Source organism: Schistocerca cancellata, chromosome 4 (assembly GCF_023864275.1).
Source record: "Schistocerca cancellata isolate TAMUIC-IGC-003103 chromosome 4, iqSchCanc2.1, whole genome shotgun sequence".
NCBI lineage: Eukaryota > Metazoa > Arthropoda > Insecta > Orthoptera > Acrididae > Schistocerca > Schistocerca cancellata.
In genome coordinates, this window is record NC_064629.1 from 449,074,130 (window position 1) to 449,218,308 (window position 144,179).

Consider the following 144,179-nt stretch of genomic DNA (forward strand, 5'->3'; position numbering starts at 1 on the left):
ACCACCATTCACAAAATTGTTCATGTTGCCACGTTCTGCCTGAGATTAACTTCCTCCCCAAGAGGCCACTAACAGTTCCTGCTGAATCTCTGCAGAGCAGTATTTATCTAAAAACGTTCTCTTAAAATCTTGTAAATCTTAGCCCATCTAACGGCGTCGCCCCTTAAGTGTCCCCCTACACAGTAAACTTGTTCTTGTTCCGTCCAATACATTGGTATACACCATCGAATTCTTAAATAAAAAGTTTGGAATGAACATAACCTTCTGGGTCAAAATTTCCCAATTTCCACCAGCAGATCAATTCTGCTTCTACTGAAGAACTCGACGAAACCTGGGCTGCCCTTCTGGACAGCTTAGAAATTACTTGTTCAGTTTTCTTCAAAAAATGGTTCAGATGGCTCTGAGCACTATGGGACTCAACATCTTAGGTCATAAGTCCCCTAGAACTTAGAACTACTTAAACCTAAATAACGTAAGGACATCACACACACCCATGCCCGAGGCAGGATTCGAACCTGCGACCGTAGCAGTCCCGCGGTTCCGGACTGCAGCGCCAGAACCGCACGGCCACCGCGGCCGGCCAGTTTTCTTCAGTCGAGCTTCCATCTGCTGATTATGTACCTCTTGCTCTTCCTCAAACGATTCACACGTTGCTCGACTAGCAACCAACATCATAGCCGTGTCATTCACATGCAACTTAAAACTAGCTTCTTTTTTAGATTTTAAATTAGCACTTATATTGCTCATCTTGTTATTTATTATCGTAAACGAAAATTGGAGGGGGAGAAAGGAAGTGAAAGGGAAGGAATTAATGATGACAGCTGCATCAGGACTTTCTGCAAAGACAGTGGCGTTGAGTCTGAAAGAATAGATACCACGTATTCATGTAAGTCATTTTCGTCTCAAAATTTTTCTGTTTCGCCTAACTGTAGGAATAGTTTTTTTGAAAGGACACGCTCGATTTCCTTCCTATCCTTGACACAATCCGAGCTTGTGCTTCGTCTCTAACGACCTCAATGTCAACGCGACGTTCAACCCTCTCTGCCTTCCTTCCTTCTGCTTTCTTTGTGCCCTGCAGCACATGCCTTACTCACTTTATCCAGATCAGTATTCACTTCGTCTACCATTTTTTTCTATTTTGGTATCTACTCGCTGTTCCAATTGCAACTTACACTTAACAAACTCCTGCACAATATCTCACTTTACTTTCTTCCACAAATCTGACACTGACACTGTCTTGGTCAATACCTTCTTTAATATCTTTAATAATATCCTCCTAAAATCTCATTACAGTTACAGTCAATGACAGCAAGAAGACATTTTCTCCACTCCTGGTACTGCGGCAATCATACGAGTCACCGCTGACTCTGATTTCATTTGAGTAGCCTCAATTCCCACAGGGCTTGAACTGCTCAAGGTTACTGTCAACCCTTGTGTCCCCGTTAATTCCCAACTACTTGACTCTAGTTCGCTTTCATCAGCAAGAAAAACCTTCGTTGAATGCATGCCTTGACTGAAACACCGGTACAGCTCTTCATAAAATCAGTCTCGATCCTCGCCTCACCATCATTCTTGACCTTTCCCCCATGCAAGCTTTATCGTCCCCTGCCATTCTATTTTCTAGTGTTACAAGGCTACGCAGCCCGTTGTACAAGACTTTGTGGCTTAGTTTTCGACGTCTTCTTCGGCGCGTCGTCCGCCACGCCCGACGCGGTCACCAGGCCACCTGCTTCGGTGCGGCCTTTGCCACACTGCACGTGTTCGCCCTCGTCGTCCTCTTCGTGCGGCAATTCGGCGCCCGCCTCCAGACCTCTGCGTCCTCTTTGTGCGCTTCTTCCGGCTTCCGCTGCCAGTTCTGCCGACTGCGACTGCTGCGTACGAATGTGTTTTTTGTGAAGAGCGAGCTCGTATCGGCTACTGCGAAGCCGTGCAACTGCCACCGCTTCTACGCGACACGTGTGCCAAACTGCCTCGTCACTCCGCTGCTGCACTTCATTACCAGTCACCAGATACTTCTAAATTTTTCCTATCGCCTACTGCCAAATCGTTGATCAATAGTTCCGTTAAACGTCTTTTTTTCCCTTTCTTATCACAAACTAATCGCTTCTAACGTTCCTTTTTACGTTTCCCAGCCGCTGAATGCACCATATTGTAAAGTTCCAACATGACGTGCTCTCTGAAGGAAAACACCGTATTCCTCCTGGTTGGCTAAAAACAAAATAAGAACCGTAATCGGTGTCCCTACAGGAGTAGCGATGAATGACAAAGCCCTACGTAACAACACTCCTGGACCAGCTTGACTGATTGGTATGGTAAGCGATATCATTATGAGGAGTCTTGGCGGGACCAAGCTATGACATACCTGCACTTCAGCAGCGCAGTCAGCCTCCGCACAAAATTCAAATGGCTGTGAACACTATGGGATTTAACATCTGAGGTCATCAGTCCCCTCGACTTAGAACTACTTAAACCTAACTAACCTAAGGACGTAACACACACCCATGCCCGAGGCAGGATTCGAATCTGCGACCGTAGCAGTAGCGCAGTTCCGGGCTTAAACGACTAGAATCCCTCGGCTACAGCTGCCGGCGCCTCCGCACATTCTCGACCTGTAACCTACCTGATTTAGCCTGCAGTGCAGCCATTCGTGCGTTATTCTCCACCCTGTCTATTATACGAGGTGCATTCAAGTTCTAAGGCCTCCGATGTTTTTTCTCTGGACTGGAAAGAGATAGAAACATGTGCATTGTTTTAAAATGAGGCTGCATTCATTGTCAATACGTCCCAGAGACGGTAGCACCGTACGGCAGATGGAATTTTACTGCCAGCGGCGAGAATGAGAACTGTTTTAAATACTTAAAATTGCGACGTTTTCCTTACTTGAATAGCGTGCAATCATTCGTTTTCTGAATTTTCGTGGTGTGAAACCAATTGAAATTCATCGACAGTTGAAGGAGACATGTGGTGATGGAGTAATGGATGTGTCGAAAGTGCGTTCGTGGGTGCGACGGTTTAATGAAAGCAGAACATCGTGTGACAACAAACCGAAACAACCTCGGGCTCACACAAGCCGGTCTGACGACATGATCGAGAAAGTGGAGAGAATTGTTTTTGGGAAACTGTTGAACAGATCGCCTCCAGAGTTAGCATTTCTGTGGGTTCTGTGCACACAATCCTGCATGACGACCTGAAAATGCGAAAAGTGTCATCCAGGTTGGTGCCACGAATGCTGACGGACGACCACATGGCTGCCCGTGTGGCATGTTGCCAAGCAATGTTGACGCGCAACAACAGCATGAATGGGACTTTCCTTTCGTCGGTTGTGACAATGGATGAGACGTGGATGCCATTTTTCAATCCAGAAACAAAGCGCCAGTCAGCTCAATGGAAGCACACAGATTCACCGCCACCAAAAAAATTTCGGGTAACCACCAGTGCTGAAAAAATGATGGTGTCCATGTTCTGGGACAGCGAGGGCGTAATCCTTACCCACTGCGTTCCAAAGGGCACTACGGTAACAGGTGCGTCCTACGAAAATGTTTTGAAGAACAAATTCCTCCCTGCACTGCAACAAAAACGTCCGGGAAGGGCTGCGTGTGTGCTGTTTCACCAAGACAACGCACCTGCACATCTAGCTAACGTTACGCAACAGTTTCTTCGTGATTACAACTTTGAAGTGATTCCTCATGCTCCCCACTCACCTGACCTGGCTCCTAGTGACTTTTGGCTTTTTCCAACAATGAAAGACACTCTCCGTAGCTGCACATTCACCAGCCGTGCTGCTATTGCCTCAGCGATTTTCCAGTGGTCAAAACAGACTCCTAAAGAAGCCTTCGCCGCTGCCATGGAATCATGGAATCATGGCGTCAGCGTTGTGAAAAATGTGTACGTCTGCAGGGCGATTATGTCGAGAAGTAACGCCAGTTTCATCGATTTTTGGTGAGTAGTTAATTAGAAAAAAAATCGGAGGCCTTAGAACTTGAATGCATCTCGTATATCACTGCAAACCATAAGGCTAATGCTGGGAAGTGTAAGTCTGCCACTAGTAAAGAAAGCAACAAAGCTCTGGTAAAATTTACGTATATTCTTAAGGCACACCACTTCAGTACTGTGTGACTCAGAATCCAATATGATGGTGCCCGTGCGCTTACGCCCCTCTGCGTAACGCCTACGCCACTGGTGCAACGTTGCGACGGTACAAAGCTGCAATTACTCTCGTCACAGATAGACCAATCTCAGTTCTTCTACACGGGTCTTCCCTGCACAATGATAGGATCTTTTCCAAAGGAATGATACTGAACCACCCAGTCACGCCCCCCCCCCCCCCCAAACATCCCACAACTCAAATTAGTAGCGATCTTAACCAACAGGTTAGTGTTGATCGTTGTTTGACCACAAATGAGCAGTGCAGCTGCCCGTCGGGTAGACCGGTCGCCTGCTGCGAGTCATTTTAAGTGATGCAACTTCAGTGACTTTCGTGTCGATGGGGATAATATGATGATGAAGACAACACGACACCCAGTCCCTCGGCGAAGAAAAGTCTCTGACCCAGCCGGGAATCGCACCCGGGCCCCTTTGTAGGCATTCTACGGCACTGGCCACTCAGCTATCGAGGCGGAATACCTATGCGATTAGCGTCTTACTTGATTCCCTTAAGAACAAGAAGCGGTGAACCGTCTAGAAACTGAATGAAGATATATAAAGGGCTGGGTAAACTATGGAACATTTTTCTTTTGCATAGTTATCCCCATGTCTTTTACATAAGAATAAACAGTATTTATAGCAAAATTAAAATTGTCAATGTTTATTCCAGGTTCTATTCGAAAATTATTTAATTGCAATGTGATGTAGTAGCAAAAATAAAAAATCAATATAATTTTATCACATAGGGCTACAAAACGCGATTTCCCCAACAAAAAGGTAAAATAAACAATACCGATAAACAAAAATATGTCCAACATACTTTCAATACTTCATGTTATTTGTATAAAGCATATATCTTTTCTTCATAAACAGCTTTTGCATTTATCAATAACGACAGGAAACTCTTGCATTTGACGATGATGTATGTTCTATTGAGTACAAAATAACAACATAGATTCTGTTACGTTTGTACACATAAACTGTACTTGCATCAAAAGTAATTGCTTTGGCACATAAAAGCGTGGAAGTTACGTGATCAACAAATTTTTATATACATGAAATGCAATTTATATTCTGATATAAAAGACGCAATGGGCTAACATTGAATTATGTGCAGTTCTAAATAAGTGCAAAACAAACTTTCAAACAAAGAAAAAAACAAAGGGAAGTTGTCGGCTCCCATTTTCTCTCTTAGAAAGCCATGTATGTTATTTTTCCATACCAATTCTACCAGTACTACCTTTAACCCTATCATTTAGTACGTCATTTAAGTAGTGTATCAAAACACCCGTATTGTAGTTTTGGTAGAGCGTAAATCTACGCCTAACGCAAGACATTCCCTGTAAGCGCACCATAGTAAGACCACTCTCCTTTGCTAAATATGCTAAACAAATGCTGCAACTTGCATTAAAGTGATGTTATTCACTATAACTTAAAGATATGTAAATATAGATGTAAAAGTAGTTGTGCTCTAAAATTTAGGGGTCACAACTGGAAATGACGTCAGAGATTCTACCAAACTCTGAAGCCGCTACGACTGAGATATTCGCTTAAGATTATGTTCCCAACCATACCGTTCATGTTCGGATCTCCAAAAAGCAAAATTTAATCAAAATGGCTTTAAATATAACGAAGTATCATACTTAAACATTGCAGTGTGTGCGAGTGTGACGGCATGAGATTGCCGGTTTTCAGAGACAACGATACTGACGTCGTAGCACACATAAAACAAATACAAAATAATGTAATTACAGCAGCCATGGCGGTGGAAAATCACCAAGAATTGTCGAAGTAGCGTAGTTATATTCCATAACAGTGTAATTGAAAAGAAAGATAAAGATACAAGTAATTGCGTACGTACCTAAACTGTCTTCCACAGGGATCAAACACACGATTCATTCTGTAGCTGTACAATGTGGTTTCCAGCCTGGTAAAATAATATACATTAAATGAATTCGCAATAGCCAGTAAGGACAACCATCAGCTGTAGAATGGAATGACGCCAATGAAAATCAATGCCGAACCGGGACTCGAACCCGGATTTCCCGCTTATCGCGAGCGGTCGCCTTACCATTTGGCTATCAGTGCACGACCCATAGCCACACCTAGACTTCCATATGTCATCAACCATGCGTCTACGGCCTGTACTCGTACACACATTATGTATATTCCTGGACAGGTACGACGTTGTACTTGAAAGTCGCTTCCTTTGGACATGCATGCGTGCATGCATGGGTGGATCTGATATAAATCCTACATGATGTGGCTAGTTTCTCATTAATGTTCCCATCAAATTAATTGATCAAAGTTACCTCCAAAAATGATGACGGGAAAGCAGTCTAGTGCGTGTGACTATTTAACAGATAAATTCCTTCCTACAAATTTACGATTACGTTTATTTTCTTTAAACAGAACACAAAATTGATCATGAATTTCAACAAGGGATAACATGTATTGATGTAAACCAAACATTTCTGGAACACAACCTACGACAAGCTTAGAGACAGAAGTGATGTCACTTTCTGCAGGACCTGACCATCGTTTTGCAGGACAATGCTCAAGCACGTACAGTGCAAGCTGTTACTGAATTGTTTGACTGAGGGGGCTGCTAAGTGCTATACCTCCTGCACTCACCTGACTTAAACCCTAGTAAGTTCAACTCGATTCCTAACTGAAGGAAACACTTCACGACATTCGCTTCAGAACTGCTACAGATTCATTGGGCAATAGACCGCGCCGCTCGAACTGTCAACACAACTGACACTGCTAAGAGTATCCTACAACTTCCAAATCGCTGGCAACGGGTTATACACAATGCTGGTGAATACTTTGAAAGTCAGTAAAACTCTGAAACACGTATCTATTTTGTATGAGCTGTAAATAAATAGTTGCCACTATTAAAGTTCCAACCCTCGTATTGCCATATCTAAACTGTCTACTTTTCAAAATACACGCACAGTCTGCATGCTTATCGTAACATGCAAGGCCTCTATGAAACTTCAAGCAAAATAAAGTTTTAGTATGCAGGGTGTTAGGAAATTCCCATTACAAACTTCCAGGACATTTATTTATTTATTTATTACTTATTTAACCGACCAGATTAGGGCCCTAAGGCTCTCTCTTACATCTGACCAGGAACAACACTTACGAAAGATTTCACAAAAAAGCTCACAGTAATAATAGTCATAATAATATCAGCAATGACAACAGTAATAATAGTTAACACTAATAATAAATAAAACAACAATAATGATAATGATAATAACAATAATAGTGAATGGCATAAGGAGTTTATAAATTATTTTAGTACATTTGAGTCTGTGATTAGAGTTATCAGGAGTGAAAGGATTATAGATGAAGGAGAAGACTGAAATGACGGTGGCACTAGAAAATAGGAAACAATAAAATACAGATAGAGAACTCTTCTGACAAGCGGGGGGGTGTGGGGTGGGGGAGGGGGTAATTTATGACGTGGAAGGAGTTTGCGAGACTAAGCTTCGGATCTGAGTATGGGATAGATGGCTATCGTGGTAGAAGATGGGCGATTAGCTGTCTTTTGAAGCTTGGAAGGGATCTGGTTTCTCTGATATTTTGCGCAACATTGTTCCAGAGTCGGATTCCTGGATACGGAGAAGGATTTAGAGAATATGGCAGTGTTACGTGCTGGTACAGAGAGGATTTTACTGTGTTGAAAGAGGGTGTTTCTTTTGTGCTGTTCTGATAGTAGTATAAAAGTTGACGATAAATAAGAGGGAGTGCAGTGACTGAGAACACGACAGAGCAAGCATAGGGCTCTGAGCGAGTACTATGGGACTCAACAGCTCAGGTCATCAGTCCAAGCATAGGGTATGATAGTCTCTACGTTTATTGGCACGTAGCTATGATAATTGTTTGTAGGAAGGATTGATATGGTCGAAAACGCGAACTTCACAAATGTATCGTGCACAAGCATTCATCGCCAGTTCCAATCTGAGTGAGCTTTCGTATGAAAGTCGTTGGAGAATAGCATCATCATAGTTGAGTATAGGGAGTATATGTGACTCTAAAAGCTTCTTTTTAAGCTTGAAAGGAAATCATTTTGCAATTGGTTTCGATCATCTGGTGACTTTACAAGACAGGAAACGACAGCATCGTCTGCAAACAGTTTAAGACGGCTGCTCAGATTGTCTCCTACGTCGTTTATGTAGATCAGGAACAGCAGAAGGCCTATAACACTTCCCTGGGAAACTCGAGTATATTACTTCCGTTTCACTCGATGACTTTCTGTCAATTACTATGAAATGTTACCTTTCTGACAGGAAATCACGAACCCAATTGCACAACTGAGGCACCCAATTTCATCAGAAGTCGCTTGTGAGGAACGGTGTCAAAAGCCTTCTGAAAATCTAAAAATCTGTAATCAATTTGACATGCTCTGTATATAGCAGTCATTACTTCGTGTGAATAAAGACCTTGCTGTGTTTCACAAAAACGATACTTTCTGAATCCGTGGAGACAATTTCTCAATCAATTTCTTCGAGATAATTCATACTATTCGAATACAATGTATGTTCTAAAATCTTAACGCAAAGCGAGGTTTGCGGTATGGGTCTGTAACTCAGAAGATTACTTCTATTTCCTTTCTTGAGTATTGGTGTGACCTGTGCAACTTTCCAGTCTTTAGGTAAGGATCTTTCGACAAGCGAGTGATCGTATATGATTGTTAAGTATGGTGTTGTTATACCAGCATACCCTGAAAGGAACCTGACTGGTATACAATCGAGAAAGGACGCCTTGCATTTATTTACTCAGTTAAGCTGCTTCACAAAACCGAAGATACACTATGTGATCAAAAGTTTCCGGACACCCCCAAAAACATACGTTTTTCATATTAGGTGAATTGTGCTGCCACCTACTGACAGGGACTCCACATCAGCGACCTCAGTAGTTATTAGACATCTGAGAGGGCAGAATGGGGTGCGTCAGGATCCATTCCAAGTACTATGACAGACGGGAAGTGAGAAAACTTGTATTTCATGGTTGAGCGGCTGCTCATAGGCCGCCTCGAACGTGGTCAGGTGACTGGGTGTCACTTGTATCATACATCTGTACGCGAGATTTCCACACTCCTAAACATCCCTAGGTCCACCGTTTCCTATGTGATAGTGAGGTAAAAACGTGAAGGGACACGTACAACACAAAAGCATACAGGCCGACGTCGTTTGTTGACTGGCAGATACCGCCGACAGTTGAAGGGGGTCGTAATGTGTAATAGACAGACATCTATCCAGACTATCAAACAGGAATTCCAAACTGCATCAGGATCCACTGCAACTACTGTGACAGTTAGGCAGGAGGTGAGAAAATTTGGATTTCAGGGTCGAGCGGCTGCTCATAAGCCACACATCACACCGGTAAATGCCAAACGAAGCCTCGGTTGGTGTAAGAAGCGTAAACATTGGACGATTCAACAGTGAAAAAACGTTGGGTGGAGTGATGAATCACGATACACAATGTGGCGATCCGATGGCCGGGTGTGGGTATGGCGAATGCCCAGTAAACGTCATCTGCCAGCGTGTGTAATGCCAACAGTAAAATTCGGAGACGGTGGTGTTATGGTGTGGTCGTGTTTTTCATGGAGGGGGCTTGCACCCCTTGTTGTTTTGCGTGGTACTATCACAGCAGAGGCCTACATTGATGTTTTAAGCACCTTCTTGCTTCCCACTGTTGAAAAGAAATTCGGGGATGGCGATTGTATCTTTCAATACGATCGAACACCTGTTCCTAATGCACGGTTTGTGGCGGAGTGGTTACACGACATTAACACCCCTGTAATGGACTGGCCTGCACAGAGTCCTGACCTGAATCCTATAGAACACCTTTGGGATGTTTTGGGACGCCGACTTCGTGCCATGCCTCACCGACCAACATCGACGCCTCTTCTCAGTGCAGCACTCCGTGAAGAATGGGCTGCCATTCCCCAAGAAACCTTGTAGCACCTGATTGAACGTATGCCTGTGAGAGTGGAAGCTGTCATCAAGGCTAAGGGTGGGCCAACACCATACTGAATTCCAGCGTTACCGATGGAGGGCGCCACGAACTTGTAAGTCATTTTCAGCCAGGTGCCAGGTGCCAGGATCTACTTCCAAATTGTTCGTGTCAGCGACTGTTCGAGATTCGAATTCTGGGATATTTACTTCGTTTTCTTTGGTGGAGGTGTTTCGGAAAACCGTGTTTAGCAATTGTTCTTTGGTGGTACTCTCATCAGTGACATCGCCATTGTTATCACGCAGTGAAATTATTGATTGCGTCTTGCTGATGGTGTGCTGTAAATATAACTAGAATATCTTTTGGTTCTCTACAGCGAGACAGAGTTTGGTTGTGGAAACTATTAAAACTGCCTAGCATTGAAGTTAGCGTTAAATTTCGAGCTTCTCTAAACTTTCACAGTCTTGGGAATTTTGTATTCTGTTAACTTTTGTATGCTTTTTTCGTGGCTTCTGCAACAATGTTCTGACCCGTTTCGTGTACCATGTGGAGTCAGTAGAATCTTTTACTAATTTATTTGCTATATAGCTTTCAATTGCCGTCGGTACTATTTCTTTGAATTCAGACCACGTCTGGTCTGCATTTACATAGTCAGATAGGAATGAGTGGATACTGTCTCCTAGACAGGCCTCAAGCGAATTTTTATCTGCGTCTTTAAGTACTGTACTTTGCATTTATTTTTTGTGGGTTTAGATGTTAGGGTATTCAGTGACCTTGTGCTCACTAATCTCTGTATTCGTCATGCTCCTCCTTATTTGCTCAGGATTGTTTGTTGCTAAACGGTCCAGTAGATTTTCGCAACCACTTACACTTCGAGTGGGATCCAGAACTAACTGCACAATAGTTTTCTGGGAAAGCGTTTAGTATAACTTTGGACGACGTTTTATGCCTACCACCTACTTTAAACACGTACTTTTGCCAACAAATCGAGGGTACATTGAAGTAACCACCAACTATTGTCCTCTGAGTATGGTACCTATTTTAAATAAGACTCAAGTTTTCTTTGAACTCTCCAGCAACTTTATCGCATGATTCAGGGGATCGGTAGAAGGAACCAGTTATTAATTTATTCCGGTTGTCAGTTATAATGTGTGTGAAATCTTATGGGACTTAACTGCTAAGGTCATCAGTCCCTTACACACTACTTAACCTAAATTATCCTAAGGACAAACACACACACCCATGCCCGAGGGAGGACTCGAACCACCGCCGGGACGAGCCGCATAGTCCATGGCTGCAGCGCCCTAGACCGCTCGGCTAATCCCGAGCGGCTGTCAGTTAAAGCCTCTATCCACACTGACTCGCATGTACTATCTACTTCAATTTCACTACGAGCTTAACTACTTCTGACAGCAACAAACACCCAACCACCAACTGTATTTAATCTATCCTTTCTGAACATACACTACTGGAAATGGAAAAAAGAACACATTGACACCGGTGTGTCAGACCCACCATACTTGCTCCGGACACTGCGAGAGGGCTGTACAAGCAATGATCACACGCACGGCACAGCGGACATACCAGGAACTGCGGTGTTGGCCGTCGAATGGCGCTAGCTGCGCAGCATTTGTGCACCGCCGCCGTCAGTGTCAGCCAGTTTGCCGTGGCATACGGAGCTCCATCGCAGTCTTTAACACTGGTAGCATGCCGCGACAGCGTGGACCTGAACCGTATGTGCAGTTGACGGACTTTGAGCGAGGGCGTATAGTGGGCATGCGGGAGGCCGGGTGGACGTACCGCCGAATTGCTCAACACGTGGGGCGTGAGGTCTCCACAGTACTTCGATGTTGTCGCCAGTGGTCAGCGGAAGGTGCACGTGCCCGTCGACCTGGGACCGGACCGCAGCGACGCACGGATGCACGCCAAGACCGTAGGATCCTACGCAGTGCCGTAGGGGACCGCACCGCCACTTCCCAGCAAATTAGGGACACTGTTGCTCCTGGGGTATCGGCGAGGACCATTCGCAACCGTCTCCATGAAGCTGGGCTACGGTCCCGCACACCGTTAGGCCGTCTTCCGCTCACGCCCCAACATCGCGCAGCCCGCCTCCAGTGGTGTCGCGACAAGCGTGAATGGAGGGACGAATGGAGACGTGTCGTCTTCAGCGATGAGAGTCGCTTCTGCCTTGGTGCCAATGATGGTCGTATGCGTGTTTGGCGCCGTGCAGGTGAGCGCCACAATCAGGACTGCATACGACCGAGGCACACAGGGCCAACACCCGGCATCATGGTGTGGGGAGCGATCTCCTACACTGGCCGTACACCACTGGTGATCGTCGAGGGGACACTGAATAGTGCACGGTACATCCAAACCGTCATCGAACCCATCGTTCTACCATTCCTAGACCGGCAAGGGAACTTGCTGTTCCAACAGGACAATGCACGTCCGCATGTATCCCGTGCCACCCAACGTGCTCTAGAAGGTGTAAGTCAACTACCCTGGCCAGCAAGATCTCCGGATCTGTCCCCCATTGAGCATGAGCATGTTTGGGACTGGATGAAGCGTCGTCTCACGCGGTCTGCACGTCCAGCACGAACGCTGGTCCAACTGAGGCGCCAGGTGGAAATGCCCCATATACACTCCTGGAAATGGAAAAAAGAATGGGAGAATAGCAGCCTGCATTGCTGCGAAAGGTGGATATACACTGTACTAGTGCCGACATTGTGCATGCTCTGTTGCCTGTGTCTATGTGCCTGTGGTTCTGTCAGTGTGATCATGTGATGTATCTGACCCCAGGAATGTGTCAATAAAGTTTCCCCTTCCTGGGACAATGAATTCACGGTGTTCTTATTTCAATTTCCAGGAGTGTAGTTAGGTCCCTCGTAAAAATTTCGACTCAGTTTATTTCCTGCTTTAGCCAGTTTTCCATGCCTATAACGACTTGAGCTCCAATGCTTCCTGTTAGCACTTAGAGCTCTGATTCTTTCCGAAAACAGCTACGACAATTTACAAGTACAATACCAATTGTTACCCGGTCTACCTCACCGCCTTTGCCCTGTATCCTTCTAGAATGACGCCCTTTCCATAGTTTCCCGAGACGACCTAGTAAAAAAAACGCTCAGTCGCCTCCCTCCACGCAGCCCCAGTTACATGAGTAGTCGCTTTCTGCATGTATTGGACGCCTGATCCATTAAGCAGAGCCCGGAACCCAACACCCCATGACGCAAGTCGAGAAATCTGCAGTCTCCACAGTCGCGGAACCGTCTGAGCCTTTGATTCAGACCCTCCAGTCAGCTTTGTACCAAAGGACAACAGTGAACTCTGTTGACAATGCTACAGATTGTGAGCTCCGCCTTCATGTCGTAAGCAAGAATCGCAGTCCTTACCACTTGAGCTAGATGCCCGAAACCAGAGAGAATCTCTTCCGATCTAAAGCAACACACACCGTTAGTCCCAACACGAGCAGTTGGATGCACCCTGTGCTCTTCATGGCATCTGGAAGGACCCTTTCCACTTCTGGAATGATTCCTCCTGGTATGCACACGGAGTGCACAATGGATTCCTTCCCCTCCTTGGTAACCATATCCCAAAGGGATAACGTTGAAGCTCCTGACTGCCAGTAATTCCATCTTCCGTGAATGACCGGACCTAGCCGGCCAGAGGCTTCCTCTGGAATAATGGAGCAGCTGGACCTCGCTCAGGAACTTTGTCAGCCACAAACAGCAACCGAAACCTGTTCGTCAGACGAACCAGGAAAGGCCCTCCCATCGGCCCCTCGGAAAGTCTTTCACTACCTGCCACACTTTGGAACGACCTCCAACTCGATAACGGGTAATTGGTCGACCTCATTGCAGGCAGTACCGGGTGAAGACACAGTAGTGGACCGATCGGGCGACGTGTGGGATGTGCTGGACGTCCCCCAGATCTCTAAGTCCGACCCCCACAGTGATGCGCTTTGGCAGCTTCAAGCTGTGTGACCGAAGCCAACACAGCTTGCAGCTACGAGCGAAAGGTCACGTCGCATCTGAACGCAGCTAACACAGTTTCTCTTCATACCAAAGACAGCAAAATTATTCTCTAGAAAGTTGATAAACACGGAAATGTGCCTGATAAATGAACCAACACGCGCGAAATCAACGAGTTTAAACTAAAGAGCGCAGAGGAAATTTAACATAAGTAGTTTAAAGCTAGCACTCGACGTGGTAGAACTTTTGGGAATAATTAGGGGCTACGCCTGAAAAAGAATGGTTTTTTGCGAGGGGCAGGGTAAAAGTGGCGATGTCAAATAGGTGTAACTTTGATTTTTATTTCATTGGTTTTTTAAGATTAATATTAGAAAGACAGTCCGCCGCTCGTGGTCTCGCGGTAGCGTTCTCGCTTACCGAGCACGGGGTCCTGGGTTGGATCCGCGGCGGGGTCAGGGATTTTCACCTGCCCCGAGATGACTGGGTGTTGTTATGTCGTCTTTACCATCATCATTCATCCCCATTACGGTCGGAGGAAGGCAACGGCAAACCACCTCCATTAGGACCTTGCCTAGTACTGCGGTGCGGGTCTCCCACATCGTTCCCCTACGCTCTGTCAAGAAGCATGGGACTTCATTTCCAAGTGCGTGCCTGCAGACCGACCGATCCGAGGATGGATTCTAGGACAGATAACGGATTTTTCAGTCTTCCTTGTTAACCTCGTCTTGACCCTTCAATACTGTGATGAGTCGTTAGAAACAACAGGTGGTTCGAAATCCACTTTAAACTGTAGATCCCCTTTCCCCGGTTGGGTATCTGGGGTAGGCTAAGGACACGAAAGTCGGCGAAGTGGCGTCGAGTAGAAAGACTTGCACCAGGGCACTGAGTCGCACGAAATTATTATTATTATGTATAAATATAAATTAAGTTTTGACGGAATCCTCAGAGCCCGAGTCCTGCTGGCGCTTGTCCACTTTTCTTAGGTAAACTTTACCCTGGTGGATTATACACATCAATACTCTTTACATGATATGCTGTATGAGAAAATGTTAATACACCCTTACCTGCATAATTATATGAGACGAAATGCGGTATAAAAACGTAAAGATGATAGTGTGCTCAATAGCTGGCCTTTTCGTTTACACTGTGCCATATTTATGAGCAGATTATAAATACACACATCAGCATAGACTCGCAAATGGAAAGCAGCAGAAATTACCGCATCCTACCGAGCTGATAGTTTGTGCAGCTGGCTCTTATTGATTTTATTTCAGTGATTACAAAATGAAATCAAAGGCACACCTTGGATAGCCAAGTCAGTTAGTGAATACCGATCTGAACGAGCAAGGAAATGAATGTTTCGAACAGGTTGTAATCAACCTGCTGGTAATCAGAATTCTCTTTCAGTGTGGAGCATCCTTCTTTATGACACGACCATGAACCAGTGCTCTGTGTAGGTTGGTTGTCTGTTGACATTATTCTAGCTACGTATGCTTAATGTCTGGTTCGATTATTACATCAGGCAACCAATCTTAACATGCACAAACAGCCCCTGCATCACCTCTGGTAACGCCAGTTGAACAATGTAGGGTTTCACGAATGCACATTCAAAACGACGTCTCTTCTCCCTACTGGAAGAGAGTGGGCCACGACAGAGGCGGAAATCATGCCAGTTTGAAACACTGTCACCTGTGAGCTTCTTTAGACGAGAGTTTTTTTTTATTAATGAGCAAATCTTCATGTAAGGTTACAGGGCACTTATTTCTTATGGTATTTGATCTTTATGTGTGGAAAATACTTGTACTGCTGCCGGACTGGGATTCGAATTCAGATCTCCCCTTTCGCCAGGTCTGACACCCTTGAGACGACACATTTCAACAGGCTATTGATGAAAAATTACGATTCCTAACATTTGATTGTGCTTTGTCAATGAACCGATTAGGTGCTGGGTTCCTATCTCCATCCAACACAAGACTTTCTGCCATATCATTTCAAGTTTAACGTGTGCAAACTTCGTTACTTGTGACTGAAACAATATCTGAGGTCTTTCGTGGTTAGTTAACAGGAACAATAGTTGCTCAATTGAAGTCCCGGATCCCAGTCCAGTACAAAAACTTAATTGTTCCCCACGATTCCTAAATACTCCACGAAAAGCGTGTGTCTGGATAAGAAGTCTGGTGTGGCACAAAAGTTTCCATCCTGTCACTTCAAGCTGTAACACGCGCACACCAAACCACAGGTGAGAAGTAATTGAGTGCAAGTGATGTAAGCGATGTGTTGAATCAAATTTGGGTGAAAAAACGCCGGAAATCGGCCAACTGTAGTATGGAGACTAATGAACACATCTCCAGGACGACACGCATGAGCTAACAGCGCTAGAAATCGCCACTGAAGATGCTTCACAAATAAAATAAGCGAAACGCGTGTGGCAATAGACAAACTGCCTTCAATTTGTTGCATAGACGGAACATACATCCACGAATAATTAAGATTTTTAACGCCTGTCGTGCGTTTTCAACAATTCGATTGGTGCTGATTCCGAGTACAGTCAGACACAGAACTTGTTGTCATATCATTTCACGTTCAAACATGCCACTCGCAATTACTGATGAAAAAGAATTCGTTAGTCAACGTCTTTTTGTGCGTGGTCAAAAACGATGATCTGTACAGAGTTAGATTGCCAATCGACGTAGAAGTTTGCGTCGTGTTATTTTCAGTTCAGACACGGGCACATATCGCTACTGGTGAAATAAACCGACATATAACGTCTATTTGTTACTAGAAGTCAGCGATGATAGATGGTGAGTTCTAGTCCCAGTAAGGCAAAACTTGTTCGTTTCGTCAATTCAGTTTTAATCATCTCGCTACTGATGAAAAATTACAATTTCTGACATTTGATTGTGCTTTGTCAACGAAGCGATTAGGTGCTGGGTTCGTATCTCCATCCAACACAAAATCTTATGCCATTTCATTTCAAGTTTAACGTATGCAAACTTCGTTACTTGTGATTGAAACAATATCTAAGGTCTTTCGTGATTAGTTAACAGGAACAATAGTTGCTGGACTGAAGTCCCGGATCCCAGTGTAGTACAAAAAATTTCGACATGTAATTTCAAGGTGAAAGTGGCTTTTAGAAATGTAATTTATTGTAATAAATCTGAATTTGCAAGCGTAATGGCTTTGTCATCTCTATTTACTTGTGTTTTGATATTTACATTATCGTGGTATTGAATTGCATTTGGAATGAGAGCTATACAAATCAGTTATCTCTTGTGATCTCTTGCTGTAACCACTTTGTATACTCAAACGACTGTACCGAAAAGAGAGCAGAGTGGGCTGCATACAAATAAAGCGAAACATGAGTATGTGTGTGTGTGTACGTGTGCATGTATGTGTTTTTCAGGACGTGCCCATACATCCATCTCAACAGTGGAATGTCAGTTATGAAGATACGAACTTGAGGACAACACATTACACAGTTCCCGAGTGGAATAAATCTCCAACCCGGCCGGGAATCTAACCTGGGCCCCGTCGGTTAACAATCCGCCCCGCTGACCGCGTAGCTACCGAGGCCGAAACGAAATGCAATTCAAACCATTCGGATACTTTTGAACATGATAGTACAGCCCTCTATATAATATGTATACATTACAACGGCGAACGTGACTGTTTTTGAATAATACTGCAGAACACATACTATTAATGATATTCTGCACGATGAAATTTAAAAGAAAAAGTACACGCACAGGATTTGAACCCATACAGCGAATGAAGTAGCGGTGAAATTCAACCGCTGCGCTATGTTTGCTTGGTCCAACCGTGACTAACATTGCGGATACAGTAGTTACGCATCGAACTTCATCATCGATTTTCTAGGAAGCTAGCGGCCGTTTCATGAAAAGACACTAGCCAGGCACTGAGAAGCGGTCCCCCTACAACATCCCTAAGACTCATCAAAATCCGTGATTAACGGGTCTGATCGTCCCCTTGCTAGCTTCACAAACAAGTATTTACTTTCTCAGGACACAAAATAAATTTGAATCACTCCACACTCAAATTATCAATGGCCCATCGAACTGGTCCCATGTAACAGCTAGAAACAACTTAATACACATTCTGTCCAAGAGGCGGTATCACCATGCAGGTAGTTGAAAGGCGGTATAGTTTAAAAGACTCTGTCCTACTTTAATGAAATTCGTGTGCACCTTTTCCGTATATAAAATCTTTCATGAGGAAACGACGTTTCCCTTGGGGGTACTAGACATGGAGGTAGTCGACCATTTCAGAGCTGACACGGCTAGTGTTTGGTAACTGATGGAAGACTTAGACAACTACATCCACTGCGACTGCTATGTCTCTTCACCATGTAGCCCCAATGTAAAATTTGGTGCCTATACAAGCTGCATACTGCAACGGCTGCTCGTCCCAGTCATGACAGCTACGTGCTCCGGTGTAGAAATATCTCGTCCTATTCACACAGACTCTCTGCACTGGTATTAATTGAATAACACGTTTTTAACCTGCGACACACTAAACTTTGGTAACTTAGGTTAAATTAAAAGGGAAACTTGTTATCCATATATTTTTTAGTGCACTAGAAAATTTCTTACTTTATATTATTTCTGGAATACAAGCAATGGCTTAAGTTAGAGGATAAAGCCCTTTTGAAGTTTTTATTCACTCAACAATTTGGTTACCAGTGCTGCGACACACATGTAAGACATCCATACGTTATGTTTTATCTTATTTCTTGTAATGCTCACTATAGTTTACGTTACTAATCGGGGGTCAGAAGAAATTTTACGCGACCATCAGTTTGGTTACTTTTATTACATGTGCTTGTCAGCTTTTACATTGATTGTAATGCTGTTCTTATTTTTCCACGTTGATAAGAAGATGGATTGGGAAATAAACGGAAACCAGTAATCGCTTAAATCTGTACTGAAATATTCTCTTGAAATAGTTTTCTTTAACATTTCCATATGTCAAACTTGGTTATTTATATGTGACACACCCGAGTTTATGGTTCGTAAACTCCCTTTTTAATTTCGTCTTTGTGGTTAAAAGGGTGGCATTTAAAATCATCTCCCACTGCAAACGACAGCACTGTAAGCCAAAATATTTGTGCACCGGCTGACAAACGTAGATGAAGTTACAAGTAATGGGATGAAGAGAGCAGAGTGCTTTTTAAATGCTGTCGTGTGCCAGAACACGCGATTTGCGAGAGTTGCGAGAGAGCTATTACCGCTCCACGCCGCTGCACAGGTTTTAATAACGCTAATAATAGGGCTTGTTGATTCACCAACACAGTTCGTTTTTGTGTGCAGTAAAAGGATAAGCTTCCAGCCTCTGCTTTTATCCCACCACGTCAGAACCACCTGTTGCTTCCCGTAAAAGCCGACCCCACCACTGCTGCTTGTTACGTGGTAGAGGGAAATAGATCACTTCCACTAACAGAGCATTTCTCAAGTAGTAAGGGAACGGCATCTTCCTAAGGAGATTAATCATCACTTCACGCAGTTAGTCTGAGTGGGAAAAACAGTTTGTGAGTCGTGCAGTGTACGGAGTGCTAACGCAAGCACTCCCACTACGTTCCACAATGCAGTAGTTATGCATGTATTGAAGATAATAAGATATCGTGCTTGCTGGTGGAAGCGCAAAAGCTTACAAACGTGGACTGGGCGAGACGGCACGCATAGACAACACGGGGCCAGAACTGTCAACTCTTAAAGTGGTTTTTCGGTCCTTTAGGTTTATGCAGAGTTAACGAAACCGCACCACCCTTGCCTTTAAAGAAGTCACACTTAGCACGTCACAAGTGTGAAAAGAAAAAAGTGAAGTAGACAAACCAAAGGTTATCCTCTTCGTATCTATAACACTCGTCGCGTAATAGCTGAATGCGAGTGAAATTAATAAATAGTTGCGAGAGGGAAACAGCAACTTCCTGTTGGTAGGAACAGCGTTTCGTTGTTCCTGTTCAAACGAAGGCGTTGCTCCAGAACCCCACTTGTCCAGTGTCTGGACGAAATTGCAGGACAGCCGCAGAGCTCTGGGTAGTTGCACCAGTCAGTAACGTAGGAAGTATGTGACCTTGTTTATGATGCAAAATATTCTGAAATTTGTTTGTTTGTTTCAGAAACTTCGGTGGAGTTGATGTGCCTTGTCTAAATAACACTATAGGTGTGAGAACAGATTTGAGAGTGAACCATGTACGCTCAAAATGCCATGTAAATCTTAAGAACGCTTAAATTTCAGTGATAGGAAATAGAAACAAACTGCATTACGTACGATTATTCAGTAACAATCAACCTGTTACGTCCAGGGAAGTTAAAACATGAATAATTAGCTTTTGACAACCTTTCCTTGTCTGTAAATATTATTACCCACCACCTCTTTTATAATTTCAAATCTTTGAGTACACAAACAGTGTGAAACAACAGTGACAAATAGAAATGGAGACTAGCGATCCCCCAGGTGATATCGCCATGGACAAACATGAAAAAGTCATTAAGAAATCGAAAAATGGTAAAACAGCTCATGTTGGTGATATGGGAGAGGAACAAATTAAACATTTCGGTACTAGACCAATTTACATTGCTTCTATCAGTTTTTCCTATTGCTTTGTCCCTAATTAATGAATTTACTCCTAATGCGTGCCACTCACATTATCTTTGAGTCTTTGAGAGACTTAATTTAGTAGCTCCAGGTCATAGTTGTGAATGGCAGTGCAGCCACTGTGCGGTGCGGCATGCTGCTTCACTACACGACGAAATTATGCCATTATGTGATAAGTTATCGATAGACTCGAATTAACTTCCTCCATTTTGGTAGTAATAAAATCGTGTAGATACGGTTCACCAGCCTTACCTTGTCTTTCAGGTGACGTATAGCTAACAGCTCTACTGCAATTTGATGACATTTAGTGAACTTACAAACTACTAACACTGCAACAGAAACAAATATCCCGTAATCCCCAACTATCATCCTACAATGTCATCAGAAATTACAGTAAAACAAAAAAGCAGGCGTAACAAAATGATAATGGTTTATTTCCAGTTTAAGGAGCTTCATAACGACAATTAACTCTCATCGGTAGTTATTTGCTCCATAAGGCTTCCTTCCATTAACAACAGCGTTATCTTCTATCTCCATACACCATAGCATGAAGAACAAAACTGTAGCTCACCCATCAACATCGGAAGCTGCCACCATCAAGAAAAGTATTTCTACGCTAAATCACAACACTCGCCTTCAGATATCGGATACTGGCGATGAAAGTCAAAATCTACTCAAAAAAAACAAAACTTAGTCTTGTAGTCTTTCCATACCATAAATGAGCTTGGCCAGTTGCTATGGATTCCAAATGTCAGTTACGAGAAATTGAAACAGTGCTGAAATTAATCATCATGTCCTACGTCCGTCTGGTCTCTGGGACACTTCTTCTGTCCTCGACGAAGAACATAAACCGACTTGTCAATAACCTGTTACAGTGGTCCCCGAAACATTTTAAGATTCATGCATTTTCACTAATCGACGCTGTACTTAGAGTTTGTTTGGCATTTAGTTGCACACACGGGCCTTTGCACTAGTCTGTTCTCATATGCTCCTAAAAACGCTGCTATATGACGTGCTGCGTTCTGAAAAAGCTGAAGTAATTATCTCACCGTAAACATCAAACATGTTCTCTTAAGGACACGGGAAGCTCTCACATCAAACCCAGACAGCTGACAAAAGTAGGAGCCCATCATTAATGGCTGTATACAAATGGAGGCATCGAGGCTGCTAGGGTATAATATTCCTTTTACTAAATGTAAATTAATAACTGTTACCCCATTTCTTGGATTGAATGAACTTGATCGAGCTTCCAAAGTATTACAGCAATCTGACTGTTAATTTCGTTTCCAAATGTAGCATTATATAAAAAAAGAAAGTATAGCTGTAGTTGAATTTCGAACCTAGATTCATGAAGCAGTAGGTATAGAATGTAACCTGATAAACAAAAACGGTCACCGGTCCAAATTGGAGAAATAATTTCAGAGAATTGATCAGTAATTTTTTTCTTTACGTTCTAACTTCGGAAATAAAATATAAACTTTTAAAACCGGAATTAGGCGAGGACATGATAACAACACAAGCACTCACAATTTATATGAAGTTTCCTTCTGTTAAGCATGAACACATTAATAGAACTGTAGACACTGCAACGATTACTAACTCATCCACTTGATAAACAAGATACCCCTTCAACGAAAATTAGTCGATCACTGATCAAAACAGTTTCTAGAATATGGGGATCCGCGCACTGTGATACCATTTGACAATACTTTTAGTAGCACTTTTTATACACAGAAACTCATAGCACACACGCTAAATTTTGTAGCACTAATTTTATCAAAAATAATTCCAGATAGGTATGAAAATTTAAACCTACTATTTTCTGCAGCAATTTGGTTTTAAGATCACGTTCAGCTCTTTATGAACCACAATACCTCTTAAACTGATTTAATAATCTGACTCCGTCTTTCAACAGTTTAATAATTAATGTTAGCAAAATCCCCAATAGCTAACTTCACGTTTATGGATACTCAGAAACTTTCGGGATCAGGAACAGAACCCTAGCGTAGGTTATGTGACATAGGTCTGTGATGTTCTCGTTACAAATGAACATTGAATTACACAAATGTGCTGACACACTACAATGAAATGACTGATTAATACACTGTTACAATTCTCAGTAATCTGTACACTGCCTGCAGGTGCCGAATTTTTTATCTGCTGCAGCACTGGTGGTGGGAAAGCGTTACGCAATCGTACCAACTGCTGCATTACAGTTCTCCTTTACACTGTCAGACATTTTACAGCATTCCACATTATGCAACGTACCAATAAGCTGATTCTTCTTACATCTGAGGCACTTTTATAACAATTTGGAAATAATTTTACCCTACTTTCCACTCTTGGGTGTTCACTCTTCGGCAGCTAGCTACTGACTCCTAACTTCACGTCCTCATGGCTTTTCCTTTGACGCACTAACACCTCCCATACATAGAGAGACTTCCCTCCATTTTTTCCTTCCTAACCATTACAGTTCTATCGATTCCCCATGCATGAATCTGAAAAATGATATTTTTCTGTATTTGAATTATTAAAGGAATAACCCTTATAATTACATTCAATAAAATAAATTCATACATTTGGGAACAGACAATAATAATAAAACACCAATATTTAATTCACAGTACAAAAGTGTAATTGTTATAACATCGATGACTTAAGGTACTGGTGTTACACATACACCGCGTTTCAATTATGTAACCTGTTACGGATAATATCATTGAGACGTTCATTCTACGATTTTTTTGAATATTTTATTTTTGTTGCTGCACCCAAAATTTGTCAGAGCATTTCTTTGGTCCACAACAGCCATACGACAGTTGAAAATAATTTATAATTTCTGTTTCAAATTGGGGTAGCCAATATATTTTCCCTTCATCTCTATCAAGAGCTTCACGAGTATACAGTACAGCTTAGAAAATTTTGTAATACTCCTGCAGTTTAGGGTACTTTTTCTTGTCGTAAGTGGTTTTAATTGATTTGAAACAGTCGTTATTATTCTAGTGTTGTCTTATGTTTTTGTACATAGATGCAGTTCTCCTTTAACTGTTTACCTCATTAAAAATCGTTGGAAAGGCTCCCTCATCATCATTTTCCATACTTAAGTTCGTCAAAGTTCTTGTAATCTAGATGAATCATTCATCACTAATTACCCATGCCTTTAATGTAATATATTTTGTAGCTGAGTTGCTGAAACAAATCCCAGTGGGTTAACCTCACTTGAAAAAGACGACCATATTTTAAGAATGTCAGGGCTTTTTTATCTGTGCGTATGTATGTACCCACAAACATCTCCTGAATTACTTAAAACTCTAAATAATCATCAGAGCCTCCTTTTCAGACATTGTATAATTTTTCTCATATTTGTCGCAGTTCTACTTGCAAATGCAGTCGTTTTGTGTATTTTTCCTTCTGGCTCAATTATTTCTTGAAACTTCTCCATATATACCCCATGAAAACTGCTGTCAGCTCTCATATCAAAAGTTTGCAATAAACTGGCGTAAAGTAATGTATTATCGTTACTAATTCCTTTGTGACAGCTTCAAAATCAGATAGACAGTTTTCCGTAAACACAAAAGAATTATTTTTCCTTATTAAGTTGTTTAACTTCTGGCTATTGAAAACACACCCCTTGGAAAACTTTTAAAAGAATCAACAGAGCCTAAAGTAAGTTTTAAGCTGTTGCTTCTTCTTAAGTGGTGCACAGGCAGGCAATCAGACACATTAACACCTGTTAATTTTTCTTGGTCCTTGCCAGTCCTAGATGTGGTAATTACGTGCGCCAAGAATTTAATTTCCTTCTTGAAGAACTCACATTCATTTATTCTGAAAGTCATTCCCCCAGCCTGAAGCCCTTTAACAACCTTATTCAGTAATTCATAATGTTCAGTCCAATCTCGTCTTGCAGTTAGAAAGCCATCTACGTAAACAGTCAATCTAGCACTTAAATCTGTTTCCCAAAACCAATGTCAATCATGTATTCTGTATGGTACTGGTTATATCAATATGTTTCTATTGTCGAGCTTTGGAAGTGAGCGCCGCTGCGAATATAAAGACAGCTGACCTGTAGCGAGGTTCGGCGAAACGATCCCTCTGTAGCCGAGGACACGCAGGAATTCGCAGAACAGGAGGGAAAGCAGCGACAAAAGGCACCTCGCCTTGTTAAGAAGAAAGTCACTTCACAGAGGGTTTTTCTGTCGGAGAGGCTATTGTGCGGTTTGTAGCACTGGTCCGCTGTCGATGGCCAAGATCAAAGCATTTGTCGTGGAGGATGGAATTCTATCAGCTGGTGGTAGGCGCAAGTGTCACGTTAAGAGAAATGCTTCAGCACATAAACATCTCCCGGATTTCAAAGAAAAAAGAAAAAGGCAAAACAGCTCTGATCTACTAAATGTTCAGAAGTTGCAGCAATGTCAGTTTTTTTACATTTCTCAGCATCTGTAATGTGAGGCTAGCTGGTGGCTGCAACAGCACCGATTGTTGTCGCAGGTGTGACATCAGAAGGACATAAAATTAGTGGGAAGGTTTTTTAGAGAAGAGGGCAGGAAATTCAGTTGACTGGTTTGTTAACATTTCGCCTTTTGGAAATTTCGAAATTTGACGTAAGTTGTATGGGGACCAAACTGCTGAGGTCATCGGTCCCTAGCCTTATAAACTACTTACTCTAACTTAAACTAATTGACGCTACGGACAAATCACACACCCACGCCCGAGGGAGGACTCGAACCTCCGACGGAGGGAGCCACGCGAACCGTGGAGTGACGCCAAAGACCGCGTGGCTACCCCGCGCGGCTGGCCTTTTGCTTGGCGGTATATTTTGTTAAACAAACAATTATTCCATTGACGGAACGTAGCAACTTTTGAGAGAATTAGAGGTCGTGATTTGTTGGCGGGAATAAGGGAGTAACCGGGTTCACATGGACTTTAAAAAGTAGAATTCTGTCGCAGAGCTTGGAGGTGAACGTATCGGAATTCTGCAGGCTGCGCTGTCAACTGTAGAAGCCGCCAACAGACCAATGTTACGAGTTCTCAGCCGACTGAACGTAGCGCCGAACTTAAATGGCAGCAAGGCACGGTGTTTCCACTCTGCTCGTTTCACACCAAAGTTTATGATGAGCATCGGTTACAGCGAAGAGTCTGTAGTTCAAAAGGGTTTCACTGTCCCATGTTCATCATTGCATCTTCAGACCTTTGGGATTGTTTGTGTCTTGATTCAAACAGTCACTGTAATAATCATATAATCAGGCTATAATACATTTCACAAAGTCAGGTGCGAGATTATTAAGCAACATACCGCCCACCCTCCCAACTGAGTAACTTTAACAACTTTTAACACAATTTTCCCTGATGCGTAATACGTAACTTCCTAAAAACGTTTCTTTGCAAACTATCTTATAAGATTCGCCCGTAAATTTTATGGATTATTTGTGAAAGTTAATAGCTTTGAACAAAATTGCTGTAAACCACATTTATGTCTAAATTATAATAAGATGAATTTGTAAAAAATTTTTGTATAACATTTTTTGAAAATCTCTGCATAAGATAAACGTGTTAAAAAAGATATTGTCAAGTTGAGTACTGATTCGTGCTGAGGACGTTAGAGTTGTATAGGAGAAATGTGAAAGAGGTAGTAGTTCCCATCTCAGACAGGATGGAAAGGCGGGAAAGAGAAATAATGGAATGATTTGGAGGAATGCATGCATGTAGAGCAAAGAAGAGTGAAGTTAGTCTGTAGGCAGCAGTGATAGCGGCAACATCTTAGGCTTAGCCTAAGAATGGCTTACGCATCAATCAATGCCTAAATGGCCTCGGATGGAGACTCCTGTTTTATAGTAGCGTGGAATTTACAATTGGGCTATATTATGTACATAAATTGACGCCAAGAAGAATTTATTAAACCCAAAAACATCAAGAGCCATGCCAGTTAATGCATGAGTTGTGTACCCGCCACACTGAAACGTCACACCTGTCGCCTACAGCAAATGTTAAGAACTTTATTTAGAACAGTAAAAACAGCTTGAACCAGTGAATCTTTTGTGTGTGTTTTTAGAAATAGTAATTTGTTGCTATCATCTACTGTTTCAAAGAACTTCATTTTCCTAAGAGATATGTATAGATAGGGTCCTATCCTAGTGAAAATGATTCTGAGTATCCTAAAATTATAAAGAACTATAATTCTGGAAACTTAATCTAATAAAATATTTTGAAAGCGTTTTTTTATACAATCAGTAAATGTTGTTCATGGGGGCATTAAACTTAAAGCTTTCTGGAATTTGAATTCCATGTCTTGGTTATTAAATGAAAAGAAAGCTCTGCTTAATGAAAACAAAAACAAGAAAGAAAATTATTTACATAAAAACAAAAGATCTTGCTATTTTCATAAATAATTTTGAGTGTAGGAAATTCTGATCATATAAATTAAAGTGGTATACTCGAAGTGATTACAGTAAGAGATTATATAGTGTTGTATAAAAGATTCACCTGGTTAAATCCATTGCTGTAATTAAAATAGAACTTTATCAGTTAGATTTGTCTTATATTTCAAACAGTGTTTAGTCAAGATGTCACAATCGTTGAAAGTGTTTACCATTCTCAGACAAAGTACAGTCTATGGGTCACCATTTGGTTAATTTTTGAGATGCTCCATAAATAGAAGAATGATACTTTCTAAGTATGTGTTAATACTGTGTTAGAAACATGACAATAATTTTGCTTAACTAACTTAGAATAATAACTGTATCTTCAAATCTCAGTCATAGATACCCCTCATGGCCGGTTTTTCTTTGCTTACACTTGAATAATATTACCTGAACAAAGAACAGAGAAAATGTTAACGTATCTGGGTGCTGTAGTATAATTCATCCGTAGTAAATAAGATGGAGTAAGAATGAAAGTTAGCTGTTGTGCTGTACATGAGAAATTGGTTCCGCTTTCCTGAGTACCATAAGGTGTATTCAAAAGGTATATACAAAGTAGCAAATTACAATTACACTTTAGACTAAATCAATGAAGGTAACTTCATGCTTAATAAGGCTGGCGATCGTTCATAAATTGTCTTCACCACATAACAGGGCTGGAACGAAAAGGTTACTCGTTCGATCCATGATCACCTATAATATTGCTCCAGAATGGAATCCCTTCAGCATACAAAATATTAGTGTGATACTTGTACCTGTCAGACATACACTACATGTTCAAACAAGCATTTAAAGTTCCTGTAAAAGGAGTAACATTATCTTTAGGAATATAAGATTTAGAATCTACTTTGGGAGTAACTTTTATAGGAATACTTAGAGAAGGTACTACATGTAACATTGTGACAGGAAACCACAATTATAAGAGAACGTTACACATAAGTCGTGTTCCACTTTATGTGTGACAGGACCTTTTAATTTTAAACATGGTTTTTTCCTTAGACAGTACTAAAATACTGTAATTTTACAAATCTCATCGGAAAGTATGTCATTGTAATGTTGATAACTTCAGTAATGGTTTTAGCTGCTTTATTATACCAAATGCTTTTTTGAGATAAACCACAAAGTACATTCAAATGTTAAGTTTATAATCACATTTTATCCTTTTCAATGGCAAATATTACGTCAACTCCGCACCTTCAGATTAACTGCTAGGACCAAAATAATTTATAGCGTTAGTAAATCCATTTCGTACATTAACTGAGCACTGAGTATCTAGGGTGGGCCTGGTTCTCGATTAGTTCTCATTCAGTAAAATTCACTTTCACTCATGGAGTTTTTGGACTGGGTTGTTATATTCACTATTTTATCTTTAATTCCCCCTCCATTTTAACATTTTCTCAGTCCTTTGTTGAATTGCTTCTTGCTTAAGCAATGGAACTGGATAACGCTTTAGAAAAAAAGGTGCATGCGGTATTACTTCCACACAGTACTCGAAGTTCTTGTCAGAAGATGTTTTGCAACTCTTACTCAAAACGTCAGGCAATTTCACTTTTGTATTCTTGTAAGATCTTATATTTCTTTTACTATATCCTCAAACTCATTATCCTTTTGACGAATGCTATTCAGATCTTACACATGGCAACTTTCAAAACTATTAGTTAATTAGCATTCCTATAATCAACTTCTGTTTACAAAGGTTTATTTTGTTTTTATTTTCACGATCTGTTTCTTCAAATACCACTTCTACCCCCTCTGGTACTTTACCACTTTTAATAGATTTATCTGTACAGTCAATAATTACATCTTGTTTAATTAACCAACCAGTCTCCCATATAACTTCTGCACTAAGTTAGGGAATCACTGTGAACTTATGCTCAAACTCACGTCCTTTTATATTATTATCTGTAAGAACTTGTTTTTTCGTATGTTTTCTAGCTTTCCAAGTTGCATGTGGGACAGGTACAGTAACCAGTCCCTGTTTAATTTCTGTATATTTCAAAAATGGCTGAGAAAATGCACTTGTAGTACAGTATCCGACAAAACTTCTAATTTTATATCACAGATGTCTGTCTGTATTGGACCTGTACTCCATTACCATTCTTTTTATAGTCAAGCTTCTCCCACAACAAATCTTGTCGACCATAAAACAGTTCCAGGATATGTTGTTCATTCTATTTTTTTTTATCTGGTGGTTTCTTCGGTTTTCCGATCGCTACATCTTGTGCAGTATTTACTTTTTGTTGAATATGGATCTTCGGATCACTTTCAGTTTCCGATTTTTGTAGTGTGTCATACCCTTCAATAGTGCTTTCATCACAATCGGCCCTTACGACGTCAACTTTGACCTCATACTCGTTATAATCCTCCCTGATAGCAACCATATTTATACAGTCGTCTTGAATTACATTTTCTCGCCTTCCCACGTTTGGCGCTTTTAGACTCACTTCACTGATAAGGAATACTTCAGTCCCAATGCCGATAATCTGACCATGTATTCAGGTATTCTTTGTCATGTTCATTCCTTCATTAATAGCAATCTTGTTTACATCATCTGCTCACATAATTTCCGCTGTGCTCTCTGTTTCCCTACGCACAACATCTTTGTCATTAACAGCTTGTTTACTTTGCACGGTAGTTTCTGTTATTACACACATTTTCTCCTTCATATTGGTCGACGTTATATAAGGAATGTCCTTCCCTTTCTTCTCGCATTTATTTAAATTTGCCATTGCTTCCTTCTTCATATCCTCCCATTTGCATTGCCTTAAATTCCCGTATAGATAATCAGTTTGTTTTAACCAATTAAGAATTCGTGGCAACTAATATTCAGCAATTTTGCCCATTTTCGTACCAAATAAACAGCTGTTATCGCTTTATTTCATTAATTGCTCGTGTATTTTCGTTCACAATTGGCACTACAGCTGATTTCTGCGAAGTGAGTACAACTCTTACTTAAATTACATCATCTCTTTGCTTCACTACTGTAGCCATTCCATCTGCACAGATCGCTGATTGGTCTGCGCTACCCGTTAGGGTCTACAATCGTACAGATGTTTCAGCATGCTTCTGATCATTTGCCTGCACAGATTTGTTTCTGTAAGCACCTGGCACAATGTTTCTATAACTTTACAAACCTTCCATGTTACGATTTTGCTTTACAGTACTTTCTGTTTTGATCACAATCATGTTTCTTATTCCTGAGCCAATCAAGTCTGTCCACATTTGATTGTCCTGCAACAATCACGACTATGAGTTCTGCTCATTATCTTTATTGTTGTCATGTGGTTCGACTCCAACCACTTGTCTTTCAAAATTAAATTTATATCATTGACGGTCTCCATGCATCTTATTGCCCCAGTATTTTTCTTTCTCATTTCTTTCATTCTTACTTTGGTCATCCTAGTTATTATACTGGCGGAAATCACGATCCCAACAGGTCCCCCACATGTCAAAATATAGTAAAATTCTTGTGCTTACTTCCTACGTTTTACTTAGAATTATCTGGGAGTTTTTTTGTAAATTCCCCAGTCGATTTCGGATACTGAGTCCCTGCTTCTAAGATGAGCTGGCTTTTGGAACCAGTTTTTATAAAATTCTCTCATAGTATTTCTTCCCATGTTGTCATACGTTCTGCTCATAATGAACTCCCATCCCAAACAATCTTGGTTTTGTTCAGACCAGCATTCGTTAAGAAACCAGTGTGGCGTAGTGTGGGGGGCAAGGGGAAAAGGGTTTCTATCAAGCTCCGGGCGCCACTTGCAGAGGGGCGCCAAATGGCCTCCAAGACAAATAAGATTTTCCGCAAAATATATTATTATTATTATTTGAGTAAGTTCCATGTATTATATTACTAAATGTGTTTCCAGAGGGGGGAGGGGGGTGCCAATAAAGTGATAGTGTCGGATCCTGGGGGCCGAGAAGGGGCAGTGAGTACCAATGAGGTATTTTGCGCCGGGCGCTAACGTGGCCTGGTGGTAGGAAAGTAGGGGGGGAAGGGGAGGGCGGTCCAATGTAGTGCCGTGCCCCGGGGGTCAGTTACGTTCGCTACGCCACTGTCACAAACTGCTGTTTGAACTCATTATTGCAACTATTTGGCTTTAGATCTTTATTTATTTATTTGTTTGATTACTGAACACGTCCAGTTACAATGTAAAATAAAATGTTTGAAGGTTAGCTAAAAAATTTATCCATATAGATCTAGATCAACGAAGATAATGCAACTCGTGTGGTCAACTCATGTTCCTTATTTTTCAAATCCAAAATTGTTATATGTCAAAACACAGCAATTAACTTAAACATCACATGTATATTTATGTTTACAGTACTGTGTCTTCAAGACATTTTAAATTTAAATGAACATTGACACAGACACACAATTTGCTTTTGTTTTTGTTCACGGAACAACCAATGACTGTACGAACTGTATGGTTTTTGAGTACAAATCTGTAGTCTCGTAGCATAGATCCAGTTTTTTCGGGGTATGTAATAACTTATAGTTGACATCAATGCTTTGCCACACCACTGAGAATCTTGTCGATTTACAATAGTTTTAAACACCTGTAATAAATCTATGAACTAAGTCCGATTTATTGATGATCCATCTTCCTCTTTTTCAATGATTTGCTTCCTCACAGTGTCCCTCTCTGTCATTAAATGACTCGGTCGAGAAGGTGGTGGTCAGTAGTATTGGTCCCCTCAATTACATGTACACAGTGCGTCATCAGTTATTTCGAATCATTTATAATAGGCTTTCAGTGTGCCACGACCTGTCAGCGTGACCGTAAAATCGAGTGATGGTGGTAGGTTAAGTGTTAAACGTTGATGGATCGTAGGAAAACACAATTTCGCGTTTCCCCGTTTTTAGTTTGTTCTCATAGAGTCTCCCATTTATTTCTAAACCCTACTAGTTTTTTTTCTTATTACAGCTATAGATATTTTGCTGTACCTACAATTTTTCGTGATTGGGCTAGATTATCAGCTAGTCCATTGACCCATGTCTCTTTATGGGTTTTAAACCGCCCGAAATATATGTGCAAGCTGTGCTTCTGCGATCTTCTGATTTTTGATCGTATTTCTTCAGTCTGCTGCTGCTGGATTACTGCAACTCTGTCGATATTCGTTAGCTGGGTCACACTCAAGCCCATTTACAATAGCAAATTTTTCTGCTTGGTTATTTGAGCATTCATTAGCCAGTTCGGGCTGTAATAGATGTGTACGCTTCTGGTTGATAAATATTGCTATTCCCAAACCCACTCCGTCGTCTGATTTGTCGCCGTCTGTGTATACTTCAACACAATAGTACTTACTTTCTTCATTTATATATATTCTTGAAAAGCCGCTAGTTGTGGCAAGCTTTTATAATGTAGACCAACGTCTATTGTGTGTCCGGTGACTTTGTATTTGACTATGTCACAATATTTAGCTCTTTATCGAGAGTATGATAATATAGGTAATATCGCTCCGTTATAAATAAACTCTAAGACAAATAGAAATGACAAACCACGAAGAAATTATCCGAATGAGAGGGAAATCGGTAGATGTGATGTACATGTACAAACAAACAAATGTTTACAGTTTCAGAAAAACTGGATGATCTATTCATGAGAAAGAGCTTCAGAAATTGAGCAAGTCAGTAAACGTTGGTCCACATCTGGCCCTTATGCAAGCAGTTATTCGGCTTGGCATTGAATGGCTTATGCAAGCAGTTATTCGGCTTGGCATTGATTGACAGAGTTGTTGGTTTTCCTCCTGAGGGATGTAGTGCCAAATTCTGTGCAACCGTCAAAATCCCGAGCTGCTTGGAGGGTCCTGCCTAAAATACTCGAAAAGTTCTTGATTTGGGAGAGACACAGTTAGGAAGACAAGTAACAGATAAGCTCACAGTGTGCGGACGAGCGTGTTCTTCCTGAAATCTAAGCCTAGGACGGTTTGCCATGAAGGGCAACAAACGGGGCGCAGAATATCGTCAACGTATCACTGTGCTGTAAGGGTGCCGTGCGCCGGATAGCAACGAAAAGGCTCCTGTTCTAAAAAAAATGGCAATTCAGACTATCACTCCTGGTTGTAGGACTGTATGGCAGAATACAGTCGGGGTGGTATCCCGCCAGTGTCCGGAGTGTCCCCAAGTCTCCACACATGTCTTCGCTGATCATGTGGGCTCAGTTTGAAGGGGCATTGTTCACTGAAGATAATCCTACTGCAGTCAATGAAATACATACTCATTTTGGTTTTATTTACTAAGTACTTCCTCTGAAGACTTTGTGATATTCCTGGCTGCGGCCACCAATATTTTATTTTGCTAGAAGCTCGCCTTGATGCAGCTTGATACACGTGAAATAGCATGTGGTACAAAAGTGGAGTGAGATACAATCAATAGATGGTACAGTATGTATCTGTCCTGTGGGAGAGTCCGCAAATTGTACTGAACTTGCTTCTGATTGGTCGCCACTTTAGGGTGCTAGGCGCCAAAACGCCTAACTTCTCTTATTAATTATTTATGTAGTTTTCATTGCTTTCAATCCAGTTTTTAGTATGACAATCTCTCATGGTTACCCTACGAGTCTATTGTTTTTATTTATTAAATTTCACTAGTTTTGAGAAGAATAAGAGTAACGATATTGCAACCGAAGTGCTTCGGACACCTTGGGGTCGCTTAGGCGCGCCTGTGAAATGAAGTCCTTCGGCTGCGCTAGTCACACTGTTCGGTCATTCTGGAGAGCCGAACACATGCTCTGGAGGGTCGGACACATATCTCAGTATCGTGCGGCACTTAGGTGTGAATATATAATAGTCACTCTGTTTCGGGTGTTCTTCAGAGTCCAACATGTTGTACTCTATATCGGGCGTATCTTAGTTGTGAATATGTAATACTCACTTTGTCTAGCGCGTACTGAAGAGCCGGACATGTGTATCATATCTCTGAAGTTGGATGGAAAAGTTACCATACAATTAAGAAAGCTATGTCGGGTGTTGTAAAAGACAGTGTAAATGTGTGAATATTTGAATAGTAACCAACCAGTATACATTAATGAGAAGTGCCGCCTACCATCATTGTCAGTACTACAGATCTTGCCCTCTGTAGATACACAGACTAAGTTGGGCAAGTGGCATCCCGCAAAAAGCACGATCACAGGTTCGAACTGAAAGCGTAGCAGCCTGTGCTGAAGAAGATCCCACGGCCGACGAGGTGTCTTCTACGCTGGTGACACAACTTTAGAAGACGACAGGTTGGTGGAAAGAACGGTCAGAGATTCTTATTCAATCTCTCCAGCTTCCAGATCTGACTTACATATCGACACGTAATTTATAACTTACTTTCTGTTCTATGTACATTTTATAAATGGGAAACTGGGACTGACAACAGCAGATGATGAAGAAACTATACAGACATACACACAAATATATACATATATATATATATATATATTTTTACAAGCACTCTTGATGTGCAGGCAATATATACACATAAATAGTGTGCAATGAGACATTCATACCATGAGAAACAGTTGGTCAAAACAATCCGCAAATACACACCAACTGCCTACAAAATAAATACACAGCCTCACACTCAGTCACTCAAGGCAATAGTGAGAGTTCCGAAGGGTCCAGATTCCGTCCCCACTGATGAACCGTTTGACGTCATGATAGGACAGCCCCACTTTCAGTGGAATATGTACCTCATGGCCTCACAATACAAAGATTACCTGGCGCACCATGTGTGGAACTGCACCAACGCCGCCGAAAAGGCAGCTCCTTTAATCTTCGATCATGAAACCCTTTGAGGTCTCATGACACACACCATTAGCCTGCCTGTGAGTGACACCTGCATCTATATGGTAGGCGAAGATCTTGCATCTGTGGCCCATCCATTCACTTCGTCTTTCATCAGGCCGATAACGTTTACGTTTTGAGTTGTTATTCCAAAAGGATTATCGGTCAAATATCCAATTCTTCGTGATTGTACCTTATTAGCTCATACATATAGCAGCCTTTCACCCAGTAGATGAAACTTTCTGTATCCATATAAAGTAATATGAGGTGGGCGAAGTTTGACTTAGCAGTGTCCTAGTGAAAGAGAAACATATGAAGTTCAGAGAAGTCTTGAACACACATACCGATATAGACAGGTTTCGTGAACTGCACTGGAACGTTGGCCGTTTCTACAGCGACTAGTCCGTCATTGAAGATGGTGACCTGTCTGGTGACGTAATCTCTTGAACCATAACGCCCATCCCACCAGTAAACTAAATGAAATATTCGCGATATTCTCTAACATTCTTCATGGTTTTTCCGAAAATTGAACTATTTATTAATTTGTGAAAGTCTTTCTCAGAATCACACATCGCGAGAGCTCTCGGTTCGTTATTCAAATCGGTGTACTCCTTCAGCAAGGGATGTTGCTTGAAGGAGATTCTATGGGTGGTACTAACAAGTTTCATCCCCAAACTGAGACATTGCTGGAGGTTTCTGTAATGGGTAATGTAGCGATGTTTGTCCCCCAGCGTTGTCAACAGTTCCGGGCATCCTGACCTGTCACTGTGCTCAACATGCAGCATCCTCAGACATCATAGGTCTCTTCCTTCAGCCTGTCGATTCCCTTATTGGGAAGCCATTGGAACCCTCCAAATTGTTGACTTTGTTACGTGGGCTGCCGCCCATCCGGTGACGAATTTAGTACTTCCAATAGATGCAGAGCTAACGGTACAAGAAGACGAAATGAGCTGCAGTCTTTAAGTCGCAGTAACAGTTAGCGGCTGGACGGCCACTATCTGGAGATTCCTAGCCACGCAAGTAGATACCGTCGACAAGAAGTGGCGTGCAGGCCACTATATGAGCAGTACTACCCACACACTAAAGCAATACTGCCGGCAGCCATCACGAGTCAGTTTACTGCTTGCTGCTGCTGCTGCTGCCAACATCTGCTGCCGGCGGCCTGGCTCTGCCCTGGATTGCGGGTAGTGCCTAGCAGATGCGCGCAGCGTAGCAGTGATGCCTAGGAAGAGCGTACATTTTCCCAAGGCGTGCACCTCAGTTCATGTATTGGATGACTGGCCACTTACCGTATACAGAGTGGCTTATATGAGTGCCTGGACGCTGGTGGCTGTTGACAGGTGGCGCGTCCACAAACGTATTGAGGATGTTTCAAGAATTGTAAGTCTAGTAGTCAAGAAATTGCGTCCAGAAACGTATTGAGGATGTTTCAAGAATTATAAGTCCAGCAGTCAACAAATTGCATTTTTAAAAAGTCAGGAAACCACACAACTTTTTCGCGACCTTTGACGTAAGCAATGTTATCTTCATGATTGTAGATTCGAAGCGCTGTCACTATTTCTTCATACTGCAGTCCGTGATCGTCCCACCACTTCCCCTAGATGATTAGAGGATAACCAGGCCGACGTCCTACGATCTTAGCATTCGGCACTTTTCTAAATGATTTGGGTGAAGCGACGATTGCTGAGAACGTTGTCAGTACTCGTCCAGAGTTTTCAAATCCAAGTAATGCAACATCTTTGAACACAAATTGTCCACATTCATCCTGAAGCCCTGCACGTCCGCAGCGATGCTTAGAATTTGAGGTGCCATCGTGGAGTGCCTCTGGTGTGAAGCAGTACCATCACATTTATACTATTTGCTGCACAATTCCTGTGAGAAGTGAGTAATTAATAATACGAACGTGCTACAATAATGCGTAAGTCACTGTGTTTGTGGGAAATTGCCTGATGATTGAAATTCATTTTGGATGTCTACAGGGCCTTTCTTGATGCTTTGGTTTTGCTTTAAGTAATTAGTCAGAACAACTCATGCTAATTCTTTAAACTTTTGTAGCTTGAGCGTATATCCTGATTCATCACCCTCATAGTCAGAAGACCGAAGCCTCGATTACGTATTGTACAGTAGACCGAAACTGTCATTGTTCCAGTCAAGTTGTAGACTATTGTATACGTAATACACTGAATTCAGGAACGCTTTTGCATTGGTTATGCTACAGTTGTCGAATATGCTGGAGTCCTTAGTCACATTCCCTCTCCTAAATGTCTTCAGACTCAGAATATCGAATCGAGACGTTTCTATTTGAATAGCCACATTAAATGGTTCAAATGGCTCTGAGCACTATGCGACTTAACTTCTGAGGTCATCAGTCGCCTAGAACTTAAAACTAACTAAACCTAACTAACCTAAGAACATGCCCGAGGTAGGATTCGAACCTGCGACCGTAGCGGTCGCTCGGCTCCCGGCTGTAGCGCATGGGCACTTCGGCCGGCAATAGCCACATTAATCAACCAGCAAGTTGTGGGTAGAGTTTGATACTGACTGAGTTCCCACGAATGAGAACGTGGTGATAGTTGAGCTACAGAGTTCAGCACACGTAAAAGTTTCAGGTGGGTCTCATCTGATACAGAAATGTGAGGTACTTTCCACGCTAACTGATCCAACACAATTTAATTTTCCGCTCCTTGCACTTCTTGAATGTGCACATTATTATCTGTTACACTTTGAAAGAGAATCAGTTCCTATTTAGCACTCAGAATGGCTCTCTTATTGTCCTGAAAGAACGCCATAAACATTTTAAGAGAGATGGACATACTAAAGCGATCACTTATCGATCCTTCAATGAACCATCTAGCATTTTGTAGAACATTCAGGTCCAAATGCGATGCAGATACGTAAGTTTTTAGTGTTGATGTGATTCCAATATTTCTTGTTCATTCGAACTGTTATGTTCATATCTCATCTCTTGAAATAGGAAGACAAATGCATTACGGATGAGTTTCAATGTTACTGATGGAGCATTTCTGCCGTTCATCAAAGATGAGCCTTTCAAGTACAGGGAACCGCTGCTCGGAATTGTTAGCTCATCTTGATACTGAATCACTATTCGTATCTCATTAGTATTACTGAACATCGTCGTAGGTCCAATCAACATGAGGAAGTCGTAATGTTGATGTGTTATCATCTTATCCTTCCATTGCAGAGTGGCATACTGACTGGTACATGCATTGTATTTATACTTTAATCCCGTGGTGCTGCGTCAAATGAAGACATACCACAATTTCCTCTCCTCGAAAAGCCATCAGTTTCCCATCCTGGTCAATGATGTTCTACTCAAAATGGTCTAATGTCTGAACAGTGCCGGACTACTCGTAACCTCACTGAGTTTGTATCCTGGTTCCACTGTAGTAAAGAACACGTGTATGTGTTAATCGGGTGTGATGTACGAATTCGTAGCGATGTTACACTCGACACGGCTTGCTAACAGAAAAATATCCACTGGCTGATCCGACTCGTAAATTCTCGCAGTATTGTTAGTTGGAACTTAACTCCTTGAGGAATTGAGTATTGACCCTATTGAACTTCCCGGATAAAGTCTGTTATATGTGTTGCTGTTTTTATCTCCAATTTAAGGGTATTAACGTTTGTACGTAAGTCAGTGCATTTGACAGATCGCTTTGTAATTGCATTTATATCGTCAATGTCGTATGAGCCAGAACAAGTCTCCATAACTTTGCTGCCTAAAAGGTGAAGTTTATTGTTCGCCTCGGAAATGTTTGTAATGCAGTTATAGGTTTCCAAACAGATCACTGCAATACTCCACTCACCCTTGCTTAGACCTATTGGGGAGAATGGGGATAGTTTACACTTAATACAGAGGGACACTGTTTTACAATTAGAATGTACGACTTGACTTCTCAAGCTCAACTGGCGTGATGCTGTCCATGTTGCTTGTTTTTATGCATTCGTCAGGAGAAACATTAGACAGAAATGCCCACAGAGGTATGAATCAAACTCTTGGTAGCGTCGAAAATTTTAGAACACACGACTGTTGGCGAAGTAAGGGCGTACATCCTCCAGTGGGCGTAAATCATCGTATGAATCAAAGTACAGCACGTTATTCTGTTTTCTCCTAACGTACGCAACACAGAGCCTTCAAGATTTTCCTGCGACGTCTAAATTTACGATTTCGCACTCCTTGAATTTACAAATCGTCTGCAGCGAAGTATTCTGCATAAACACACCACGAAATCTGGGGAGTTTGAGTTTCTTGATGAATTTAAGTAGACCAGTTTTGGTAAGTCGTCTGTTAGGTAGTATAGTTAAGAGAATTTTTTTAATAACCAGCCCAAGTCTTTTATCGTGTGATTTTAAATGTAGACCTTTACCGATAGCGACGGCTTTCTTCATCTATTATGCCTTTTACATTCCTGTAGCTACTCCTGAGTGTTTTGCACATTCTACACCGTTCGGGCAACGTTGTCAGCGCCACCCGCTAGTGACCCAACTGCTGAGAGTCTTGCTTGCTAACGCTGAAATTAGAAACGGAATAATTCCACCAGATGTCTTTGATATTGGCAGGACATTGGGCGTTTTTAAACTTCTTTCTACTCCTTTCCGCCTCTTTTTCATGATGCTTTTAGCCACTATCTGATTCAATATTTTTAACATCCAATAAGTTTGCCCTTCTTCAGTGGGTGGTGAGCCGCGTTCATTGTTTGTTTGAAAATTATCCCTGCAACCAATTTAAGCCTGTTACGCATTCATTTATCAACGGTTAATGCCGCAGTACTTGTCCTATGTCTAAATACCTTCTACGTTGTATTTACTTCACCTTATTGGCTAAAATTCGATCTGCAGCGTCACTTTCTGCCAAACCTTGATTTGCAGCGTACGCTAAGTCAGGCATCTTCCACGCCTCGTCAAGTAGATTAATCACCTTATTACCACGAGCCAGGCGCTTTCCCAGTTTCGTTTCATGAAATTATACACACAAAGATGAAGTTCGACTGGGAGAGTATCGAGAATCCCACCACCGTTTCTGCTGATACACTTCCTAACACTCATGGTATGCTACTGAACTGTATGAGGTTAGGGCACCCTGTTATATAGCAAATAGCGAGCGTTCACCCAGCTGTTTTCTGATCCTTTTCGCTAACGCTCTGTTCCTGTGTCATCTAATGACACGCTCTACGAGAAACATGTTGGGTTCGGAACTTTTCTGTAATTACTCTGTGTAAAAACTTCTTGCAATTTCCCCACTATCATTGTTCTTTAAGATGCATGTTTTCGGGTTTGTCCTCTGTGCTTTGACACTGTAAGTATCTCCATTGATCAGCTATGAAGGTAAGACTTCTTTCTCACTTTGTTCCTGTGCTTGCTTGGATCCGCCATCTTAATACGATTGTATGCCGTATTCAGAAATCCATTCTCATGCACATCGACAGGTCTCTTTCCAATCGTTCGATGCTGAGTCTCACTATACCCTCAATAATTTGTGGGAAAATGGCTAGCTATCTGTACAAGCCACGAAGACTCAACTGCATCCACATACAGTTATTAATGATTTTGCTCAGATGCTCTACAGTACTTGCTGTCCTGTAGAAGAATGTTGACTAGTGGTTTAACCTGTACCGCTCCATTACCGACTTGAAACCCTTATTGTAAAATTTACCTCTCTGGTCTGTCTGTATGTTGTCAAGACACCGATCCATACAAGTCTGAAGCAGTTGCTCAAAAGCCTGCGCGACGTGTCTCCCAGACTTTGTCTTCACAGGAAGGGCCCAGGCGAATTTGGAATATATATCTATGATGATTAAGATATATTTCAACCCTTTATTCGATTGTGAGTATTCTCTCATATCCACGAGATCGACCTGACATAAATCATCCAAACTACGTATTATGACACGTCTGCACTGGAACATTCTGCGAGCTGGCCTGTGAAGTTCATGGACCGCCGTGTCCATTATTCAATAACGCTAACATGTCTTTCTCAAAGGCCTAAGATGTCTTACATTATTTAATTCCTGTGTGCTGCATTCCCTGCTGCTTCTGATGCTGTCGGTAGTCACAGTCTATCCATGATTTCGTTATGATCATTGTCATATACGAGGGTTGCCCAGAAAGTAATGCATCACAATTTTTTTCTTCAACAATTCTTTATTGAACATAACGAGAGCTATACACACAAAACAATGGTGTTTTATCTACACTCCCTATTTTTCCACGTAATCGCCATCCCGTTTTATGACCTTTCTCCAGCGCGAAACAAGGGCATGTATGCCCTGTCGGTACAAATCCTTGTCCTGGTAGCGGAGCCAGTGTTTCACTGTGCGAATCATTTCCTCATCGTCCTCAAAATGTATTCCACGAATGGCATCCTTTATTGGCCCAAACAAGGGGAAGTCCGAGGGGGCTAGGTCAGGTGTGTCAGGTGTGACGGCTGTGGATGGTCTCCCTGACCTCCGCAAATCGTGGAGCTCCGCCGAACCGACTAACTGTACTTTTGTCGACAGCAGATTTTCCATAGACATTGCACAAGCGTTTGTGAATATTCCCAACAGTTTCTTTCTCTGCAGTTAGAAGCTCAATGACGGCACATTCCTTGTAACGCACGTCACCTACAGACGCCATTTTGAAGCTGTCCTGCAGCTACGCTATCTGTTGGAAGCGACGGAACTTTGGCGCGCTCACTCAGGAGACGTCAAATAATACATACTAACGTTTCGCATTCGTCGCATTGTTTTCCGCTGAGAAAAAAATGCAGTGCATTACCCTCGTATATACTCCAGAGATAGCGTCTTCAGCTTTTTGTGTTGCATGACAACACTGTGGCCTTCGCTGAATTCACTATTCAACACCGGTCTAATAATGTTAATGTACTTCCTGCTGTTAGTGTTTTTTAACCGTCCTTTTGGAGTGTTGTCTCGCCTATGTACGTAAGTCATACGCAGTAAAAAAATGGCTCTGAGCACTATGGGACTTAACATCTGTGGTCATCAGTCCCCTAGAACTTAGAACCTAACTAACCTAAGGACATCACACACATCCATGCCCGAGGCAGGATTCGAACCTGCGACCGTAGCAGTCGCGCGGTTCCGGACTGAGCGCCTAGAACCGCTAGACCACCGCGGCCGGCCATACACAGCATGTCAGCACATAATCTTTTCTCTTCTGGCAAATACTTTTGAGGCTTCAGTGATTTTTTTTAAATATTAACTTCACTAAATCAGACCCCTGTCTCCAACATGGATAGTATCCTTCTGTAAGTATATAGGTACTTTTCCCAGTATGTGTGGTTGATCTCTACTGAGCTCATAATTTGCACCTAAATCACTGTGACATTTGATGAAATCGGAGACAGAGTATCTTTCTTCTTCATCATTTTCTGTTCTTCTTCTTCTACTACCATCTGACACTATCACCAAGAGTTGTTTAATACTTTCTGTTATGGGTCTGTTTCAGCGAGAGGCTGTTTATTACCCAGCTGTCCTAGTTTTAAAAGTAGCCATATGGCATGAATGGCTTTCTGTGCCTCCATGACTTTGCATTTTGTTGACATTCTGTCACATACTGATCACACTTCGAGATATTACACATCTTATATACTCTGGGATGATGGTTTGTTCTCCTTCTTAACTCCTCTACCTCAGATTCATATCAATGGACTCTTTCATTTGTATCCCCCACCAAGGATTCATACAACTAAATTTTCATATCTATTTCCTTGAGCTCTCAAGTTCAGAAATTTTTCTCATATATTTTCTCAGCCATATGCCCTAGTTCACATTAATCACATCCCGAAAATAACATCCAAGTGTATAGCAGATTTTCTACTGAAAGTCCCTTTGCCCTTTCTTTGCCACTGAAACGTCTTGCAGAAAATTCAGAGCTTTACGTGGAGATTTACCCTTCCTTCAGTTTAAGCCTATCTACATACATTACTCTTCCAATAACTTGTCCACCAACCTTTTCCTTGAATGACATTTTGTCTTAAGTGTTATAATATTTTACAAGGTTTACTTTGATTTCCTTCCAATTTTAGAAGTTCTGCTGCCTTTTCAGATACATGACATAGGGAAGACTGCCTTTCTCTCCAGTTGCAGTATAGCTTCTCTCACAATAACTGATGTTTTTATAATAGAAGCAGACATAGTTAAATTTTGTAGCAGGTGTAGTTTTTATTAACTGCAGTTAATTAGTTATGCTGACAGGAAGTAGAATAGTGTTGGATGTAATAATGTACAGGGTTATTCAAAATGATCGATTCCACTTTCAAGTGATTGCAAAAAATGTTTGTATGGAGGTACCTTAACATACGTATGATTATATTTATGGATACCACAACTCAAGAAATTATTTTTGTTGCAATAATTTCCAACAACATGTCTGCCAAACCAATGGAGAAGGTGAAACTTCCTGGCAGATTAAAACTGTGTGCCAGACCGAGACTCGAACTCGGGACCTTTGCCTTTCACGGGCAAGTGCTCTAACAACTGAGCTACCCAAGCATGACTCACGCCCTGTCCTCACAGCTTTACTTCTGCCAATACCTCATCTCCTATCTTCCAAACTTTACAGAAGCTCTCCTGGAAACCTTGCAGAACTAGCACTCCTGAAAGAAAGGATATTGCGGGTACATGGCTTAGCCACAGCCTGGGGGATGTTTCCAGAATGAGATTTTCACTCTGCAGTGGAGTGTGCACTGATATGAAACTTCCTGGCAGATTAAAACTGTGTGCCGAAAATTTGGTAGAGCATTTGCACACAAAATGCAAAGGTCCCGAGTTCGAGTCTCGGTCCGGCACACAGTTTTAATCAGCACACATTCTGCTGCAGAGAGAAAATCTCATTCCCCAATGGAGAAGGTGTTTTCCATGATCGAGTTCTGCATGAGTGAGCCCAAAACTGCAGTGTTCTGGAAATTCAGGACCACATTTAGCTAGCTCCACCTACCAAACAATCCATGAATGAGTACAGAAGTTTATGGTAACAGGGTGTCTTTGTAAAGAGCACATGTGCTGGGTAGCTGTGTCTAACATCAATGTGTACAGTTTGGAGCAAGAGTGGGTCCAGTTGGACTACAGACTGAACGTGTGCCATGAAACTAACCATTCACATACTGAACATCTGTGAACATGTCACAAAAAACTTCCTGAGTTTTTCTTTTTAAACAAATAATCACATAATTTCTTAGACCAATACAAACATTTCTAGTCACTTCATAGTGTCTACATCGTTTTGAACACTTCACCCCAATGGCTGAGTGGCCAGTGCGACAGACTGTCATGCCAAGGGGCTCAGGTTCGATTCCCAGCTGGTTCAGAGATTTGCTCCGCTCAGAGACTGGGTGTTGTGTTGTCCTAATCATCATCATCTCATCCCCATTGAAGTACAAGTCACTGAAGTGGTGTCAACTCAAAAGACTTGCACCAGGCGATGGGCCTACCTTACGGGAGACCCTAGCCACATGATATTTCATTTCATTTCATTTTGAACAAATCAGTATATAATATTTGAAATATGGTTTTGCGTTGAGCAAACACAAATTCTTCTTGTTTTAACACCCAATAATGTTTTGCAGAAGTTTCTCCATCGTCAGTGGGTTAATTTATCCTCTGTCAAACAATGTATAAAGAATTATGCATCACAATACATAGCAGTTTTTGAGATTGTGGTATTTACATGAACAAAAACGTTATCAGAAAATTATTAACAGAATAGATATATACCTAAACATTTCATATTGATGGTCAAATGGCTCTCTCATATTTATAGTACAGATATTGTTTTACTTCAGTTTGTCCCCCGCAGTTAATCAGTGTTTTCAATTTTACATCACGTAGTTTGCCAAAACGTCAGGCATGACATTACATTATCACTTTTTTCCTTCTTTAACGTTATATTATAGTACTACTGTCGTTATATTACATTCTGATGCCAACTAAGACTCGCCATTTTATTCCTGCACTATCGTTTGTTAGGTTAAAGTATCAGACAGGGAAGAATACTATCCCCATTATTTACAGAATGCAGTATTCATCCATGTAGACAGAAAAATTAAACGTTAATATAATATTGGTTAAATGCAGGAGTGTCCCTCAAAAAGTGCCATAACTAGTAACATTTATAAATGGTAATAATGCCCATAAAGTTCTAGGAACAGATAGCTGGCTGAAACCAGATGTTATTAGCAACAAATTTTTAGAACGAAATTTTCACTTTCCAGCAGAGTGTCCGCTGATATGAAACTTCCTGGCAGATTAAACCTGTGTACCAGACTGAGACTCAGACTTGGAATCTTTGTCATTTGTGGGCAAGTGTTCTACCACTGAACTACACAAGCACGACTTAGGAACCATCCTCACAGCTTTATGTCCACCAGTGGTTCGTCTCCTACCTTCCTGGCAGAAGTAGAGCTGTGACGAGGAGTGGTGAGTTTGGTGTTTGGGTAGTTCAGTGCACTTGGCCCCAAAAAGCAAAGGTCCTGAGTTCGAGTCTCAGTTCAGAAGACAGTTCTAATCTGACAGGAAGTTCAATAAAATTCTAAATTCCGATAGGAATGTATAACGTAAAGGTAGAATTTATGTGGGTGACTGAGGCGAGTTTATTTTCGAAAATAATACGCTCATATGTCGTAAAGTTAGTACAAACTCTGAAGGTGAAATATTTTGGGCACCGATAAGTGTTAAAAGAGGATCAAACATGGTAACCGGATGATTTATAGACCCACTATTTCAGGGGCAGTATTGGCAGAACATATCAGGAAAATCTTGTGAGAAGTTTCACGTATACTTTCTGATCCTGTTATAGCACTAGGGAGAAATTTCAACCCATCAGTTGCATGTTCAGAGAGCAGAGTGATCTGTGTGTGTAGCGGGAACTGGTGATAGTGTGAATCTGTTCATTACTGAGACCTCTAGGCTACAAACAACCTTGAACTCTTCGGCTCATTTAACACAAGGAGAGCAATGCATCAAGCGTTCAATGTATTTAGGAGAAAACTCTACCAATCTGATGGAAAACCTCAATATGTTTTGATATCGGAATGCAGAGTATTGTATTTATGAGAGTTCTGGGACAAAGAGTATATTGGATTAGAAGTTCAAGATGCAAACAAAGATTCTACTTTCGCAGTATCACCCCACCAAAAATTTATCTATACATACAAAATGAAATATTTATCTAATTGAAAAATAAAACAAAACACTACAAAAATTTAAAATTTCTTCAGATTCAATAACATGAATCAGACGATCTTAATTCCGTTTTTTTACCTTGATAAATAAAATGTAATCGTAGAATTTTGTCTAATTTATGATCTTCATTTGCGAAGACTTCTGTATAACGACCTGGAAGAGTAATTTTATATTTATCACCTAAAAGAAATAAAACATTATCGACAGATTTAGTTGGTAAAACTTCAGCTATTGAAATGACATAAGATATATGTTTCTTAAGATCTGATAATTTAGTGAACACTTTTGCACATCCTTTACTATAATTGTTAAGTTCAGTTAATAGATTTTCAATGCTACCATTCATAATCATTTTATTCTGAGATTATTTATAGAGAAAAAAATTTGGGAACCCAAAATCAAAAGGTTTTAGAAAACGTTTGGAAAATGTTTTAATTTTTGAAAATCTTAAATTTTCAGTTTTTACCTTCCTGAAAATGTTTCAATAGAAAATGAAGCCATGAAGTTAAATGTTCTTTAATATATTCTAATTTTTTATTCATTTATCTAATTAAAAATTTTCAGTAATCATTCTTTGTTGTGAATCATAAGGCACATTATTATTAGCATACATAATAATATATGCAGTTGTATCATTTGGGATATTTTCATTCAAGAATGTACATAAGTTGATTGTTCTTTATTGAGTAGTTATTACATTCATTCTTTTAGACATGTTGATTACAGAGATAGGTTAATTATGAATAAAATTGAAAGAACTTAAATATACATCGTTAGTTAATTGGCTAATTCTTTTAAAATCTCTAAAAACGACATAAGCTTTTAAGAAGTTAATTGGTGGATCAAGATTCCATAATTCTTGAGGATAAACTTCATTTCTTCCTATTTTCACATAAATGTTTTGTAATTTCGAATAATGAAGAAATATTTAATGGATTATTTTTTGGATTAGTTTGGAAAACAACGAAAACAGAGTAAGATATATCAAATTTGGTAGAATTATAATAATCAGCAGTAACTAGTTCAAAATTTCTTTTTCCATGTAACCCAGCCAATTCAGTTGTTTATAGTTGAAATACAGTATTGGATTTTTAAGTCTTTCTTGTTCTAGTTCAAGTGAATATTCTGATTCATACTTAGCAACAGGAATAATAATTTCCATACTTTTAACAACAATTTTGCCTTCTTTTGCCAGAGCACTATTATCATTATCAATAGTCCAACAAAGAATAGCATCTTCTTTATCTCTTCTAGAACTCCAAAAAAAATTACAGTTAAATCGCCTCCCGCCATAACTTCTTTATAATCTTTAAAAAATCCACCAAATAATTCTAGTGGATATAAGGGTTTTTCCACTGAATAAATTTTTCTCAATTTTTTCAAACTATATTGACCAATAAGAATTTATATGGTTTCCACTTATATATAAAGTGTATTTTTTGATAAACTTGTTATTTCTCCATCATAGCAAAGTTTATTTTTCTTGAATGTAATATTTGGAGTTAAATAAGTTGAATCCAACTAGTGAAGCACTTTCATAAGTTTCCCTTAATGGAACAGTTAAACCTTTTTCAGAAGAGAAGACATATCACTCAATTCTAATAATGTAAACATTTATAATAGCAAAAATTATGTAAAGAAATGATGGATTGGGAACCAAAAATAAGAATTCCAACGAAGAAATTAAAAAAAAAACATGGTAAACCTTAATCAAATTCTGTTTGATCTGAAATCTTATGACCAAGCGATTGTGGAAAAAGAATGGTCATGTTTGATACTTATATTCGAGCTCCAGATTGAATATATTAGAAAAAAATTAAACATTTTTATGTTTATTCTAAAAGATTAGATCAACGAAAATATCAAGAATTTATAAAAAGATGCTAAAAATTGAAGATAAAATTAATGAAGACCTTGCCACTTTTATTGAAAATAGTGGTGAAATTATTCCATTATAAGACTGTGAAGACAATTCAGTTGTAATTTTGAATGACTTCAGTCTTAAAAATCAAGATATAGTTAGAATGTTTTACTACATGTAGACATAAAGGGATAGATGGTTTTATTTAAGTCAAACATATTCAAAAGTACCAAAACAACTAGTTAGAGATAATTTTAATATTTTAAATACCTTTAGACAAGATGAAACAAATTTAAATCATATAAATCTTGAATTTGTTGGTGGAGATTTAAAGTGAGATGAATTCAAATAAATATGTTGTAAATGCTGGAATAAAGATAAATTACAATGGATATGACAAGAAATGTTAATGAAGGTAAATATAGAGAAAAGATTAAAAAAATTTTAAACATTGAACACAAAAATGTTGAACATAGTGCAGAACATAAAAATGTTGCATATACAAACAATGAATGTAAAATAAAAAATAATTATTATGTTTTTATCCTTAATAAATGTTTGCAACATACGATCCACAAGTTGTTAAAAAAAGTCAGATAAAGTAGAAGATTAAAGAGTTTAAGAAATGTAAATAACAACCAAGAACAGAAAATGAAAAATTTAAAACAGATCACCCGGTTATCGAGACAGTTCAAAAAGTTAATCAACTGAAGAACATAGAAATGGTACCTTATAATCAGCATTATCTAGAAGAATTTAATGATATTCGATCAATTAAACAATGTGAAAAGTGAATCGGAATAAATGATTCGTTAGAGAATTATTAAAAAGAAAAAAAAATTGGAAAATAAATATCTTAAAAAAATAAATATAAGTGAAAGACTGTTAGAATTTGTAAGTTATAGTGAAGATAGAACTTTTGGATTAAGACATGTTGACCAATTTAAATATGTTGGTAATTTATCAGTGGAATTCAGTGGTGACAAATTAAAAATTAATGAAAAAGAATACAAGGGAACAGGTGGATTTATGGGATTTTTAACTAAAAAACAAATAACTATGGATGATTTAGGTACAGAATTCGACTCCCTTGATTTACAAAATCAAGCTAGAGTTTTATTCTACTCTAATTCTGTGTATAATATAAGTAAACCAAATAAAATAAAATCAAGTAAAGGAAATCGATATAATAATCTGATAAAAGGAATTGTTCCAGAATACTTTCCCACTTTTTCAGAAAGACATCTTAGTGATTCATTGAAAAAGTTAGTGAAGGTTTAGTAAAAAATATTCATAAAAACCAATCGAATATGTTTGGATAGATGATTTTCATCAGTTAATTGATAGGTTAGCAGTAATCCATGGAGTAGAATTAGCTGAAAATTGACATTACAAAGATAAAGTTGGGATAACTCAAGTGCTAACAAATAAACTTAGTGATTTTACTATTCAGTATCCAAAAGGAATACCTTATTTAATTAGATTTTTGAATTTACCACACATGTTTTGGAAAAGTGAAAAATATGCAATAGGGTCAGCTCATACTACCAATCGAAATTCATATTTCAAATTACAAATTTTTTGGTCTGGGAACAAAATGAGAAGAAAGATTAGCTACAGGAGATAAAGGACTTAAACTGTTAAATGAAGATTTAAAGAACATCATATTTCATATAGAGATAATTAAGAATTAGAAGAATGACGACACAGATAAACAGTCTCAGTTATTTGAAAAAGAAAGAATGCATACAAGTGATCCTTCATTAGGAGAAAAAATAACTGTAACTGCAGATAGAGGAATAATGTATGAAAAACGAAAACTAGAAATGGGTTTCGATATTGATAAAAATGGATCAGGTTTATAAAAAATTCTTTATTAATTTTTAAACTACATAAATGAATAACTTAGCAGTTGATTTTACTCTGCTATCTACTGGCCAAATTAAAATAAAACCACTTAAACCCAATCATGAACAATTAAATACTACCCATTTTTACCTGATGCACAAAAAAGGAAGATGGAAAAAATAGGTAAAAATATTCTTGTTTCATTAACTGAACTGTTGAATATCTCACATAAAACAAGAAATGTAAACACAACATGAAGGTAGGTTTTCACCATTATCATTGGCTGCATTACCGTATTTAACTGCAATTGGTTCACTTGCTGATGGATCCACAGCAATTGCAAAGACAGTTATGAATAAGGAAAAAGTTGATAAAGAATTAGAAGAACAAAAATGACATAATTTAGGAGTGGAAAAGAAAGTAATTGGAAAATTGTCAAACAAATAATTGCAAAATTTAATAATTCTTAATCTAATTCTGATATTGAACAGTTAGTTAAACAATTAAAAATTAAATATTTCTGTGGCGTTTTTATGGGTGAATTTCCTAATGAACCAAAAAATTTAGAATGTGAAATATAGATACTTGTGATGAAACTGGTACTCACTGGATTGGAATTAGGATATGAAATTGGTTCATATGGAGGAAACATTGTACTTATGGTAAAGTACAAATCAACCTATTCTTAACGAATGGTGAAGTACAAATCAGCACAAATGAAGAATCTATTTTTAATTCTCTATGTTCTTTATAGTCGTTCTCATGATTGCTTAATTTTTCTTGTGAATCAAGCACCTTAATCATCTATGACAAATATAAATTTTTCCATTGTCTTTACTTGTTTATGAACTAATTAATCTAGATAATATATCTTATAGTTAAATGTTCCCTGAGACATTTAAGTCGGTTTTTATTATTTACATAATGATCGAAACAGACGAAATAAATTAAATGTTGTGCTGTGGCTAGTACTTCTTGCTTGCTAGACGTTGGTGTAATGGTTATCATTCTGCCTAGCAAGCAAGAACACCAAGGTTTGAGTCCTGGCTGCAGCACAAATTTTCGTCTGCTACGATCATTATCATTGATAATAAAATGAGACGTAAATGTCTCAGGGAGAAATAAAAATTTTATCCAACAATAATGTGAATTATTTTCATCTTTAATTAAAAGAAGATCAACATGTTTTTCTTGTTTATTTTGCCTATGGTAAAGAGGAAATACAATAATTGGCACTTCTTTCTCTTTGCTTTCATATGTATAAACATTAACTGAAATATTGGACTTCTTTTCCAATTTTGTATCACCTCATAACTGAATAGGAAAATTAGTTTTCTCTTTTTCAAAAATTTCATCTAATTCACACCCAATATCTTTGTAAATATTAACTCATTGTAAATGAACATTTGCCGCATATAAAGCTAATTTTATTGAGTAAAGAAGGCACTTGTGATCTATAATTTGTACATTAACTATAGCTTTTTTATCTTTAATTACTTTTGGTAAGTCGACATAATAAGAACCAAAAATTGGATTTTGTTTGTTAGCTCTTAGTTCAAAACTATCTATATGAAATAAAGATCAATGAGATTTTTTCCTTTGCTTTTCTCCCATTTCAGTTAATAGTTTATTCATTGGTATTTGATAGTAACCTTCTAAACCAGTTGTCCTTAATTGAACTTAATTTGTTGTTTTAAAATTATATTCTTGTATTCCATCTGTTCTTTTAAAATTAGAATAAAATTTCATGCTAACTTCCATCACTCTTCTTTGTATTAAAATATTCTTTAATTAGGTGATTATTTCTTCTTTCATTTGATTAAAAAATTCTTGTGGTTCAACAATATTATCAATATTATTAATTCCATAAGTTATTATCCTTGATTTAAAAGCAGATTTATAAATTCATTTGGGTAATTGGAAAAAAATTCATCTTGTAAATTTCAAACTGATAAAAAACTTTCTGATTATTTTGTCTTTAATTTCTTCATTTTATCAACTGGAAACTTTGAAAAATAATTTTCATTATTGATATTATTAATTTTACTCTCAGATATATTGGTGAGATCGAGTAACTGTTGTTTATTATAATCACAGTAATTTTCAAAATTTTTCGTTTAATAAATTTTACAAAGATCACAAAGTTTTTTTTACTAAAATCCATATTGTTATCAATTTTACCTTTTGATTTTGATAAGATCAATTAATTGTCGTTTTCCAAGATTAGAATACTTCTCAATTTTTTTCATTTACAGATTTGATGAAGTTCTATTAAGGATATTTTATTCAGTTCATTATAATTATCTCTGTTTCTAATATTGACAATAAGTACGAAAAATTATTGTTTATTATGTTTAGAATAATTCTTCCAGTTTTCTGTTCTACAAATTCATCGAAGTTCTTTTATAATCTTATATCTCAGTTCTCTCTTCTTCATTTGTTTCTTCATTTCTTTCTTATTAAAATAATCAGTAAATTCCATCAGATCTTGTCTAGTTACATTCGAATAATCGTTTTCTCTACAACAATTTCCAAAATCTGTGTTACTCAATCTGTACTTTCCTTTACTATAATTATCCAATATTTTAAATAGCTCAACTTCGTTGCTCATTTTGTTTTGGTTGTATTTATATTGCATGAAATTTGAGTTTGTTTACTAAAACGTTTACAGTTGAAATGCACTTTTGAGGTTTATAATTTAAATTACAATCGATGATATAGATAGGCAAGGTTTAACAGATCTTATTTATAAATAGAATATTTTATTTGATTGTTATTTTCTTAAATAAATGACAGTTTGGTTTTTTCGGTATAGGCATATGAGGTTTGATTGTTCTTATTTATAGAGTACACAACTTATTACATTTGTAAATTTTTAAATGAGAAAATGAGAAACTGGTTTTTTCGATATAGGCAAATGAAATTTAGCTGGGGAACACTGTGAAATTAGAATCTTGGTTTGCATCCTGGAATTTTTAATCCAATGTGCTGTTTGTCCCAGAACTCTCACAAAAATATGCTACTACGGAGGCCATCAGAAATGAGGGCAAAATACTGATTCGTTTTTCCTAAATTGTTTCCCTGAGAAAGATCACACTGCAGTTCCTCTTTTCAGCCATCACACAAATATTAAAATGACAATTATCGAAATAACTGACCTTTCGATTGAAAATCAACTAAAATCGCTCAGCAGAGAAATGGTGACTAGATCTGAAATATACCTATATGATTCTACATTGGATAACAGAAATAACCTGCTTATCTTCCAGTAGAAGTCTACTGTAGGTCGCTGTAGGAGTGAAGCGTCCCCTGTGATTGAAAAAAATGTGTAGGTCACTTCTGTTTTCGAAAAGAGAAATCCGATAGGCACACACAGTTATTGGCCTGAGAATGGTTGCAGTTCCATAGCTCTGACTGGAAACAAAGGGTGTCATCAGGAAAGACACATGTTTCAAGCTGTCAAGCGTTGTCCAACTAGTAACTAATCACATGTGGTGTCCCAGAAGGTTCCATCTTTGGGCCCTTATCTTTCCTTGTGTACATCAATGACACTTCATCAGCAAGATTACCAGACACAGAGTTTGATTTGTTTGCAAATGATACAAACATTGCAATAAATAGCAAATTATGTATAGTCTTAGAAAAATCGTTTAATAAAATATTCATGGACATTAATAATTCGTTCTTAGCCATATCTTTGTCACTAAACTTTGAAAAAACTCACCCAATGACGATTAGTGTTTGTAAGAGGTTCCCCACCAGTATATGCCTAAAGCAGGACGACAAACAGACAGCAGAAGTCTACAGTTTTAATTTCTTGCCTTTACAAATGTGTAATAAATTCAACAGGAGGAGCATTCCACAGACATGCTGAACTGCCTAAACAAATCTCTTTCTGCACTGCAAACATTGTCAGACATAAATGATATAAAAATGAAAAGTTGGTGTACTCTGCTTACTTTCATTCCAGAATGACATAAGGGATTTTTTTTTGGCAACTCAAGTCTCGACAAAGTATTCCAGGTGTGTAATAGGAATTATTTGTGGCATGAACTCAAGAACATCCTGCAGGAGCTTGGTCAAGGAATTGGAAATACTAACCATTCCTCCCAATATATTTATTCCATAATGAAATTTGTCATTTAAAAGAATATCTATTTTCAAACCAACAGCTTAGTTCATGGAATCAATAATAGATGTAAGAATAATCTTTACAAATAAAATAAAACTACAGGGTTCCAGAGACCTTTTCAGGTTTCAAACATCTATGATGTATAGATGCAAACTGAAGTGACAAATGAAAATTTGTACCAAGGCTGGGATTCGAACCCAGGTCTCCTACCAACTAGGTAGATGTGCTACCCACTGCACTGTCCTCACACAGTGGCTTTACACAACTGCACAGACCGCCATAACATGCCTCCAAAGCCACTGTGCCAAGGCAACACAGTGGTTAGCACATCTGCCTAGTGAGCGGCAAACCTGGATCTGAATCCTGGCCTACATAAAATTTTAATTTGCTGCTTCCATCTGCATGATGTCACTTGCTTTGCTCCCTCCTTTCACTCCATTGATGACTTTCTTAGTAGAACCAATTAATGTGTATACGTTGCTAAGAATGCGATTATTGGTACAATCTGACTTCTATACAAATGCAGTGCAGTTATGTGAGCATTGTAAATGAGTGCTCTAAAATAATATTTCTATTTTAGGACGCATGGCTAGTACCACTTAAGAATTTGCAGATGTGCCTCAGTGTTTTGACCATTGTCAATTTTGTGGCAAGTTATTTATTATGAAAGTATGTCTTTGAGTTTTTTTTTACTTGTTGCACACCATGGGACAATTTCACTACAGATCTACAGATGGTACATTAACATTTTTTTCTTTGTAAATATTTGTTGTGCTTTTTTGTTCTTCTGACATTTCCTACATATTCGAGGATGTCTTCGCTATGAATCCACTGGATCGTTAAGTGCACCTAATCTAAAACAATTGTACAGTAATGATAATTTTGTAGTCAGGTGTTGCATTAGTCTGATTCATGGGATTTTTCGTTATTATGTTGATTTATTTGTCTGAAAAGTATCTTTAGATCAAAATGCATGGAAGCAAGAATAAATGCAGACAGCATTACCTATGCAGAAAGCAGACATTGGCTGAAGCCATGACGTGGGGTGGTCCACCATCTTGCATTTTGTTCAGACCAAAACAAGGAATTCTCTGTTAAAACACAGTGTGAAACTTGCCCCCTTTACCTAATGCCACTGAATTGACAATATTTATTTATTATTGATTTATTTATTTATTAACATTACAGAGTGACCCACTGCTTTGGTAACTATGGTGGGTCTTTTCCTACTAAAGATTTGTAACAAGCCACAGAGACAGACTCTTCGTCTTTTTCTACAGTTTCTCTCAGTGCTGTTATTTTTCTTGTCTTTTGCATACTCATAGTGTCAAGTCTAAAAAACGTGTGATATATAAACTTCATTTTTCGAAAGGAAAATTTTTTACTACACCCTTCAGAAGAAATAACAGAAGAAAGAAAAGATTTATACAATAGGAGAGCTCCCTTAACTACAGTACCAACCAACTGCTGGGTCATACTCACACCTTAGGGGTCACTGGATGTGGATATGGAGGGGCATGTGTTCAGCACATTGTTCACCAGCCATTGTCAGCTTTTGTGACCAGAGCTGCTTCTCCTCAGTCACGTAGCTCATCAATTGGCCTCACAAGGGCTGAGTGCACCTAATTTACCAACAGCTCTTAGCAGACTCAGATGGTCGCCCACCTAACTGCTAACCAAGCCTGACAGCTCTGGTGATCTAATGGAAACAAGAGTTACCACTGCAACAAGGCCGTTGGAATGATATTTTACAAAACAAAAATTTAACACCGTCACATCATGGTGCCATCACTTCAGAATGTATTAACATTGTCTGTCACATCAATTTGTGTAGCCCTGTACCAAATGCTGAAAGTGAGGTAATAAGTTACCATCTGTGATACATGAAATCAGACAGTAGTATCAGAATTGAGGCTCTAAAAACAATAAAGTTTATTAATGGCCAAAGCAAAATTCGTACTGTTTGTTCTTCATCAATTTTGTGTGATAAACTGCTGAAATGCGATAGCAAAAATATATTCATAAAAGCACATCAAACAATATTTATAAGGGAATAAATAGAGCCTCATTTTTCTTATCTATTACGTTTATTTTCTCTTTACGTAAGTAGTAACAACATTAACAACTGTAACGGTATTTGTCTCTGTCACTAGAGTTGACTTTTCCACTTAAAATTTAATTTAATGAAAATATTTTCTTCACTTTTATATATCTAACCACACTTACCATTCCACTCCCGAACAGCGAGCGGGAAAAACGAACTCCTAAACCTTTCTGTTCGAGCTCTGATTTCTCTTATTTTATTTTGATGATCATTCCTACCTATGTAGGCTGGGCTCAACAAAATATTTTCTCATTTGGAAGAGAAAGTTGATGACTGAAATTTCGTAAATAGATCTCGCCACGACGAAAAACGTCTTTGCTTTAATGACTTCCATCCCAACTCGCGTATCATATCTGCCACACTCTCTCCCCTATTACGTGATAATACAGAACGAGCTGCCCTTTTTTGCACCCTTTCGATGTCCTCTGTCAATCCCACCTGGTAAGGATCCCACACCACACAGCAATATTCTAACAGAGGACGAACGAGTGTAGTGTAAGCTGTCTCTTTAGTGGACTTGTTGCATCTTCTAAGTGTCCTGCAAATGAAACTCAACCTTTGGCTCGCCTTCCCCACAATATTATCTATGTGGTCTTTCCAACTGAAGTTGTTCGTAATTTTAACACCCAGGTACTTACTTGAATTGACAGCCTTGAGAATTGTACTATTTATCGAGTAATCGAATTCCAACGGATTTCTTTTGGAACTCATGTGGATCACCTCACACTTTTCGTTATTTAGCGTCAACTGCCACCTGCCATACCATAGAGCAATCTTTTCTAAATCACTTTGCAACTGATACTGGTCTTCGGATTACCTTACTAGATCGTAAATAACAGCATTATCTGCGAACAACCTAGAGAACTGCTCAGATTGTCACCCAGGTCATTTATATAGATCAGGAACAGCAGAGGTCCCAGGACGCTTCCCTGGGGAACACCTGATATCACTTCAGTTTTACTCGATGATTCGCCGTCTATTACTGCGAACTGCGACCTTCCTGACATGAAATCACGAATCCAGTTGCACAACTGAGACGATACCCTATAGGCCTGCAGCTTGATTAGAAGTGGCATGTGAGGAACGGTGTCAAAAGCTTTCCGGAAATCTAGAAATGTGGAATCAACTTGAGATCCCCTGTCGATAGCGGCCATTACTTAGTGCGAATAAAGAGCTAGCTGTGTTGCACAAGAACGATGTTTTCTGAAACCATGCTGATTAGGTATCAATAGATCGTTCCCTTCGACGTGATTCATAATGTTTGAATACAGTATATGCTCCAAAACCTTGCTGCAAACCGAAGTCAATGATATAGGTATGTAGTTTGATGGATTACTCCTACTACCCTTCTTAAACACTGGTGAGACCTGCGCAATCTGTAGGTACAGATCTATCGGCGAGCGAGCGGTTGTATATGATTGCTAAGTAGGGAGCTATTGTATCAGCGTAATCTGAAAGGAACCTAATCGGTGTACAATCTGTACCTAATGACTTGCCCATATCAAGCGATTTGAGTTGCTTCGCAACCCCTAAGGTATCTATTTCTAAGAAACTCATGCTAGCAGCTGTTCGTGTTTAAAATTCTGGAATATTCCATTCGTCTTCCCTGGTGAAGGAATTTCGGAAAACTGCTTTCAATAACAGTACCATCGGCACTGCGCAGCGAAGGTATTGACTGCGTCTTGCCGCTTGTGTACTTTACATACAACCAGTATTTCTTCGGATTTTCTACCAAATTTCGAGACAATGTTTCGTTGTGGAACCTATTAATGACATCTCGCATTGAAGTCCGTGCCAAATTTCGCGCGTATGTAAATTTTAGCCAATCTTCGGGATTTCGCGTTCTTCTGAACTTTGCATGCTTTTTCCGTTGCCTCTGCAACAGCGTTCGGACCTCTTTGGTGTACCATGGGGGATCAGTTCCATCTCTTACCAATTTATGAGGTATGAATCTCTCAATTTCTGTTGCTACTATATCTTTGAATTTGAGCCACATCTCATCTACATTTGCATATTCAGTTCGGAAGGAATGGAGATTGTCTCTTAGGAAGACTTCTAGAGACACTTTAACCGCTTTTTTAAATAAAATTATTTTGCGTTTGTTTCTGGTGGATTTGGAAGAAACGGAATTGAGCCTAGCTACAACGCAATGAAAATAGGTTAATTTATGGTGTTAGCAGATGATGCCACCACCAAAACTTTCTTTCTGAATAACCTTGATATGATCAAATGTGACTGTTCATTGCCAGCCTCTGTGGGTTCTGCCATTTCAAAAGCATTCTGGAACATGTTAATGTGACATGACATTTGAATTGGCTTTCATCTGGTTGACTGCCACTCATTTTGAATCGATATTTTAGTATGGTGAAAAAATTAAAATTTTTGGTTAAAATTTCGTGGCACTGTCGGATTCTTTTGGCGACAAGCCTTTAACATTACACAGGATGTTCGGAAATAGACTATTTTCCTATGTTAAAAATATGTTTCAGATTATTGTTATTCAGGTTGATTATAACATTTGAATAGCATTTATGGTCAACATTCTCACAAAATATCTGTTACTTTTATCTAATCAAAGCTTAAAAATCATCAGATATCAAGACCTGGTCGCATGATCGAAAACGCTCTGTTACTGCCTGATGCTCTGATGATGTCACAGACTAGGAGTAAGACGAAGCTATAAGTGTGTTATAGGAGCGTTAGACGAAGTTACAGAGTTTTTATGTAATTTTTTTGCACACAGTTTAGTTATTTAGTGATGGAAAACGCAATTACAACTTTTAAGTAACAATAGAGAGGAATTTTGTGAATGCTGATTGTGGAAGTCTTGAAAAAGTTGATACACTTATGCTCCACCCATTTAGAGCAATGATGGGATCAACGACGCACATTCTTTTACCTGCTCACTGCAACATCATTAAACTCACCCAAAACTAAGGAACTACAAAACATTTCTCAATCGGTCCATGTATTGTAACTATATTGTCGAATATCAGTCATGAGCTATGACCCAAAGCACAAAAAATTATTCTTTGCGAAACTTAGTGCTGATTTCCCCTTTAGAAGATACTCAAAATAGATATTGTTTCCAGCAGACATGCAGTGGCACAACAGATACTGCAGGTGATTGCAGTTTAAGGAGTCACATGTTTACATACTGCAATGGTCATATATTTTTAAAAGTTTTACACAAAAAACGAAAACAGCGATAGCAAGAACTGATTTTAGCTTCTCTCGATTGTGGAATCTATTATGCATGGTGACTGTAATTAAAGTAAAACTTTCAGACCATTGTAGAAACAACACCACTGGTCGAATAACGTCAAATTGCAATGGAATACTATAGGAGAAGGAGGAAAAAGTATGGCAGAAGAAAAATACATAGTTACAAAATGTAGCAACAGATGGCACGGCAAGCATCATAATTTAGTAGTGGTCGACTACAAATGACAAATCATACAACAATGCCTAAGGTGTATGTTTGACTTTAAACGAACTGTACTACTCAGTGTGCATGAGTGTACAGGTGTGATACTGTTAGTTACGTAAGCCCATCTGGCACAGCAATGTCATGTCACATCAGATGATAGATTTTTACTTCTGCAATGTTTTACAAGCATACAGGAGGACCAAGTCCAATTGACATGTATAGCAGCAGATAAAGACAGCAAAAGGATATGCTTCTTTCACAATAGAATGGACACCCTAATTTTTCCCTGCCGTTGCTCTGCAGCCACCCTATGTTTGTGATACTTATTTGTTTTTATCAGTATTCCAACTACTTAGCACTTCCAACAAAACAGAGGCTATGCCTTGTGCACTCAAGCCTTTTCGATATGTCATAAAACACTACGGATTTCTCTTATATTTCTCCTGATTCGTTATGTGCAAAATGTGTGCACTGTACAAAGCATTATGCTTCGCTATACAGATCTGAGAGCAGCCTTTAATAATATGATAAAAATGAAGGGTGGGATGATAATTCATCACATTAAGCAATTGGGCTAAATAGTGTACTGGATGGTCAAACTTTCCTTTTTCTGGGGACTGATGACCATAGATGTTAAGTCCCATAGTGCTCAGAGCCATTTCCTTTTTCTACTGCACCTGTCCAATTCGATTTTCCAGAATACAAGTATATTATCTGACATCTTGCAGAGTAAAACTCTGGATATGAAACGTCCTAAATTCGAAACTGAAAACTGCATTAAGGGTATTGAAAGATTAAGATGTGGGGAAATTATTCTGAAATGCATAATGGAAGCTAAGAGACTTATAAATTCAGTACGAGTATCTCAAATAAATTTTAATGAAACAGAAGCAAGGATTCAGAAATTGAGAAGGCTAGCATTCGAAATAATTGACACAGTAATAGTAAAGATAAAAATTAGATTCCAGGACTTTCATGAAATACATTTTACAAAACTTGTAAATGATAAAAATTTCGAAGGTTATAGTAGGCCAAACAATCTCCTGGTACATGAAGTTGAAAAACTACTAAAAATATGTCCTTTCCTTGACAGTGAAAAACTGGAAGGAGAATTTATATATTTACAACAGTGAGGCTAAACTTCTACAGCCTCATGACCACCATAAATCCATTATAAACAACTGATTAAAAAACGTGTTCTTTGAATGTGTGAAATCACTGTCGTTGGCTCTTGCAATTCCAGCAAACACCACATCTTGCCAAAGACACATGAGTACATTAAAACGCAGTAAAACGTATCTTCAAAACATAATGACAAACTTCGCAGTTTTAGTTAGCTATAGAGGAGGGAACCGTGTAATCTCCAATGAAACGACAGGAGTTAATATCTCGTGTTGTCGATATTTACGCCCAGAAAGAGGACAGCAGAATAGAACTAATTTATAAAAAAGATGTAACAGTGAGTTACTATACGTTATATTTTTATTAATGTGTGACTGTTTAATATTTTTATGAATTTCTTTACAATAATTTATGTAAAAGTTTCAGTCATAGTTGCAATATGTAACTAAGTTACTTTTGCAGTGTTTCTGTTTTACAGGTTCTTGTTTTAAGGTTCTTTTGTCTTCTTTCGATATTCGTAATTATTAGCATATCCTACAAAACAAATGACACACTTCGCCACTGCAGAGTAGTGACTAGAGGTGGTTATGCCAGATCAACTTGTGTCATTTAACGTTCGTCCTACCTCTCTGACCTGTTTTGAGCCTCCATTCACGTGTCTGTGTGTGTTAGAGCAACATGGTTAAATGTTGAAACTTCTCAGAATAAAAATATCTACTAAATCTGAGTACAGGAGATTAATAAATCACTCAAAATTAGAGAACTGTAGGAGATTGCTAAAAGACATGAACTGGATAGACGTTTACAATACTTATGACTGAAATGGAAAATACAAAGCATTCATTAATAAAGTTACTTCCGCTTTTGAAAATTGTATTCCCCTAAAGGTAAGTCAAATCAAACGAAGTCAAAAAATGAACCATGGATACACGAGGAATATAGATATCATGTGGGGCAAAACGGAGACTATCTACTATCTAGGTACAGCTTTGATGTTATCATTGTAATGCATTACAAAAAATACTGCGCAGTACTGAAGCAAGTAATCCAGAAATCAAAGCAGTTTTATTAGGAGAGAAAGATAATTACATCTGGCAAAAAATAAAAACTGTATGTGAAGATAGAGACAGGTGGGGTCAAAAAGGAAGATGAACAGATAGCTCCAAAAATAAATAAGGCATTGGTAACAAGTGCATGTAGTGTTGCAAACCTCCTAAACAAGTACTTTGTTTCTGTTGCTTACAGCATGGGGTTATCAGCTTTGGTGAACAGTGCAATGGATTATCTGAGACCATTCTTTAATAAATTTAGTAAAATGGAAATGACACTTACATCTTCCAAAGGAATAGCATCCATCATAAAATCCTAAAAATCCGAGTATTCTAGGGGTATGATAACATATCAACGAAGTTAATCAAAGAGTGCTCATGCACGTTGAGTTCTATCTAAAGTTACATGTGTAATCAATCTCTTATCAGTGGAACATATCTAGACTGGCTAAAATACGGTAAGGTTAAGCCTCCTTACAAGAAGGGAGATAAAGAGACACCATCAAACTATCGGCCAGTTTCACTTCACGTTAGCTGGCTTTTTCAAAAATATCTGAAAAAGTTATGCTCAAGTGTCTCCTTAAGCATCTAACTGCAAATAATATATTGTCCAAGTTACAGTTCGGGTTTCTCAAGGGTTCTGATATAATAAAGCTATTGACACAATGAGAATATACTTAATTCATTAGATAGTAAATTTGAGGCTCCTGTCATTTTCTGTGATCTGTCAAGAGCCTTTGACTGTGTAAATCACAGCATCCTCTTGAGTAAGTTAAAATATTATGGTGTCACCAGCACTGCTCCGAAAGGGTTTGATTCTTATCTAACAGAAAACATAGGGTGTCACCTGTGAGTAATCAGTCAGCCTTCATCTGATTGGGAATTAATTAGATGTGGTGTTCCTCAAGGTTCCATCTTTGATCCATTGCTTTGCCTTGTGTACGTTAATGATCTCTCGTCATAGTTACACTGCCAGATGCTATGTTTGTTTTGTCTGCAGAGGATAAAAACATTGCAGCAAGTAACAAGTGAAGTAAATATTGAGAAATAGCTGCTAATCAAATTATCATTGACATTAATAAATGGTTTAAAGCTAGTACACTGCTATTAATCTTTGAAAAGATTTCCATAAAATAAAAAACTTACATACATCATGTACTTTCATTCTATTATGTCATGCAGGATCATATTCTGCAGTAACTCATCAAACCAAGCAAAAGTTTTGAGCATGCAAAAGCGTGTAATAAGAATCATTTGCGGTGTAAATTCAAGAACACCATGTAGAAACCTATTCAAGGAACTTTGTATTCTAACCACTGCTTCTCAGTGTATTTAGTCCTTAATGAAATTTGTTGCAAGTAATATATCTCTATTCCCAACCAATAGCTCAATACATAGTATCAATTCTAGGAATAAGAACAATCTACATATAGACCTAAAATCACTTACCTTGGTCCAAAAAGGGGTCCTATATTCAGAAACACGCATTTTCAATAAATGGCCAGCCATCATACAAATTTTGCTTTCAGATAAAGCACGGTTTAAAGAGAATCTGGAAGACCTTTTGATAGGCAACTCCTTCTAACCTATAGATGAATATCTCTACAGGGACTATTAGGCAAGCTAAGGAAAAATGTGTGTTAGATTTCAGTTTTGACAGCACTTGATCACGACAATCAAGAGTATGTATTCTGTGTATGATAAAGTGAATAACAGTGTTTCATTCCGACAATGTATTTATTCTGTAAATAGTAGCAGTTCCAGTTTACTGCACTGTATTTTGACAGTTTCCAGACAAATGATCAGCATAGTAAGTATTATATTCAAATGTATTTTGTTTTTTATGTTATACTTTCTGATATGTTCCATACCCACGAGAATAATATCATTTTTGGGTCCATGGAACGAAAACTGAATGTAATCTAATCTAATCTACACATCTGCAGAGTACACTGATATTATCCTTCTGAATGGCGAAGCTCACAGTAATGGAAGAGCGATTCGTCGCCTGTATGAAGATCGTTCTCCACGACGTCCGTCTCCATGGCATACCCTTTTCGTCACAAGTAGACAATGACTTTGAGAAGTGTTACTGTCAGCAGGCGTGACTGTGATTCTCCAAGCAGATGACGCCCACACCCAAATTAGAAGAAGCTGTACAGTATCACGTTGAAAAGAGCCCATAAACGAGTAGAGGAGCAACTTCTTTAGCTATTAATGAGTTCAATTGTAAAACAAGTGATTTGCTTGGTCATGTCTAATCAGTTACTTATAAAAGTGGTCGCATTATCAACATGTTTTCAAATAATTATAGCACGGAAACGATCCGGACATGGGTTCCAGTTCAAAATATTATCTACTCACTCCCCTCTACAAGCCCTAGAAGTTTGTAACGGGAATTTCCGAATACCCTGTATGTACGATTTCTGAGCATACTGATTATGATTCGCACTGGGCGTCATCGGAACGAGAGACAAAAATGAAACGAATACCTTAGTGTAAAATTCAAGGAAATTATTATAACGAGAACTTGGATGAATGATGATTCACAGTAGTGAAATGCGATTATTTTACTTTCTAGACTGTTGTGCTTATTCTTACCTCCATGGTTGTGAAGAACGTTGTTGAATGGTGCTTCCAGAGATCACTAGATGCTTCCGAGTATCATCTTTGCAGTTCGTAATATCGATAGTGATGGAAATTGATATTTGAATATTGTGAAGAGTTTGGCGTCTGCTTCCAGACACCGATTTCAGACAAATCTCTTACTGAGTGCTGGAACATGATGAAAATCAGTGTAAAAGTTCCGGATAGCAGTACCCTGTTACCGGTGGAGGTAAGAAATAGAAGTATACATAGACAGCGACCACAAAGAATTAAGAAGTGTGTATGTAGTGTAGCGAAGTTTAGGTTTTCAGAAAATTCGTAACTTTGAAAGCAAGACAAAAAGAACATGGGATTGTGTGCGAAACCTTTTTGACGATACTTTCTAGTTTTCCCAACTGCTGTAAGTAAATTAATCTTCCAAGTGTGATTTCAGAGTGATTTGTATTTTCTGAGCTTAATATAAAGGCAAATCATGTGTAAAGACTCACAGGTGTGTAATGAGGTGACGACGGCGGGTGGTAGGGATCGACCGTTGTTTTCTTGGAGAATCGTCCCGGCATTTGCCTCAAGTAATTTTGGAAAAGTTCACGCTTTGTTATTTCCACACTGTTACTTGTTGTTCACACTAACTTACTCTGTTGTCATGTCAAATCCACTATCGGTAGCAGTTTTCATAAAATATATATATATTTGGTAAAGCTGTGTCACAGATAAATGGACAAACATTGTTTGTTTACTTTTCATAAATCGTTGCGACTAAGTGCAACATCTTGATTTCTTCAAGAGAGAGCCGTCAGTTTCGATAAGTAGAATTCCACGAAACGTCTACACAAATAAGGTGTTTGGCATGCATTTGTGCCTTAATTGTGACCATATAGACTCTAAAAATGAAGCCATTGCATTTCATACAGTTGTGTTATCTGTAGCCACATGTTGTTATAAAGAAAGCTAATTGCAGTGGGAGAATATTTCTGCTCGGCATTCATGAAGTCACTGCTGAGGGTTTTCAGATGTTGAGTTCAGTGTATTGTTTTGGCTGTCATCTAGTCTATTTAACTATCAGAGCTGTTAAGAATAGCAAGGTAGAATTATTCCGATTGTGACTCGAATATGTGTATTGATTGTCTTGGCTCCATGTGTTTGATATCCAGATTATGTGAAAAGATGAAGCACATTCTGGTGGTGTTGAATTGAAACAAAAATGTCAATGGCTGTATTGGTATTTCATGAAAGATTTATTTTTGATTTCTGTTGTATGTCCCTTTTACAGCAGGTAGTTATTTCCAATATAGCAACTGTTGCAGTTACTGATACCTAAGTTGCATATAGAATGAAAGTTTTTATTTGTATTTAATATTGTGATTTTATTTAAGGTTTTTTTTGTCATTATGTTTACAAACCATTTTAATTACCGCCACTGCGGGAAATGTGTTCCACCGTAATTATTTTTCCAAAGGTGTATGGTTTGCTTCACCATTTCTGTTACCTTTGTTGCTAAATGCTGTCATATTTTGGCCATATCTTTCTCGGGCATATGCCCTAGTTTACAATAATCGCACCCCAAAGATAGCGTGCTTATGTTTAGGTTTTAAAATGAAAGTCCCGGTGTCGTACAGAGCAAGCTGGTGCAGTGGTTACCACACATGACGGAAATACGGAAGCGTCCGATCCCGCCCATCTGCTTTGACCCATGACATCACAAATATGGCAGAAACAAAAACACACACTTTCCACAAGAAGCCTAATGACACTAACGGGACAAGCGCGGGGAATGGGGTGTTTTGGGTGGGGGGAAAACTAAATATAAATAAATTTAGACGCCTTGCGTAGCTACAACGTGTAAGTGAAGACAGCCATGCATGAATACCCACCCACCTCCCCAGGGGTTGTAACCCCTGCAACCCATAGAAGATAAATATGCTTCAGTAGCAGATTAGTGTTTTTTGTCTTTTTAAAAAAAAAATCTCACGGGATAGAACAAACAGATCAGAAAGATAAATATAATAAACTAAAACAGAAATTGGAGGAAACAGACAATTAAAATAAGTAATAAGTGTTTTTAAATTTAAAAAAAAAATCTCACGAGATAGAACGAACAGATCAGAAAAGTAAATAAAATAAGATAAAACAGAACTGGAGACAGCCACACTCAAACCAAACTCCGTGCCGTCATGTCGTCACACACAATACCCTTACGTCAAGGGTCAAAGCCGACGCGTGGGATCGGACGCTTCTGTCGACCCCACATGACTCACATTTGATGGAACGGCAGTTCAAGCCTGCGTCCGGCCATCCTGATTTTGATTTTCCATGATTTCCCTAAATTTCTTCCGGCAAATTCCTTGATGGTTCCTTCGAATGGGCATGATTGACTTCCGTCCCCATCCTTCCCTAATCCGATGGGACCGATGACCTCGCTGTTCGGTCCCCTCCCTGAAATCGACCAACTCTGTCCTTCCTTTTCCATTGAATCCTCTTTAAGGAAAGTCAGGGTTTTGCATTTACTTGGAGATTTACCCTTCATTTAGTGTAAGCCCCTTTCAATAACTTGTCCACCACTCTATTCCTTGAATGTCATTTGTCTTTAAATGTTATACACTGTCCAGTCATATTTACATGACCAACTGCAAAGACCTACGCACAGCAATATTTGCTGGAATGTTGTTGAGGAGACACTGTTGGTACCTCCGTGGTGCATCTGGGCAGTCAGCTGCTCAATAGTTGCAAGTCTCTGTCCTTACAAATTTCCCCAGCAATTCTATGGCCTGTGGTACACAATAGATGCCTCAGCACCACTTTTAGATAGTGCCATTTTGCCATGCATGGTGTACTTTAACTGCAGTGGCACATGACCTATGTACAGACTTAAACATTTTCGAAATGCTTTCATCCTGGACTTGAAAGCCACTGACCATGTCTTTTTGGACATAAGATACATCATTCTGTTTGTGCATTATGACAATGAATGCGCTGTATGCCACATCCCCCCGACATGTTTTACGTCTACATCTACATCCATATTCCGCAAGCCACCTGACGGTGTGTGGCGGAGGGTACCTTCAGTACCTCTATCGTTTCTCCCTTCTATTCCAGTCTCGTATTGTTCGTGGAAAGAAGGATTGTCGGTATGCCTCTGTGTGGGCTCTAATCTCTCTGATTTTATCCTCATGGTCTCTTCGCGAGATATACGTAGGAGGGAGCAATATACTGCTTGACTCTTCGGTGAAGGTATGTTCTCGAAACTTTGACAACAGCCCGTACCGAGCTACTGAGTGTCTCTTCTGCAGAGTCTTCCACTGGAGTTTATCTGTCATCTCCGTAACGCTTTCGCGATTACTAAATGATCCTGTAACGAAGCGTGCTGCTCTCCGTTGGATCTTCTCTATGTCTTGTATCAACCCTATCTGGTACGGATCCCACACTGCTGAGCAGTATTCAAGCAGTGGGCAAACAAGCGTACTGTAACCTACTTCCTTTGTTTTCGGATTGCATTTCCTTAGGATTCTTCCAATGAATCTGTCTGGCATCTGCTTTACTGACGATCAACATTATATGATCATTCCATTTTAAATCACTCCTAATGCGTACTCCCAGATAATTTATGGTATTAACTGCTTCCAGTTGCTGACCTGCTATTTTGTAGCTAAATGATAAAGGATCTATCTTTCTGTGTATTCGCAGCACATTATACTTGTCTACATTGAGATTCAATTGCCATTCCCTGCACCATGCGTCAATTCATTGCAGATCCTCCTGCATTTCAGTACAATTTTCCATTGTTACAACCTCTCGATCTGCAAAAAGCCTCAGTGAACTTCCGATGTCATCCACCAGGTCATTTATGTATATTGTGAATAGCAATGGTCCTATGACACTCCCCTGCGGCACACCTGAAATCGCTCTTAATTCGGAAGACTTCTCTCCATTGAGAATGACATGCTGCGTCCTGTTATCTAGGAACTCTTCAATCCAATCACACAATTGGTCTGGTAGTCCGTATGCTCTTACTTTGTTCATTAAACGACTGTGGGGAACTGTATCGAACGCCTTGTGGAAATCAAGAAACATGGCATCTACCTGGGAACCTGTGTCTATGGCCCTCTGAGTCTCGTGGACAAATAGTGCGAGCTGGGTTTCACATGACCGTCTTTTTCGGGGTCGACAGAAGTGTCCGATCCCACGTGTCGGCTTTGACCCGAGACGTAAGGGTGTTGTCGTGTGTGACGTCATGACGGCATGGAGTTTGGTTTGAGTGTGGCTGTCTCCAGTTCTGTTTTATCTTATTTTGTTTACTTTCCTGATCTGTTCGTTCTATCTCGTGAGATTTTTTAAAATTTAAAAACGCTTATTACTTATTTTAATTATGTTTCCTCCAATTTCTGTTTTAGTTTATTATATTTATCTTTCTGATCTGTTCGTTCTAACCCGTGAGTCTTTTTTAAAAAAAGACAAAAAACACTAATCAGCTACTGAAGCATCTTTATCTTCTATGGGTTGCAGGGGTTACGACCCCTGGGGAGGTGGGTGGGTATTCATGCATGGCTGTCTTCACTTACACGTTGTAGCTACGCAAGGCGTCTAAATTTCTTTATATTTAGTTTGCCCCCCCCCCCCCCCCCCCCACCCAAAACAACCCATTTCCCGCGCTTGTCCCATTAGTGTCATTAGGCTTCTTGTGGAAAGTGTGTGTGTGTGTGTGTGTGTTTGTTTTTGTTTCCGCCATATTTGTGACGTCATGGGTCAAAGCAGACAGGCGGGATCGGACGCTTCTGTATTTCCCTTTTTCGAAACCCATGCTAATTCCTACAGAGTAGATTTCTAGTCTCCAGAAAAGTCATTATACTAGAACACAATACGTGTTCCAAAATTCTACAACTGATCGACGTTAGAGATATAGGTCTATAGTTCTGCACATCTGTTCGACGTCCCTTCTTGAAAACGGGGATGACCTGTGCCCTTTTCCAATCCTTTGGAACGCTACGCTCTTCTAGAGACCTACAGTACACTACACCGCTGCAAGAAGGGGGGCAAGTTCCTTCGCGTACTCTGTATAAAATTGAACTGGTATCCCATCAGGTCCAGAGGCCTTTCCTCTTTTGAGCGATTTTAATTGTTTCTCTATCCCTCTGTCTTCTATTTCGATGTCTACCTTTTTGTCATCTGTGCGACAATCTAGAGAAGGAACTACAGTGCAATCTTCCTCTGTGAAAGAACTTTGGAAAAAGACATTTAGTATTTCAGCCTTTAGTCTGTCATCCTCTGTTTCAGTACCATTTTGGTCACAGAGTGTCTGGACATTTTGTTTTGATCCACCTACCGCTTTGACATAAAACCAAAATTTCTTAGGATTTTCTGCCAAGTCAGTACATAGAACTTTACTTTGGAATTCATTGAACTACCTCTCGCATAGCCCTCCTCACACTACATTTCGCAGGTTCGAATCCTGCCTCGGGCATGGATGTGTGTGATGTCCTTAGGTTAGTTAGGTTTAAGTAGTTCTAAGTTCTAGGGGACTGATGACCACAGATGTTAAGTCCTATAGTGCTCAGAGCCACTACATTTCGCTTCGCGTAATTTTTGTTTGTCTGCAAGGCTTTGGCTATGTTTATGTTTGCTGTGAAGTTCACTTTGCTTCCGCAGCAGTTTTCTAACTCGGTTGTTATACCACGGTGGCTCTTTTCCATCTCTTACGATCTTGCTTGGCACATACTCATCTAACGCATTATGTACGATGGTTTTGAACTTTGTCCACCGTCCTCCACTGCTAGTGCTGCCACCTGCAGTCTGAGTGGCTATTGCAAGTTGACATCAAACATAGGTAGTGGCCACATTAATATGACTGGACTGTGTATTTTCCAATGTTTAATTTCCTTCATGTCAACAGTTCTGCTGCCTTTTCAGAAATGTAATGCAGAGAGGTGTGCCTTCCTCTCCACTTGCAATATAGCTCCTGTCACAATTCCCTCAATGGGACAGTAAACCTCATAAGAGTAGTGAATAAAAAATATTATGACAATAATATTGGCTTAAATATTTCTCCATTACTTCCAAAAAACACAATTCCTCACAACATATACAACCACCGTGGTCAACTGTACACCATCATCCTCGTAAAACAAACTTACCTCAACTGTGTATTTCTCAGTACTTTGAACACTGAACTCAAAGAGTGTTTGGAAGAGATATATTGCTCTAGTGCTGCTGTAACTTGTTAGTGACGTTTTGCCTGATATGCTGGAACTTCTATTGTATTAGCTTTATTAGTTACAGATTTTTCAGTTTGTACAAAAAGAGTTTATCTAGGATTCATGTGCTGCGACATTAGATGTATCAGCAGTCATTCAGCACTGTCAACAGCCCCTTCTCCATGGGATGTACAAAGGAAGTGCCAATATAACACAAAATAGTAAACTTCTTTGCTGAAAGTTATGTTGGCTGTGTATCGCTGTTTGAAATTTTGAGTAGCCCCATAGAGAATATTTCCACCACTGTAAGATTAGGAAATATTTTTTTTTTAGATTCTGAAGTATTTTTGATTAAGATCATAAACAGCTCATTTACCATGTTGCAGATAATAGATACTACAGCATAAAGACAAGATGTCGCTTAACATTGTTCCCAAATTATCAAAAGTTCTTTACAGATTTTCTTCAGATTTTTACACGATACTGTAATAAAAATTTAACTGGATGTAGGCTATAAATTTCTTAAACAGCAGTGTCAGGTCTCCTTTAAAACACTGAGAAAGAAAACATCCATTCATTTCAAGAGACTTCAATACCCTACCAAGTTTTGTTTGCAATAAAAATGAACAAGGCTCAAGTTTAGCGAGAAGGGGAGGGGTCAGAAGATTAGGACATGTATCTAACTCCCATAAATATTTAGCAATTGTGAAGTATTGCTGTGTTCGCTGCTCAGATAAAATAGCATTTGAGTTTCGATTGGTAATTATGTTACTGCTGTGTAAATGGTGATTTGTTAAAGCCTCCAGTGCCTGTACTCTGCACCTCTTTGAAGAGCAATTTAGTGGTGTCAGTCTGGCGACAATTCAGCGATAAGTCTGGAGAGCACAAATGCTCTTTCAAACGTTCTCAGCTTTTGTCACTTTAAAAAAAGGAACTTTGCTTCTTTCCCATAAAACAGTAGATAAGAAATCTGGCTACATAGACTCTCCTGGTGTATTAACTGATTATATTCTTCTTGGGTCTGTAGTCAAATCATGCAATAATCTGAACACACTATTTCAGGATTCCACCTGGCCACCATGTTCAGGTGAAAACACTCCATGCTAATTTTTTCGTCCATTTTAAGTACATACCACAGTTTTATTGTTGTTTATACAGATGGATCTCAGCAAGAGAATGCTCTCAATTGTTCTGCTGTTTTCCTTGATGGGGTTTTTGAAGTGCATCTTCCAAAACAATTTACAAATGATGCAGAATTATATGGCATTCTGATAGCATAGAGGAGATTCAAAGACATCACTGTAAAAGGTTTCTTGTCTGTTCTGACTCTCTTAGTGCACTGCAAGCATTTCACCAAATGTATCCAGTAGACCCACTAATTCAGCTCATCCATGACTCCTTAAAGCAGCTTCAACACAGAGGCAAGGAGGTGATCTTTTGCTGGATACCTGGCGACATTTGAATATAGGGCAATGACATGGCCGACAAAGGTGCCAAGGAAATGTGTTGGGATAGTGCTGTCCATCAATTCCCATCCAGTTGCATGTCATCATCTCATTTTCTGACAGATGTATCATGTATCAATGGGAGATCGAATGGTTGCAGATGGCACATAACAAACTGCGGTCACTCAGATCGACCACAAAGGTGTGGCGGACTATATATCAATCTCACTGCTGGAAGGAGATTCTGTTTACCAGACTGTGCATCAGGCATAGCTTTTTTAACACATGGCTTCCTCCTCTGGCAGGAAGAACCACCAATATGTGAAGTTTGTTGTGTGCCGCTTTCAGTTCATCATATTGTGGCTACGTATGCTCTATATACTGATATTAAGGCAGCCCTCATTGTCGCTGGAGATCTGCCCATCATCCTCACAGATACCGATTTGTGTTACAAGGGTGGTGAAATTTTCTGAACTGCCAAGTCTCATCCGTAAATTGGTGGGAAAGGGTGACAGTCTTTAATATATTATAAACTGATCCGCATGTGGGGACAGCCTTCGTCTCAACCCATGAGATTTGCATGCTGACTTTCCATCATGGCACTGACGACCATGATGTCGAGCACCCCATAATAATAATAATAATAATAATAATAATAATAATAATAATAATAATAGCGACTGCATAGAAGCGATGGAAAAAACAGATGCCTATAAATACCTAGGATACAGACAAAAAATAGGAATAGATAATACAAATATTAAAGAAGAACTAAAAGAAAAATATAGACAAAGACTAACAAAAATACTGAAAACAGAATTGACAGCAAGAAACAAGACAAAAGCTATAAATACTTATGCTATACCAGTATTGACCTACTCATTTGGAGTAGTGAAATGGAGTGACACAGACCTAGAAGCACTCAATACACTTACACGATCACAATGCCACAAATATAGAATACATCACATACATTCAGCAACAGAAAGATTCACATTAAGCAGAAAGGAAGGTGGAAGGGGATTTATAGATATAAAAAACCTACATTATGGACAGGTAGACAATTTAAGAAAATTCTTTCTAGAACGAGCAGAAACTAGCAAAATACACAAAGCAATCACTCATATAAATACATCAGCTACACCATTGCAATTTCATAACCACTTCTACAACCCTTTAGATCACATAATATCAACAGATACAAAGAAAGTAAATTGGAAAAAGAAAACACTACACGGCAAGCACCCGTATCATCTGACACAGCCACACATCGATCAAGACGCATCCAACACATGGCTAAGGAAAGGCAATATATACAGTGAGACGGAAGGATTCATGATCGCAATACAGGATCAAACAAACACCAGATATTACAGCAAGCATATTATTAAAGATCCCAACACCACAACAGATAAATGCAGACTTTGCAAACAACAAATAGAAACAGTAGATCACATCACAAGCGGATGTACAATACTAGCAAATACAGAATACCCCAGAAGACATGACAATGTAGCAAAAATAATACATCAACAACTTGCCATAAAACATAAACTAATAAAACAACACGTTCCCACATACAAGTACACACCACAAAATGTACTGGAGAATGATGAATACAAATTATACTGGAACAGAACGATTATAACAGATAAAACAACACCACATAACAAACCTGACATCATACTCACCAATAAAAAGAAGAAATTAACACAACTAATTGAAATATCCATACCCAACACAACAAATATACAGAAGAAAACAGGGGAAAAAATTGAAAAATACATCCAACTGGCTGAGGAAGTCAAGGACATGTGGCATCAGGATAAAGTCGACATTATCCCAATTATACTATCAACTACAGGAGTCATACCTCACAATATTCACCAGTACATCAATGCAATACAGCTACATCCAAACATATATATACAATTACAAAAATCTGTAATTATTGATACTTGTTCAATTACCCGAAAGTTCCTAAATGCAATATTACATATACCATACAGTTACAAGGAAGTCACGCTTGACCGAGGTCCGCGTCACGTTCCATTTTTAACCAGACTTAAGTCTGAGGAAAAAAAGTCAATAATAATAATAATAATAATAATAATAATAATAATAATAATCCCCGTGGAGGCCCAGGAAAAGAATAGGCCTCTGGTATTTTCTGCCAGTCGTAAAAGGCGAAGAAAAGAACAAACCACTAATAGGGCTAACCCCCCTTTTAGTGTGATTACTTGGTTCAGGACAGAACTAAAGAAGCCTCGGACAAGTGCCGTCATGGTCGGGGACGATGCTTGAACCCTGTGCCCGTCCACAATGGTAACGACACTGCTAGCCACATGGAAGATGATTTAAATCCAAATAGAGGTGTTTTGCAGGGTTTGCTTCCTGCAACCACTCTAGAAGGAAAACAGACAGAGGATGAGATGGTCAGATGAAGTTAAGACACCTCATGTTTTGTTATTACCAAGCAACAAACTTAGGAACCAACACAACTGGATACAGATCACAAGTATACAGAACATTTAATACTAGATACCCAGAATTAAAATTTTTAACAGAACAAGGACTAGCTGATCAGATCCGTGTAATAATCAAAAATAACAGGATACCCAGTCCGAATTAGAAAACATCAACAGATATTGGAACAAAATAATGTGCAATCGGAAAAAGAAAATACAGTAATGGACTCAAACATCCCGGAGCAAACAAACAAAGAACAACACGCATCAGTTAATTAATTATAGGAAAACGAAATCTTAAGACAGTCACCAGAACAAGCACAAATAGAACACAGTGACACACATGTTAGATATAGAAGAAAAATTTCATCTGATATATATGTAATACAAAGACACAAATACAGACATTAGACCATTCTTGCATAGACCACCAAATAACCCACAAGTCGAAACAACAACTGCAACATAATCGTACAAAACAAAATATGGAAGAGGTACAACTACTGGTTCATATAGGAGCACTCACTACACTAAATATACACACTAGGCAGAGATCAGAACCAACCAACACACAGAAGAAACCCACAAAACTAGCATGGCAACACAGGCTACAGATCAGAATACAAAAACTGAGAAGAGTCATCGGACAGTTAACACAATTTATAAGAAATGAAATATCAGACAAAATCGAAAAATGTTAGGTAAAATCTCACAACAAGAAGCGATAGAGCAATTAGATGAAAAGAAGCAGAAATTACAAGCATTGGCCAAAAAACTTAGAAGATACAAAAAAGTGAAAATACAAGGAAACAAAACCAAACATTCAACACAAACCAAAAGAAATTTTACCAGACAATAGATAACACACACATTAAAATAGACAATCCACCAAATGTAACAGACATGCAACACTTCTGGAGCAACATATGGTCAAACCCGGTACAGACATGCATGGTGGATACAAGCAGAAACACACATACAAGATGATACCACAAATGCCTGAAGTGATAATTTTGCAACATGAAGTCACCTGAGCAATTAATTCTACGCACAGTTGGAAAGCCCCTGGAAAAGATAAAAGAGCAAATTTCTAGCTAAAGAAGTTAAACTCAACACATTCACATCTAACTAAATTATTTAACAGTTACATTGTAGACGCTTACACAGTCCCTGATACGCTTACACAAGGAATAACTTGTCTGAAACCTAAAGATCAAGCAGACACAGCAAACCCAGCAAAATATCGCCCCATAACATACCTACCAACAATATACAAAATATTAACTTCAGTCATTACTCAGAAATTAATGACACGTACAACACACAACAAAACTATAAATGAAGAACAAAAAGGCTGCTGCAAAGGAGCACGAGAATGTAAAGAGCAACTGATAATAGATGCAGAGGTGACATATCAAGCTAAAACTAAACAAAGATCGCTACACTACGCATACATTGATTACCAAAAAGCTTTTGATAGTGTACCCCACTCACGGTTATTACAAATATTGGATATATACAAAGTAGATCCTAAATTGATAAAATTCCTAAACATAGTAATGAAAAATTGGAAAACCACACTTAATATCCAAACAAATTCAAATAATATCGTATCACAGCCAATACAGATTAAGCGTGGAATATACCAAGGAGACTCAATAAGTCCTTTCTGGCCCTGCCTTGCTCTGAACCCACTATCCAACATGCTAAATAATACAATACAATACGGATATAATATTACTGGAACATACCAACACAAAATCACACATTTGCTATACATGGATGATATAAAACTACTGGCAGAAACAAATCGGCAACTCAACCAATTACTAAAGATAACAGAAGTATTCAGCAATGATATAAATATGGCTTTTGGAACAGACAAATGTAAGAAAAATAGCATAGTCAAGGGAAAACACACTAAACAAGATGATTACATATTGGATAACCACAGCGACTGCATAGAAGCGATGGAAAAAACAGATACCTATAAATATCTAGGATACAGACAAAAAATAGGAATAGATAATACAAATATTAAAGAAGAACTAAAAGAAAAATATGGACAAAGACCAACAAAAATACTGAAAACAGAATTGACAGCAAGAAACAAGCAAAAGCTATAAATACAGGGTGTTTCAAAAATGACCGGTATATTTGAAACGGCAATAAAAACTAAAAGAGCAACGATAGAAATACACCGTTTGTTGCAATATGCTTGGGACAACAGTACATTTTCAGGCGGACAAACTTTCGAAATTACAGTAGTTACAATTTTCAACAACAGATGGCGCTGCAAGTGATGTGAAAGATATAGAAGACAACGCAGTCTGTGGGTGCGCCATTCTGTATGTCGTCTTTCTGCTGTAAGCGTGTGCTGTTCACAATGTGCAAGTGTGCTGTAGACAACATGGTTTATTCCTTAGAACAGAGGATTTTTCTGGTGTTGGAATTCCACCGCCTAGAACACAGTGTTGTTGCAACAAGACGAAGTTTTCAATGGAGGTTTAATGTAACCAAAGGACCGAAAAGCGATACAATAAAGGATCTGTGTGAAAAATTTCAACGGACTGGGAACGTGACGGATGAACGTGCTGGAATGGTAGGGTGACCGTGTACGGCAACCACAGAGGGCAACGCGCAGCTAGTGCAGCAGGTGATCCAACAGCGGCCTCGGGTTTCCGTTCGCCGTGTTGCAGCTGCGGTCCAAATGACGCCAACGTCCACGTATCGTCTCATGCGCCAGAGTTTACACCTCTATCCATACAAAATTCAAACGCGGTAACCCCTCAGCGCCGCTACCATTGCTGCACGAGAGACATTCGCTAACGATATAGTGCACAGGATTGATGACGGCGATATGCATGTGGGCAGCATTTGGTTTACTGACGAAGCTTATTTTTACCTGGACGGCTTCGTCAATAAACGGAACTGGCGCATATGGGGAACTGAAAAGCCCCATGTTGCAGTCCCATCGTCCCTGCATCCTCAAAAAGTACTGGTCTGGGCCGCCATTTCTTCCAAAGGAATCATTGGCCCATTTTTCAGATCCGAAACGATTACTGCATCACGCTGTCCGGACATTCTTCGTGAATTTGTGGCGGTACAAACTGCCTTAGACGACACTGCGAACACCTCGTGGTTTATGCAAGATGGTGCCCGGCCACATCGCACGGCCGACGTCTTTAATTTCCTGAATGAATATTTCGATGATCGTGTGATTGCTTTGGGCTGTACGAAACATACAGGAGGCGGCGTGGATTGGCCTCCCTATTCGCCAGACATGAACCCCTGTGACTTCTTTCTGTGGGGACACTTGAAAGACCAGGTGTACCGCCAGAATCCAGAAACAATTGAACAGCTGAAGCAGTACATCTCATCTGCATGTGAAGCCATTCCGCCAGACACGTTGTCAAAGGTTTCGGGTAATTTCATTCAGAGACTACGCCATATTATTGCTACGCATGGTGGATATGTGGAAAATATCGTACTATAGAGTTTCCCAGACCGCAGCGCCATCTGTTGTTGAAAATTGTAACTACTGTAATTTCGAAAGTTTATCTGCCTGAAAATGTACTGTTGTCCCAAGCATATTGCAACATACGGTGTATTTCTATCGCTGCTCGTTTAGTTTTATTGCCGTTTCAAATATACCGGTCATATTTGAAACACCCTGTACTTATGCTGTACCAATATTGACGTACTCATTTGGAGTAGTGAAATGGAGTAACACAGACCTAGAAGCTCTCAATACACTTACACGATCACAGTGCCACAAATATAGAATACATCACATACATTCAGCAATTGAAAGATTCACATTAAGCAGAAAGGAAGGAGGAAGGGGATTCATAGACATAAAAAACCTAAATTATGGACAGGTAGACAATTGAAGAAAATTTTTTCTAGAACGAGCAGAAACTAGCAAAATACACAAAGCAATCGCTCATATAAATACATCAGCTACACCATTTCAATTTCATAACCACTTCTACAACCCTTTAGATCACTTAACATCAACAGATACAAAGAAAGTAAATTGGAAAAAGAAAACACTACATGGCAAGCACCCGTATCATCTAACACAGCCACACATAGATCAAGACGCATCCAACACATGGCTAAGAAAAGGCAATATATACAGTGAGACGGAAGGATTCATGATTGCAATACAGGATCAAACAATAAACACCAGATATTACAGCAAGCATATTATTGAAGATCCCAATACCACAACGGATAAATGCAGACTTTGCAAACAACAAACAGGAACAGTAGATCATATCACAAGCGGGTGTACAATACTAGCAAATACAGAATACCCCAGAAGACATGACAATGTAGCAAAAATGATACATCAACAGCTTGCCATAAAACATAAACTAATAAAACAACACGTTCCCACATACAAGTACACACCACAAAATGTACTGGAGAATGATGAATACAAATTATACTGGAACAGAACGATTATAACAGATAAAACAACACCACATAACAAACCTGACATCATACTCACCAATAAAAAGAAGAAATTAACACAACTAATTGAAATATCCATACCCAACACAACAAATATACAGAAGAAAACAGGAGAAAAAATTGAAAAATACATCCAACTGTCTGAGGAAGTCAAGGACATGTGGCATCAGGATAAAGTCGACATTATACCAATTATACTATCAACTACAGGAGTCATACCTCACAATATCCACCAGTACATCAATGCAATACAGCTACATCCAAACATATATATATATATACAACTACAAAAATCTGTAATTATTGATACATGTTCAATGACCCAAAAGTTCCTAAATGCAATATAACATATACCGTACAGTTAAAAGGAAGTCACGCTTGATCAAGGTCCGCGTCACTGTCCATTTTTGACCAGACATAACGTCTGAGAATAGAAAGTAATAATAATAATAATAATAATAATAATAATAATAATAATAATAATAATAATAATAATAATAATCTATGCTAATATCGCTGGAACTGATTCATACCCTGAATGGTGGCCCTTTTCTACACTGCAGAAGACCAACAGCATGTGTACAAAAAGTTGCAACTGTCCCCTAGCCCATGTGAATGTACAGCACCTCACTGGTGAAAGCTAGCAAAAATGACTCGCTGTCAATATATTTTGCTGGCTGAGTCAGTTTGTTACTGTGCATGTAGGATGGTGGGTTCTCTAACATATCCTGGGGGCCTGTCTTTAGAAATAGGAATAATTTTAGAAAGATATGTACCAACAGAGTGTATTCATCCACTACCTAAGACTGGAGTGCTCTTTAGCTCAATAAAAGGTGTTGTCGGATTGAGAAAACCCAGTATTTACAAAACCTCTTGCCATAGTGGGAAAATCGTAAATTGGTTGTATAATTTATATCATTCAACACAGATGGGCAGAACACTGTTGCCAAACATATTTGATGCGGCCTTGCTAATATGTGGTGGCCGAGCACTGTCTTTCAACATTCTGTGTCCCTCAGTACAGTGACACAAATGGTTGCCGCCTGTCTCTCTCTTTGCGGACTGTGTTTTAATCTATTGAAATTAGACTGGCAGAAAGTATTATGAAGGTTAGCCTTGATGTAAGATTTGGAAACCATTTTACCTAACTTTAAATAACAATGGTCAAGAATGTATTGACAGTGGTACTTGACAGCGATTCATCATTTTTGCCAGCTTCACCACGGGGGCATTGCACATTCACTTCTGTTAGGGGACAGCTGTGACGATTGCTGACATACATGATGTTGGTCTTGTGAGGCATATGAGGGCAGCCATTCATGGTAGCAATCAAGAGATTAGCATATAGTGTTACCAGCTGAAGATGGCAGCTAGGTGCACTGCTGAAATAGTGTGTTCAGATGATTGCAGATCTGGGAAGAATATCATCAGTGGATAAGGGGCTTTGATAATGTGTTCTCCAAGATTTTGAAAGCATCATCTGTAGAACCTTCCTGAACCAACTTCGCTACACTTCTGTTGTGCCATTTTTCCATTGATACCAGCTGAAGAGTTCATTTGAGTGTGATGAGAAAGAGTATAGGGATTATTTTTGCATCATTAAATTTCCACATTCCTAGTCTTTTTCCAAACACACTATTTTTTTGCATCACATACATTTTACAGTTTTGGGTGGAGATTTTAATTTACTAGATATAGACTGGGAGTCTCAAATGTTGATAACGGGTGGCAGGGACAAAGAATCCAGTGACATTTTTTAAGTGCATTATCTGAAAACTACCTTGAGCAGTTAAACAGAGAACCGACTCGTGGTGATAACATATTAGACCTTCTGGTGACAAACAGCCCGAACTATTTGAAACAGTTAACACAGAATAGGGAATCAGTGATCATAAAGCGATTACAGTATCGGTGATTTCAGCCGTAAATAGAAATATTAAAAAGGTAGGAAGATTTTTCTATTTAGCAAAAGTGACAAAAGCAGATTTCAGAGTACTTGATGACTCAACACAGAAGTTTTATCTTAAGTACAGATAGAGTCGAGGATCAGTGGACAAAGTTCAAAACCATCGTACAATTTGCATCAGGTGAGTATGTGCCATGCAAGATTGTAAGAGATGGGAAACAGCCACCGTGGTACAACAACAGTAAGAAAACTGCTACGGAAGCAAAGGGAACTTCACAGCAAACATAAACATAGCCAAAGCCTTGCAGACAAATAAAAATTACACGAAGTGAAATGTAGTGTGAGTAGGGCTGTGCGAGAGGTGTTCAATGAATTCGAAAGTAAAGTTCTATGTTCTGACTTGGCAGATAATCCTAAGAAATTTTGGTCTTACGTCAAAGCGGTAGGAGGATCAAAACAAAATGTCCAGACACTCTGTGACCAAAATGGTACTGAAACAGAGGATGACAGACTAAAGGCTGAAATACTAAATGTGTTTTTCCAAAGCTGTTTCACAGAGGAAGACTGCACTGTAGTTCCTTCTCTAGATTGTTGCACAGATGACAAAATGGTAGATATGGAAATATATGTCCGCCACTCGTGGTCTCGCGGTAGCGTTCTCGCTTCCCGAGCACGGGGTCCCGGGTTCGATTCCCGGCGGTGTCAGGGATTTTCACCTGCCTCAAGATGACTGGGTGTTTGTGTTGTCCTCATCATTTCATCATCATCCAGGAAAGTGGCGAAATTGGACTGAGCAAAGGTTGGGAAATTGTACGGGCGCTGATAACAACGCAGTTGAGCGCCCCACAAACCAAACATCATCATCATCTGGAAATATGACAGAGGGATAGAAAAACAATTAAAATTGCTCAAAAGAGGAAAGGCTGCTGGACCTGATGGGGTGGGTACCAGTTCGATTTTACACAGGGTACGTGAAGGAACTTGCCCCCTTCTTGCAGCGGTGTACTGTAGGTCTCTAGAAGATCATAGCGTTCCAAAAGGTTGAAAAAGGGCACAGGTCATCCCCATTTTCAAGAAGGTTATGTGCAGAACTATAGACCTATATCTCTAACATCAACGAGTTGTAGAATTTTGGAACACGTATTATGTTAGAGTATAATAACCTTCCCGCAGACTAGAAATCTACTCTGTAGGAATCAGCATGGGTTTCGAAAAGGGTGATTGTGTGAAACCCAGCTCACGCTATTCATCCAGGAGATTCAGATGGCCATAGACACAGGTTCGCAGGTAGATGCCATGCTTCTTGACTTCCGCAAGGCATTTGATACAGTTCCCCACAGTTATTCAATGAACAAAGAGCTTATGGACTAACAGACCAGTTGTGTGATTGGATTGTAGAGTTCCTAGGTAACAGAACGCAGCATATCATTCTCAATGGAGAGAAGCCTTCTGAAGTAAGTGATTTCAGGTGTGCCGCAGGGGTGTGTCGTAGGACCGTTGATATTCACAATATATATAAATAACCTTGTGGATAATATTGGAAGTTCACTGAGGCTTTTTGCGGATGATGTTGTAGTATATCGAGAGGTTGCAACAATAGAAAATTTTACTGAAATGCAGGAGGATCTGCAACAAATTGGCGCATGGTGCAGGGAATGGCAATTGAATCTCAATGTAGACAAGTGTAATGTGCTGCGAATACACAGAAAGAAAGATCATTTATCATTTAGCTACAATATAACATGTCAGCAACTGGAAGCAGTTAATCACATAAATTATCAGGGAGTAGGCATTAGGAGTGGTTTTAAATGGAATGACCATATAAAATTAATCGTCGGTAAATCAAATGCCAGACTGAGATTCATTGGAAGAATCCTAAGGAAATGCAGTCCGAAAACAAAGGAAATAGGTTGCAGTACATTTGTTCATCCACTGCTTGAATACTGCTGATCGGTGTGGGATCCGTACCAGATAGGGTTGATAGAAGAGATAGAGAAGATCCAACGGAGAGCAGCGCGCTTTGTTACAGGATCATTTAGTAATCGCGAAAGCGTTATGGAGATGATAGATAAACTCCATTGGAAGACTCTGCAAGAGAGATGCTCAGTAGCTCGGTATGGGCTTTTGTTGAAGTTTCGAGAACATATCTTCACCGAGGAGTCAAGCAGTATATTGCTCCCTCCTACGTATATCTCGCGAAGAGACCATGAGGATAAAATCAGGGAGGTTAGAGCCCACACAGAGGCATACTGACAATCTTTCTTTCCACAAACAATAGAAACCGGTTTTTGCATCTGAATGTTTAATTTTAAGTATCATAATAGACACTTTTATTCCGTTCTTTCTTCTTACGAAAGACCTAGTCTAGTGACAGTACCACCTTTTCCTTCCGGGGTCCTGATGTAATGTATTGTCACATTTATAGAAACTTAAATCCTTTATAACATTTTATGTGCTTTATCACAAGCTGAAGCAATTCACTAATTTTTATCAGAACTGTTTATTTTTAGGACATTTTGGGAGTGATCTTTGAATCTGAGCAAGTACCTTGCCTAAAGCTTGTTGAGATTTGTATGATTTGGAGACTGTGTTGGAACACTAATTTTTATCTAAAACATGGGCTTTCTTCAGTATCTGCTGCTTTTTAACTATTATCACTTGATTTGTGTGATGCTTCTTTCCGCTTCTTAATTACAATATGAATTAGGCAGGAAGATCAGAATTCCACTATTTCCATTTAGAGCGGTTTTTAAGGGTTGCTGTGTAGTGTTAAGGAACAACTGTTACTGTAATTTCAGTATATAAAATCTCAGGAAAGTAACTGCTGTACATTTCTTATGCAAATTTTAGTCTGCTAGAACAGCTCATTGAAGGAAAAATTTTGTAAACGTGAGAGTTTGAGCAGAAAAGGCTTGTGCTTCTCGTTAAATGTGGTTGTGTACCAGTGAAGTTACAAATCTCATGTATCCTATATCCTAATCAAGATATTAATAAAGTGATGTTACGGGATCATTTTCTGTTCATGGTATGTAAATCATAAATACTCAAAATTCGGAAATGCCTGTTAACAATGTAAGGGATTTTAATTTTTTCATAACAAGTTACCCATGCCACTCATTCATCTTTGTATTATCTGTTGCAGGTTGCTGCAGATGCAACTCTTCAATCCCTTAAACAAGCTATTTCTGAAACCAGTGGCATACCAGCTGCTAATCAGAGGATAATTTTCAGGGGTGTCGCAATATTTGGTAAGTAAACATAAATACATGAAAGAAGTAAAAATCTTTGTAATTGTGCATGCAGAATGGTAGCTTTTCAAAGCAAGTGAAAAGTGTCGATTAATTTACACCAGTGAACTGTTAGATGAACTGTTTCACAGTCGAGAGATTCTGCTATGTTTCATTATTTGACAATTATAGTGAAAAATACGGGTGGGAAGATTCCAGCAGGCTCGGTATTAGAATCTCTGAAAAATCATTTCAGATAGTTTCCCGATTTTTGTCTTTGATTTATAGCTGGAGAAAGCATATTTTCTGTGTCTGTGCCTTTACCCACTCTTCAGCTATAGGTTGCTGTTAACTGTGATCCTAAGGCTAACATATATGTGGTTTGGGGGCCCTATAAGAGCTTTGTGCTTTTTGCTTACATGTAAACTTTTTTCATCAGATTACTTTAATATGGGAATACTGTCAAGAGTGCACATGATTTCAATGCATGTAGGTGTGCTATTTCTTCTAAACCATGTCACGTAAATGCTAGGGTGCTTCCTTAAGGACACTGTGCTTTATCTTACTAGTTAATGCCTCTCATTTTAGGTAGGTGTTACTGGATTAGATATTGTTATTTACATGCATGCATGCATACATAGTGTGATGTTCAAATTTGAAGAATTTATTAGGAAGACAAAATAGGCAAACATAGTTCGAAAAGAAAAGAGCTGCTAATTTTCCAAACAGGATCACTGAGTGAAATAGAGCAATTTGCATCAAGTCAAAAAACATTTCGTCTACAGATTAATACAAGATTTAGCAAAAGTCTGTCACAACATTGTAACTGTTGCCTATTTGATGCCATTTTCACGGCCATAGTGCTGTTGCTAATAAGCACCATGCATTTCTTCTGGAAACTTTTCTTTTAAATCAATTTGCCCAGCACTTCGGGATGTGTTGAAGAGAACATGTTCCATCCTGTGACAAAATTTTGTTGTGGGTGAAAAACTTCAGAGAAACAGTTCAGGGGTAAAATCTGACAAAGGGTCATCCATCAATCAGAACATTAGAAAGTATCATGAAAGTATAGGACATTGGACACTACTAAATATTAGGCAGCTCATAAGCATGTCCGCTGTGTGTGTGTGTGTGTGTGTGTGTGTGTGTGTGTGTGTGTGTGTGTGTGTGTGTGATAACTGTCAGAGGTTACCGCTTCATTATTGCCCTTACATTATGGCTGAGGTTTAGCAACTGAAGACTCAAGATTACAAAAGATTTGTAACATTTTTAGAACAATTTCTGGACGTGTTGACTGATGATGTGATTCTCAGTATGACTGAAAAAGTGTTTTGCCAATTACGTGGTTAACAACCAAAACTTCTGTTATTGCCCATACATTGTGCACCTGAAACTCTTGTTGAATGGTCTCAGGAAAAAAAAAATGAAAGAAACAAGAGTTACAAACAAACTGCTCTTACTGGCTTCCAAAGTAATCACCATTAGCTACAACACACTTTTGATATCAGTTGTAAAGCTGTTGTCAACGACCAGCAAACACTTCTCGTAGAATCACTTAAAGCACTGTGATCATATGTTGTTCGATATCTGCATAATTACAGATGATGAGACCTGGTGCTAACAGTGCGCTCTAAATTACAAGTTACAGTCAGTGACATGGTGTTTGTCTTCCCCACCTCCTGTTGTTAGAAAATCATGATAGATGAAGCTCTTGCTGTTGTAAAATTTGATCTTAATCTTGGATTTTGTCAGCCAACGTCCTCTGGGAGGCAACTGAATATGGTTCCAATAATACAGCTTTACTGTTCTAAAGTTTCAATGAATTCTTTTAGCATTATATTTAGTGTTTGCCTAATTTCTCACAATTATGACATTTCTTGACCACCATGTTTATCAGGTCTCATCCTGAAATTAAGGGTGTAGATCAATAAAGCATGTGCACTGGATGAGCTTAAAGGAGCTTCCATACCAAATTTTGTTGGAGCATGTATAGACTTTTTCTATGACACTTAAATGACATGTGTACCCCAGTATGATGTATCAATAGTCATATAGAAATTTGGTGAATAAGTGAGGAGGTATTTTGTAACATCCTTCACAGATCAGCAGAAGTATGTTATGGTATGCATTTTAAAGTGATAATATAATTCTTAGGCTAATGTAGCTATGTATCAAATGAAAACAGCTTAGAGTGCTTGCTTACACAGATGGCATACCTATGCTTTAGGTGTAAGGAAGTCTAATACTTCACAGGATTAAAGTTCAGTGGTTAAAAAAAAAGTAAAGTTCTCAGCAGATACGTTGGTTTGAACACAGTGCTTCATTAGGCATTGCTGCATTGAAGGCAGTATACTCTTTCCTTGCTCCGATCACTGGACTGACTTGCACAGCCAGTTATAGGAGGACCTATGGTTTAATGTGGGTTCATAATCGTGGAAAAGTTCGGCTGTTTTCAAATTAACAAAACTTGCAAGAGGTGATAAAGAGGTATAAGTGACGGATAAAAAGATTAGGACTGACTGGAATTTGAACCCTGAACCTGAAGAAATGTAATCTAAGCACACCAGAGCCCCCAAGCCACATGTTACATGACAGTCGAGTATCAGTAGGTTTTCTGAAGAAACGCTTCAGTGGAGTGCCGGGAATTTGGCATTTAGGGACTACTGTACTGTAACATTGTTTTTGCTGTTGTCTTTAGTCACAAGACTGATTTGATACAGCACAAGTTTGTTTTGAACAGTAATGCTGCTGACAAGATGACTCTTCTATATAAGTAATAGTATATACATTTGACAATGCTGGCGCTGATTTTGTGTTTAGCATTTGATGATGCCATAATGGCTCCAGTATATTAGGACATGTTTTTATGAAACTTAGACTGAAACTGATAGTCTGATCAAAAAAAATTTGTGACCATAGACACAAAGTAAAGGAAATTTACTGCTCTCCATGCTAGTTTATCTTGAGCAAACTTATTTTCTCTGATTACTGCAGGCTGCATTTATTTGAACCTGCTTGCTGTAGTCCTGCCTTGTCCTCCCTCTGATATTTATACCCCCCCCCCCCCCTTTACTTTCCTCCAAAACCAAATTGACTATTCCTGATGACCATTTAGCCATCCCTCCTTTGTCAGGTTGTGCCACAAATTACTTCATCCCCCCCCCCCCCCCCATTTGATTCAGTACCTCCTCATTAGTCATATGATCTGCCCATCTAATCTTCATCATTCTTAAAGAGCACCACATGTCAAAAGATTGTATTCCCTTTTTGTCAGAACTTTTTACTGTCAGTGTTTGACTTCCATACCTGGCTACACTAAATACCTTCAGAAAAGATTTCTTGTCACCTATGTTTGTCTTCAACGTTAACAAATTCCTCCTTCAGAAATAAGTTCCTTTCTATAGTCAGTGTGCATTTTATATGCTCTCTACTGTGGCCGTCAGTTAATTTGCTGTTCAAATAGCAGAACTTGTCTGCTACTTTCTCTCTCATTTCATAATCCAATTCCTTCAGTATCACCTGATTTAATTACACTATATTCCATTACCCTTGTTTTAATTTTGTTGATGCCCTCCTTATAACCTCTTTCTCACAACAATATCCATTCTGTTCCACTGGTCTTCAGCCATTTGCTGAGTTAATTATAGTATCATCAGCAAACATCACAGTTTCTATTTCTTCTTCGTGAACTGGAATTTGTTCTCCAAATTTTTATTTCATTTCCTTCACTGCTTGCTGAACATAGAGATTGAAGAAAACTGTGGACAGGCTGCAACCCTGTCTCACTCCCTTCTCAACTCTAGCTTCCCTTTCACGTCCTCTGACTGCAATCTGATTTCTTTACAAGCTATGTATAACCTTTTCGTCCCAGTATTTTATTCCTGGTGGCTGCAAAATTCCAAAGACTATAGCTGATTCAACATTATCATAAGCTTTCTGTAAATCTACAAATGCTGTGAACATTGATTTACCTTCCATTAACATATCATGTAAGATAATCCTTGGGTCATTATTGTCACGTGTTCTTACATTGCTCCAGTGGTCAGTTGCTACCAGTTGCACCATTTTTCCGTAAATAATTGTATTTTGAAACCATGAGTTATGAAGTTGATAGTTACATAAAGTTCACACGTCAGCACTTGGTTTCTTTGGAATTGGAATTATTACATTCTTCTTTAGGTCTGGCAGTATTTTTGCCTGTCTCATATATCATGCACACAAGGTGGAATGGTTTAGACTTCGATGCTGTGTGTTTTCTCACAATATGATCCCCCCAGGGGCTCTCCACTCTTTCGTGGGTTCATGTTTGGCTACCACGGGACTCCAGCCTTTGCAGCATTTTTTCCCTTTTCTGCTGCATGCCCATCCTCTTGCTGTTCTTTTTCCCCTCCACTTCAGGAACATATCTGGAATGTTATTAGGAATGTTCTGCATTGTCTTCCGCTGACGTAAGAACCGTCTCACCTTTGTTTTTCGCTCCCTTTTCCTTTCTCTCTCTTCTCCTCTTGTTCTTTTGCTTCAGTGTTTGAGGTTCCTGTTTTTCTTCGTCCTCCCTGTGCGCTCCTGAAGGCTGTCCTATGCATTTGATGCATAACTGGTGACTGTGGAATGCATAATTTCCAGCCTTGGGTTGAGTGGCAGGGTCTGCACATATCGCCTGGTACAGGCCAGGCACAGGGAGGGGTGATCGCCTGAGCTGCGACCTTCACAAATTGCCGATTGGTCCCTCTGTCAGGTGTTCAGGTGCTGTGACCAGAGGTGTGAACAATCACCTAAGGCAGGTGCGCCTTGGCTGACCTTCAGTTGGAAGGGGCACACCATCGGAGACGCTGGCAATCATGGGGATTTCCTCGTGGTGAGTCAATCATGTTTCCAATCAATGTCTACAAAACATAAATGTAATGAGGCTAATGGTTCGAAGACCCTTAAAACTGCACCACAGTTCTTCGTGGTCTCACATATTGAAGATGGTCAGTCATTCAACACAGTAAATCCGTTCATTATTCAGAAAGGTTTTGTTGTAATTGCCGGCCCTGTGAAATCGTGCTCTTCTTTACGGAATGGCACTTTGCTTTTGGAGGCTACTTCTGATTTTCAAGCACAACTGCTTGCTGCTTCACATTTCCACGGCTACCCTGTTCGTGTTGAGGCCCATAGAACTTTGCATTCTTCCTGTGGTGTCATTTATACCAGGCTCCATGACGATCTAGCCGAGGCCGAAATCCAATCTTACCTCTCTGATCAGGGTGTCAGTGTCATCCATCATGTAATGAAAAAGGTAGAGTCCTTCTTAGTGCCCACCCTCACTCTTTTCCTCACCTTTGATAGAGTGGTGCTTTGGTGAAAGATCAAAGCAGGCTATGACATAATCACAGTCCAGCCTTATATACCGAACCCGATTCACTGCTACCAGTGTCATCGTTTCAAGCACGCTACAATGTCTTGCCAACACCCAGCCAAATTTGTCACCTGTAGTAGGGATGCGCACGAGGGTGATTGTCCGCCTTCTTCTCCCCGCTATATCAACTGCAATGGCGGCCATGCGACCTCCTTTTGGGATTGTCCCGTGTATCTTGATGAGCGTGGTGTCAAAAGAGATTCGGGGAAAGGAAAAAGTGCCTTACCCAGTAGCTCGCAAGATACTGTCTAGTCGAAAACCCTGCATTGTTTCGTTTGGCATCTATAGTTCTGTTCTTCTTACCCCTCACTCCATGAAGGATGTGGTCATGCAGACATGCGACCTCAAATTCGGCCCTGAGGTTGTGAAATCACCCAGTGTCAAGGTAGCATCACCATTCCCCCCGTCCTGCTGTGCAACAATCCGTCGAACTTTTGGCTCAAGTGGGAAAGCCACCAGCTACACAACTGGTAGGCTGGAAAGGGCAGGAGTAGTACTCCCATGAAGAATTCCTCCGTCCCTCCAGCCAAACAACACCAGAGTCTTCCTCTAATGAGAAAGGCTCGAAGAAGTCCATCAAAGGCAAATGGTCTTCTCCTTTGTCAACTTGAAGATCCTCTTTGACTGTGTTGCCACGTGATACCTTAACCCGGCCGGCCTCTCTCGCCATTGCACACCACCAACAGTTTCTCAGCGTTGAACTCTACAGACCGACCGCACCAACAAGCTGATGCTTCTGTGGATCCCATGGAGCAGGATCCTTGTGCTTCTGTGCCCTGTAGTGGTGACTCTACACCGGCTGCCAAGTTAACACCCCTACATCTCTTCCTCCTCATGACTGTCCTCCAATGGAACGTTTGTGGCCCTTTGTCCCCCAAGGAGGATTTATGGCTGCCTTCAGGAAATGAAATTGCGCCCTTACGACCGCTTTGAGCTTTCATATTACTTACCGATCTGTTTTGACCTTTCCCCTGAGGTCGGCATTCCATTTCATGGGGACGTCGTGCTGCTCATATGGGATGACAATCACAGTCAATCCATCTCCCTGACGACGTGTCTTTAAGCTGTTGCAGTCCGCCTTTTCCTTCCCCGCCTCACTTTCTCGCTCTGTATGATTTATGTACCTCCATCATTCAATGTCACCAGGGCAGACTTCCTTCAGTTTATTGAGCAGCTACCTCCCCATTTTTGCTACTTTGTGACTTTAATGTGCGTCATCCCCTTTGGCGTTCTCCCAGGACCTGTCAGAGGGGTGCCCCCTGGGTGACCTTCTTAACAAACTTAACCTCTTCTGTCTTAACACTGGAGCACACACTTTCCTTCCCAACTCGTTGCATACCTATTCCCATTTGGACCTATTCTTCTGCACTGCCCATGTTGCCCATTGTCGTGAGTGGTCTTTTCTTCCTGACACCTACTCGAGTGAGCATTTCATGTGTGCTACCCATTAACTGACTCGTACCCCATCCACGTGCACGCCTAAATGGCAGCTTACTAAGGATGACTGGCAGCTTTACTCCTCCCTGGCAACCTTTGAACAACATTATTTCCCCAGTTGTGATGACCAGGTGAAATAACTCATGAATGTTACCCTTACTGCTGCACAACGTTCCATTCCTCGCACTTCCTCTTTACCATGCCATGTTCCAGTCCCTTGGTGGACTGAGGCATGCCGCAATGCAATTCACACACAGAGACGTGTTCTCCACATTTCCTAAAATGGCAAACTGCATTCATTATAAACAAATGCGAGCAAAGTGTTGTCGCATTCTTTGGGAAAGCAAAAGAGCTAGCTGTATTTCATTCACTAGTTCTTTTAACAGTTCCACCCCTTCCTCTGTAGTGTGGGCCAAACTCCGACGGTTCTCTGAGACCAAGATCCATTCCCCAATTTCCGGCCTGACAGTAGCAGACAATATCCTTGTGGACCCTATTACTATCTCCAACACCTTCCATTCCTCGATTGGAAATGAGGAGGCGGCATCAGCAACACCCTTCTCTTCTCCAAATCGTAAGTGCTACCTTCACTATGAGGGAGCTCGATCATGCTCTCAGTTCATCCCAATCCTCTACCCCAGAACCATATGCCATCCACATTCAGATGTTGCAGCACCTTTCTGTGGTGTCACCGCCAGACACCACACTTGCTAGGTGGTAGCTTAAATCGGCCGCGGTCCATTAGTACGTGTCGGACCCGCGTGTCGCCGCCATCAGTACTTGCAGACCTAGCGCCACCACATGGCAGGTCTAGAAAGACGGACTAGCACTCGCCCCAGTTGTACGGACGACATTGCTAGCGACTAGACGTACGAGGCCTTCCTCTCATTTGCCGAGAGACAGTTAGAATAGCCTTCAGCTAAGCACATGACTACGACCTAGCAAGGCGCCATTAGCCTTACCTACTTTGAGAGTTATAGTATAAATGTCTCAAGAAGAACGCTGTATTCATCAGAGAATAAAAGTTAAGTATAAAGCAACTACGTACTTTTCTTGCTACCATTCAATAGTTATCCTGTTCCAGAATTCACGCCCGTCTGCATTACATCGCGTGCCTTTCGGCTACCTCCGAGTGGCGTGGCTCTTGCTACGCCACAACACTTTCTCTTGCAGGCAAGCTATTTCTGCTTAACATATACGACCTCATCTGGGCAGAGGGCACATTTCCTGGACACTGGTGTGAATCTACCGTCACAGCCATACCTAAGTCCGGTAAAGACAAAAACTTTCCTTCTAGCTGCCGTCCCACCTCTCTTACCAGCTGTGTTTGCAGTGTGATGGAACATATGATTCTTGCCCGGCTGGTATGGTGGCTTGAGTCTCGCACTTCACTGATGAATGCCAATGTGGATTTTGAGCGAGGCGTTCTGCAGTGACCATCTTGTTACTTTATCCACCCATGTATCCTCCGTACTCTTTCACATATGTCTTCCGTAGCTGCCTGCCCTGTTTCCTTCAGGCATTTTTACCAGATTGAGTTTTCAAGGTGCGTGTGGGTTCTGCCTTGTCGGACACCTTCATCCGTGAAAACAGTGTGCCTCAGGATTCCGTCCTGAGTGTCATCCTCTTTGCTATTGCCATCAACCTTATGGCCAGTCTCCCGCCGGGCATCTCCAGCCCCATTTTTGTTGATTATTTTGCCATCTGTTGCAGTTCTCCACGGACCTGTCTCAGTGGCTTTCGCTTTTCCACTGACAAAACTATCTGTATGAATTTCTGGCGATGCAAGTGGTTTCTCACACGATCTTTACAGCATGGGCCTGTTGCCCTTCCGTTTGTTGAAACTACAAATTTCCTGGAGCTCATGCTCGATAGGAAGCTCTGTTGGTCCTCCCGTGTACCTGGCAGCCCGCTGTACGTGGTTCCTTAGTGTCCTACGTGTCCTCAATGGTACTTCATGGGGTGTCGATTGAACCACCCTCCTCTATTTGTACCAGTCCCTTGTCTGTTCGAAAAGCATCTATGGGTGCTTTGTTTATGCATCTACACGCCCATCCCTCTTACGCCATCTCAACACTATCCACCATTGTGGCATTCATTTGGCCATGGGCGCCTTTCACACTAGCCCGGTTGTGGGTCTGTATGCTGATGCTGCTGAACTATCCTTGTCCTACCGCCGTGACTTTCTCCTCAGCAGGTATGCGTGCCGTTTGTCTGCCATGCGTGGCCACCCATCCTGCACTTCATTCTTTGATGATTTCTTTGATCGTTAGTATGGGGCTCCTCCTCCTTCTCTGTTACCTCCTGGAGTCCACTTTTGGCACTGGTTACGGTGGCTTAACTTTACACTACCTGCAGTTTTCCGGTGGGTGTGAACCCTTCGCCACCTTGGCTTCGTGGAGTGGCCTGTGTTAACCTTGGCCTTCATTCTCTTCCTAAGGGCACTACTCCAGCCTCGGTCTATCGCTTTCAATTTCACAACCTTTGCATGGAACTTCGCTTTAGTACCTTTGTATACACTGATGGCTCTCGGTCTGACCGTGGGGTCAGTTGTGCCTTCGTCATTGGCACCCGTGTCGTTTGATATCAGTTTCCGGCACACTCCTCAGTATTTTCAGCCAAGCTCTTTGCCTTGTATCAGGCCATGGAGTAAATCCGGCGACACAGCTTTTGTGGGTCTGCCATCTGCTCACTCTCAGTGCCCTTCAAAGTGTGTGCGTGCTGCACTCTGCCCATCCATTAGTGCAACGGGTCCAGGAAAACTGTCAACTGCTCACTGTTGGTGGAGCCAGTGTGATGTTTCTGTGGGTTCCTGGTCATGTCGATCCATCTGGAAACGAGGCTGCTGACACTTATGCCAAAGCTGAAGTTCTTGTATCTCAGCCCACGAGTACCCATATTCCTTCTGATGATCTCTGTTTTGTTGTCTGTCAGGAGGTGGTGTCCCTTTGGCATCGCCAATGGTTCTCCCTTCACAGGAATAAGCTCCGGCTTATTAAGCCTCTCCCAGGGGCTTGGATGACCACCTCTCGGCCCTCCCGCCAGTAGGAGGTTATTTTAACTCTGCCGTGTATTGGACATTGCCTTTTTAGCCATTGTCATTTGCTAAGTGGCACTACCCCATCACTTTGTACACATTGCACTCAAGTTTCAACTGTCTGCCACTTCCTGATGGAATGTCCATTTTTTTAACCTTTTACAGTCCTGCTTGGGTTTGTGGTCTGAGTTATCGGCCATGTCAGTAAATGATGCACGGATTGGCGACAGTGTCTTACTTTTTATCTGCCAAAGCGATATGGTGAAGGCCATTCAATTTTTGGTTTTGGACCTATGTTTCTGTATGGTGTCTATTTTAGCCCTTTTGCCACATTCCTGTTTTTGGCTGTCTTCTATTATGTCAGTTGGGACTGACAGTCATTCTTAACTCTTCTGTCTTCGCCTTCTATAGTCTTGACTTAGGTGCCTATGACCCCAGCTGTTTTTTGTGCTCTAAAGCAAAGCAAAACCGAATTACAGTATCATATCTTCAATGTCATCTTTATATACTTCCCCTTCCCCTTTTACAATATTGCCTCAACGTTCATTTCCCTTGTATAGCTCCTCTATATATTACTTTCCCCTTTTAACTTTTCTGTCTTTGCCTAGCACTGGTTTTCCATTTGAGATGTTGGTATTAATATAGCAGCTTTTCTTTTCTCCAAACTTCTCTTTAATAGTCCTATAGGCAGTACCTACCTTTCCCTTAGATCTGCATACTTCTGTAGTCTTGCATTTGTCCTCTAGTTACTCCTGTTTAGCCATTTTGCATTTCCTGTCACTCATTTTTCTAGTTGTCTGTATTACATTTGATGTGCTTCATATGTTACATTTTTGTATTTTCTTCTTAAATCAGTGAGTTATCCAAAGTTTTATAGTAAGCCTTGTCTTTTTACCTTTTTGATCCTCTGCTACCTTCACTGTTTAATCTCTCAAAGCTATCCTTTTGTCTTCTACTGTATTCTCCTATTTGACCCACGTCGCCTACTTTTTTTTCTCTGCAACTACCTCTGATTCTTTCAACTTGTCTAGATCCAGACTCCTTAATTTTCCATTGTCAGAAGTTCTGTTTTAATGTACAGTTCGCAACCAATCAGTTATGTGCAGTCCCCATCTGCCCTGGGAAATGACTTAAACTTCAAAATCTGATTTTGTAAGCTGTCTTGCCATTATGTAATAATAAATTTCAGTATAATATTTATATCAAAACATTCATTCAGTATAACATAACACAGTGTAGTTAGCAAGATTACATTGCTGATACAACATGTAGCTTATTTAGTTACTGACTTGCCATCCTGTTCTGTTAGTTCCAAAGCTTTTTATAGAAAAACATGTCCTCTTAAATGACTGACCTTCAAACATAATTTTTTTAGCAAATTAAAACCTTGTGACAGACTGGAACTCGAACCCAAAGACCAGCTTTTCATGAACAGTATGCTCAAATGGTGAAATAGGTAACATACTATGAAAAGCAGGTATCTGGATTAAGTTCCACTATGGCACACTCTTCTAACTAATGTTTGTATCTGACATTTATAGTGTTACTTACTGCACTGTTAAGAAAAGATAATTTTCCTGTTTTTTGTGTGGCTTCACTTTCATTCCTTCATCACAAACAAATGGCAAGTTTGTCAGCTTATCACATTTTTCACTCTTTATGGTTCTTTCTAGGCATGTCAGTATTCATTACAGCTATTGTAACATGCAAGTATTTAGCGAGGGGAGCGGGAGGAGCTAGTATTTGTCTTTTAGAATGAGGCCCTAGTGTTTGTTTATAATTTTGGGGCTCCAGTTTGAGCATGTGCAATGATGCAGTTGCTAATTATGTGCTCTTAATTTATTTTTATTGGCCTGTGCCTGTGATATGATCTGAAATGAATTTAAACAAACACTGAAATCTGCTAAACTGAGAAGTGAGTGTTAAAACTCAGTGGTATTAATAAAAAGAATTAACAATTCAGCAATACACAAATGATAAATAAGTGCCTCAGTTAAAGAAATGCTTAATCTGTTTCCTTGCACAATGTAGTCATGTCATGTTGTCAGTGGCATCTCGTGAGCTCTGTCTGGTAGCTGCACTGCAAGCAATGTGACACATTGTGTTACAGTTTCTGAGGATTGTCTTGACAGTGTAATTATCAATATGTGAGTGCAACAGTGTGAACTACATTTAGTGCTATCCCAAATTACAATGGGCCCTTCTTAAGCTTAGAATACTGCAGCCTTTGTGAAACTATTGATTGCAGGGAACTGGGCCGGGATAATAAAATACTTGAAAGGAGGAGGATAACGTATCAAAGGAAATATCATAATTTGAGACAGAATTTCTGGCCAGTACTTGGTTTCAAGGAGGCAAAATTTATAGAACTGCCGTTAGACAAATCATTTAGATTTTGTAACTAATAGGTCCTTCCCAGGGGAGGAGAGAGGGATAGTTTAGGGGATGTTAGAAAGGAAAGACAGGCAGACATCTTTGTCTACCTTTGTCCTCGCTAAGGTTGAGTCCCTCTCATCTTGTGAAGTGAATGTTCTACCCTCCCTTTTAACTTAGTTTTCCTTGTGCTTTTAATGTGACAATATTTCCATACCCCAATCTCTGCAAGTGGGCACAGTCAAGTGCAAATTTGCCTCCGGAACACTTCAGGCAGCTGACCTCTACAGTTCTGTGAACAGCTTTAAGTTCTTAACTGCAATGCCTTCTCCCAGCTCAAAGTTTCCATTCTGTGAGAAGTAAAGTGTGGGGAAGTGCTCCCATTGATACCACAAAGTGGAGAAATCTGCTTGCATCACATAATTAATAGTACTGTTTCGGGACAGATCTTACATTGTAATAGTGATGATAAAGTAATAATGTGATGCTGTGTATACTTTATCATTACTTTTGAAGGAAAACATTTCAGTGTTGTCTGAGTGTTTGGAAACTCTTGATTCTTCAAGGTCTTCTAACTATTCTTTGCATTCATACTCAGTGTGCGCCCCCCCCCCCATTCTTAACATTTCCTTAGTTACTGTTTGTTGCCAGTAGAACTTCCTGCTCTGTTCAGAATTTCTAAAACATTTTGTTGAAAAGTATGTAATCCCATAAGTCGCTTGTACTAAAATTAAAAATGTTAAGCTATTAGCAACCTGGAGGTTCGTTTGACATCAAATGTTTTTCTAGATGTGGTCTTCAGAACTGACAGTGTAATATGAGATCAGGTGTGTGGTGTAACTTTTCTTCCCTTACACGGAGCATTTCTAGAGATGAAAGTCAAATTATATAAAATCGTAAGACCAACCATGTTTGCAACTCTGGACATTAGGGTGGTGTTGGACACACCTGCAGCATCAGCCATAGTAATTATGATAATAAGTGCAGGCGTTGCTAAAAATAACCACTCTGATACTGGGCAAAATGAAAAAAATACAGTGTTAGATCTGTGCTTAAAAAATAGTTGAGAAGTGCATGCTAGGAGATGCTGTTAGTTCTGACCTTTTGTTCACGGTTCTCTCTGTTCTTGTCTTGCATAGTGTAATTAGGGAAAATGAGTGCCAGTCTCTGTACTAAGTGTTGGTCCTCTGGAGAGTTTCCTGCCTATAACTAAAACTTTGTGGTGTTCCCTGTATACATCCTCATTATCAGTGAACAGCCTAATGGAGCTTCAGACATTACCCAGTTGATAGTGAATTTATATTCAAGCAGTATGCCCCTATAAGGTCCAATGCACACAAGAGTGGCATGGCGTGGACGTGTGGCAGTCATGGCCCTGGTTAAGGGCTGCCCTCTTAACAAATGGGACATCACACACAAGAGTGGCATGGCGGCAGCACATCCCTTCGTCAACTGCACCAAGTCAGTTTGCAGCCATGAGTGGTGTTTTAAATTGATGTGTGGTGGAGGCATCCCAGTCTCCAGTATTGGACCAGATGTAGAACTGTGCAGTTTGACAGATAATGAGAATGAACTTAATGCTGGCTACCACTTGTGAATTTGTGTCATACCTAACTGAAAGCATAAAACAAGTTTATCTGAGAAAATTGGTAATCAGAAACATTTTACCTCAGTGCATAAAAAGTTCTCGGTTTACTTGCCGCGTCAAATTTGGATAAAATCCCAAGCTTTCGATGACTACCTCCGTCATCTTCGTCAGGGGTAAAACTGACTGCAAGGACTCCGTCGCGAAAGACTTCGTATTCATTTTACCTCAGTGCTTGTCATAAGTATGTAAGCCATCATCTGGAACATTGTTGCAAATAAAATTTTGTGCGTCTGAGTGCTTAGTAAACTCAATAGCTGTTCTGAAAGTAAATGAGGATGTTTCTGGAAGTATGTCGAAAGGCAAGACTTTAATGTATCTTGGAGATGGCTGTTGCCTTAATTGTTCATTTTAATGTTGTACAAGGGCTTTGCCAAAAGTTTTTAGCAGCCTGTAAACCGTAAGGCGAAGGACAATGGGATTGTTTTCATTCGAAAGAGCGATGTTTTTCGACCTTGGGACGTGCGCGCACAGCCCCTGGCTAGCTGTCATCCCCCCACAGCACGGTAAGAAAGCACAGGCAGTGTTGAGTCAGAGACGGTGCAGGATTGAGCTGTCGTGCTGTGACTTTCGTGCCATGATTTTTTTAAGATTATAAAGAGGGTTTAAGAGCTGAAGAATGCCATTCTTCTTTGCTGCGTGTTTTTGGTGAAGCTTCCCCTTCAAGGGCCACAGTTGGAAATTGGTTTCGCGAGTTTTCGAGGGGTCGGCAGTCAATTGAACATGAACTTCGTCCCGGTCGGCCAGCAACAGCTGTGACTCCTGAAAACATTGATGATGCTGTGAAGAAAATGATCAAAGAAGATCCACATCATACATTTTTCGACATTGAAGGGACCCTAAATATTGGATCAACAGCAGCGCAGACCATTGTTCATAGTCACTTAGGCCTTACTAAGAGATGTGCCCGTTGGGTGCCACATTCCCTGACAGAAAGCCAAAAGGAGGCGAGTGGACTGGTGTCACTTCATGCTCGAAAAATTCAATGGAGGGAAGTCCCTACAATATCGTCACAGGTGATGAAATGTAGATCTACCATTATGACCCTGAAATGAAGAGACAGTCTTCTGTGTGGTGCTTCCCAGGGGAGGAATCACCCGCAAAAGTTCAACGACATCAGAGCTTTGGAAAAGAGATGGTGGCAACTTTTTTCACAAAGATCAGGCATCTCACCTCTGTGACCTTGGACACATGTTGTACAGTCAATGCTGAATGGTACGTGAACGATTGTCTTCCAAAAGTCATCGCCACATGGAAGTCACAGCATCCATAGTCCAAGAGTGGGCACCTTCTGCTGCATCACGACAATGCATCTGCGTACAGGGCTGCCAGAACGATGGATTTTGTGGAGAAGGAAAAAGTGGGTGTGTTAGCCCATCCCCCATACTCACCTGACCTGGCCCGCTGTGACTTCCTTCTGTTCCCTAAGACTAAGGAAAAAATTAAAGGGCAGCGGTTTTCATCGGATGAAGAGGCCATTGCAGCATACTAGAGTGCACTAAGTGACATCCCAAAAGAATCTTGGACGGACACATTTTCTAAGTGCTTTCAGAGAATGGAAAAAAAATGTATACATGCTAATGGAAAGTGTTTTGAAAAGTTGTAAACGTTTTTCTTGCATTTTTTTTTTCCTTACAGTCTGCTAAAAACTTTCAGCATAGCCCTCGTATTGTGGTGTTGACACACAGACATGGAAATTATCCCATCACAAATCAGAGTAATGTTGTGTAAAATGTGAGTACTTAGAATTATAACATCAACTTACAGAGGGTTGTAACGCAGTTTGGTGTTTGTAGTTCCTAATTTTTTATGTTAAATAACCAAATAGATTTTTCTGATTTTTGTCCTCTTAAAAACTTTGGTACTGAGTATTGTTGCTTGTTTGTAAACAGATTCATTGACACTGATTCCTTTAAATTTGTTCAAAGGTGTCCCTCTTACCTGTCACTGAATGGAAAGAAACCTTAAACATCACACTTAACAATGTAATTTATATGGTAAATTAAGGTGGTGGTGGTAAAAAGCTTGTCCAAAATAACTGCTATGAAATTTCACCCATCTCCATTATTACAAATATACTTACTTCATATGTGAATGACAACACATTTAAAAAAGAATGATTGGTTTCCGTAACATACGCCAATCGTGCATGCATCGTTACTTTTGTGTGTTTATTGTCCACCCCACTGACAGTTACACAGGTTCCACGGTTCATATAAATTGGTAAATAAGTTCTCATGGGGCCATAGTACGTTGCTTTACTCCGAATTGTGTCCTTCACTTTCTCTAATACAATGTAGAAACACTTTTGAGACATCCTGTAAATATTCTGGAATGTTCAGTACACTATTTAATGTTATTTTTCTTATTTTTCAATTATAATGCAAGGATCCAGTATCTTCTTTGCTGCTCAACATCTAAGTGTCACAAAATATTAAATTCTGTATTGTACACATTCTGGGTCTGGTCCAGATGGCATCTGTGCCAGTATTTGGTTGCAGGACTGTCTTGTCTCTCATCAGTGCAGCTTTAATGTACATTGCCCATGTCCTCTCCATGCCACATGTTCACCACCCTGCTTCCACACCTGTGCCACATCTTTTTTATTGCACTGTGCCTAACATTCATCTACAGTGTGCCTGAAGTTACTTTCACATCTCACAATCTGTCTGTTCAGTATATCATTATTTTAAAAAAAATAGGTGGTCTTCAATCCAATCTCAAAGCTGATGCAATAGTCTACGAGTTTGTATTTTATTCACTAGCTGATATTCAAAACTGTATTGTACACATTCTGGAAATTTAAGGAGATGGCATCAACTTGGGTGCTGTTGTCTACTGGTCTACTGGTTTCACTTTTGTGAATGGGCAGAATGAGAAAGGGAGAAAAGTTTAAAAAGATCAGTGTTCAAAAAATCCCCATAGGTTCTGCCAAGAGTGATGTCATTGATGTTGGCCTCCAGCTGTACACAACTAGTTGATGGCCCTTCTTCGAAATTGAAACGATATGTGGCTTTTTCTGATTGCTTAGAACAGTTTTTCTCCAGTAATTTATGCTAAACTATTGTTATAAGTCGATATGTTCTTCTGCATGATTCATATCGGGGACAGCCAAGAATTCTGCATGTACGCAATACTCTCGCATGCATTTGGAGCACTGTTGCCTGGCTGCACACTTCCCCACTACCACGCACGATGTCAACGCAGGAAGAGGTGGAAACTGTGAATGTGCCATATTTAGGTGGCAATGCAGCTCACTAGGAAAACTGAACTGCTTGCTTGCAGCTTTGTTTCATAATTCTAAACCACTTACATCACAAACAGAATAAATGTTCACTATTGTTTTTGGCCTGCTGAAGATGTAATAACATTTTGATCTGGTACAAACTGTTGGTGTACAGACCGAGGCAAAGAATTCTGCAGTTTTTCATCACTGAAGTTTCTGTGTAATTGTTACTCATTTAGTTTGATAACCAAGAAAGCCTTTAATGCATATAGGTCAACTGAAATATTGTATCATGTTTGCAGCCACGTTATGGAAATGTGGAACCCCTTCCCGAGGAAAACTACATAGAACTCCTGTACAGTTTTAACCTTAAAGTATTTCTGTTAAATGAGAATTAGAGGTTGTGTCCAGAAAGTAATGATACAATTTTTTGTGACGTGATTATATGTTAGAGTTCTTGGGCCAGTTGGGGAGGGTGGGAGGGACCCTGAGTTTTTGAGTGGTAAGTCACTCAATTGCCTGTGTGGTTTAGGATGACTTCTTCTGCTTCTACATAATGGTAATGTTGAATGTATGATGGATAAATCTTTAGAGCAATGCCGTGCAATAAAGTTTTATGTGAAGCTCAACAAGATGCCGCTGGAAACTTTTCGAATGCTTAAGAAAACCTTTGGCGATGATTGGCTGTACGGGTCAGTCAGACAGGTGGCACAAGATGTTTAGAGGTGGTCACTGATGAGGTCTGTGCAGCACACACAACATAGAAAATGGATGACCATGTGCCTCATGTGTGCCAGTTACTGAATTCAGATCATAGACTGAGTGTTTGCTTGGTGCTAGAAATTTTGGACGTGCTGAAAATGCTTTTTCCCAAGATTGTATCTGAAGACTTGACCATTTGAAAGGTTCGTGCAAAACTTGTGCCGAGACTTTTGGCAGATGTGCATACATGGCACCAAGTGGAATTGTGTGAAGAAGTCAAACAACTCTCTGAACATGAACCAGGCTGTCGATGCTCAGTTTTACAAGGTAGTGCACCAGAGACTGAATCACAGGGGTGCTTGTGTCAGAAAGAAGTTCTACGAATCTTGGAAATTGCACTAAAACAGTGTTCTTGCTCTCACCACTTTTTGTCTTCTGTGACCTGACTAGTATCAGTGTGGCAACAGTACTACAGCCACCCTACAGTCCCATCCTGTCCCCAGAGGACTTTTTATTGTTTGCTCGGCTGTAAAGGGACCTCAAAGGAAAGCATCTTAAGTCAGTGGACAATGTGCAAGGTACTTTGATGGCTTCAGTGAAGAGCATTCAGATTGAGGTGTTCCAGAAAGCTCATAATGCATGGATGTTTTGCTGGCAAAAATGTATTGATGTGGAAGAGTTGTACTTGGGAAGAATTTTAAGTCACTGAACCCATCCGAACAAGAGAGAGAGAGAGAGAGAGAGAGAGAGAGAGAGAGAGAGAGAGAGAGAGAGAGAAATGATGCATTACTTTGCGGGCAAGCCCTGTAAGTTCCAGATATACCAGTTATGTTTGCTCATGCACAGTGTCCTGTAATGGCAAATGGTCTCGAAAACAGATCAGAAACAGATATGATTGGCAGAGCACTCAAAATGTTTAGAAAACTAATCTGGTAATTCTTTGAATGCCACAGTTCTTCAAAATCATGTTCTTTTTAATGCCATTGAGTTTATGTAAATAGATACTGTTTTTGTCGGGATTTGTCGCTTCCACAATTAGATTTTCTTTTTAAATGCATCCCCGTCAAATCGGAAATAAGTTGTTTTTGACCTTGCAGTGTCTAATTTTAGACTTGGTACAGTCCAGTCTAGTTAAAATTTGAGATCAGCAGTCTATTCCAGAGGTTCTAATTTTTTTCCTGCTTTTCTGTTTTCCAGTAGTAATTCAACAATAGTGGCTTTTAAATTTAAGTATTGTTGCAGGCATGCCCCTTGACATAACAAACATTGTTTGCAAAATATGTAAGGGCTCCACAGTCATCATTCAATTTTTGTCAAACTATTGCAACAGGTAGTGTAATAGTGCATGCAACTTCATAACATTTACTGTTCACTCCACCAGTTTTAGCACATCCTCTATGCCTGCAAATTTAGCACAAAGTACTTCTTGGTGTATAGAACAGTGAATCCTGCACAAATCATATATTGAGCATCGTAATGTTTTGCTCTTTTGTTGTTAACTAAATCTATAAATTCTTTCTGTACTGTGTTGTAGTATCGTTCCATAACTAATTTGTGGTACCCATGACTGTGTGACTGGATAGTAAATATTAAGAACTTGCATCCATCTCTTCTGTCATTGGTGTTCGTTTTGAAAGGTTTGTGGTGGCAGGTCACTAGACAGCCTTTTTTGTGCAATCAGCCACTGGAACTGTGAACTTCCTTTATATTATGAATAAATAATGAAGGCTAAATAGAGCTGACATAGTGAATCAACTGAAATACCACACTGCATTGCTGAATGAAATGTCTCCCATCCCTGAGTACTTCTGAAAAGGGCCAAGTAGTGCCAAGACAGGCCAAGTCTGGGGCCACATGCATGCATATTGTGCAAACCCTGATATTGGATCATAAGTGTACCATTAGCTCCAGTTGTCTTTCCTCTGTTGAGCAATTTTGCTTGATTTTGTTTTCTGTCAACACACATTTAATTATTTGTGTGGTGACGGAGAGAAACAATATTAAGATATTCCAGAGCTATACATTAAGGAAAAACAAAATTATTTTGTATTTCCCCATGTCATCATCCAATTCAGTACTAGTCTGATAAATGAGTGAGTGTCTAGATAATTTAAACATATTTACTGACTTTACATAAGGTCCAAGCTGCTTAGGGTTCTTCCTCAGATCGTTGGACAAAATTTCATCTTGTAATTCAGTGAATGCTCCTTGCATTACCCTCCTTACATTCATTTCCTCTTAGTTTAATGTAGTTTCCTATGTGAAGGTTTTGCTTTGGTAAAAAAAAAAAAAAAAAAATTCTTATTCCACACTGTATTTGTGTGATGGTGTGTGTTGCAATTGCTTCTGGTATGGTTTGTGTAAAAGTCAAACCTGTGAACATATATGGTACCCGTTTTTGTCAGTGCAGTTTGTGGTAGGTCCAACATCATGATATTCAGGATAGGCTCAATAAGTAAATTACAAAGTTACAAAACCTTATTTCACTGTCAGGAAGAAAATCACAATGAGCCTGGTGTAATTCTGCAGACTTTCCCGGCGCTCTAATGACATCTTGGGTTGTCAGGTGTTATGGACCAAAAATGGAATGGCAACGCTCCAGCAGATCACAGTGAGTGGGAGAGGACCACTGCGGGAATGCCTGGGGATTACAAACACTCAAGACTGAAGATAGAACACCCAGGAGTGTGTCTGGCAGGTGCTGACTGCAAAGAGAACACCCAGGACTGCAGCGGACGGAAAAGGGAACAGCAATGCTCCAGAAGATCACAGTGAGTGGGCGCAGACTGCAGAGGGAGTGCCTGGGTAAGGAGGAGGGCCACAGGCATAAATACTGGACCAGGTCCACTCGAGTAGTTTGAGGTCGCACCTGATGACGATAACAAGCTATGGTTCCGAAATAACATGCAAGTATGACGCTGATATCCGGCAGAACACCCAACAACCCAAGATGTCATGATTACTGCTTTTGTTCAGATACTGATCATCATCTTTGTGCCTGTTTACTGTGGCACTTCTTTCCCCTGTGCCCTTAAAACTGCTACCCTTCAATTGCTTCCTGTCTACTGTCTTCTTGGTGAAAATTCATTAGTTTTTGATCACACACAGGCATCAGACCCATATCCAGTGATTCTTCAATTAGCATACTAAACTTTTTTGTAGATGTTTGTATTTGTCACCACCAAACCAAGTCAGTATTCTGTCTCAAGCAAATTTATTGTATTCCAGCTTAGAATGTCTTAAAGAATTATGCAACACACCAATTTTCTTCCAGCTTTCTTGTATACAGGAAATGCTTGCAGTTTTTTTCCAGTTGCCTGGAACTTCTTGTTGTTTGAAATGTGTTCTTTTTTGTTACAGATGACTTTCCGCTTTCTGTGTATGGAATGAAGGATGAAGCAAAAGTAGCTGTTGTGAAGGCGAGGGAGGGTGAGGCAGACTGCACTGTCCTAAAGGATGCAATGTACAGATATTTGCGGCAGTATTATAATGAAAGTGACTCTTCTAAAATTACTAGAGAATTCATGATATATTTCTACAAATCTATTTTAAATCTCAGTTTAGATGATTTAGAAAAGCTTTGTGCCTCATTTCTTCGAGATGAAGCAAAATTGGGCAGCTGAATCATTTTAGTCTTTAATTTGGTACATATTTACTTTATACAGAATATGTACTTTCATGTTTCTTCAGATTTTGAGAGCTGATTTGTGGAAATTGGCAATTGAATAAAGTCTCTTATGTAAACCCTGTAGAAGTCTTTATTTCAGAGTTCCTCAAATATTGTCTGCATGCTTTTCTCGGCAATTTTGTGCCTTCATTTAGAGTTAAGACTGTGTAATTATTTCATGCATTTAATTATCATCATAAGACATTTCAGACATGAGAAACATCTGTATCTTCTATATTTTCACCAGAAAAACATGATGAAAGTTGAGTTTGTCAGGTGAGGAAACCTTCAGAAATTACAACTATAACACAAATGGACAATTATCTGAATGGTTCTTTTCAGTAATGGGTACTTACTTTCTCAGCATTACTTACCTTATGAAATTGTCAGTAATCTGTAGCACAGTTCACAACAAGAAGATGGTTTTCTTAAAAATGATGTATGTTAGATTGTCTTTTCACGTGTGTCCATAACAAGGACTTCAGTTTAGTATTCTTTATTTGTTGGCAACTTTGCCACACAGACATTACAGCTGATAAGTACAACTAGTGTTGTTGGGCTAGCTGATATGATGACTGTGTTCATTTCATCTGTAGCACTCAAGTACAAGAGGTAGTAGATGGACAATCTATGTGACTATTCTGGAGTGGCAGTAAACAACAGCAAAATGCATGCTGAAGTTTGTACATATTGCGTCTAAGAAATATTTAACACAGGAGGATTCTACAGACATAACATTGTTCAACCATCACACAAACAACTGTATTGATGACATAGTAATAGGCATCCCTGGTGCAGAGAAGCAACTGAAAACAAAGAAGTTGCCACTTAAGATGGAATTACAATCTTGTTTTACAGCAAGTACTCTTATGGCATTGGCCCCTCTACTTAGCTTGCATGTATTCACAAACCTCCCATCCAGTGTGAAGTCCTAGGTGTCTGGGAAAAATTGCAGGCATTTCCTGTGTAAGAAAAGTGTAAAAGAACATGGATTTGTTGCATAATTCTGGAATAAATTCTAAGGTTGCATATAATTATTTTCTTTAGACAGAAAAGCTTCTGTCCACAAATCAGCACAAATTTAGAAAGCGTCTCTCATGTAAACTCAGATTGCCTTTTTCTCACGTGATATCCTGCAAACCATGTGTGAAGGACAACAGGCTGATCCCATGGTGTCAGATTTCCAGATACTGCTCCACTGCAGACTGTTGATGAGTGTCTAAATATATGGAGTAGGTTCCCAGATAAGGGAGTGGCTTTGAAGACTTCTTAAATAACAGAAGCCATTACATCGTGTGTGTGTGTGTGTGTGTGTGTGTGTGTGTGTGTGTGTGTGTGTCAGGCATAAGGATATTTTAGGGAGTGTCCCGAGGAACATGTGATAGGACCACGTTTGTTCTCTGTATACTCAATGATCTGACAGAGCATCAGCTGCAGTCTGTTACTTTTTGCTGATGTTTCTGCAGTAATCAGGAAAGTATCACTGTTAAGTACACGTAGAAAGATACAGTGATTTAGAATCTGTTTGGTGTGATGACTAAAAAAAATGAGTGAGTAGTGGAAAAGATCCCTTAATGTTCTGATAAAGTATCAGTGTTGTGCTCTTTGACACAGCCATGTTGATTAAGTATATAGGCATAATGCTGCAAAGCAATACGAAATATTTATAACTTTGGTAGTAGGAAAGGCAAATGTTAGCCAGCATTTTATTGGGAAAATGTATCTTATGTAGATAAGAGTTTGCATATAGGACACTTGGGTGACCCATTCTTGAGTATCCCCATAAAATGTAGTGACATTCCGTGTCTCTAAAACTGGATACTGAATTTGCTGTTTGTTGAAGTTTGTAAATGAGGTATGTATCTCCTCATAACATTTACATCCACCTGTAACAAAAGTCTGGACTCCTTGTGATGCCAGGATCGACACACTGAGTCAGTCAGTTCTATTAAATTATGTTTAATTTAAAAATCTCAACTTTTTAAATACAGGTTGATTTTTGATACTAACATGAATCCTGCAACCTTATACTTGGCTGAACAATAATTACAGTAAGGATTCTGTGTATGAATTTTGTAAGAACAGGTTTCAACAGTTGTTTAAATTTTTCACTTATTCTCAGATAGTAGCTATATTGCATTGCATTTTTATTGTATTTCACCATAGCTGTGTTCCCGGTATTCTAATTACATCAATATATTGTACTCACTGTTGGAGTGCATGCTCATGTTTGTACTACATCGTGTAAACATTGCAAGACAGTATCAGGTACTTCGATATAGTCAGAATCACAGTTTTGTTAACACTGCAGACCAAATCCTAGCATAGCTAGGCCAAAACTTTGTGTTAAAAAGACTGCACCTGAGTACAGGTTGGGCCATGATTTTCTTGATGCGCGAGCCACCTGTCACTCGAAAACTGGACTCATTTTGTGTGAGAACAATGTACAGATATCTTGCTACCTGCCCCTTGACTAGTCCTGCCTTCTGTTGTCAATTTGTAGAATTAGTTTGAAAGAAACATTAGTGAACATAACAGCTCCTTTCTCAAATGGCTGAGCCAATGATTGCATTGACATAATTTCGTGCGTGTACTTGGTAGGCAACTTTGCCACAGATAAGTCTTCATTGCATGAGCAAGAAATTGTGGGAGCTCAAGCGGAATAAATTGCTCAATAACTCACTTGAACTTTTTTCGTGCGTGAGTAGTTATACTTTGTAATTATTGTTTTAAAATTCATAATGTATCAAGAAGCTAAAGTAAACATGAAAAATAGATACTGGAACTTGGTTCATTTTTAGTACATATTACTCTTAGAGATAAATCAGTTACATATGTACCAGTAATGCTTTGAATAATATTGGGCCTAGAAAACTGGGCATTTATGTCATTATTTAAAGTGGCCTGTCTCCAAAGTGGTAAGTCATCCCATTCTGCTTCTTTACATGCACACCCGAAGTATCACACACAAAAATTATGATAGTTTCTCATGGTATACACATACCAGAACAGGTATGTTTTAGAATAATTTTAATGTCTGCATGTGTTTGTGTTGGACTATATTGGTAAGTACTACCAACGAAGTTCATTACATAAACATATGAGGTAAGAACTATCTTAAGAAGTATTTACAAACTACCAATACATAAACTATTAAAGGTTACTTAATTTTACAAATTTGTTTTCTCCATGTCACCCCTCTTTTCTATTGAACCATCAGTACTATGGAAACTCCTATCCAACAGGTCATTGGAAGGCATCTCACTTTTCCTAAAGTCTTCTCAAATGTTAAGTTTTTCTCTGAAACAACACACAGTCTCTATCACTAACAGCTCAGGCAGAACACAATTATGATGAGTTTATAGAGTACGAAATGACTGATGCACGATTTAGTCTTACAGTTTAGAACATCTCATAAATCATTCAAAAGTGTCAGGTAAATTAAGTTACCAACTAGTAAAAGTATGGGGCACCACTACATTTGGAGCTGAAGTTTAAAAGATGGATTGGTAACTAAATTTACTGATAATTTGGGGTGACCAGGTTTTTTATGTAAAAAATGGAGCATTCCTGAGAAATACAAATTTAAAAAAATGGGAAAAAGTAGGATGCTTAGAGTAGGTCAGCACTGCTTTAATGAAACAAATGAAAACCTTCATATACAGAAATAGACATCTGTCTTTGGCATTTGATGTCCTTAGGTTAGTTAGGTTTAAGTAGTTCTAAGTCTAGGGGACTGATGACCTCAGATGTTAAGTCCCATAGTGCTTGGAGCTATGTGAATACCTCCTTTCTGGTGGAATGACTGGAAATGATTGGCTGTTGGACTCCTTCCATCTAATAGGTGCTGCTCATGCGTGGTTGTTTACATCTTTGGGCGTGTTTAGTGACATCTCTGAACAGTCAAAGGGACTGTCTCTGTGATACAGTATCCACAGTCAACATCTGTCTTCAGGAGTTCTGGGAACCAGGATGATGCAAAACATTTTTTGATGTGTACAGCTGAAGTATTGAAAATGAGGTTTAATGATTGCGATTGCAATTGTTTTGATAGTATAGTGATTCCTTATATCAATCCAAAGGGAGGTAACAGCTGAAGAGACTTCTGCAACAGCATTTGTAATTGGTACAGAAGAGCAAAACTCAAAAGGACATCTATATTTATGGACATGAAATACATACATTTTAAGTATGTGGAATACATCACACAATATTTTATCAGTATCCACTTTATTCTTTGTGCATTAAAGTTTTCTAGAAACAGTTTTGTTCACATATCCTAACTCATCAAATAATTCATCTTCATTTACCTGAATCGTTGAACCTGAATATACTATCTCAGGAATTTCCAGACTTTTTAAAACATCATTCAAAGATACAGAATTTTCAATGTTAATGAATGGAATGATTTGTAAATAGATTACAAAAGTGTCATAAAATAAATTTGTAACAGTTCATAATTTGAGTGAAAACACCTTTTCTAAATCAATTAACATTTAAGAACCAACTGAAATTTGAAATGTGTTACATTTGGTGTTGCTGATTTATTTATTTTTTTATTTATTTTCCTTTCTTTCTTTAAGCTGTTCTAGTTCATCTCCTTCAGTAGCAGAAATTTTGGTTCTTTCTAACTTTTGGATACCTCTCCTGGGACATGAAATAAGACTTGAGTGGTTCACACACATAAGATGAACATTAACAAATCCGACAAACTGCAGAGATGGCTTCCTGACTGTGAATGGAGGGAAAAAGATCCTATGAACACATCTGGAAACGGATGGTGTACGCACAACAGATTGTCTTGGAACAAAGTACAGAGGTGCATTGCATACATTCTGCAACAGATGTTCAAAGTGGCCTCCATGGGATGCAATGCACGCATTCACGTGTCGCATCATGGACTGACAGAAATCCCATAACTGGGATGGTCTGGTGCAAAAACCATTGAAAAAATCCTTCCCATAGAGGGAAATCTGCTGCTGATAGTCATTGCACCCATTGCAGGTGATATGGGTAATAAAGGCTGTCATGCAGCATACACACAATCATGGCTTATACCATGTTGGCGAGCCATGTACCTCAGGCTTGTACTGGGGTTCTCCAAAGCTGGTGTATGCACAGTTCGCTTCCTCCCTGCTTGTTCGTCTGTCTGAAGGGACACATGATCACACAAGTTGCCCAAAAAGGCTTGAAATGCCATGTGATGTGGCTGGTGTCTGTGGGGTACTCGTTTTGTTCTAGCCGTGCTGCTTCTCGACCGTTTCCATTGCTCGGCAGTACACGAACACCATCTCGGCTTGTTCCTGACATGAAGACCAGACCACTATCCTGCCTACAGTATGCTGCTTCAGTTGGACAGCCTGCAACACATAAGGAACACATGGCACATGGTCAGAGGAACTTCCATTCATCAGCGCCATCTACCATGACAATGATGCATTTCCAGACATACGTTCATAGGACCTTTTTTCCCTCCATTTCTGTTCAGGAATCCAACCCTGCAGTTTGTTGGTTTCATTAATGTTCACCCTGAATAGTAAGTCTTCTAACTCCTGGCAGCAATGACAACCATCTATTTTTAACACTACCCAGAACCTGCTTGTATTCATTAGCAACAAAATCACAAAATTATTTCAGTTCTTCCACAGGCACAGTGTACATATGAAAATACTGAAAGATTTTATTTACTACAGTTTCTATATCGACAGGTAGAATGTCTGCACCTGTTTGTAGACTTGTGTACCACAGGGGCTACACAACCAATGCCTTGAATGTTCATTTTGAGCACTCTCTTCACTTTGGAATAACTGTTGTTTGTCCCAGCGTTTTTGTACCAACCAAAGTTAGCTTTACATTTATCTGCACAAAATGTAATGATCTTGTCAGCTAAATTATGCTTTCTTGTGATGCCCAGGGCATAACTGGCAATAATTCTGCTGTTTCGCCACCAGTTTTGTGCAGAAAATTATTTTGCCCTGAATACCTAACTATAATTGGGACTAATTTTACACTTTTTTGATTTGATGCTTCAACCATAAGAGACATGTACGTAGTGTCTTTAAGTTCTGGCTGCACTATATGCATTGCATATGATCATAAAACGCTCACTAAAATTGACTCTCGCTTTGTCCTGGAACATGTAAATTTCTTCTCAAAACATTCTTGTACAATAAGATCTATGCAGTCCATTGAGTGGAGTGAATGGTTGTTTTGCAGTATGAAACACTAACAACCCTTCTTCAGCAGTGATATGTTTATCTTGCTCAGTTTGTTGTCAATTTGTACTTATAAAGGAAGTTGTACTACTGGAAGTTCTCACGGAAACTCCCAACATGTGCTGCTGCTTCTTAAGGTGCTGTGTTATATCAGCCTAACTCTGATGTTCATTGGGGAAAACTGAATGACATAAAGTACATTCTACATTTGTATATGTTGTGTTTTGCTCAAGAAAAGAAATTCTGCTTTAAGAGTTTCGGAGAAAGTATATTTTCTATTGCCCATATTAACAAGCACAGGTGTCTTGAACAAAGTGAACAACATAAAATAGAATGTACTGGCACTAGCTCCTGAGGTAACCCAATTGTTAAAAGCTGTTCTCTACCTCTTCTAATTGGAAGAGCAAGCCACTTGCAGCTACTGTAAATCTGTGAGATCTAACAGTGTGTAGCCAATTCATATTCATTACTACATATATTCACACTATTTGAACATTAACATCCGTATAATGTGCTTTCGATAAACCTTGTTACTTGTGTGTGTCGTTTCTGTCATAAAAAATGATCAATATTGAGCTCACACCAGAGTTGCCAGCACTGAGCAAGATAGTGGAAAGTCTTCACACCATACCTTGGCTAGGAATGCATGAGGGAGGGGAGGCAGGTATATGAGCTAGGCATGGAATGCACAATTGTAGGGGCCAGTGGGGAGTGGTACATGCTGAAGGAGATGTAGGGACATGAATTGGGAGGGGTGACAGTGCGGAGGAAGGGGAAACTTCGATGATGTGTGCAGGGACAGTGTGTTACCTGAGATTGAGGCCAGGATGAGTGTGGGAGCAGAGGATGTGTTGTAAAGGTAACTCTGATCTATGTGTTTCAGGGGAGCTAGTGGTGGAGGGAAGGATCCAGATGACCCAGATTGTGAAGCAGACATTGAAACTGAGTATTTTGTGCTTAGCTGCATGTTGTGCCACCAGGTGGTCAACTTTGTTCTTGGCAATAGTTTGGTGGCAGCTATTAATCCTGGTGGGCAGCTGGCCGGTAGTCATATTCATGTAAAAAGCTGTGCAGTGTTTGCCACAAAGTTGGTATATGATATGGCTGCTTTCATAGGTGGTGCATCCTCTGATGGGGTAGGATAAGCATGTGACAGGACTGGAGTAGGATGTGCTGGATGGGTGGATTGGACAGGTCTTGCATCTTGGTCTGCCACAGGTGCTGGAAGTGGGAATGGCATAGGGAGGGACTAGGCTGTTTCGTAGTTTGGGTGGGTGAAGAAACACCACTTTCAGATGGATGGGAAGGATCTTGGGTAGGATGCCCCTCATTTTAGGGTGGGATGAGAGAGCATCAAAGCCCTGGTAAAGGATATGGCTGAGTTATTCCAGTCTGGGGCGATTCTTGGGGGTGGAGGGGGGATTGGTGGTGTGTGAGGATATAGCGCAGGAAATCTGTTTGTGAATTAGGTTTGGGCGGGGGTTTGCCTGTCTATGAAGGCCTTTATGACATTTTCAGCATACTGGGCAAGGTCGTTCTCATCACTGCAGATATGTTGTCCACGAGTAGCAAGATTGCGTGGGATGGTTTTTTAGTGTGGTTAGGATGGCAGCTGTCATAATAAAGGTGCTGTTGGTGATTAGTAGGTTTAAAGTGAACAGTGGTATGAATGGAGCTACCAGAGAGTTGGAGGTAAACATCCAGGAAGGTGGCACGTTGGTTGGAGGAAGACCAGGTGAAGCAGATGGGAGAGAAGGTGATGAGGTTGAGAAGGAATGTGGATAAGGTGTCTTGATCCTGAGTCCAGATTGTAAAAATATCAGAGAACCTGAACCAGACAAGGGGTTGGGAGGCATGGGAGGCAAGGAAGGTTTCCTCTAGATGGCCCATAAAAACACTGGTATAGGAAGGTGTCATGTGGGTGTGCTGTGGATTTGTGTACCTTCTTTTCAAAGGAAAGGTTGTTGTGCACCAGGGTACAGTTGGTAAGGTGTATAACGAATGAGGTGGTGGGTTTGGAGTCTGAAAGACAGTGAGAGAGGTAGTGTTCGATAGATGCAAGGTCCTTGGTAAGATGTATAGGAGATGGCATCAGCAGTGATGAATAGAGATGGAGGAGTGATAGTGGAAAGTCCAGGAAGGAAGTGGTTAGTATCTTTGATGTGGAAGGGATAGGTTTCATCAGTTGTTTGAAGGTGTTGGTAAACAAGAGTTGAAGTTTTCAGTGGGAGCACAGTCTCCAGCTACAGTGGGGTATCCAGCATTGTTGAGTTTGTGGGTTTTGGGTAAGTATGTAGAAAGTGGGTCTGTGGGGTGTTGTTGGCTTGAGAGGGGCAGATGCCCTCAGGTGAGACATTCTTGGATGGGACTATGAATTTCAGTATGGATTGGAGATTATATTGGAGTTGAAACAGCTTTTTATGTTGTTATGACTACCAACCAACTGACCACCAGGATGAATGTCCACCACCAAACTGTTGGCAAGAACAAAATTGACCATCCAGTGGCACAACATGCAGTTCAGCACAACATGCTCAAATTTGATGTCTGCTTCAAAACCACCTGGGCCATCTGGATCCTTCCCTACACCACCAGCTTCTCTAAACTACACAGATAGAAATTATCCTCTTGTAATTCTCATGGCCTCAATCTCAGGTGACCCACTGTCCCCCCCATCCTCAACCCAACAGTTTCCTCCATCCTGTCATTCCTTCCAGTTCATGTTCTCACATCAACTTCAGGGTGTGCTGCTCCCCACTGGCTTCTACAATAAGAGTGTGAATGGGCAGCTTGAACCAACACCTACATTCTTCCATTACACCAAGACGTGCCCAGCCACATTAAGACACATTTCTTACGTTTACTGGTTTGTGCTTTTTTTTTTTTTTTTTTTTTCAAATCCCATACAGTGTTTAAAGTGTCAAAGATTTGGTCAGACGACCATTGGGTGTAATGGTCATGCTACTTGTGGGAACTGCGGTCAAGCAGCTCATGAACCAGATGTGGAATGTTCATCTCCAACAGTGGATGTTAATGGTTCTAACTCACATCCAGTCTGGAGTAGAGAGTGCCCCATCTATAGGGATGAAAAGAAAATTAAAGAACATAAAGTTACACATCGTGTGTCACATGGTGAAGCAAGGAAGCTGCTTATGTCAACGTAGTCCGCATCATTCGCTACCTAATTTGCATCAGCTGTGAAACAGTCCATAGTTAAAGTTAGTGTGATGACTCAAATGGGAGTGGAAACTGTTGCTACCAGCATGTGCTCCTGTTGCTGCACATGCCAACAGCCAGGATCTGGTAACACTGTGCTTGCCAGAGACTCAGTTACAGAAACTTCTCAGACTGACAATACAGAGTCACTGCCCCCAACCGGAATGGTCCCACCAGCACCGACTGGTGCGCTCATTCAGAGACCTTCCCATGTTTCAGTCCAACAAGGGAAAGCCACCACAAAGACTAAGTCAAAGCCCAATGGAACAGTCCCTAAAGCACCAGCAGTGAAACCGGCTACTACTGCTGCTATTGACGATTTGGTAATGAGCGTCCATGACACACTTTACTCCTCCCTTGTAACCCTAATCACCCCACTGCAGGCAGTCGCTGTCACTGTGCATTTTGTGTCCTTTCAGATAACCTTCCGTTCCCTCTATCTTCCGCCACAAGCACCACTGGATGGCAAGGCACTTTGAGCCCATTGACCAGCTTTTGCTGTTAGGGGATTTCAGTGCCCATAATATTCTATGGATTAGCCTCTCCACCTTCCCGACGGGACAAATAGTTGAAAGTGTATTATGAGATGACGCCACGTATCTGCTGAATACGGGGTCCATGACACATTTTTGCACAGCAACAGGGACATTATCTGCCATTGATTTGACAGTTTGCTCTCCTGCTCTCACAGAATGGGAGGTGCCAGATGACCTCCACTCCAGTGACCACTTCCCTATTAGTGTCCACTTAATACAGCGAATGGAGCCTGAGGGAACCCAAGTGGCTGCTATCCAAGGCAAACTGGACCTTTATAGTCAGCTGGCTGTGCTTGAGCACAGGGACAGCATCCACAACTGGATGGCTCACATTACCGATGTGATCCACACTGCCGCTGATGCAACTATACCTAAATTGCCAGGCCGTCACGGAGGGCAACCTGTTTCTTGGTGGAACAATCAGTGTCATTGTGTTATACAGGACAGGCAGACACTGCTTCACAGGTTCACGCATAGTCTGAAAGCAGAGAACCTTTGAGCCTTTCAGTTAGTGAGAACCAAAGCCTGACAGACGGTAATGAAGAGCAAGAAGCAATCACGGCATGAGTTTCTAAAGTCCATTAATTGGTCAGCTTCCACCACCGCAGTATAGGAGTCCGTAAGAAAAATATCTGAGAAAAGGATGCCCTGTCCCTTATTTGCCGTAAAGGACAAGAGAGTCCTGAAAATAATGCCCACAGATATAGCTAACACCATGACGTTGTACTTTTATGATTTAACATAACCTGAGTCCAGTTCTAGGTTTCCACACCTATTGCGATGTTTGGGACTCCAAGAATGACGAGGCACATAACCTTCCATTCTCCACATGGGAATTGGACACAACAGTCGGCTGGAGTGGCCGAGTGGTTCTAGGCGCTACAGTCTGTAACCATGCGACCACAACGGTCACAGGTTCGAATCCTGCCTCGGGCATGGATGTTTGTGATGTACTTAGGTTAGTTAGGTTTAAGTAGTTCTAAGTTCTAGGGGACTGATGACCTCAGAAGTTAAGTCTCATAGTGCTCAGAGCCATTTGAACCATTTCTTTGGACACAAAATTAGCTGCGGCTTGCAAGACTGCTCCTGGGCCAGACTTTATGCATTATGGTATTCTACGGCACCTTAACCCTGAATCTAAAGAAATCTTACATCTTTCTTTAATAAGATATGGAGACATGGGGAATATCCCATGCCTTGGAGGAAATCCATAATGGTCCCCATTCTTGAACCAGGGAAGGGTGATACCCTTCCAGGTAGCTATCAGTGTTGCTCTTGGCAGTTGTGTAGGAAAGGTGCTAGAGGGCATGACCAGCTCCCACCTAGTCTGGACTCTGGAATCTCAAAATCTCCTCAGCCATTTCCAGTGTGGATTTAGAAGGTATCTTTCCACTTTTGATAACCTCGCCCTACTGGATGCGGCTATAAAGGAGGCATTCCTATTGAAACAGCATTTAATATCCATCTTTTTTGACATTGAAAAGGCATACACCACTATGTGGAGACACAATATACTTTGTCAGCTACACGAATGGGGCTTTTGTGGCTACCTCCCCATTTTCCTGTGGTCCTTGCTGAACGTTATTTTTGGTACAGAGTCAGGAATACTCTTTCCGATTGATTTCCTCAAGTTCATGGTATCCCACAGGGGAGTGTTTTAAGCATGACTTTGCTTGCAGTTCCAATTAATGTCATATTGTCTGCAGTGAGGAGTCATCTGCAGCACTCATTCTTTGTGGATGGTTTTTCTTTTTTCTGTTCCACTTCTAGTACCATATCTTCCTCTTGTCAGTTACACTTAAGCGGCTTGAAGAATGGTCTGCTTGGACAGGTTTTAATTTCTCCCCGGAGAAAACAGTATGTACTGATTTTAATCACGATTGGTCTCTTTTTACACCTCCAGAACTAACATTCTGTTTTACATTTTAAGGAGACGGTGTGGTTTTTACGTCTCTTATTTGATAGCAAACTTACTTGGCTGCCACATCTCAAAGAGCTCAAAACATGAGCTCATAAAGTGCTGGATGTCATGAACCACTTGAATGGGAAGAACTGGGGTGTAGATAGATCCTGCTTGCTGCAGTTCTATAAGGGTTTTGTGTGATCATGTCTTGATTATAATTGTACGGTCTATGGGTCGGCACGACAACATATTTAAAGATGCTGGACTCCACACACCACAAGGGAATCAGATTGGCCACAGGAGGCTATAGGACGGGCCCTATACCGAGCTCAAGTGCAGAGGCAGGGGAGCTACAAGTAGCTGCTCGGCAGCAGTTCCTTGTGGTTAAACAGGCGCTCGAGCTCTGGTTGTTTCTGAGTTCACTGGCCTTCTCTGCAGCTATTAATATATGTGATTCCGTAGAATGACTCTATTGAAGTTGTCCATGAGGAACGAAACTGTCCTGTATACAGGCAAAACAGCTTTTATTGGATCTGGGGAGCTCTCTGCCAAACATAAAGATGGAGGGTTGTTGCAAAGTTCCGCCCTTGTTGTTGTTGAAACCTAGAATAATGTTAAATTTGACAGAGTGCAACAAATTGTTCATTCCAGACTACGTTTTTAAGAATAAATTTATTACCATTTTAAAAGGGTAACAGGACTCTAAAATGGTATACACAGATGGGTCCAAAGAGGGGGTTGCTGTCGGTTGTTATGTCAGTTTTCCTGCCTTTGTCTTTAGTTTCTGTCTGCCTAGTGCATTTACTGTCTTTGACACCAAACTTTATGCAATTTTTAAAGCTGTGGAATGTGAATGTGGAGCCAAATTCCGCATATGTTCTGACTCAGTGTGCTGCAGACAATCCAGTCTGTGTATCCAGCAGACAGAACTGTCCAGAATTTCTACGACGTCATCTTGCACTTGCACAGACAAAGGAAGGTCGTCTCATTCTACTGGGTACGAGGACACGTGGGTATCATTGGGAATGAGGTGGCCAACACCATGGCCAAGAAGGCATGTACCCTTCCCAACGCAACTGACTGCCCTGTCTGTCTTTGTGCTGTGCTGTCAATGCTGTGAAGACCTGTCATGCATCGTTGGGAGGAAGGGTGGCTGGGCATGATGGAAAATAAGTTGCAATCAATGAAAGAGACTGTGAGGCCATGACACTCGTCCTCCTGGCCAGTTAGAATTGATGAAGTTTGTTTACTGTGACTTTGAATAGGACACAGCCCCCTGACTCACAGTTTCCTTCTCAGGCATGGAGAATTGCCTGTTTGTGGTGCATGTGGCGTGCTGATTACAGTTTGCCCCATTTTAACCGACTGTATTTCATATAATGACGAGAGGATTCAAGCTGGTTTGCTGACAGACATGCCTTCAATTGTAGGTGATACTGAACTGAATGCGGCAAGTGTTTTATGATTTTATGATTTTATGATTTTGTGCTTTGTCTTCGCTTCTACCTAAGCTCTTAGGTCGATGGTTTTGTATGTTAGAGAATGACTGGCTCATCCAGTTGCTATTTTTATGATCTACCAATCTTCTTTCTGGACTTGCCATTTAGTGTCTGTCCAAGTCAGATATCATTGTTTGTAATGGTCTACCTTAACTTGCTTGCTCCATCGTACCATTCAGAGGAGTTATGTGTGTCTGTGCAAAAAAGAATACAAGGGAGTGTATGGGGTCTTATTTGTATTTCAGGCTATCCCCATTTTGTGTGCTATAGACCCATTCGCCTCACACGGTTAGTGTACAGGTGCTGATGACTGCAATGTTGAGTGCCCTCCAGATGCAGCAAAAACAACTACTTAATAAATGTGTTTACAAGTAATGAAGATGTTAGTGGAATAAGTGCGTATGGTACATTAGGATTGTGTGCATGTATAATACATTTTAAAGTAAATGACAACAATCCATGTATATGCTCAACAAAACTTTTCAAAGTGTACAAATTCAACATCAGGAGGAGCCATACATCATCTTGGATTCACTAGAATGACACTGTATGTAGTTTGAAATGTAGGCATTTGACGCTTTCATTGATGTGGGATATTCTGATACTGACAACTACTTTCATAGCTAGGTTTTTACTGTAGGTATGTAGACATATATAATATTTCATTCTTAATCAGGTTTCTCTTGAAGGGCAGCTTCATCACAGACAAAGGAGAAGAGAGGTATTCTCAGTTGTAAATGCGTGTTGTATAATGGTTATATATTTTATCAGCTAGGTAACATTTATGTTTACAGGGGATCAAACTTACTGTTTGGTACTGACATACTGCCTTTGCTTGAATGGTATTTGGCCTGGCCAGATGAAAGTTCATTTCTGGTTACAAACTTTTCAAAGTGCTTTAGCCTGACATCATAGTAGATTCAATATAGCATTTCATTTATATAAGACGCTATCAGATTGAAGTATAATCATTCTGTTCATAAATATGACATGTCATAACAGTTTATGTGATATATCATGAAACATTTAGCTAGCATTGTAGAGTCTAGATGAGATGGAAGTACATCTGCTCCAAGGTAACATGGTAATCTGGTTCATCCATCATATCACTGTGAAATAGTAACCCATAAATGTGTGTTCTGATGACAATTATAAATATTGTGCAGCATATCAAAGTATAAGTCACATTGTACAATGTTACTGCTTTGTATATAAGGCACATAACATTGATTAAGAAACAGTATGTGAGAGCAATTACAAGTAACATATATAGTTCTTCTTATATCGTGTGTTAGTTTCATAGACAAGTAAGTGTATGTTCTGAGGCAATGCTTATATCTTTCCATATTTCATTATGATTGTAATTGGGTTACCATGTGATTCCTTTTTCATTTCAAATATAGTGCACATGCCAGAGTTTTACATTACAGACATTTCAGTGAGTTAGGCAATTGACATAATGCAAAGCATAAGTTTCATTTAAATATGTTGTGATGATATAACTCAACATATATCATTCAATATCCCATTCACAGTCTTCACAAAATGAAGCAAACTCAGCATGATATAGTGCATCATTGAAGTGTGAAGATAGTAGGAGATGTGTATTTTATACAACACAATATAGAATATGTGATTCAAGGAAACCAAACTTTCGAAGTAAAAATCACATGGCTTGGGACCTTGTGTATGCCACACATTTTATGCATAAAGATGATGTATACCTCAAGGGTCTACATTAACATTTACAAAAACGTACAAAAATCCATATACTCAATTGCATTATGTTAATATTTTTTTGCAATGACAGGACTTGTTTACCAGTTTTAGTTGCATGTTAGTATGGCTTCAGGTGTACAATATTTCTTAACACACACAACTTTCTTGACTAAGGTTAAATTAGTCTTATCAGCATTTGGATGAGGAAACTATTATTTCAAATGGTCCAATATAAATGACAAAAACTGTTAACTCCTTCACTAATTTCCCTTGGTTTTCCATTTGTTTTCACGAGAAACAGATCTCGTACCATAAATTGTGTTACTTTCACCTTCCTATCATCTCTTTGCTTCCTAATATTACATTGTTCCTGTATATTCCTCTTGACTGTCTCCTCCCTTTCCTGTGAAGTTAAGACTTTTACATGCGGGTACTTCTATCATTTCATTTGTTAAATTAGTAGGTTACTTGTCATACTTTATTTCATATGGTGAAAATCCATTGATTGATGCTGTAAACTATTTAATACACACATCAAAAAAAGTTTTGCATCACCTGGGTTCCGAGAGTTACGGAACCTGTACAGAAAATTGGAATAGAGATCAACATAAACATAATTTTCACCCTTTTAATTGCTCATGAAAACCACACACTACATGTTGTACCACCATACAGCGATACCTTCAGAGGTGGTGGTCCAGACTGCTGTACACACTGGTACTTCTAATACCCAGTAGCACATCCTCTTACATTGATGTATGCCTGTATTCATCATAGTGTACTATCCACAAGTTCATCAAGGCACTGTTGGTCCAGATTGTCCCACTCCTCAACGGCAATTAGGCATAGATCCCTCAGAGTGGTTGATGGATCGCGTCGGCCATAAACAGCCCTTTTCAGTCTATCCTGGCATGTTTGATAGAGTTCATGTCTGGAGAACATACTGACCACTCTAGTCGAGGGATGTCATTATCTTGAAGAAAGTCATTCACAAGATGTGCACAATTGGGGTGCGAATTGTCATCCATGAAGACAAATGCATTGCCAATATGGTTGCACAATCAGTCAGAAGATGGCATTCATGTATCGTACAGCCATTATAGCACCTTCCATGACAACCAAATGTATGTCAGCCCCACATAATATAACCCCAAAATAGCAGGGAACCTCCACCTTGCTGCACTTGCTGGACAGTGTGTCTAAGGCATTCAGCCTGACCAGTTTGCCTCCAACGATTGTCTGGTTGAAGGCATATGTGACGCTCATCAGTGAAGAGAACATGATGCCAATCCTGAATGGTTGATTTGGCATGTTGTTGGGCCCATTTGTACCACGCTGCATAGTGTCATGGTTTGCTAAGATGGACATCGCTATGGACATGAGAGTGAAGTTGTGCATCACTTAGCCTATGGCACACAGTTTGAGTTGTAACAAGGCGTCCTGTGGCTGCACAAAAAGCATTATTCAATATGGTGGCATTGCTGTCAGGTTTCCTTCAAGCCATAATCCATAGTCAGCGGTCATCCACTGCAGTAGTAGCCCTTCGGCATCCTGAGCGAGACATGTCATTGACAGTCCCTGTCTCTTTATATCTCGTCCATGTCCGAACATCATCGCTTTGGTTCACTCTGACACGCCTGGACACCTCCCTTCCTGAGAGCCCTTTCTGGCACAAAGTAACAATGTGGATGTGACTGAACCATGGCATGGTTGGACTACTGACAACATGAGCTGTGTACCTCCTTCCTGGTGGAATGACTGGAACTGATCAGCTGTTGGACCCCCCTCCTTCTAATAGGCACTGCTCATGCAGGAATGTTTACATCTTTGGGTGGGTTTAGTGACATCTCTGAACAGTCAAAGGGATTGCATCTTTGATACAGTATTCACAGTCACTGTCTATCTTCAGGAGGTCTGGGAACCAGGGTTATGCAAAACTTTTTTTGATGTGTATATATTCTCAAAACGACTTACATGTTCAATCAGACATGTGCTCTCTACTGCATTACAGCTTTCACTCCAATATTAATGTGTGATTTATATTTTCTTCCCCTTTAAAACCTTTCCATGATTTAGAAGTAAACTGAGCCTCATTATCAGCTGGAATAACTTTTGGGATGCGTACTTTTCCAGAACAACCTTTTTTTTTATTTTTTATGTTATGCATTTACTGGTTGCATTCTTTATAGGGTATAACTTCATGAATTTTGAATAGATCCACCATAACACAGATGTGATTGTGTCCCCTTTTGCTTTTGGTAACTGCTCAAACAAACCAATTCCTAACAGTAACATCTGCTTCTTAGGAATAATGTTCTGCACGTGTCCTCTACTAGTTTTGTTGCTGATGTTTACATGTCTGTCACAAGTGGCTAAACTGCTTATGACTCTTCCAGCTAAGTTATAAAAATATAAATATTCTTGGACTTTTTGGATACATTTCAAAGCCCCACAGTGTCCATAACTTTCATATACATATTTAATAAGACTATCTATATACTGTTCTGGCCAACCCAAGTTCCACCTGTCACTCTCTAGACTATTTCTCCCAAATAACATTCCCTTATAAACTGTGTAGTATTGTTCCACTTTTTCATTAACTTTCTTTTCCATGAGACACTTAACGAGTTCCCAGTTTTACCATGGTTTTGGTTTCTCCTTATCTCATTACAGATCTTCCTAATTTCCCTTTCAGACATAATGCCTTTCATGTGCGTAATCCTAAAATCCCTTCCTTCTCAATTCCTACTCTTTACACATTCAGCCCCTCCCCCCCTCCCAGTACTCTAGACAGTGTATCTGCAATTACATTATGCGTTCCTTTTATGTATCTTATTAATGATTAATCAAATTGTTCCAAGAAAACTGCCCATCTTGTAAGTCTACTGTGACAACTTGCATTCCTGCAGATAACGTATTATAGTTTTGTATTTCAATAAATAGCTTTTAAACTTCGTCAAAGTGCAATGTACCACTAGCAGCTCTTTCTCTGTTACAGTGTAATTCTTCTATTGTTTCTATAATTTTCAGCTCACAAATGCTATAGAACGGCGTTCTATCTTCCCTCTCTCTACTTTGTCTTTAAATAAGTTTATTCTCACTCCACTGTCACTGTTTTTGGTCATTAGGTGATATGGTAATGTCAAATCTGGTCTGTGTAGAATTTTGCTGTCACATAACTGTTTCTTTAGCTCACATAACTGTTTCTTTAGCTGCCATAACTGTTACTTTATCTCATAAAGTGATTTCTGGCATTCCTTACACTGTTTCCATTTTACATTTCTCCTTTAAAGATTATTCAGACAACCCGCATTAAAACTCTGATTTCTTATAAATTTTATATAGAGTCCAGCTAACACAAAAAATCTGTGTGCTTCCTAGAATTGCATTGAAATAATATTTGGTGAAAATTTGAGGCAAGATCTAGATTAGTTATATACAATACATCTTTAAATTTGAGCAATAGTTCATCTATATTTTCAGGATGATCAGGTGCTCTTCCCAATATTTTATTTTAGTGTCTGGAATCTTTAATACAAGTCTTCCCCTTCATCTTGTTTGCATTCTACAATGAGTGGGTTATTGTATTCACTTCAGCTTCTCTCTATAAGGCCCCAACTTAGCCAACCATCTTTTGTAATTCACTTTATTCAACTTCCCTTCCACACATTGGTATTCCATAAGACAGATCCACTCAGGGTGCTATTTGTGCTTTTACCAGTGGGGGGGGGATGTCTTAGGGGGTTAGTAGAATTATATATGTTACTAGCTCGGATCATGGTGTTACTCATGGTTAAACAGCTATTTATAAATAGATGTTAATGCCAAAACTCACTATTACACATATGCACTATCAGAAAAGCCATCCCTTGTTATGTATTTAAAAGTACATTATAGGTAAAGCTTATTTACAAAATCATCTACATACAGGTATATGAGGGGAATTCAAAAAGTAGAGGCACATTTGTGAAAAGCTGTACTTATTATGATGATAGAAAACTGAAACATATTAATAGTAAGATATATGAAAAACTTTCAGTGTTCAGCTCCACAAATTTAAATTATATGTAAAGTTTTACTCCAGTGCGTGGGAAATAAACATCCCAGGTTGGGATGCATAAACTAAAACCAGAGGAGGGGATGGCCTGATGCAGAGGGGGGAAATCCTCCCCCCCCCCCCCCCCTGCAAATCGCACACTGGATCCACTATGGTGAAGCCAAAAAGATTTATAAAGCATGCAGCACCCCATCTTTGCTATCTCCTTGGCTTCAGCTGTTAAACAGACAGTTCAGAAAACCAAAGATGCTACATATACAGAGGTTGCTAGTGTTAGCACTAGTACGTGCATTTGTCAGTGCACTTGTGCTGCTACAGTAACTTCAAAACTTACAGTTCCTTCCAAACCATCAGACAAGGCCATGGTAGCTAGACGTTTTGGAGCTACCTGCTCCTCCAAAGGTTCACTCCAGTCCACCATCCAGCAGTCCAGCTATCATTGCTGCTGTTGTGGCTCTGAAGCCTACCCAGGGCAAAAAATCAAAGGTCAAGTATCCACCACCAACAGAATTAGAAAGTAAACAGTCTTATGATGTCGGCATCATCCTCTCTCACATCTCTCATGATTCTTCTGTAGAGCTAATGGACCTTGATGTCAAACTGGGGCAGTCATCTCGTCCCAAGACTGAGCCTCCACCCATTATGGGTTCCCTCCTTGGCAGAAAGACAGATGAAAGTGCATCTTCCAAGATAGATGGCTCCCTTATTACAGTGGAACATTAATAAATTCAGGACACATGTGGAGGAACTGAAATTGTAACCATATGAACATCCCTTGTGCCTGTACTTACAAAAAAAAAAAAAAAAAAAAAAAAAAAAAAAAAAAAAAAAAAAAAAAAAAAAGATCTTAAACCCACTGATGCCCCTGTACTATGGGGCCTATACCCTTCACTGAAAGGATGATATGATGGGGGACAGAACCAATGTTTGTCAGTAACATGCACCACTCCTCTGTCCACTTGCATAGCTGGGTGGTAGTGTGCTTGCCTCCCATGTGAGCGAGCACGGGTTCAACTCGCGGCTGAGTTGGGGATTTTCTCCACTCATGGACTGGGTGTTGTGTTGTCCCCATCATCATTTCATCCTCATCACCAGCATGCAAGTCACCCAATGTGTCATCGACTGGAATAAGACTTGCACTCAGCAGCCAAACATCCCCATTGGGGCCTCCCGGCCCACAATGCCATATGATTTCGTTTTACCACTCCTCTGCTCTCTCCTTGATTACTGACCTATAAGCATTAGCCATTGCAGTTCATGTGGCTAGGAAGATCAGTGCCTGCTCATCGTACTTACATCTACAGGGTGTTTCAAAAATGACCGGTATATTTGAAACGGCAATAAAAACTAAACGAGCAGCGATAGAAATACACCGTTTGTTGCAATATGCTTGGGACAACAGTACATTTTCAGGCAGACAAACTTTCAAAATTACAGTAGTTACAATTTTCAACAACAGATGGCGCTGCAGTCTGGGGAACGCTATAGTACGATATTTTCCACATATCCACCATGCGTAGCAATAATATGGCGTAGTCTCTGAATGAAATTACCCAAAACCTTTGACAACGTGTCTGGCAGAATGGCTTCACATGCAGATGAGATGTACTGCTTCAGCTGTTCAATTGTTTCTGGATTCTGGCGGTACACCTGGTCTTTCAAGTGTCCCCACAGAAAGAAGTCACAGGGGTTCATGTCTGGCGAATAGGAAGGCCAATCCACGCCGCCTCCTGTATGTTTCGGATAGCCCAAAGCAATCACACGATCATCGAAATATTCATTCAGGAAATTAAAGATGTCGGCCGTGCGATGTGGCCGGGCACCATCTTGCATAAACCACGAGGTGTTCGCAGTGTCGTCTAAGGCAGTTTGTACCGCCACAAATTCACGAAGAATGTCCAGATAGCGTGATGCAGTAATCGTTTCGGATCTGAAAAATGGGCCAATGATTCCTTTGGAAGAAATGGCGGCCCAGACCAGTACTTTTTGAGGATGCAGGGACGATGGGACTGCAACATGGGGCTTTTCGGTTCCCCATATGCGCCAGTTCTGTTTATTGACAAAGCTGTCCAGGTAAAAATAAGCTTCGTCAGTAAACCAAATGCTGCTCACATGCATATCGCCGTCATCAATCCTGTGCACTATATCGTTAGCGAATGTCTCTCGTGCAGCAATGGTAGCGGCGCTGAGGGGTTGGCGCGTTTGAATTTTGTATGGATAGAGGTGTAAACTCTGGCGCATGAGACGATACGTGGACGTTGGCGTCATTTGGACCGCAGCTGCAACACGGCGAACGGAAACCCGAGGCCACTGTTGGATCACCTGTTGCACTAGCTGCGCGTTGCCCTCTGTGGTTGCCGTACGCGGTCGCCCTACCATTCCAGCACGTTCATCCGTCACGTTCCCAGTCCATTGAAATTTTTCAAACAGATCCTTTATTGTATCGCTTTTCGGTCCTTTGGTTACATTAAACCTCCGTTGAAAACTTCGTCTTGTTGCAACAACACTGTGTTCTAGGCGGTGGAATTCCAACACCAGAAAAATCTTCTGTTCTGAGGAATAAACCATGTTGTCTACAGCACACTTGCACATTGTGAACAGCACACGCTTACAGCAGAAAGACGACGTACAGAATGGCGCACCCACAGACTGCGTTGTCATCTATATCGTTCACATCACTTGTAGCGCCATCTGTTGTTGAAAATTGTAACTACTGTAATTTCGAAAGTTTGTCCTCCTGAAAATGTACTGTTGTCCCAAGCATATTGCAAAAAACGGTGTATTTCTATCGCTGCTCGTTTAGTTTTTATTGCCGTTTCAAATATACCGGTCATTTTTGAAACACCCTGTACATGATGCAATTGACTTTGAGACCTTATTGAACAACTTCCCCACCCATTGCTCCAAATGGGTGATTTCAGTGCTGATAATGTATTATGGATCTCAAGCTATACTTGCTCTAGGGGTCGTCTTGAAGAACCTCCGGATGTCACAGGAGTTGTGCAACCTCATTACAGCCATCCCCACTCATTTCCCAGTTGCTATTGGATTGTCCTCAGCCATCAACCTCTCTTTCTGCTCTCCCGCCCTTGCAGAATCAGCTCAGTGGGAAGTAACTGATGACTTTTATTCCAGTAACCACTTCCCACTGTGGATCCAACTACTGGATGGAGGATGCATGAACAGAAGCCACCGAAATGGATGGTCAACAGGGCTAATTGGATGCTGTTCAGCCAGATGGCTTTGTCTGAACACTGTGACATTGCCCACAAATTCGTGGACCACATCATGCAACTGGTCCATTATGCAACTAACTTACCCAACTTAAAGTCTTCAGGTCATCTTAGGTGGTAACCTGTGCCTTGGCTCAGGTAATGGCCTGGTGAGTGATGTTCAGCAATCTGAGACAGGTGTGCAGCTCTTTGATGGTTTAAATGCCGCCCAACAGCAGACAACCTTGCAGCCTTTCAAGACATGAGAGCCAAAGCTCAATGCGTGATTAAGAAAAGCAGGAAATGGTTCCTGGACTCCATCAACCATTCCACTTGTTGAAACTTCCTGGCAGATTAAAACTGTGTGCCGGACCGAGACTCGAATTCGGGACCTTTGCCTTTTGCAGGCAAGTGCTCTACCAGCTGAGCTACCCAAGTACAACTCACGCCCCGTCCTCACAGCTTTACTTCTGCCAGTATCTCGTCTCCTACCTTCCAAACTTTACAGAAGCTCTCCTGTGAACCTTGCAGAACTAGCACTCCTGAAAGAAAGGATATTTTGGAGACGGCTTAGCCACAGTCTGGGGGGTGTTTCCAGAATGAGATTTTCACTCTGCAGCAGAGTGTGCGCTGACATGAAACTTCCTGGTAGATTAAAACTGTGTGCCGAACCAAGATTCGAACTTGGGACCTTTGCCTTTTGCGGGCAAGTGCTCTACCAACTGAGCTACCCAAGCACGACTCACGCCCTGTCCTCACAGCTTTACTTCTGCCAGTATCTCGTCTCCTACCTCATTCTGGAAACATCCCCCAGGCTGTGGCTAAGCCATGTCCCCGCAATATCCTTTCTTTCAGGAGTGCTAGTTCTGCGAGGTTCACAGGAGTATTTCTGTAAAGTTTGGAAGGTAGGAGACGAGATACTGGCAGAAGTAAAGCTGTGAGGATGGGGCGTGAGTCGTGCTTGGGTAGCTCAGATGGTAGAGTACTTGCCCATGAAAGGCAAAGGTCCCGAGTTTGAGTCTTGGTCCGTCACACAGTTTTAATCTGCCAGGAAGTTTCATATCAGCGCACACTCCGCTGCAGAGTGAAAATCTCATTTCACTTGTTCTTTTGAAGTATGGGAAGCCATCCAGAGGATTTCTGGAAAACACAGTCGTTTACCAATAGCAGCAGAGCTGAAAACGAATGTCTCCAAACAATGCCCAGAGACATTGCTCAGATGATGGCAGAGCATTTTGCAGCGACTACTGCTGATACCAGTCAGGATCCAGCATTTTGCCACTACTGTGTGACTGTAGAGGGCAAGAGGGACTTTAGAGCCAACAGTTCCGAGTCTTGCAACTGCCCTTTCTCAACGTGGGAGCTGGATGCGGCACTGTCTGAGACTTGTGACACTGCACATGGTCACAACCAAATCCGGTATTGTATGCTTTGACATTTGTCAGTAGCATCAAAAGGAAATCTTTCTCGGATATTTTATCTCATATGGCAGACAGGCAACTTTCCAAATCCATGGAGAGCGGCAATTGTGATCCTTCTCCTCATACCAGGAAAGGAATACACATGCTCCAGTAGTTACCAGAGTATCGCATTAACAAGCTGTGTAGGAAAGACCCTGGAGTGAATGGTTAACTGTTGTCTGGTCTGGTTTTTAGAGACAAGGCAACTCCTCAGCCCCTCTCTGCATGAATTTAAGAGGTTTTGGCCCACTGTCAACAACCTGACCCTACTAGAGCTGACTATTCAGTGGGCTTTTCTACATAAGCATCACTGTCTGGGTATACTCTTTGATATCAGCAAGGCATATGACACTACTTGTAGACACAGTATTCTTGAGCAACTCCATCGCTGGGGCTTTTGTGGCCACCTCCCCATCTTCATACAATCCATCCTGTCTAAGTGTTTTCTTAGGTCCCAAGTTGGTGATAAACTGTTGTATTATTTTGAGCAGGAGAATGGTGCTCCTTAGGGCAGTATTTTAAGTGTTTTCCTCTTTGCCATAGCCATAAATACTGTACAATGCTCCTTATTTGTGGATGATTTTGCTGTTTTCTGTTCCTCCTCTTCTCCATTGTTGCAACAGTGACCTGTCAGTTGCAACTTATAGTGCAGAAGGTAGAGGAGTGAGCTACGAAGATGGGTTTTCAGTTTTCTGCAGATAAGAGAGAGAGAGAGAGAGAGAGAGAGAGAGAGAGAGAGAGTGTGTGTGTGTGTGTGTGTGTGTGTGTGTGTGTGTTCATTTTAAACATTGTCATCATATTTTTAATTTACCTGACTCGCATATGAGGGACACTATTCTACATTTTAGAGACTCAGTGAGGTTTCTGGGCCTCATTTTTTACTCCAGACTATCATAGTATCCACACTTGAGAGACCTGAAAGCCAGAAGCCAAAACCCAGAAGGCACTGGATATCATAAAGTGTCTTAGCCACAGGTCTTAGGGAGCAGACAGGGTGCGTCAGCTCCAGTTTTATGGGGTTTTTGTGCATTCATTGCTAGATTATGGCTGCACAGTACATGGGTCAATGAGGCCTCTTACTTGAAGATTATGGATGCTATCCACCATGGGGGATTAGGCTAGCCACAGGTGCTTACAGGACCAGCCCCATACCCCGTCTCTGTGCTGAGGCTGGGGAACCGCCACTCACCATCCAGTGGCAGCTCCTCATGGAACTGCAAGGAATTCACCTGCATACCATACTGTTGCTCACCCACCTCTGGAATGCCTCTTCTCAGTGACACTTCAAACAGCAAGCTGTCAACATGTGCGAAAAAAGGCCAGAGCCAGATGTGCAGTTTAATGTGGGTTAATGATGTCACATTAGCACCAGATTCACCACAATGATGTCCAAAACCACCTTCGATGTGTTGCTGATGCTTGTCAGAAAAACATGGATGCTTGTGTATCACAGGATGTTGAAAGTGGTTGTAAAAAAACATATTTGTAACACAGACAGAGAAAGAAAGAAAATGTAAAGAAGAAAAGAAACAGTGGATATGAATAGGTGAGTGATAAAACCAGAAGCAAAGTACCAGCTAAATGAAAAGAACCTGCATGTGATTGCAAAAATGAAGACATTGTTCTAACCTCAATTGGTGTAGCCACTAAAAACACATTATTTTGTGGGTTTTACAGGCTGCATTGAAAGAGCATACCTAAATAAGCTTATTGAGTGTGGACTGCAGTCGGGGCTATGCTTAAGAAATTTAATTCTGTGGGAGTGAGTAGAAGAGAAAGCTTAGAGTAGGTTTGAAAGCTTTTTGTTACTTACTTGCAATTTTGCAGTAATGAGTGCCAACTACTACAGGAGACAGAAAAGTGTGTTTTATTGGTTAAAATGTAGATTTTGAGGTGAATAATGTAGTTAATACAACACATCTTGGCATGTGGCATATAGAAAGATGTGGAGAACATGGCTTTGTTAAGCATACAATAAGTGAAGCCTCATCAGATACGGTTAGATGCCATATAAAAACCATTCTGAAATACAGAAGTAATTATTCTTGGAAAGACAATACAAATGAGATGTTGATTATCAGTGCAAAAACTGGCCCAAATGCACCATCTGTGTGAGAAAGAATGCCAAGATTCAGGTGTTTTACCCATAAAATATAGCAAGTATGCTAAATTTTTTAAATACATTTTTAATATAAGATTTAAGTTACCATACACAGGCACACTTGTGATAAGTGTGCTGCTTCTATGGTAGATAATATTACTTTGACTGTTAGACTACACCAATTTAAAGCTGAAATAGCATACTCTCTGTTGAGGGAATACACAAAGGCTTGCTCTGGTGGTGATTGTAACTACTTTGTAATCACATATGATTTACAACAAGCACTGCCACCACTAAAAATTCAACAGAGACATTTTCCTGCATAAGGCAGTTGTGGGTATACAACCTTGACTTTCACTTATGCAACTCCAGTTCAAGTATTATGTCTATGTGGCCAGAAGATATTGCCTCAAGGGGTTCATCAGAAATTGCATCCTGCATCATGATCCCTCAAATGTTCATTTTAAGAGAAAGCTATTGCTTTTTCGGACTCTTCTAATGGACAAAACAGAAACAATAAAGTGAATAATGTGTACTATTCTCTCATTGGTGAAGGATTCCATGAAGCCATTTAACATTAGTTCCTTGTTCCTGGACATACTTATTTATCCAGTGATAAAGATTTTGGTACAACAGAAAAGGAATTCAAAAAGACAGATCATGTTTACACGCCAGATCAGTGGTATAAAGTTGTGTAAAATGCCAGAGTCAAAGACACATTTAAGGTCATTCGAACTGAAACATAGGATTTCACAAATTTTCAACAATTAAAAGTAGAACAGTAAGAAGCAGAATTGCAATAACTGGTGCTAACTTTAATATCAGGAAAATAACAGCTGTGAAATTTGGTAGATAACCAAGCATGTTCTTTTTCAAACACATCTATTCTGAAGCAGAACAGTGGTATGGATTAGATCTCTTCAAGAATATGGCAGGTCATCACTCAAAAACCAGAAGATAACCCATGCTTGATCATCCTTACCGACTAAACTTCAAAACTGAAGAAATACCATTACTCTATCCATTCTGACAACCCATATCATCTGTGGAGTTAAAAGACCTCACGGCAGTAATGCCATGTATTGTTTGAGTTTTTGTGGTGTTTACCAAAAAATAAACTCCACAGAAACCTTAGACAATGAATACACCAGAGGAGATATAAATTTGTTTCATGTACTTGATATGCAAGCCTCTTAACATGATTTATATTCAGGTAACTGTACTTAAGCCAGGATAAAATTCTTTGACAAGCCAACATAAAATGTTTCGTTTTCTATACAAAAACTGTACTGTACACAGATGTTCATAATAAATACTTTTTACATTGACACTTAAATTTTTCCTTCTGCATAATTTACCTAAGGATAAGTTAAGCAGTAAAAACTTAACCCTTTATATACACATAATGCCCTAACACAATGGTTTAGAAAACTCATTTTATCTCCATTTTTTGTCACAGTGGCATAGCTGCCACTCTCAGTTCTGACCACCAACAATACAATGTCAGATTCTACAGTGTAACATCAACACACCTATAACACGAAGATAGGTTCATGACCTGTATACTGTTTTGCCAATTTAATTTAGGTCTATAGCTATTCCCTTTAATCACTCACTTCAGTGTGGTGAGTGTACACACAAGGTCAGTGTTAGCCAGATGCACCCACTGGTGAGCCCACGTTAACCTAGTTTCTCAGCAGTTCCTTCAGAACCCATGGTTCTCACATTAGAGTATGGATGTTGGCAAGAATACTCTTCTCGCAGTTAATAAGTTACCACTGATGTGCCGTTGTGTGTTACCTCAATGGCACATCTCTGCTGTCAGCGTAGGATGCTGTAGTTACGCAAAGATGAAGAAGCCCACATAGGATATACTAGTATGGAGAGCTGCAGCAAACCCAGCTTCAGACTGAAGGCCACAACAACAACAGTACTGGATAATCTCAAGACATGTATAAGGAGAATGCCATATGGCCTGCCCAAGCCCTTTGCAGTGGCTCAGAAGCACTCTCAAATAGTAGTGATTCTCCCAAAATATACAACCCAATACCTCAAACAACTGCACAACTGCCCCAGAATACTGATAATTTGTTGTGTGGAATCCTTATGCGAATAAACTAGATGAAAAAATGGGACAATTCTGAAAGTATCTATGTGGTTTGCAACGAAGCCATGTGGTGGTCACAAAAATGTTACAGAAATACTTTGCTTATTTTGATGGGAGAATTTACACTGACTGGCTATTTTTCTAATGATAAGCACTTATAGAGGATACAGAAAATATATTTTCCTTGCTAACTATCACAAAGGGCCATAGCGATAAAAATAAGTAGATTTTGACGTACATAGAAGAATGCGGGAAGTTGTTTTTTCTTGGGTTGTATTTGCAATTTGAATAGGAACCTTGTATTCTCTGCCCTTTTTTAGAGATTTAAATACTCTTCCTCTTTTTTGCAATTACATTTTGGAAATTGTGCTGTTTGTAAGAAATAGTATGATGGAGGAGGACAATGTCTTCATCCCAAACACTACTGAGCATGAGCAACACACTAGGTTAAGGAAAAATGTCCATGTAAACCATTCCAACACAACTATGTGTCACAAGGATGCTTATCATTCACATGTGGCATTCTACAATAAGACACCAGAAATTATTAAGACCACCAATGATGTAAATGCATTCAAAATGCTGTTAAGCCTTTTTTTTTTATTAAAGAATTGCTTTTCAGTGTATCTGATTATATGGGAAAGAAAGTAGGATAATTGTCTAATGTTGTTATGCCATAAAATATTGTGTAACACCTGTCATACATTGCATGTATAGAAGATTTACCAGACCAACAAAATAAAATACTGTCTTTATGAGCCTTACATGAAATGCACATTGGTGGCAGTAGAATAGGTCCACAGTCAGCTGCAAATGCTGGTTATGTAAATTTTCTCAATAGCTTTCACAAACACAATGTCATTTTCCATGCAAGGATTCCCACCTGAGTTCACAAAGCGCATCTGTAATACTCAGCTGTTGATCGAACCTACTGGTGACATATCTAGCAGCGTGCATCTGAATTGCTTCATTATATTCATTTGATCTGACCTTGTGAGGATCCCAAACACTAAAGCAGCACTCCAGTAGGGTTCTCACAAGTCATGGTCTCCTTCATAGATGAGCTACACTTTCCAAAATTCTTCCTATAAACCGAAGTTAACCAGTCACCTTCCCTATTAATTGATGTGACTGTGTCAAGCAGCACACCATTAATCTTGCATTCAAACATTACAGGACTATTTTTCCTACTTATCTGCATCAAATTACATTTTTCTACATTTGGAGCAAGCTGCCATTCTTCACGACAAACAGAAATTCTGTCATCCTTTATCCTCAGGTTACCCTCCATTCAGTGACTGTTGCATGTAGTGACTGTTATATTGACTTGTAAATAATATATTTCAGCTATCACTCATCCTTTTGAAATTTTATTGGCAGAACTAAATTTCAGCTAGAAAGTAGCCATTCTCAATGCACTACCATTTTTGATCAATGCATGTAATGCCTGTTGGTCGGGCTTCATCCACAGTTCATTGAATCCTGTATTCTTCTAGTCACTCTACGATGATACTTTCCCATATACTACAGGTCATCAGCAAACAGCTGCAGATTGCTGCTATTTCTATCTGTCAAATCATTTATGTATACAGAGAACAAGAGCAGTCTTATTACACTTTCACAGCATAAACAGATGTGAGAATGTCCTACAAATGGTTCAAATGGCCCTAGGCACTATGGGACTTAACATCTGAGGTCATCAGAACTACTTAAACCTAACTAACCTAAGGACATCACACACATCCACGCCCAAGGCAAGATTCGAACCTGCGGCCGTAGCAGTAGCGCGGTTCCGGACTGAAGCACCTAAAACCGCTTGGCCCCAGCGACCAGCTAATGCCCTACAACTTGTTACACTCAGACAAGTGTTTCAGTCTAAAAAATCAATGGGATTCAATTATTCACTGTATATAGATAGAAAACTTTGTATACTGGGCATCAGTGAGTACTGTAAGAGCTCTCCAATCTCTGCTAACTTAGTGCTAAGAGGCTGCATATACACAGAATAGAAGTATGCCAAAAACACATGTAACTTGAGGGAGAGAGGAGAAAAACAGAGATCTGAGTTGACAGAACAAGTATATATGTACACTAGCTTTGCAGATGATAGATGATAAAGAGGCTAAAAATGAATGATAATGTAACAAAAATTATTGAATGTGTTAAGGGATACGAAAATTTATTGGTGATAGAATACTGGAATTCCATAGTAGGAAGAGAAAGAGAAGAGGAAAAAATATAGCAATATTGACAGGGGAAAAGGAATAATAGGGGAAGAATTTCGGTATAATTTTGTATAGAGCACAATTTAACAGTTGCTACACTTGGGTTAAGAATCAGGAAAGAAGGTTTCAAAAATGGAAGATACCTAGAGACAATAGAAAATTCCAGAGTATTATAAAGTGGCAAGACAAAGATTTAGAAATCAGTTTTTAAACAGTAAACTATTTCTTGGAGAAGATGTAGATTCTGACCATAATTTATTACTTATGAAATGCAGATTAAAGATTGTGTCTGTTGGTAGTACTGAAGGTAACCAGTGGCCAGCAGTTGTCCCATAATTTATTAGTTTTCTAGATTACATTTTCCTTCAATAAGATTAAAAAATTGCAAAGAGGTTACGTTTTTGCATATATCAGTTTCCAAGTTTCTCAGATAATTTATGTAAAACGAAATGCATATAAACAGACTAAATATGACAAGGAATTCTTGAAAATAACAAGCTGTGTTTAACATGGACACTTTTCAGTTGCTCACTTAAGAGCTAGTGCAGGCTGCACAGAACATTTCAGCCAGGAAGAGGTTCCAGTTCACAGGCTGACCATACTGGCAAACAACAACAAATCCAACACTTGTTCAAGAATTCATATGCAGGACTCACAAGCCACAGGAACTTGAATAAAGAAAAGCAAAGACCTTCCTGGCTGTAGGGCAACACAGTTGAAAGAAATAGCATTCCTCTCATACATACACATGTATAGCCACAGTCATCAGACCTTTGTTGTTCACAATTGTAGTGCAGTGTGAAATACTGTTAATGGTGAGTGCACAGTTTAATTTTACATTGTGTACATTATTATTTTTATAAGTTATGCTAAAACAATGCACTAAGTATTAATGTATTCAAGTTATTACTATTGTAGTAAAACATTTTATACAAGTTATTGTTATTATTATTAAACCATAGGAAACTGTGGTATATTAAAAGTGGGAGTGACAGCAAATTATATTTGGCTTGAGAGTGGATGGAGAAACTAAAAGAGTGTGATCTCTTGTGCCCCCCAATCCCTACATGCACATACGCGCACACGCACGCATGCATGCACGTGGAAATGAATGAATAACTTTGAAAGACAAAATATAAACATAAAAATACAGCATATGAAGTAGGGAAAATGGAATACAGGTGACAAAGAAGGAATGGCAGGAGGAGAAATGGAAAGATGTTCAGGTATGTATAAGAATAGGAAAGTTGGATTCCACGTACAGGAAAATCAAAGAAATCTTTGGGGAAAAGATAAGATGCTGCATGAGCATAAATAATTTGAATGGAAAGCCATTACTAAGCAAAGAAGTAAAAACTAAAGGTAGAAAGAATATGTAAAGGGGTTATATAAAGAAAAGAAAATTTTATGATGATAATACAGAATGAGATGAGAGAGGAGTGCTCAATTGCGAGAAGAATTTACCAGAGCACTGAAAAAAGTTATGTTACAACAACACTCCTAGAATAGAAGACTTTTTACAGAATTATTCAGATCCTCAGAAGAACCAACAATGACAACACTGTTTCACCTGGTTTGCAGAACATTTGAGACATACAAAACACCCTCAGCTTCAAGAAGAATGTAATAATCCCAATACCAAAGACTGGTGGGAGAATTACCAAACTATCAGTTTCATATGTCGTGTTTACAAAACACTACCATGAATTATCAATGGCAGAATGAGATGACTGCTGGAAAATGATATGGGAGAAGATCAGTTTCGATTCCAGAGAAATTTGGGAATACATGAAGCAATATTAATCCTAGGACTTATCTTAGAAGAGTGACTGAAGAAAACATAAAAATCAACATTTATAGCAACTGTATATAGGGACAAAGCTTTCAGCAGTATTGTCTGGAATACAGCCTTTAAATTTCTGATGTTAAAGGGAATAAAATACAGTATGCAAAAAGTTATCTGCAACTTAGATAGAAACCAGACTGCAGTTAGAAGAGTCAGAGGGTACAAAAAGAAAACAGTAAGCAGAAAGGAAGTGAGACAGGGTTGTAAGATATCTCCCACATTATTCTATCTGTTCATCAAGCAAGCAGTAAAGAAAACTAAAGAGAAATATGCACAAGTAATTACAATTCAGGGAGAGTAAATAAAAACTTTAAGGTAAGTTTATAACATTGTAATTATATCAGAGATGGTGAAAGACTTACAAGATCAGCTGAATTTAGTGGGTAATGTTTTGAAAATAAGTTATCAGATGAGCATCAACCCTCTGCCATGCCCTTCAAGGGGTTTACAGAGTGTGAATTTAAAACAAAAACAGAACAATGGCAATTGAGTATGCCTGAATTAAATCAGATAATACAGAGGAAATTAGATTAGGAAATTGGACACTAAATGCAGTGGACAAGTTCTGCTACTTGAGCAGCAAAGTAACTGATGATAGCAAAAGTACAAGTGGATGCAAAATGCAGAGGGGCAACAGCAACAAAAGCTTTTCTGAAAAAGAGAAATATGTTAACATCAAATACAAATTTAAGTCACAGGAAATTTTTTTGCGAAGTATTTGGTCTTGAGTGTAGTAGTCTGAAATGGAATCAAAGTCTGAGCAATAAAAAGTGCTGACTGAAAGAGAATAGAAGCTTTGGAAATTTGGTGCTACAGAAAAATGCTAAAGATTATATGGGTGGATTGGATAGCTGATGATGAGTCACTGAATCAAATTGGGGACAAAGAAGAAATAGGATGATAGGATGTACCATGAGGCATCAAGAAATAGTTAATTTGAAAGGAGACAAGACCAAAATTTTCAGTTCAAGTGGATGTAGGCTGCAGCAATTAAGCTAGATGAAGAAACTTGCAAAGAACGATTACTGGCAGTTAGTAGGCTGTTACTTTCTCACTGTCATTACTTGTTGATAGCAAAGTTCATAATGGAACAAATGTACTGTCAGGCTGTTCTCAGTACACCCACCTGCTTAAAGAGCTCTCAACAAGAGGTTCTTTAGTGCACACCACATAGCATCCTTATTACACACTTTGGTGCAACAAACAGTTTTTTCAAGTATATGATGCCATACAACATTAGTGAATGCAAATAGGAAAAGTAAATCAATTTTTGACATCTTCATCTCAAAATGTGATATTACCCTTAACACAAAGGTTGTATATTAGAGTGAAGAACACCGTCAAACTACTCTTCACACCAAAAGCCACAATAATGGTTAATAGATAAAATAACAAATTCAAAATCTTAGCAGTTCATAATTCATGAGTAGACAAGTCAGAAAGCAAATTAAATTTTATGCTGGACACATCCAATAACTCAGGCTCAAGCTCAGTAATTTGTGACTGACCATACTAGGAAGCATGAAATGTTATATATTGCACTGTGTTCTTTGTTTGGTATTAGCAAATGTATGAAGTCATATGCTGTGTTTCACCCTACATTTCAATCATACAATTTTACTTTTCTTATTTGAAAACTAATAAATAATCCTGCAAATAATGTATTTGCAGACTGGTATAAAGAAAGGGCTTTGAATTTTCAGTAATATGTATGTCACATGAGCACTCTATACACATAATAGTTGTTGTAACATGCATCTTTCATTTCCTAGTGCTTTGTCAAGAAGTTACAGAAATGGTAGAAATGAGTGTGAATCAGCTAGTTTGTCGAAGATTCATATATTTTAAGAGAGCAAAGTTATATGATGTGTGAAGAAGATAACACAGCGTAGGTACGCACAACCAAGGAACACAGAGGTGTTGTGTGAAGAGAACTGAATGACTCAGTAACATGAAATCAGATATGACCATTTATTATAACATTATAAATGGTCTGAAGTTGTGAGACAAAGTGAACTAACTATAATGATTGAAAGCAAGCTTTTTTATAGTATTCAAAAGCGTAAATTTTACTTGCTACTAATAATTTCTTCTACTGAAGCTTAGGAAAACATTAGCAATTAGTTTCAACATAGAACACCACAATGTAATTAAGAAAATGTGTGCAAAGGATGAGTTGCTAGGCAGTTTTAAAAGTGTTAGCAATAATAACAAATGTTTTCATGGCCATATAACTACTGTGTTATCTCTAGAGGATAATGACATGGTGTTACAGCTGTTAGTGTTCTGCTCATAGGTGTCTACAAGGGGTTGGGGTTAGGTGAGGGAAATATTTAGGTCCTATGGCATGACATGTCTCAAAACTGACCAACTAATTTAATCAGAAATGGCAATTTTAGAGCATTGCCTCCTTCCCTCGGCAGCAGAACAATATTCTATGATGCCCATGGTTGTGTTGATGATGCTGCTACCAGAGCTTTTGGCATCATTCCAAAAGGATAACTTGTAACTTTCTTTTTCTACATTGTAATGTGTTGTGCACTGAATATATGAACTGTTGCTGCTGAGTCATATTGTGTATTTAAGTGGATACCAAACAGCACATATTATTAATAACACTGTGTCAGCAACATAAGAACCCTTAATAATTTCATGCTTAATATGATGTCTTCATTGTTTTGCACAACCATTATTCTACTGTAGGACTCAGTACCACTCTCACTCTGGCTGCAAAACTCTTGTCACAATACTTTACAGCCTTTAGCAGTTATGCCACCATAGACCCTCTTGCAGTTTTTTAAAGTATGCTAATATCATCTGTCTCAAGTTCTATGTAGAACTTTTGCAAGCCTTTTTATTCATTATACCACGTAGTTACCAACAAATGTAGGGAAGAAAAGAGGGAAAACAGAACAACACAAAAAGCTGCATTTCACTGACTTCCAGTTCTTTTTCTACTCTTCACTTTGCCATTTTGTTTAAGCTTAGAAAGATTGCACAGTGATCTATATGGCTTCTATAAAGCCAGTTCTTTGCTAGTACCTAGTTCAACTTATCTTGCGTACTGTGTCTCATCTTAAATCCTCAAAGCTCATTAGACAGAAAGCCACAAAAAATAGCACTTTCTTTTTTATGGCCTTCCTGATTTGGCCTACACATACTGCGACTGATGGGCAATTTTCTGTTTCAAAACTTGTGAAAAAAGGAGGCATACTTAATATTACACTTCTATCAATGAGAAAAATGTTATGCCACAAACTAAGCATCCAAATGAGACTGACTGAAATTGCTGGAAGACAATCTACCAATGATGTATCTGAACATTTATTACTAGATGCTTTGTTAAAAATAATGTGACAGTGTAAGTCACACACTGACAGACTGCACAACATGCAGCCTATAAACAATAATAAAAAACAATATCTGCACAGTTCTCCTTATATATCTAAAAATTATTTATCCCTGAGTTACTGAATTTTTTAGGTGAGTCAGTTCATGAAAACAAACTACAATATGTTAATCAACTGAGAAATGTATACATGAAAAAGTAATCTCATAATTGAGGATTGTATCATACTGTAAATTGTTATCCCTAGAGATTAACAGCTTTTCCAAATGAAAGTCATAGTCTTTTGTGCTGTGGTAGCTATGAATATTTCTCAACTCTTGAGGATTAGAATTGTTAACAAAATACATATTGGCATTAGTGGAAAACCACAATACCACAAATGTTATATCAAGCATTAGAAAACATATTACATGCTGTTAACTTAGTCATACCAAATTAAAGATGTGTATCAGCTGTTTCTGTTAACAGTAATGTTTCAAATTTATTTCTCAGTAGGTACTGTAACCTATCTCTGAAGGTTGTGAAAAACAAATTGTGCACATCAACCTAATACTTCACGAATAAAGTGCCAGAAGCTACTTAGCTTCTCTTATTAAGCGAAACCACTTACATGAAAACACACGCACCTATAACATAAGGTAATTGAGATTTTGCTTTAAAGACTTTGCAGCACAGTAATTTATTTCCTAATTACGGGTATTCTGCTGTTCCTTCACATCGCAGTATTGTTATTACAGTTTTTCTTTGCAAATAAATATGAACACAGTGTTGCAGTACTTCATAATTAACCACTGCATTTTCAAGTTTCTATTTTTATTGCGTACGTAATATACAACATCTGTATCACTTTCGGTACTGTGATCTCACATTGTTGTGCATATCCGTGTAATTATACATTGTTGCATCGCTGGGTAACATCATATGATCAAACATACACTGCTCTTCAAAATATGAGTACAAGGGTTCATGTTTGTTCCTATGTATAGGCATCATCGTTAAGTACCGTAAATACCTCGCATCACAATATTTAAATACATAAAAATGAAATGCGAAATGAAATAACTGCCGGTATGCTTTTGCTGTTTCTGCTATTAGGTTATGTCGTGAAGGTGAATGACACACAAATCGTGAGGAAATACTAAATGTGCATATGATTACTCTGAAATAAAATAAACAGTACACAGAGTCCGCTATGCGGCATAGATTATAATATCGTAATAAGTTCTGCGCTTATATCGTTGCCATTTTATGTACCTGTGACGTCAGCTCTACCACGTGACTCCCTCCTAGCCATGGAACCAATCAGAATACAAAGTATACAGTACTCCAGTTACTTTTTTCGTTTATTTTCCCGATGCCAGATTTGTCTTCCAGTGTTTAAATAGTGCAAAGCAGAGCGCAAGAAACATAACAAATGAAGAAGCTGCCGTCCACTTATCATCTCGTAATTGTATGAGTGCGCTGCGTGTCCGTTATATTTTCGTCATTCAGTTGTTGTGCGCTGCGGGTTTCTGTTTCTCTTGCGAAAAATTTCGTGAAGCATGATTATTCAGTTTCTGCCGCACTCGCTGAGAGGAAGAATGTTGAACAACAGCGTTGTAACTCTCAGAAAAACACATCTTAGGTCTGCAAATGTGTGATGGTATCAGTTGACAAGATGATGTTTACCGGGGGCGCCCATAACAAGAAGAGGAGCACGAGCACATCAGGACACCAACAAAGACGTTACGGAACACCGCCGGATAGATATTACGAACGATCCCGTTTGAGTTACCAGGAGGTAAGAATACAAATTTCTGTCTCACTGCTGCACATTACCGAAAACTATGGTTACACGTGGAGGCTTCTTATCTTTCGTATAGTGCTGTCTGTTCACTATGATGTGTCATTATATCTGTATATAAAATATCATCTAAATATATTCAACCACACGCCAAGAAATATTCAAAACCCACTAACAGCTCGCGGATGAGTTATTCTTTCGGAGAGCGGTTAAGTATGTAGAAGCAACACTATTATGTAGTTGCTCAGTAGAATAATGTATCAGCTTATTGTATACGTGCACTGTCAAGACATTTAAACGCAAATCACACTTATCTGTGAGACTCTTAACATGTTTGAGCTGATTGACGTAAACACTGAAAACAAGTCACAGGCATTTTCGTTTGCGTTCCCGACAACCAGAGCTGGATACAGCTGCAGTCTGTGGTGAATGTTCAGTTGTTTTGTTCTTTCCAACATATGTCGGAACTGTTTTTACTGTGTCGGGAGCGGTTGCTCCTCCTCCGACGATGACATGAGAGAAAAAATAGCGCGCAGTATTGTGACAGCCGGCGAGAACACGCTGTTTCGCCATTTAATGGTTGCTTTATAACTAGCGGGAGGCAGTGCTGATTTTTTCTTTTTCATACTGAAAAGGAGCGAAAAAACTTATTTATCATTTAAAACTTGGGTGATTATACTAAGAACAGTTACCGCTACCGTTACAGCTTCCACTGAAACTACGGTACTTCTCTTTTAATACTTGGAATATACGAATGATCTAAAAAGATTGTCACTTTAAAAAGACAAGCATAACACTTGCAAAGATAATGTTAAGATGATTTATTATTTATTACTGTATGCAAAACCAACTCTTTACATAAATGCAACAGACATACAGAGTTATCATCGCTCTTCTACAATCATGCAAGCGAGAAGTAATCCCCAGAAATTATGTCGCTTCGCAAAGGATGGAAAACCGTACGTCAGCGCTAATGGTTTGGGCATATTGCTCACATTTTCTATACCACAACAAGGAATTGATGTCAAATATTCTGCTCTCATGCACCTTTCTTAATTAAATGTGTTGTTACATATTCTTTGCGTTTTATATCGGAATCATTTTGATGTTGTCATCATTATTACTTTACTATATCAATTCTGAGAAGTCTACCACAAAACGCTGTCCCTAGTTTTGCGTTAATTTCAACTGTACGAAACTGAAATTTGAAATATAGGCAATTCTTATTCTTCTCCTTCTTGTTCTTCTTCCTTTTCTTCTTGCGTTACAACCTTTTCAGGACAATGGGTAGTCCCTTTGTGGATTGCGTTTTCCTCTTGTCATGCCACAAACTCTTCATGCTTCTCTTCTTCTTATCTGCTTTTCCGAGATCTTCAGTACCCTCTTCTCTTGTTCATTAAATTGGTGACTATCATTTTCATGTCTCCTTCTCTGTCGTCGAGCTCCAGCATATTGATCGGTGTGTATTTGCTTGTCCAATGGTTCTTTCCTTCGACCTTCATCTCCAATACTGACAAATC

General features: G+C 39.7%; 1 protein-coding gene across 1 annotated transcript; it reads left to right on the forward strand.

Annotated features, from left to right (window-relative positions):
* Positions 1-64,296: 64,296 nt before the first annotated feature.
* On the forward strand, positions 64,297-105,518 carry LOC126183690 (uncharacterized). Its single transcript, XM_049925870.1, has 3 exons — positions 64,297-64,462; positions 83,862-83,967; positions 105,125-105,518. The coding sequence occupies exons 1-3, from the start codon at positions 64,409-64,411 to the stop codon at positions 105,385-105,387; spliced, it is 423 nt and encodes a 140-aa protein (XP_049781827.1). The 5' UTR covers positions 64,297-64,408; the 3' UTR covers positions 105,388-105,518.
* The last annotated feature ends 38,661 nt before the right edge of the window (positions 105,519-144,179 follow it).

Coding starts and splice junctions, on each gene's coding strand:
- LOC126183690 (XM_049925870.1), top strand. CDS start 64,409: ATGATGAAAATCAGTGTAAAAGTTCCGGATAGCAGTACCCTGTTACCG. Junction 64,463..83,861: donor GTACCCTGTTACCGGTGGAG/GTAAGAAATAGA, acceptor TATCTGTTGCAG/GTTGCTGCAGATGCAACTCT. Junction 83,968..105,124: donor CAGGGGTGTCGCAATATTTG/GTAAGTAAACAT, acceptor TTTTTGTTACAG/ATGACTTTCCGCTTTCTGTG.